The sequence below is a fragment of the Lepidochelys kempii genome, chromosome 25 (genome assembly GCF_965140265.1).
Source record: "Lepidochelys kempii isolate rLepKem1 chromosome 25, rLepKem1.hap2, whole genome shotgun sequence".
NCBI lineage: Eukaryota > Metazoa > Chordata > Testudines > Cheloniidae > Lepidochelys > Lepidochelys kempii.
In genome coordinates this window covers 5,852,527-5,994,757 of record NC_133280.1, presented here as the reverse complement: position 1 = coordinate 5,994,757, position 142,231 = coordinate 5,852,527, and the positions used below count along the sequence as shown (strand labels likewise).

Below are 142,231 nucleotides of genomic sequence, written 5' to 3'. Positions count from 1 at the left end.
GAGGTAGATCCTACTGCTGGTCTTAGACCTCATCTGTGTTCCAAATTGCATCAGTTTAAGCCAAGGTAAGGTTTGATTTTTTAAAAAACTGATTTAGTTCAACAAGTGCCAGCCACAATGTGAACATGTTAGATCTGAATTAAACCAGCCTTATATCAATTCAGCCTAATTTGAGCCTTTATCAATGAAACAAAAAAATGCATACGCCCGGCCTGAAGTCAATGAAGTGTGTCCACTCAGTGGCTGACACCTCGTTAACTAAACTGGTGTTTAACCTGATTTAAAATTAAACTGATAGTACTTTGAATAGAGACCAGGCCTTATGCCCATTGGATAGCACTTTGAAAGTAGTCCTGTTCATTCAATGGAGCAATGCTCAGAGAAAGAGACTACTCAGGGTGAGTAAAGATGGTGGGATCTGGCCTTCAGACTTTGTGTTAAAGGGGCATTTTGTAACAAGTAACTATGACTAGAAAACTTCTGTGCATTAAAAAAAATAACTGTCTCTTGCACTATTTGGTGTTTTTTTTCTTAGAGTCCCAGCTTCTGGAGTCATGGGATTATGTGAGAATCTCAGATTTTGTTTAAAAACAAAGTAAATTGCTAGTCATCATTGCTGCAGAGAAAAGCTTGACCACTTGATCCCTAACTCTCAAAACCCCAAAGCAAATACCCTCTCCCCATAACACTTTTTTTTAAATCATGATCTTTTTAAGTCAGTCTCATGGTTTTGAATGCTTGTGGTGATATCCTGGCCCCACTTTCCCTGCAGAAGGGGACAGCTTTGCTGAAGTGCCAGAGAATCAGGGAGTGAAACTGATGATAAACAGAAAGGGAAACTGACCAGGCTGCTTTGGCTGAAATGCAGAAAGCAAACAAACTGCATTGCTGGTGAAAATAACATTGACTTGTTACAATTACCATTTGTACTCTGGTAGCACATATCAGAGATCAGGACATCAGTGTATCAGGCACTGTAAATTTAAAAAGTCCTCACCCCCAACAAGTTCATGAGGTTTTTTTGCAATTGTGGTATTAATACTCTAAAGTAGGATAAGTAATGGCAATAAGTATTCTAAAATATAATGTCAGTGAGAGAATGGCCCTTTAAACATCTTTAAGTACATAGCCTGGGAGGGCTACAGTGGTCAAGATTGTTTGGTCAAAGTATATATTGTAATAAATCCATAACCACCTAAGCATGTCCCAGCACCACTGGGGAAAGAACCCAGGATACTTCTGCTCTAAAGGACCACTCCAGCTCCCATTGACTTCAATCAGGCCCCAAATGCACAAGCCTCTGCTGCTTGAATTAAAGGAAAATCTCCATTTGCTGCTGTCCCTGCAGGGCCTATGACACACACCTGAGCAGTACTGATTCCATCCAGTGGAGGGCAGTCATTACGACCTTTCATGGGCACTCTTGCTACCTTACTGAGAGACAGAGTTATCAATCTAACAGCACACTGTTTCACCATTACATATTATAGTATATCCTCATTAGGCTGGACTATGAGGAGCTAAGCACCATGTGTCTATGCATTCCTGCTTCACCTCTAGGGGGCTGAGTTCAAATCCTGCCTCAGTGATCCGGGCTCGCTGCTCCACACACCCATTGAGCCTTTGATCAAGAAAGGTTGAGGAGCGAATAAGAAGTGAGTGCTACAGGTCAGGACAGAGGTGACTAGGGAGAAGCTGGTACCACTCCCAGCTGGCTATCACCCCTGCTTTTAGCCCCTTGCTGAATTCACTCTCAAGTTCTCCTTACCTGGCACCTTTCACTCAGAGATCTCAAGGTGTTTTACACAGCTGGTGCCTATTTTACAGATGAAGAAACTGAGGCAAAGGGAGGGGACGTGCCTTGCTCAAGATCACCCAGCAGGCCAGGGGAAGAGCCCAGGTGTCCTGAGTCCAAGTGGGTGCTCTAGCTACTTGGCCACACTGTCTTGGATAGTGCTGGTGAATAACACTGGCAGACCCGGCCTGTAGGATTCCCTATCTCTGTCGCTGCAGGGGGAGAACAAAGGTGACCAGCTACAGGGTTTGTGGTGATCTTCTTTCCACGAAGGCCAGGAGTGCCTGGATTTCCCGGTGACACCATTTCTTCACTCAGCCAGGCCGGAACCCCGCAACCAGAGCCTGCTGCGGTTTGCAATTCCCCGGCAGCCCTGCCTTCCAAGCTGGTGATCGCTGCAGCCTCTCCCCAGGTCCGTGTGGGTGGCTGACACCCCAGGGATTGAACTGAGGGCGTCTAGCGCCAAAAGCAGGCGGGCCTAGACCAGACTCAGATCCTCCAAGGTCCCAGCACAGAGCAGCAGCTGTAACACAGACAGTGGGCTCCACATACACAGACGTTCCTGGCTCTCCGATGGAGGATCTCTGCTCATCCATCAGGGAAGAGACAAGGGCAGGGCGGTGGGAGTTTAGTTTTAATGCAAATGTATATGTAAATTAGGGTACAAGCCTCAGGTTCCCTGCAAGTTTCCAACACAGCAGCTGGGGTGCATGCAGGTTCTTAAGCCCCTGAGATTTTTTGTTTCTTTTTAAAAGCCATTTGGGGTTCATTTTATTTTCCTTCAGGCTGCATCCTGATCCCATTGTCCACAGCCAGGACGGCTAGAAACCTAGGGGCAGATCCTCATCCAGTGTAAACTATTACAGCGCCACTGAAGCGGGGCAGGGACAACTTGCCCCAGCTGAGGATCTTCCCAAATGAAAGCTGAAATTCTCATGACTCCAGGAGCTGGGGCTTTAAGAAAACCCCCACATATCATGAGGGTTGGTGGTAGAATCACGAGGGTTGGTGATACCACTGTTGCCTTGTCCCCTGTGCAGTCAGTGAGGCCAGGGCAACGTAAGTGCACAAGGCAACAGTTCTGATCTAAAGGTGTTTGACACTCGCTTTGCCCTGGGGTCAATGGCTAACAAGGTGAAACTAGTCGCTCAAATCTGGTTTGGATTAAAGAACTGTTCTGGCTCTTTCCCACGCTGTCCAAAACTGGAACCATGGTGCGGGTTTACTCCAGATCCCCACAGCCATGGGCAAGGAAGACCCATGTTCTCCTTCATGGCCTGGGGCTTTGTTGGTGGGCACCTGTCAGTAACCTCATAGGTCCTGCTGCAGGGGAGAGCCAACACTATGGCCAGAACCTGCAGCAGCTAAGCCCAACACCCTGTCCTAGTGCTCGATATGCAGGGCTTGGATCGACTGCTCTGCTCTGGTCCCGTCCCCGGACAGCCACAAAGCTCCAATGGACGCATCAGAGCCTGTTTAGGAAACCAGCCCCATCCCAGCTCTCCGCTTTGCCTTCTTGTGCCCTTGGTATACAGCCCTTCATTCTCTCTGCTTTCTGGACAAAGAGAGGATGCAAGTCTAGTGGTTAGAGCAGTGGCTTGGGAGTCAGGAGTCCTGGGTTCTGGCTATGGGTGGAGATGGGGGGCTAGCAGTTAGAGGAGTGGGCTGGGCGTCAGGACTCCTGGGTTCTATTTCTGACTCTGAGCCATTGTGGGACCTTGAGAAAATCCATGTGCCTCAGTTTATCCATCTGGAAAATGGTGGGCAATGATATTTACTGACTGCTCGGGTGTTGTCAAACTGCTGCTCCAGAGAAGCAGAGTCCCGCTCTCTTTTCCTGGCTCCTTATCTTTCGAGGGAATTAGTGACGTCTCGGAGACATTCACATCTTGGGCCCTGGGACCTGCCTGAACTCTGCTTCCGGAGGCAGCCAGCCCTGATGAAAGCAGAGCGAGTGACTTCCCCTCCCAGCTGCAGCCTTTCCTGCCTGTGGGATGGTGAAGCACCGGGAGCGTGTGGGCTGGCAGGACACCCCTGTGTGGGATCATGCTGCGGGGGGCCCTGTCGCTTCTTAGCTCATGGCAATTGCACCCAAGCTACAAACAGGGACTTGTCTGCAGACAGCAACATGGAAACTGAGGCAGGCTGGGGCTACACTAAAACTTTTGCCAGCAAAGCAATGCCGGTTGCGGGAGAGGAGGATTTTTAATGACATATTTATACCAGCAAAAGCCCAAGTGCAGACACAATTATGCCAGCAAAATAGTCCTTTTACTAGTACAGCTAATTTCTACAGCTGGCTGGCAAACGCAATGTCCCAGCTGCAGAAAATGCTGTTTCCAAATTTGTTTTCATTCTGAATTGGAAAAAAAAAGCCAAAATTTTCCATGGGATGAAAATTCCAAAAAATGTCAATTCTGACCCATTTCATTCCGTTGAAACGTTTCGTTTCAATGGGGATAAAAGCATTTCCTTTCGATAAAGTGACTACAAACACCATAAGAGAAAATATTAAACAGCATGTCGAGGGCACAAAAGACAACACCATATCATCATTAGTAAGTCATTGTGTCAGTGTTGAGATGGTGAACATTAATATTAACAAAAAGAAGAGGAGGACTTCTGGCACCTTAGAGACTAACCAATTTATCCGATGAAGCGAGCTGTAGTTCACAAAAGCTCATGCTCAAATAAATTGGTTAGTCTCTAAGGTGCCACAAGTCCCCCTCTTCTTTTTGCGAATACAGACTAACACGGCTGCTACTCTGAAACCTGCCATTAATATTAACAGTTCATATCAAAACTGAAACAAAATGAAGCCAGACAATAAAGTTGAAATAAAACGTTTTTGCTGCATAGAAACAAAACATTTTGACATTATCAAAATGAGCAACTCGAAAGGGTTTGTTTAGTCCTTTTCATGTGGAAAATGTCTTCAAAATTGACACATTCCCGCAAAACATTGAGATTTTCATAGAATCATAGAACTGGTCAGCTAGTCCAATCCTCTGCACTCAAGGCAGGACTCAGTATTATCTAGACCATCCCTGACAGGTGTTTGTCCAACCTGCTCTTAAAAATCCCCAACGGCGGAGATTCCACAACCTCCCTGGGCAATTTATTCCAGTGCTTCACCACCCGGACCGTTAGGAAGTTTTTCCCAATGTCCAACCTAAACCGCCCTTGCTGCAGTTTAAGCCCATCGCTTCTTGTCCTAGCCTCAGAGGTTAAGAAGAACAATTTTTCTCCCTCCTCCTGGTAAGAACCGTTTATGTACTTTTGACCGAACTCCATTTTCCAATGGCAGGACGGTCTGTCGAAGCATTTTCAACCAGCGCGAGCGATTGGGAAGCTGGTGTACGCGCCACACAAGCTAAAGGACGGTTTTGACGGGTTGCATGGTCCACTAGGGGGCGTTGTTCCACTACTGCCTCTACCGAACCTTCTCCCCCGGTGCCGAGGCCTGGCTGGAAGCTATTGAGGGGGGATCCCAGAGCCACAGCCGGCAGGGCTCATGCTGAACGAGCGCTCCTCTGCAGCGGCTATCCAGGCTTGCGGGATTCGTCAGTGCTCCCTTTGCAGCCCTAAGCCCCCACCTTGGGAACACCCTCAGGGTTAGGGGCGGCTCTGAGCAACATGTCCTGGAGGCCTGAGGACGCATGGCCAGCATGTGACACTTCGGCTGTTTGTCCATGCTGCAAGGAACCACTGAGGCAGGGCACAAGTTAGGAGGAACCTCAGGGTTGCTCTAACTTGCCCTGGGTCTGAGCCAGCAGCCTCAGAAAAGGAGAGGACCATTCGAACCGTGATCCTTCTGTCAGGCTCTATGTTGTCTGGCTAACACCCATCCCCAGGGGAGGTGGGCAATCAGGCTACAGTCTCTCAACACCTTTTACTGATGTCACCCAGCTCGGGGGTGGGGAGCTTGCTATCAGCTTCCACAGCAAGGCTCTCTGTCCCCTTCTCGCTGGCCTGGCCTTGTCTACATGGGGCACTCAGGCGAGTCAATTCGAATTAACTTTTAAAATGGGTTAGTTAAACCACATTACATCCTGGTGTGGATGCTCTTATGCCTGGTCTGCACTTAAAATGTAAGTTGCCATAGTTATGTCCCAGTCATGTGGAAAATCTCCACCCCGGCGCGCTGTGGCTAGGCTGACCCAACCCCCAGTGAAGACGCAGGTCGGTTGACAGAAGACCGGTTCCCGTTTCAAAGCGCACTACGTCCAAGAGCACGAGGAACCGGCTGCTGGGTCCGCATGGAAGTTATTGCACGGCAGGCTAGTGTGCGGGAGACTCACGCCCCAGCTGGCTGGGTGCTGACTCCTTGTCTGGCCACGTCCTCCGACCGACGTGTGGGCAAACTCCGCACAAGCCAGGAGGCTCCCTGACTCCGAGGGGATCACTCGTTGTGCAGGAGCTAAGCCCCGCAGTGCCTGACTCTAAGGGTCGGTCCTGCACCCATTCAAGTGAACCCTTTGACGTCAGTGGCGCAAGATCAGATCCTGAGGCCTTGCCCGCATACAGAATCAGTCCCACTTTAATTAGAGCAGTAGCATTAAGCAGCACAACCCATGTTGTGTGGACACAGTGTCTGCTGGTATAAGCACTCCCATACAGGAGGAGGAATAAGGCCCCTTTCTAGCAATATAACTGTGTCCACACTAGAGATTATACCAGTAGAATGATACTGGGGCTTGTCTAACATGGGGAAATTGACCAGAAGAGCAATTGTAGGATAAATGGAAGTGGACTGAGCTAAGCCAGAGAAGGGCACTCTTATTCTGGAATGGGAGTATCCACACCGGGAGCTGGTCGCCGTCAGGTGTGGATGGCCAGGAAGGATTCCTAGTAAGGCTGATGCCCCAGGAAATTCCACATCCAGGGATCTGACTTGCTGCATTCAGTCGATTCTGGGCCCCTCCTCCACTGGCTTGCCCCATTGCCAATCCTTTCCCATGGCAGCCACACGCCCACGTCTGCCCTGCCTCCCTCGCTGCCTAGCAACCTCCTTCCCGCCCCTTGCATACAGTGACACATTGTTTCATCCGTGGACTCTCACAGCGTCCCCCCTCCCCCCCCCCCGAGTGTGACAAGATTTTTTCACCCCACTCAAAGCCTGGTTGTGAGAGGTGCTGTGCACCAGCAGCTCCCCCCTTACAGCTCTTTTGTCTATAAAGATGAGGGGCAAGGCAAGCCCCTTGGTTGTCTGTCCCCTTCCCGGCTGCGTTAGGAGCCACGAAGAGGCTTCAACGTTTGGTTTGGTTTCCTTTAATGGGCGGGTTGAGCACTAAAGTTTATTTGGGGTTTGAAGCGTCAGGTCCAGCTGAACTTTCTCTTGCAGGACTTTGGCAAGCAATGGAGGACTAAGGGAGGGACACAGGAAGCAGAAGGAGAGGAAGGCTGGTCCAGTGGCTGGAGTCCTCAATTCCCTGCTCTGCTGAGGACTTTCCCTGTGACCTGGGGCTAGTCAGGGTGGGACCCACGAATGGACTTAAGCATTGCAATGCTGGACGTCACAGCGCCTAGACAACCACAGCAATGCTCTGGGATTTGCAAAGCCGAGTTAGACACCGAGGCTCCCTATCCTATGGATGGGGAGAGACAGGTGCCCATAAAACCAGGGTGCTCGGTGGGAAGCCTAAGCTAGCCTGGGGCAGACGCCGATGAGGGGCGTGCGTGATAAGCCCTGCCCGCCCCGCTCTTGGAGATTGGCGCCTAAGTCTGAGCAGCAAGGAGGTGCCTAGATCTGTTAGCAATCCACAAACGGGACCCCCCTCTCCTGGCCTCTAATGGAGTAGGTGCCTCAGGTGTTTCTTGTGGCACCTGGCTCGTGCCACACAGAGAAGGCCGGGGCTGTCCTTAGGCATACGTGGCTGCGTAGGGCACCCGAAAAATTAGGGCACCCGAAAAATTAGGGCACCACCGGGACCATAAGCACCGACTTCTCATCCGGCCTGGGGGGCGGAGGGGGTTGCTCGACACCCCCGCTCCGCTCCAGGCCCCACCCCCACTCCACCCCTTCCTCCAAGTCCCCGCCCCACCTCTTCCCGCCCCAGCTCCACTCCCACCCCACCTCTTCCCCCATCCCCGCTCCTCCCCCTCCCTCATGGAGCTTGAAAGCTGCGAATCAGCTGTTCGCGGCGCTCTGGAAGCACTGGGAGGGAGCGGGAGAGGTTGGTAAGCGCGGGGCCGTCAGCGCACAAGAGGCGTGGGGGGAGGGGGGCAGAGGGAGGGAGCCTAGCGCCGGTGGGTGCTCTGCACCCATTAAATTTTCCCCGAGGGTGCTCCAGCCCCGGAGCACCCACCCACAGAGTCTGTGCCTATGACCAGGACAGCAGGTAAGAGCAGTCGGCTCCTTACTAGGCAGAAGGCAGGGGCCGTATTCAAAGAGCTGAATGCGCCAGCGTAGGGGCACCAGTTTAATAATACTGCGTAGGGCCCCATAAATCCTAAGCATGGGCCTGGAGAAGGTGGTACCCACCTTTAGCCCAGTGGTTAGTGCACTCACCAGGGATGCGGGAGACCCAGATTCCATTTTCCCCTCTGCCAGAGAGAGAGAGAAAAAAGATTAGAGCAGGGATCTGCCCTGGCTCAGCAGGGTGCTCCAACCCCTGAGGATCAAAATATTTATCCACAGTGAAACCATCATCGGGCCAGAGCATGGGACTGACTCTAGCCCAGTGATTAGGGACCCCACTTGGCAAGTGGGAGACCCCAGGTCCACTTCCCCTGCTCCAATCGCTCTTTACCCACCATGGAACAGCTTCAACAGGAGCGTCTGAGGGAACCTCACCTGAGGGTGTCCCATCACCCAGTGGGTTGGCACATGCTGTGGTGAGGGGGGAGACCTCTAATGGAGAGGGGGGAGTTGAACCTGGGTCACCCACATGCCCCAACTCCTGGGCTTATAGTTAGGTATGGAATGGCACTAGGGTCTCCTCCTCTTCTGTTTGGAACAGGACCTGACTTGGGAAGCAGTGTCTAAGTGCACCTATCTCAGGGTCCTGATTTCCCATCGACCCTTCCCCTTTCTGTTGGAACTGGGAGCTAGCAACCAAAACACCCCCATTGGGTTTGAATAGAGACTGGGAGTGGCTGGGTCATTACACGTATTGAATCTATTTCCCCATGTTAAGTATCCTCCCCGCCTTCTTGTCAACTGTCTAAATGGGCCCTCTTGATGATCACTACAAAAGTTTTTTTCTCCTGCTCATAATAGCTCATCTTAACTAATTAGCCTCTTACAGTTTGTATGGCAACTTCCACCTTCTCTGTATGTGTGTATATCTATATATCTTCTTACTGTATGTTCCATTCTATGCATCCGATGAAGTGAGCTGTAGCCCACGAAAGCTCATGCTCTAATAAATTGGTTAGTCTCTAAGGTGCCACAAGTACTCCTGTTCTTTTGGTGGCTACAGACTAACACGGCTGCTACTCTGGAACCTGTCCGTATGGGGACTGTTGTCCGCTTACACATGGATTAAGTTGGAACTAAATTTGGTCAGCTCAACAAGCGTAGCGGCAGGAAGAGGCTTTTCCTGGATGCACCAGCCCCATGCTTACCCCTTGTCTAGGGTGCTGGAAAGCTGGGGCTGGGCTGTGTGGCTGCAGCCTGGGGAGATGGTTATCGGGGAGTGGCTGGAGCCCGGCACTCCGGATGCTCATCCAGAATATTGCCCCTGTTTTCCCATGTGATGCCAAGGCCTGCCCTACAGATTGAGTTTCCCAGTGTCTGGGTGAGGTTATGTTACTGCCTGAGAGGCTGTACACAATCCTGGTCCAGCCGTGGGGCCATGGGTGATTGTCCTGGGAAGAAAGGTTAAAATGCAGCCCACCCTTCCGCTCAGGGAACAGAAATTGTCACTTTCACCTGTTTCCATGGCAGCTGTTACTGGCCCTAGTCACCCCGCAGGAGGGGAGCAGCCAGCTGCTGCCACTGCCGGGCTCTGCCTCGGGGAGTTTGTACAAGGCGTGTAACAAACGTGCCGGCTTTCTGGGGCACGACTGCCTGAGTCCGTGGCTTTCAATCTTTCCATACCAGGGCCGTCCCGTATCAGGTTACAACAGGAAAACGACCTGAGAGCCCCCTCCGATCGCGTTATAAACCAAGGGAGGGTGGTTGGGACCCCCTGACATCTGATTGTGCTCCCCAAGTTGAGAATACCTGGGCTGAGTCCCTGGTTCCCTTGCCCCAGAAAGTAAAACACCTGGGAAAGCCTCAGAGCCAAACCCAGACGGGGGTCGGGGGGGGGGGGGTTTGGAACGTAGCAGCCCATCCCTTAAGCCCATCTCTGAACACCCCCGGGTTTGGTTCTGGATCCCGGCTTTACGACTCGGGCCCATCCTTCTGGTAGTGCGAACAGTGCTTGTGAGCTGGTGTGCTAGGGAGCGGGTGGATGTAAAATGAGCTGTCACGCACAGAAAATTGTGTCGATCCGGGATGGCTCTAGCTTCTTTCTTGCGTGAGAAACACAACAGGTAACAGTGATGACATTTAAATGATCACTGGGCATCTGAGTCAGCCACCCAGTGAGATGAAGGGGGCAGCTCACACCTCTCAGAGCCAGTGTTCCAGGCTCTGTGCAGCCTCATCTCCGCAGCAGTTAGCCTCACCCACGGGACCTGAGTGTTTCTCCACAGCCATAACAGCTACAGCCTTGCTTGAGATATTCAAATGAAAGCTGAGCTTCTGGAGAACCAGGCCTTGCCAGCGTGAGCGCGAAGCTGCTGTTCTCGAGTGCTGAGAAGAGGGGGCGTTTGTCATGCCTCTTCAGTTGACAGTGGCCCTTTAAACTTAGCTGTTTGCTTGTCACTAATTTGGCGTTGCATTTCTCTGGCCTTGGACAATGAGAATTGGCAAAATCTGTTTCACTTTCAGGTGCTTGTTTGGGCCGCAAATGCTGCTGGGGGATTGTGACGTTCCCCTCTGGAGTTGTCTGGACCGGTGATCTGCTAGGCCACTCCAGTCCTTGACTCTGGGAGCCAGCCTGACCCTGCTCTGCTGTGAGAACCCCCACTCCGGGGCTGTTCATGGACGGCCTCTGGCATGTCAGCTGCTCCCAGCTACTTGCAGGTGAATGACACTAGCCAATATCTCCAGTCTTAGAAACAACCCGAGGAACCTCTGTCTTGCAGTGTCCAGTTATGCCCACTGGACAGTGCAAGCTTATATAAATTCATCAATTTAACAAAGAAATTGATATGTACCAGGCTTGTTATCTCAAGGGGAGTCTCTGACACACTGCAAATCAAACGCATGGCTTTAGGTAGAATAAAGAAACAGATTTGTTAACTATAAAGATCAATTTTAAGTGATTATAAGTCAAAGCATAACAAGTCAGATTTAGTCAAATGAAATAAAAGCAAAACGCATTCTAAGCTGATCTTAACATTTCAATGTCCTTACAAACTTAGACGCTTCTCACCACAGGCTGGCTCTTCAGCCAGGCTCTCCCCTTTGATCAGCGTTTCAGTGGCTTGGTGGTGGTGTCTGTAGATGGAGGTGGAAGAGAGAGACCATGGCAAAATGTCTCTCCCTTTTATCATGTCCTTTCTTTCCTCTTGGCTTTGCCCCCCCCGCTTCAGAGTCAGGTGAGCGTTACCTCATCGCACTCCCAAACTGCCCAAAGGAAGGGGGTGACTCCCGCGAGGGTCTAACAGATTCTTTTGTTGTTGCCTAAGCCGGTGTCCATAGTTCCTGTGAGGCTGGCCTGGGTTTGTCCCATCCATGCCCTGAGGAGGTGTGAACTGCCTCTCTGCTCTTGGAGAGTTTTTGCATGGGCTTGCTTTAAGCCCTGAGGACACATTTTCAGCCTCATAACTATATACATGAAATTATAACCTATAACCTTACTATAACTTTACGGTAACAATCAATCACTATAACAATGCTCAGTGCATTATGAGCCTTCCGAAGACACCCAACATGACAAACTTTGCATTGGATAGCACACAATCATTTTATAAAGATGAACATGGGGGTGTAGGGTGTCCCCCCGAGGTATAGAGCATTTTTTAAAAAAACCTATTTTCGTTTATTACAAAGATGTGGAAAAAAGTCCGAACTTGGGGTTTGTAAAAGCTCACTTACACCAGCTTTAAATGTCTGAGGCCAAGTTAAAGGTCTTTAGCAGAGATGCCATTTGGCCTGGTGCAGTGCTGTCTGTCTTCCTGAGTCTGCAGACGGGCAGCGTGCCGCCTCTTCTGCTGCTGCTTTTCCCACGCAGCAGTAGTGGAATGACCACAAGACTCCAATTCTATGGTCAGCCATGAAGCTGATAATCATGGTGCAGGCACTGAGCTGGTCACAGTGGAGAAAGACCCAGGAAAACTAGACTTGGGGAGGGCTAGACAACCCTATCTCCAATATTCAGGGATAAACAGGAGCTGAATTGTTAATTGTTCTGAGTCTTGCATCCCCAAATCTGGTCAGTAAGTGTCTGGTAAGTTTTGCAAGGCCTCTGTGGTTTGCACAAACCTCTTGAGCAAGTATGTAGGGATCCTACCTGCTTCTGGAATGCAGCTGACGCTGGGTTTTAACTGCGGCTATTTAACAACCCCCAACACTACCAGCCAGGAGCGAGGACAGGAAGTAGAGGAAAGTGCCTTATCACCTTGTGTTCTATTGTTCTTGTGTGCTCAGTTCTATTCCCCTCCCCTGTCTAATACGCACATGCCAGACAATCTCACTTGGCAGCAAAACACCTGCTGTCTGAGACACCCTGCATAGACTGTTCCATGCTGGCTGCTGCAGTTTACTGCAAATCTGCCTCGGAATCGCTGCTCTCTCACCCCAGAACCCACGGGCTGCCTTCACTAAACCAGTAGCGGGTGCTAAAGTGCAATGAGCTGAGAACAGCTTGGCGGTGACCTTGTTAACCTTGGGTTATGGAAGCACCCAAATGCCCCTATAAGAATTGGGGGCCTCATTCTACAGATCCCTGCAGAGCATGGCTGGCATTCTGCTGCCCTTTAGCTACTCTGCCTAATGCCTATCGCTAGGTTTTCTGTCTGGCTCCGTTGTAACCAGTGATCCACAAAATGGAGGGGTCGTGTGTATGGGCTATTGGAGACACTGAGTAACTGCTAAGAGGACAGGTGAGCAGCAAGGGACAGGATGCCACGGTTCCTGAATACAGCACCCTGATGAGATGCCAAAGGTGACTCCCAGCTGGGGCAAGCTTGGCCTGCATCCTATTGGCCAGAGCAGGGGAATTCCAACTCAGAGTCCCTCTCCAGATGGCAACGAATCTCTGAGACTCTCACCCACAGGACGGTCCCACCTCTGGATATGAGATCGGGACGCCGGCTCTAACAAGCAGCCACCAAAGGGCCAAGCCCAGCAGTTAGTTATGAACAGCCCTCTCCAGGATGGCTTAATAACTGCCCCACGCCCTGTGTCTCTAAAGGGAACTAAAAATCTTAAGGAGGCAGCTTGAATGCGATAGGACCTGTTCCTTCACCCCATGCGCATGAATGCTCCTGTCAAACCCTGAAGGAAGTCTGAAGGATCTCTTAACCCAGGACTTGTATTGGGCTGAGTGAGTGACCCTCTTTGGAGGCTGCCATCGTGTCCTCCGAAGGCATGGCCAGACCGATCAGACCATCCTGCCTATCTCCAGCCGCCTGCCCCGCAAAAGGCAGAGGTTGGCTTCAGCCCAGGAGTAGGAGGGTTAGAATCTCAGCTTTCATTAGCGGGGGAAAAGCCCTATAATCATAAGGGTCACAGAGAAAGGCATGAACGTGTGAGTAACGAATGCAGTGAGGTCTGAGAGCCTGCGGCCCACCAGCCCGAAACAGGGCCTCTGAGAGTGTGATATGCCCCGTTCCTGTTACTCAGCTGCCCAAGTAATGAATCCTTGCACCTTAATGTTTTTAACTGCTTCACTGATGAAAGCACACGAAAAAGGAGGGTCACAGTCACAGATCTGCCCGGAGTGTGGTTTCATTTTGATGCCATGAGCTGGTGGCATTTAGGAGATACCCTGATGCTTCCCCCACTTCGACCCTGGGAGCCACAAGGCCAACGTGGGGACTGGGCATGAGCCTCACCAGAGGGGCAACACACCCTGAAGAGCTCAGGGGCATCCCCCACGGAGCAGGAGAACAATCCTGGTTTGGTCAGAACGGTGAGTTGGGCCCCAGGGCTGTTTCTCCACTCTGCCTGTGGCCGTTTGTGACTGTCCATGCCCAGTGAGGGTGCTGCAAACACAGGGCCTTAGCAGGTGCTGAACTGGGTGCTGGGTGAGCTGGCCTGGCACATATAACTAGACCAAGGGTGGATGGGGGAAACGCAGGGATCTCCCACTGTGTGCAGGGTATCCTGGATAACCCGGGGGGGGGGGGGGGATTGTGAATTTGTGACCGGAGCTGGGGGAGAGGTCCTGGGCCCCTTTGATCTGGGCAGCCAAGGGGAAAGAGGAAGGGCATGTGCCCCGTGGGCCTAGTCCAGAGGCCACAGGGATGGAGAATTGGAGACACACTCCACATCATGGTGATCAGAGGAGACCCATGTCCACGCGTGGGGGGCGAGGGGAGGCTCCAGGGTCCCCGGAGCTTGGCTGGTCCGAGAGGAGATCACAGGCTGTGCCGGCTTTAGGGGCGGGCTGGGAGGCCAGAAGCAGCATGGCACTGGTGGGAAGGGGTCGCACCCTGCTGCCGCTTGTGCCTGGGGGAGGGGGCTGCCGCCCGCCCTGTGCTGAGACGCGCGGAGTTGGGGGCGGGCCAGCAGCCGCCGCCGGCCCCCCTCCTCACCGGGGGCCATTACACCCCCCATGCGCTCCTCCCGCCGGCGTGTGGGCCGATGTGCCAAGAGGCGGAGCCTGGCGGAGAGTGGGGGGAGCCTTGGGCTGGGGGGCGGGGCCCGCCCCCCCGCTTGCAGCCCACGCCCTGGGGCGGGCGGTGCGGTGCGTGCGCTCCCGGCGGGGCGGGGAAGGGTGTCCCGGTCTCTCTCCGTGCGCCAGGGCGCGGCGCAGCCACTCGGTGCGCTCGGAGGCGGAGCAGGGGCCACCCGAGCCTTAGCAGCCGCCGCTTTCTCGGCCGCCTGGAGACACAAAGGCTGCGGATCTCTCCCCGGAGCCGGGCGAGGCGAGTGGAGCAGCTCCGGGCCCCCCCTGTTCAGTCCCGCCGGGGCCCCCCTTGGAGAGCCATGTCCTGCCTGGATTACCTAGCTGCCGAGTGCCTGGTGTCCATCTCCAGCGGGGCTCTGATCCACCCCGCCGCCGCCGCCTCCAGCCTCCCCAGCCCCGATCCCGCTAGCAGCGAGGACCGGGAGGTGCGGGACACGCTCCGGGGCGCAGCCCAGGCGGCGGCCGGCTGCAGGGCGCGCCCCGGTTCGGCGCACTCGGAGAGCAGCAACTCGTCCTCGTCGGCCGGAGGGGGGGACCTGGAGAGCGGCTACACCACCCTGTCCGACGGGGGCGGCGGACCCCAGCGCGCCCCGCTGCCCGGCCACAGCCCCAGCCTCTCCTCCCCGGGCAAGCGGCACCGCTGTCACTTCCAGGGCTGCTGCAAAGTTTATGGCAAATCGTCCCACCTGAAGGCGCATCTGAGGACGCACACAGGTGAGGCCGCCTCCCCCACTCTGCCCCTTCTCCCCGCGTGGGGACCCCACCTGCCCCCGACTCTGCCCCCTCCTTGCGCGGCCCCCCCCCATCCTGCCTTCGCCGCTCTCCGCCGCCTCCGCTCTCACGCTCCTCCCCCGGCCCCACTTTCCTCCCCCCTGCTCCTGCGCGCGTGTTCTCCCTCCTCCCCCACCCACGAGGGGCCCCACCTCCCCTTGCTCTTCCTGCACCCCCCTTTCCCTCCTGGGGTCCCGCCACCCCACTCCACCGCTCCAGTCCTTTCGCATCTCCCCAGTACCCCATGCCCCCCTCATGCCCATAGGTAGGACCCCCCCCCCGTCGCTTTATCAGATGGTGGCTTTATCCTGCACCGATCTCCCTCCTTCGCCCCGGGGGCTGTGACCCCGCTTCCCAGGCACCCGCCCCCGTGACCTACCCCGAAGGCCTCCCTGTGGCTGGTGGGCGGGGGGGGGCCACGGTGATGTCACTTCTTTTTGCTGGGGAGGGGGGGGGTTAAGCCGTCTGAAGTTGTGTCCAACCCCCGCCCCGCTGCGTGGAACAACGCCACTTAATTTCCATTGGCCTCAAATCCAAGAGTTGCAGCCCCAAAGGGTCATGGGGCTTGCCCAGGGCCCCAGTCTATTGCCCCTCCCCCCACCCTTCTGTGGGAAGGGCGGGGCTTGGGCTGTCAGGGGGGCGTGGCCCTGGCCTGTGACACGCTTCCCTTCCTTCTCTGCCATGCAACACTGCAGCTTTCTTTCTGTGTGCGTGGTGGGGGACTGGGACTGAAGTGTGTGCACACCAGGTCCTGGGGCCTGCTGCCCTGTGTGACCTGCTCCCCACGGATCTCTTCCATGGCCCCGGTTTCCGGGAGTAGCGCCCATCCCCGCTGACCTCTGGACGTGGCCGAAGCCCTTTGACTTTTGAAAGTGGCCCTGTGTGGCTTGTAGTCGGGGGCAGGGGGCCTGGCCTGCCCCCGAATCCCGGGGCTGGCGCTTCCTGCGCACTGAGTCTGTGGGGTGCAGCCGGCTCTCGGGGAGGCACAGGGTACGTCACAGGAATCCCTAGGGCAGCTCTCCCCTGGGCACGAGGTCGCCTGGTGCCTCTCTGCCTAAGGTGGTGGGTGGGGCTGGTGAGAGGCAGGAGGCAGAAATGGAAGTGAAGGGGGAGGGGGCAAAATCCCAGCACAGGGCGGAAGCTTCCTGGTTTCCTGCTTCTCTGTCTCGCCCTGGTGCACTGGGGAGGCTGCTGCACGTGCATTGGTGCCAGGCAAGGAGGGTGGAGCATTGGCACCGAACAGAGCAGAGGAGATCAGGGAGGGAGTGTGATTAATTCCCTCCCCCCCCTTGTTTCTAATTGGGCAGGGTGGCAGCATGGGGGAGGAAAGATAAGAGGCCCTTCATTAGTAAGCCTTGGTTCTAGCCACTGGGCGAACAGGGCAGGGGCTGAATGAGTGTCTGGGTTACTGTTCTTAAGCGTGGGTTCAGTGGGCCTTACCTGCGGATTCTTGGGGAGACGGAGGCCAGGTACTGGAGACCACCCCAGGGATGCGCTCTTCGTGCGGATGCAGCTTATATCCTCAACGCTGTGTGCTCCCTCAAGTGAAATAAGCTGGCCCGATAAAACTGTACTTCTTTGCGGCGATAACTGTGCCTATATGAGGGGCCCGCTGAGTCGGTCAGAGATCGCACCCCTGACCGACGTGGGGATGCTGGCGGAAGTCTGTTGTGTTGATCAGGCCTGCCTGGCCCCGAGCCGTGAGCTGGTCGTGTCACTGACCCCTTTTGCAGTGTTAAACTCACACCTAATGTAAACTGCACGGAAATATATGGTAGGGAGTGGCTTATTGTTAGGATGATCTTTACCGGCCCATTGTGGGGAGTCTTGCAATCCAGCGTTAGGAAGCGTTTGGATCCAGGACTTCTTTTTGGTCTTGGCAGGCATCATTCACAGAGTTCAGATCTGGACTGCTGCCAACCCAGAGGCCGTGAAAGTTTGGGGTTATACGGAGACCCAAAGCAATTGGGGCCCAACTCTCCTCTCTCTCCCCAGGGAATCGGTGGGGTCAGGTGGGTTTGTGGGAGATTGGGAGTGGGCCTGCAGTGTCTCTGCCCAACCTCAGGAGGAGCAGAGGGTCTCATGGAGTCGGCAGCTTCTTCCCACAGTTGCCACCATAGTTATCAGTCAGCAAGATGCCGAGGCGTGAAACCTGGCGTCCCCAGTGAGGATGCATTGAAAGCCATGGCTGGCTTCTTCACTCCAAGTGCTCCTAGGCACCATAACGATGGTGGCACCAGTTGGGAGCAACTGCCTGCAATTATCTGCTGTCCGACATGACCCATGAGCCTTGATCAATGGTGTGTATAATCAGTTGTGTTGGTGGGGGTGGGGGTGTTGGTTTAGCTTTGCTGAGAGCACATTGTTGTCCTTTGATTTCAGTGTGGAACTGCCATGCTGGTTCGCTGGCTCCCTGTTACCACGGAGGACGGGGGCTGGACCTTGGGAGTGACCTCTCCTGGTCTGCGTGGAGAGAGACCTGGTCAACGGGCCTCACCCTGACTGGGGTAGTTACACTGATGATGTGCACCAGTGCAGAGCCCTACTGTAGAAGTGCGGATGCACTGATGTACGGTGACCTGCCTGGGTTCACCATCCTCTGGCTTCAGATAAGGCCACAACAGCAGTGAGTTCTGAGGGCTGACCATATGCTGGATTAATTTAGGCAGGGTAGTAGCTGGCTAATGGTAATGTGCATATGTAAAGGGGGCCCTCCTGGGGTGTAATACTCATCCCCAGTGTGATAAAGTCTCTCCCATATTAGAGCCTGGAAGAGATCTACAGGTGTGGCTTGAAAAATGCCCCAGCCCACAGTGAATAGGAAACTTGCCCTGCGGCGTCTGGAGTGGGGATGTGAAGCCATTGGTCCGTGCAGTATTCGAGAGCTGGACTATACGGTTTTTGCCCTGGTATAACTATGGGTATGTCTGCACTATGGGGACTATATTGGCATAGCTGTGCCAGCATAACCCCGTAGTGTAGACACAGCTGTACAGAACGGGGTTCTTCCGTCAGTGCAGGGACCCCACCTCTCCGAGTGACAGCAGCTTTCTCCCTTCACCTAGCTGTGTCTACTCCGGGAGATAGGGCTGTGTCGCTCAAGGTTGTGGATTTTGCACACCTCGAGAGACGTAGCTATATCGAGCTAGATTTTAGGTGTAGAACAGGCCCCAAATTGGGGTCCCGTGGTGCTAGGAGCTGTACGGACCCGAGGAGCGGACAGAAGATTGAGCAGTTTTACTAAAATTCCTCTGAAGCCCTTTGAAATCCCCATGGTGGGCAGGTTCTGCCTGGTTTTCCCTACTCCTTCCCTCATGTGTCCTTGGGGTGTGGCTTGCTCCCCTTGCACACGTGCATGCACACCCACTCCTTTTGCACGCTCACCGAATGCCCAGAGCAGTGTCAACATCCCCACTGTACCATTTCCACGATGTCTGTGCCCCAGATGCCTGCCACGATGTTTTTGGCCTAGCTATCTGCCAGTTTCTTCCTCCTGTTGGGGTTGTAAGACGGGGGGAGAGGAGCAAGAAGTATCCTTGGCTTGTCCTTCATCTCTCCTGTGTAGAGCCAGTGTCCCCGGGGCCTGCTCAGTGCTTGGCCCACTCTTGCTAAAATTGTAGCAATTAGGCACCCGACTGGTCTTTTACGACCCAAGGAAGCTGGTCACCTAGATCCTATGAGAGGGCTGAGGAAGGGGTCTGCCATGTCAAAATGCTGACTGCTCGTGACTCTGGTTGAGGTCAACGGGCGTTGTGGGTGCTCTGGAAACCAGGCTTTGTACTGGGTACCCTTCCGGTCGAGCGCTTCGGGTTCCAGACCTGATCCAAAATGGCCTTGCCTGAAGCGCTTCCCGGATGCCTCCCATGACGTGTGTTGCTTTCCCTTTTGTGCTTAGGTGGGGCCGCTCCAGTTTTCCGCTGGGAGGGCCGCCCCCTGCCTCTGCTGGCCGGCTACGCCTCACGGGGTCCTGTTTCGGGGCGGACTGTGTGTGTCTCGCTTACCCCAAGCTGGCATCCCGGGGGGCTTTGCTCCCCCGCAGATTGGCTCTGGTGTGCCCGCAGAGAGGCAGCCGGACTCGGGCCCGTGGCATTGTGTGCTGGGCACTGAGCTGCGGGGTCTGCTGTCGCCTCGTTGGGGACAAAAGGCCCCATTGTGGTGTGATGGCTGGACTCGGGACGGTTTGAACTTGAAGAGGCAGCGTGGTTTGAAATAGAGGCACTAGGAGCTGGGGCGCTGTGGGGGGGGGAGGGGAGGAGGTGTCACTCAGGACGTCAGCGGAGCCTCCCCCCCCCTCTACAAAGGAGCAGCTAGAGTGTGGCTGGGCTAGAGGGTTCTTGTAACCTGAGCCTCTGGTGGGAGGGAGGTGGGGAAAAGCCAGGTCCCCTGGGGGTGGTGGGGGGTTGGAGCCAGGCTGCTGGCAAAACAACCTAGGAAGCCCCAGGAGAGAAACCTGATTTCCTCAGTGGCTCCGTCCTCCCTTTCCAAGGAAAGTGGCTGCTGGGGGAGCGAGTTCGGCCTTTGCAGAGGGCTGGACCCAGAGGGCGAACAGAGAGGGATGGGGCAGCCTAGGTGCAAAGCCTTGGTGGCAGGAGGGAGCGGAGGAGGGGAAGGCTGAGGCCCTTACGTGGATCAATGTCGGAGCCAGCCCTTTGCTAAGGCCTCTCCTCTGGTAGCACCCTAGTGAGTGGGAGATGCCCAGAGACAGGCGAGAACCTACAGAACAGCCGTCCCCAGTGTGGAGGGGGACAGAGACCGTCCAGCAGGAAGTCCTTACATTTGGTCCCTGGATGCCACGGTGTCTCCAGAGTCCCAGTCCACTAGGCCACCCTGCCCCCTGTTTTGAACACCTCGTTTCTCTCTTGGGGTCTCCACCGCTGCACCCCCTCTCCCCAGAAGCACAGCGTGGTTGGGTGACTCACCGAAGCTCGTGCTGTGAGTCAGTGGCAGAGCCGGGAATCGAACAGCAGCATTCTCGCTCCCAGCCCCCTGCCTTGTTGACTGTAGGTCCTGCAGGTAAACAGAGCTGCACAGGAGCTGCCTGGGATTTTCAGAGCCCCCGAGGGAGTTACTCTCGACTCCCCCCCCCGACCGTCAGGGCGATGTGGACGCCTGACTCCGGCAGCTCCTGTGCATGCCCCGGCCGCAGCAGGGGGGCAGCTGGTTCTTCCATGGCCTGGGGAGGGGGTGTGTGTGTGTTGGAAGCGTGTGGCAATTGGTGTGTGCTTTCCTGGAGGTGGCACGGTTGGTACCGAGCATGGAGAGTGCCCGATCGCAGCGTCCGAGGGGTGCGGAACCTGGGGTCTAAACTGCTTGACGCCGTCCCCTTTAAATCCCGGCTGTTAGGAAACCCCCTGAGTGGCGAGATTATCTCTGCACTGGGCTGAACTGCAGGGGCTGGAGCTGCCCTAAGATGCCTGGGTTGGGCCCTGACAGACCCCTCGCCCCTACTCCTTCTCCTCTGCCTTTGGACCATCCTGTGGGCACAGTCCCGGATGCCCTGGTTCTGGAGCAGGGCTTGAACCGCTGAACGAAAGCACAGGACGTGGAGGAGGGGGCAGCCTCCATGCTCCGGGAGGGCTTGCGGTGCCGCAGAGCTGGATGATCCCGTGCCGACGGAGCCTCTGTCCTCGTCTCACCCTGCTGCTGCGACGGAGCTGGCTCAGGGCTGGTGACACAGATGGTGTGTGAGATTCCCTGGCTGCACGCGGCGTCGGGAGCCCATGTCTCTTCTGGAGCGCGGGCGGGAGAGGGAGTCGCTTGCATGTGGCGTTAACCCATGGAGTTCCCAAAGCAGCTCCTGGCGCTGCCCCCCGCCCCTGCCCACAAATCCCCTGCCAGGAATTAACCGTGCCTCTGTGAACCCAGAGCCAGGGCTGGGACCTCCGTCACTGGCTCCCACCCCCAGAGCAGCGACCCGGAGCCAGGGCCTTGTCCTCGCTGCCCTTCCTGTGCTGAATTCTTGCCCTGCCGGTGTTTGGGCCTCCCCTCTCCTCCCCTTCTAGAGAGGGTCAGCCTGAGCTGTAATGTCTGGCCTGGGGCTCGGTCCTTTGGTGGCTTGGGTGAGGTGTTTTGTTCCTGGCTTTAATGTTTGTTTTTGCTCCAAGACAAAAGGGTTTCCCAAACCCTGCTGAGCTGGGCTGGCAGGATGAGTCATGGGGCAGTCCCCATGCTGCCTGTCAGCAGCCCCTGAGAGCTGCGGGGGAGGAAGGGGCGTGCAATTACTCCTAGCGGGGAGGGTTGCATTGAATTAGTCGGGTGGGCCTGGTCTCACGCCCTCTGAAGTTCAAAGGTTAGGGCCTCCTCTCTGCCCCTCACCTGGGCCCCCTGGCATTGAACGATGCCGTGGCCGTAGCCAACGGGAAACCCAAGTGTTTAGCTTGGCAAGCCGTGGGCAGCTTCGCTCACGTGGCAGCAGAGGCAGGCCGGGCATGCGCTCGGGGCAGCGAACCACGACTCAAGATGCCTTGGTCCCATTAGCAACTCTGCTGCCGGTGTCCGCTGTGACCTTGTGCGGGTGACCTCTGGGCCCCCCCTCCACCCTCCAGCTAAGTGTCAGTGGCATTTGCCCACCTGGGTGCAGTTCAGTGTCCATTCAGTGCCTTGCAGTGACCAGAAAGCGCTGTGGGTATGCTCTGTATGGGCTGGATGCGCTGGGAGGGGCCGTGGGCTTTATGCGGGTAGGGATGGTGAAATGAACAGGGATCAGAGCAGATCTTCCTGGATTTAGCCCCTTGCACAGGATGCTGGTTCTAAAAGCTGTCCAGGCCCAGCGCCGCCGGGGAGCACCCCTGCAAGGAGACCAGCCCACCCTGCTCTCTGTTGGCGGCTAGCCTAGCCTGTGTCCCCTTCGAGTCACAGCCCGCTGGCAAACCCAGCTGTAGCTGCTTTCCCCCACTGCTTGCTGTCCCCTGGCTTCCCCCTCCGTGCAGACAGCAGGCACAGCGTGGGAGGCAGGGGAGGGGCGGGAGGTTATGCCTGACCTGAGGAGCTTCTGACACTTATGCGGAGCGATGGGCCGGCTCCGACACCGCGCGGCTCTCTGGCCTCTTGTGTGACACAAGCTGTTCTCCAGGGCTGGGGGCTGGGCTGCAAATCCTGGGGCCTGAAGTGTGCGCTCCCATCCCCCGCTCTTGCCTCCTGCCCTGAGCGTCTGGCTTGCTCCGGTTCGAGGCAGGACAACCGAAGCAGCGGATGCATTTTGAGCAGGCGCCAGCTGGGGCCTGACGGTAGGCGTAAGTGGGCATAGATGGGCAGCGGGCATTTCTCTTCGTGTGCTGGGGAGGGGCGGCAGGGCTTGGCCTCCCTACCAAAGGGCTGGATCCAGGGGCAGGGACTCAAAGGGACGCTGACCAGTGTCTTAGGGCTGGTTTGCACTGAATACTTGCATTGGCGTAGCTACGTCTCTCCGGGTGTGACAAATCCCCTCTCCCCCCGCCCCCGGCCGTGCTGGGGTGATGGAAGAATTCTGCTGACCCCGCTACTGCCTCTCGGGGCGGGGGGTTAACCACAGGGACAGGAGAACCCCTCCCATTGCTGTCGCGAGTGTCTCTGCTGTCACGGTGTAAGAGTAGGCATACCATTGACTCGCACTGCGTGCTGCAGTCTTGGTGGGCACAGAGCAGCCGAACGCCTTTCCCGTCGAGTTACCAGGGTTTTCAGAGCACGTCCCGAACGTCAGGGAGCAAAGCTTTTCAAAACACAGAGGAAGTAGTGGTATCCCTGTTTCGCAGATGGGGAAACTGAGGCACAGGAGGGCCGTGACTTGCCCTGGGTGATGCTGTGGGTTGGTGGTAGAGCCAGGAATTCTTACAGCCCCTCACCCATCTAGCTGCTGCCCTGCGTCCCTCTTGTTTGTGCAGAATCTGAGCTGAGTAGAAGTATTTTAATGAAGAGGGCGAAGGAGGTGGGCCTTGAGAAGCACAACGTGAAAGCGGCCAGTGGCTCGTGTGGGGATGCGAGCCTGGGAATACAGACAAGCAAACAAGACTTTCAAGGCATTCATTATTAATCGTCTGTGGAGGTGTTACTAATACAAAACTCCAGGCAGCAAAAACAAACCACATAAAGCATCACAGGCGGGGCAGGGCCCTTCTCTTTCTGTGGTGGGGGCCTACTGCACGGGGGCCTCGCTAGGGTGACCAGATTTCCCTGAGTGAAAACAGGACTCTGTGCGAGGCCGGCCCAAGTCATCCTCGCCGCCCCCCCCCGTCCCGCCCGCGTGGGACCAGCCCGACCTGCCTGGTGTTGCCACCTCCCCCCCCCCCGCAAACGTTCCTCCGTGCCCCCGTAGCAGGGCGGGCTCCACTCCTTTGGGCAAAACTGGGCATTGGTCCAGCTGATGATCAGTTGGTCAGAGCAAACCGGACCAGTGCCCAGTTTTGCCAAAAATGTCGGGACACCTGGGATGGGGCTTAAAAATGGGGATTGGCCCAGCCAAACCGGAACGTAGGGTCACCCTAGCCCGTGGCCCCTGATCGGAGCCGCCAGGTGCTACTGTAACGCTAATAAACATGCCTGTTAAATTCAGGTCAATGGTGGCCAATGATCTGTCAGATCTCCTAGGCACAGCTGCTACGACATGTGCTTAGCATGACTCTCTGAGAAGCCCTTCTGAAGTCCAAGGGAGCCCGGTTAAGCCTGCCAGGAGCGGTTTGCAGGGTTGGGGGGCTACAGGAATAAGCAAAGACTTTTGATTTCATTTTACCTTGAAAGGGTCCCCTGAACATCCCACGCTCCTCTGCCAAGCTTGGGCTGTGACTCACGCTGGGGCTGGGAAAAAGCTCTTGAAATTGGAGCCGCTTCTGACGCCGCCCAACTCCTTTGCCCTGGGCTTACGCAAGTCAGGAGAAGCTATTTGTAACACCAGTGACGGGGGCTGTGTTTTCCTGTCGAAAACCGCTGTGTGAGATCGTGCCAACTGATGATTGTGCAGTCAGGGGAAAGCCTCTCGTGCGTGGGATTCACAGAGCAGGGTGATGTGGTTTAATTGTTTCATAGTCGTGTCGCTTACCAGGGACAAAGCTGTGAGTGGGGGAGGCTGGTCGCCCCAAATCTATGCTGACTTTAAAACCTTGACACTTGGCCACCTCATCATTCGACGACTGACAGATGGGTGAAGGAGCTTCTTTCTGGCCCGTGGAACTCCTTGCTACAAGGGATCACCAGGGTCAAGAGTTTTGCAGGATTAAAAAAAAGATCACCCAGAGTTCAACAGTGCGGTTTAAAGGTACAAGCATTTTGGCAGGGAGATAAACCCAACTCAGGGCATGAATTGGCTTCTGGCCATAGGGGTCAGGAGCCAGCTTTGCTGGGGGCAGATTACCCCATCACTGCTTGCTCCTCCTGCTGAAGCAGCTGGTGCTAACCACTGTTTGAGACAGGAGACTGGTCTAGAAGGGCCCCTGCTCTGATCCAGTCTGGCAGTTCCTCTGCAGTCCACCTGTGTCATACGTTGTGGAAAAAAAAAAACGTTTAAGGAAGTTTAACTTGGCCCTAGTCTCTGCCTCTGCACCTCTAGATGCAGGTGCTTCATTAACTGTCCAACTGCACAGTGGTAACCCGCTGATACGTGGCCTGGAGGGGTCAGTCAGGATCAGACCTGAAACAGCCATGGGTCCAGTGATCTTCCCCTCCTGGGCCTTGGGACCCTTCTGCTGGGGGCGAGGGGCTGGGTGGGTTAAACCGGAAGAAAGGACGCAAGTGGCAGATTGTGTTGGAATTTCGCTCACTGTTGATCCGGTGACGATCCTGTCACACTTGTGATTGCAGGAACCTGCTGTAGCCTGGAACGGAGCTTAGTGAGATTAAGCCCTGGGGTTCTCTCGGCGTCTCGCTGCAAGTGGCTCCCGGCTTTGTCAGCCCAACTGCCCCTTGTACAGGCCCCCAGGAACGCACGGCCCTTATGTCTCTAGTACTGACGCTCCTGGCCCCCTTGATCTCAATGGGGTGTCGGCTCTCTTCGAAATACCTTCAGTCCGGACAAGTTTGCGAGTCCAGGCATAGCCTACAGCTGACCAGCAGGGGGCGCCCTAGTAAGAGAGGCAGCAGTCACTGCGGGTGGAGCGAGATTGATGAACTGGGGGCTAGGCTGGAAGCCCTGTGCCCAGCATCTAATTAGTCTCTGGGGAGGCCGGAGCCGGCCGCATCTTAATTTGAGGTTTTAATTTTGCCTTCATCCTCTCTGGGTCTGTTTTTTTTAATTCTTGCTCAGGTCAGTTGCTTTGTGTCAGGATTAGGCAGATGGGGCGGATTAGAACCAGCAAACGATCCCCAGGGGTTGGGTGGGCTTGAAACCCTTGGCTGAGCCTGTCTGCTGGGCACTTATAGAATCATAGAATATCAGGGTTGGAAGGGACCCCTGAAGGTCATCTAGTCCAACCCCCTGCTCGAAGCAGGACCAATTCCCAGTTAAATCACTTCCCACTTCTAGTCCCCGGGCCTGGCGTAGTCCTAGCTGTCCTCTCGGCTCGCCGGAGCGGGCTGCCCGTGGGCAGGGGGTGCATGCGGCATTTGTGTTTCCAGGGCTGTCTGTCCGGGGCGAGTGGGCATTGGGCCTGTCCCAGCACAGCGCCCCCTAGCCTCTCTCTTTCGCACAAGCCCTGCACCAGGGTCAGCCCAGAGCCGGGGGAGGTGGGTCTGTTGCAGGAGAACTGAACTGCCCCTTCCTGGGGAGAAAGGAGACTCCCCCCGATAGTCTGACCGGACCTGGTTTACCAGAGAATGGCTGTCGTGCCTGGTGCTATTCCCGATTTCTCCCTGCACCCAGCTCTGCTGCTGCCCCTCAGTCCTGCCCCACAGCCCCCGCTGCTGTTCCAGTTCAGTGCCTCCCGGCGTCCCAGTTCTGCTGCAGGGCGGTTCGGGGACACGGGGAGTAGAGCGAGGCGCACGCTCACGGTTCCCTGGTAACGCAACACATGAGACGCTGATTGCAGCTGTCTGGGATCCGCTCTCTGACTCTGCGGGGGGGGGAAAGACTCACATGGCAGAAGTATCCTCAAACCCAGGGAAATGTGGTGTGTGTCACCGTCCTTAATTAGAACAGGAGGACTTGTGGCACCTTAGAGACTAACAAATTTATTTGAGCATGAGCTTTTGTGAGCTACAGCTCACTTCATCGGATGCATACCGTGGAAAATACAGTGGGGAGATTTTATATACACAGAGAACATGAAACAATGGGTGTCACCATACACACTGTAATGAGAGTGATCACTTAAGGTGAGCTATTACCAGCAGGAGGCGGGCGGGAACGGACCTTTTGTAGTGATAATCAAGGTGGGCTATTTCCAGCAGTTCACAAGATTGTCTGAGGAACAGTGGGGGTGGGTGGGAGGGGAATAAACATGGGGAAATAGTTTTACTTTGTGTAATGACCCATCCACGCCCAGTCAAGTTAATTGTATCCAGTTTGCAAATTAATTCCAATTCAGCAGTCTCTCCTTGGAGTCTGTTTCTGAAGTTTTTTTGTTCATGGATTATCAGGGTTGGAAGGGACCTCAGGAGGTCATCCAGTCCAACCCCCTGCTCAAAGCAGGACCAATCCCCAATTTTTGCCCCAGGTCCCTAAATGGCCCCCTCAAGGATTGAACTCACAATCCTGGGTTTAGCAGGCCAATGCTCAAACCACTGAGCTATCCCTCCCCCAAAGAATTGCAACTTTTAGGTCTGTAATCGAGTGACCAGAGAGATTGAAGTGTCCTTAATTAGCGTGCTGCCACCTAGCTGGGACACGGGAGATTGTTTTGGAGGGGTAGGAGCCAAAATGAATGATTAACTTTCCCTTTCTCTTTGCCTCGTTCTCCAAGCAGCATTGCTCTGAGCCCTTCCCCAGGTCAGTCCAGGGACTCGGAGCTCACACATGAGAGCTGCATGAGATCATGTCACTGGCCTGCCAAGCCAGCTGCCCCTGGCTAGAGCAAATGCCCAGAACTTGGAGCCTGCAACTCACAATGCACCTGGGTTGTTTGTCCAACACTGTTATTGGACCGGTGTGTGTAACACTGCCCTCCACTGGGTGGAATTGAAACTGCTCAGCTGTGTGTCATAGACCCTATAGGGTGAATGGCTAGTGGAGAGTCTCCTTGAGCTGAAGTGTTAAGAGCCTGTGCTGTTGGAGCAGGAGGACTGGGGGAGGCCAAAGGGGTCAGGGGTGGGGGGGGCACAGGGACCGTCTGGGGGAACCCAAAGGGGTGGGTTAGTGGTGGGGTGGGGGATATGGGAATTATGTGGAGGAGTCCAAAGGGGCCAGGGTGGGCCTGGGGACTGTCTGGGGGTCCTAAAGGGGTTGGGGTGGGGGGCACAGAGACTGCCTGGGGGAGTCCAAAGGGGTCGGGGCAGGGGGCACAGGGATGTCCCCCATGGGTTCCTTGCTGTGTCTCACCCTTCCCCTCCCTTCCCCGCAGGTGAGAGGCCGTTCCCGTGCACCTGGCCCTACTGCTCCAAGAAGTTCGCGCGCTCGGACGAGCTGGCCCGCCACTACCGCACCCACACCGGGGAGAAGAAGTTCGCCTGCCCGCTCTGCGAGAAACGTTTCATGCGCAGTGACCACCTCACCAAGCATGCCCGCCGCCACCCCGCCTTCCACCCCTCCATGGTCAAGCGGCAGGGCTGCCCCAGCGTCTCCCCCAGCGACTCAGCGCCCGGCAGCCTGGCGGGGAGCCCCGTCGCCAGCCCTGCCCCCAGCCCAGCCAAGTTCCTGTAGGGGCTGGCGCTGCTCCGAGCGGGGAGCAAGTGGCACGGACCCCAAAAGGTGCCGCCTGGCCCAGGCCAGCCCAGGAAGCCGCTGAGAGGGCCCGGTGCCAAGGCTGCCCTTGGATCTGTCAGGGGAATGAACCGTCCGCTCCTCCCTGATGGGGTCTTGCTTACGGGGCTCTTCCTCTCCGTGTTCTGGGTGTCTTCGAGCAGCGGCCTCTCCCCACCTGGCTTCGTGGTGACGTCCAGCGTCCCCCACCCCCGCCCTGCGTGGCACAACGGTCGGGCGTCCAGTCCCGCGGGCTGTGCTGTGCCCCCTTGATGGCTGTGGAAGGGGCTGGTGGGGGGTGGCCACGACCTCGCCCCGGCTGCCGCCAGCCCCTCCCCGGGGCAGACTCCTGCATGGTGGTGGGACGTGGCACCTCTCCGGGAACCCCCGGCTACCACCGTGCCAGACTCTACCGGCTTGACTTGTTACGCCCTGGAGATGCTGAGGGGCAAATCAGGCCCCTTGCCGCCTCTCTGCAATGACACTTCCCCAGCAGGGGGCACCCTCGGGATGGTTCCAGCTTACACCTTGGGGGCCCCTTGACAAAGGCAGCTTAAACCAGGCCAGTTCTGCCCCCCGTCCGCAGAGGCCGTGACTGCTTCACTCTTGGGACAGAAGGCTGCTCAGGGAGGAGACGGCCAGTGGCCGAAGTCCCCTGCGTCTCCCTGTTCCCCTCCCCTTCTGGAAACCAGGACCTGCTCCCCTGAAATTCTCCCCTCTGCCTCTGCGGAAAGCCCAGCATATCTATATCTATATATAGATATCTCCCTCCCGCTCCCTCTCCCAGAGGGGAATTCTGAATATTTATTTATACGGACTGATGCCCCCCAGCTGCAACCTTCTGAGGCCTTTGCAAGCTGTGGGTGTCTGGCCAGTGGACACAGACTGAGTGACTGGCACTGGGTGGGTCATGTACCTTTCGAGTGACTCTCAGTCCAGTCCTTGCCATGGGGTGGGGCTGGGCTTTTTAGGCAGGAATCTATTTATGGACAGAATCGGTTTTTATAGCTGTGGAATCAGGGGGCGGGGGTAAAGAGGGAGGGTGTGACAGGCGCGTCAGCCAGCCTCTTTGAAGGGGGTGCGGGTTGAGAATTTGTCTACGCAGCATATTGCTGCTGGATCCTGGCCGTGTGCAGCTGTTTTAAGGGGAGCTTGGGCCTGCGTTTAGGTTCTTGGTGATTTGGGGGTTGCCACAGATTTTCCGCGCTCCACCGGAGACCTGAAAACTTGTAATTTAATTTTTTCCCCAAAGAGTGCTCAGCACTTTAAAGATACAGGGAGCCCCTTTGAGGTGGGTCAGGTGGGGTGCCCCAAAAATCAGTCAGTCACTGCTGGAAATATAGGGCTAAGTGACTGGAGTCCATCGAGAGCAGGCCTGTCCCAGAACTGCACTAGGTCAAGTGCATTGATCAGAGTGGACTAGTTTATTGGCCCAACAGTGGTTACATAGCAGCCTTTCTCAGCCAAGTGGGACGCTCCATTTGACTCTGCCGCAAGTAGCCGCACTGAAGTCCCTAAGAGTGTGTCTACACTCAACCTGCTGCAGCTGCATTGGTGGAACGCTTGGTGTAGACCCCACCTATGCCGAGGGGAGGGCTTCTCCCGTTGTTCTTGGCAGTCCACCTTCCCGAGAGGTGGAAGCTAGGTTGACGGATGAATTCTTCCATCGCCCGAGTGCTGACTGCACCAGGGGTTTGGTCGGCTTAACTACGCCGCTCGGGCGTGGATTTTTTCACGCCCGGCAGAGGCGTAGCTGTGCTGGTGTAAGTTCCCAGTGTAGACCCAGCCCGGAGGTAGGTCGGGGCTGCAGGGTGGGGTGCGGTAATGCCCCTGGTTGAGTCAGCTACGAGGATTGAACTTGGGACCTCTGGCTCTAAAACCAGTGAGTGTGTCGCCTGAGCTAAGCGCCCAGCTCCGTTCGTTCTGTCGCAGGAGCGGACTCTGGAGTCTGACCACTAGAGGGGGACAAGGAGCTGCCCCGCGTGATTTTGTAGACGCGGGTGTTCTGCCTGCACTGGGGATCGACCGGGCTGGAAGCTCGTGTGCCACTGGCCAGAAGGTTGAACATCAGCTATCCCCACGAAACCTGGAGCCTTCCAGGGCTTCAGCTTGAGCCCAGGCCGATTGGCCTTGGTGGAGCGAGTTTTTTGAGTCACAGGCAGTTCCCGGGGTCCCACCGCCTGGGTAACAAAGCCATCGGTGTAGCTGGCATGGCTCTCCCCTCCTGCGTTGGACCAAGGAGGGAACTGGCCCTACCAGTGCCCACACCGCACCTGTTCTGGGCATAGGCTGCTCTGCACCCACGCCTCTCTCAAGCATTACAATCCAGGCATGCTTTAGATCAGGAAGCAAACCCCCTCCCCCCAGTGCTTTCCCTGGGCTCTGTGGAGAGAATCTCGCCCCCGGGAATGTTTCAGAGACGTGTCTGGGATGGGTCTGCTGGGTGTTCCTCAAGCTTGGAACAGCTGGGAGTCGGACCCCTTTGCCCCAACTCCGTATTCCACGTGGCCCCTGGGTCCCAGCTCTGCAGGACCAATCTCCAGTGGCGTTGGACTGTCTCGAAGAAGCCAGCAGCTTGCTGGGATTGGGGCCCGATCTTGCAGCGGCCAGGATTCCGGCGACAGAGCTCGAGGACTGTGCGGAGCTCCTCTGGCTGGACCTTGTCTCTGGCCTCCTGAACTGGGGCTGCCGGGAAGAGACGCCAGCCCAGCTGGAGAACCCTGGTTCTGGGAGCAGCGGCCGCCTCTCGGGGCGGCTCGCCAAAGGCCACCTTTAAAATACACTGAAACGTACTGCATTAGCCAGCATGTCCCTTCTCACGTCAGTGTTGTGCAATGGGACTTGGCATCCTTTCCTGTCCGTGCACATCAAGCCAGGCTTTGCAGCTCACAAATTGACTGGCCTTTTGGGAGCTGCCTGTCTGTCTCTCTCCTGCTTTCCGCTGATGCTTCAGGGGGGATCTGTTTCCAGCAAGAACTGTTGAAGGAGCCCAACCTTTCCCACCAGCTGTCTCATGCAAGGGTGTCGCTGGGTGACTATTCTCTGGGGCGGTCCCAGGGCCCCTGTGATGGGGATAGGGGGGGGGGGGGGAAGTGGCTTATGAATGGCTAAGTGGGTGGAGGAGGAGAGGAAAGGAGGGCACTTAATGGACCAGTGAGGAGAGGGCAAAAGCAGGTGATCTAGAAACAACCTTTCAGGAAGGGCTCCATGGCTGGGGCGTGAAGTGGTTAGTGGCCTGAGCTGGTGCGGGTGAGGCTGGCGTCTCCCCTCCCCAGATAAGCCTGGCGCCGGGCTGTCACTGGCTCTTTCCTCTGCAGCAGCCAGCGGTGTCTCCAGTTCGTAGCCCTGACCTGGAGCGATTCTGACCCAGCCCGCCTTAGCCGTCCTGCCCCAGTGCATGCTGGGTTCCCCGATGTTCCTGTCCTGTAGCGCTTGGCATCATTGCTGGCGTGGGGGGCGGGACTCAGGGGTAGGGGACCCTCGTAGGCTGGGCTGCTTTTGCTTAGTGTTGACGGCACCTGCGAAGGCAGATGTTGGTGACCCAAGGAAGCATCGCTGAAGCCTGCGGGCTGCCCTGGGTCCCTGCTGACCCATACGCAGCCAGTGACCTGCATGGCCTCAGTTTCCCCACCGCGGTGAGAGGTGGCCATAGCACTGAGCAGGGCCACTTGGCCCCCACCGAAGCTAGATCAGGAAGGGCCCTGTTATAACCTGGGCAGTGGGTGTGTGGTCCCTTCCAAGGATAGGGACTGGCAGAACACCGTGTTGTGGGGGAGGAGGGGGTCCAGTGAACTGGGGGTGGGGGGAGGGGCTACACTGCCTCCACCAGCTGAAATTCCCTTTGTGGCGTGTGGGGAGATTCTCTGTGGGGACTTGCCAGCTGGTTATTAAAGGCCGTTTGTGCAGCACGGGGCCACCTTGGCAGCCTGGAGATGCCAGCCCTCCCCTCCCCAGCTCCAAAGGGGTCCTCCCCCAGCCTCCATGCACTTATTTCCTCCTTATTTATTACTGATTTCTCCCTTTTCCCCCAAGGAGTTGAACTGGAATAGGCCCTTTAAGAATACAATGCAGTCGCCCCCCCACCAGACGCTGCCGTAGGTTGCCACAAGCGGCGGTGTGTTTGCCCCTCTGGTAATGTAGGTTCTCTGTATTCTGCCCTCCGCCCCTGGCATTTCCTTGGGGGCAAGGGGCTGGTTGGCTTTCAGTGTCTTTATTAATCCGGTCCCTTTATCCCTGAAGGTTCAGAGCACCAGTATCGGGGTGGGGAATGGGGCAAACTCCGTTGTCACGGGGGCATAATCTCCCTGCAGTCGCTGTTCCTGGGAGCGTCCCTCGCTAGGGGTCCACCCCTGCGGTCCTTACTCATGCAAAGCTTCCATTAAGGTCTGGGCCCTAGATCTTCCCCCTCCCCCAGCTTTCCTTCCCCCCCGCTATTTCTCTGCCTATGCAGTTGGATTCTGATCTTGGTTGCATGGTGAGTAAATCTAGAACGCCCCTGGTTCCAGTGGAGTCACTCTGGATTTACAGGGGTGTCGGGGATCCTTCTCCTTGGGGTTCTGCTCTCTTCTCGAACTGCTAAATGGAAAGAGGGGATGGGTCCCAGTTAAACTGGAGGGTGGTTCCCATATGGAAAAGACTGAGTCCCTTCACCTAGTGTAACCAAGATCCGTCTCAACCAAGAGCAATCGAAAGATGCAGGTTTATATCTGGGCTCCCCAGATTCCATGCAAAGTGGGTATTTTTCTGGCTTGTGATTTTTAATAAGTGTGGTGAGATGGTTTCTTTTCTTACAAGAGGGAATAACTTTATTCTGTGTGCGTGTGATATTTCTACAGAGTCTCCTCTATCAGAGCTGGAGTTATATAAATAGATCTCTATACAGTAAAATCAAATGCTGCTGCTTTTTTGGGGGGCGGGGGGACCCCTTACTTTTTTAGTGCGACTTTTATAGAGCGGTTTGGAACCAGGACTGACTGGGTGACGAGGAGCCAGCTGGCACGCGTGAGTGGGAGCTTGCGTTCCGTGCTCTCAGGGGGAGCTCCTATCCTGACCAACCCCCCCCCCCCAAATCACAGGCGGGAGAGGTCCAAAATCGGATCTGCTTGTCCCAGGGGCCCTTGCTAAGCAGATCTAATGAGAGGAGGCACCATTTTAGATGTGAAACTGACTCCTTAGGCAGAAGATCAACCATGTGGCTTAGGCTTAAACAGGACATAATTGGTATCTAGGCCTTCGGAGTCTTCAGTGGCTTGAAGGCGCAGGATTACTAGAGCCCTGACAAAGCTAGATCTTCCCCCGGCCCGGTCCACGCTTAATTTGGAGCTTCCTCTGTTTTCACCCCATCTGCCACCCTGCACAGTTCTGCCTATTGCAGCGCATGACTGGTAGTTGAGATCAATTCCCAGCTCCACTGCTGGCTTGCTGTGCAATCTCCGGCAAGCAGTGTCTCTCCGTGCCTCAGTTTCCCCTCAATAGACTGGCAGCAGGGTAACACAGAAACCTCATAGCCCTGGCATGAGGTTAAGCAATGCTTCCTGACCTCCTGTGGTGGCAGAGAAGCACCAGGTGGCCTCTTGTGTCCTTGGGCCTGACCTTTCAAATGCTTCTACTTACTGCGTGCAGATGTGGTCGCCCCATCTCAAAAAAGATATATTGGAATTGGAAAAGGTTCAGAAAAGGGCAACAAAAATGATGAGGGGTATGGAATGGCTGCCCTATGAGGAGAGATTAATAAGATTGGGACTTTTCAGCTTGGAAAAGAGGTGACTGAGGGGGGGGATGTGATAGAGGTCTATAAAATCATGACTGGTGTGGAGAAAGTAAATAAGGAAGTGTTATTTACTCCTTCTCACACAAGAACTAGGAGTCAATAAATAGGCAGCAGGTTTAAAACAAAAGGAAGTATGTTTTCACCGAATGCACAGTTGACCTGGGGAACTCCTTGCCAGAGGATGTTGCGAAGGCCAAGACTATAGCGATGTTCAAAAAAGAACTAGATAAGTTCCTTGAGGATAGGTCCATCAATGGCGATTGGGCAGGGATGGTGTCCCTAACCCCTGTTTGCCAGAAACTGGGAATGGGCGACAGGGGATGGATCACTTGATGATTCCCTGTTCTGTTCATTCCCTCTGGGGCACCTGGCATGGGCCACTGTCAGAAGACAGGACCACTGGGCTAGATGGCCCTTTGGTCTGACCCAGTCTGGCCGCTCTTATGTTCTGCTGATGTGAAGGCCAGAAGGAACCACTGGCATCATCTGGTCTGAGCTCCTGCATCGCACAGGCCAGAGACCTGCTCCAAAATGATTCCTAGAGCAGATCCTATAGAAAAAGAGCCAATCCTGATTTTAAATGGCCAGTGGCAGAGAAGCCACCACGACCCTTGGGGAGTGGTTTGAATAGTTAATTACTCTCACCGTTAAAAATGTGTGCCTTATTTCCAGTCGGAATTTCCCTCGCTTCAACTTCCAGTGTTTGACTTTCCTCTGCGAGAGTGAAGAGCCCGTTATTAAATATTTGTTCCGTGTGGAGATACATACAGACTGTGATCAGGTCCCCCCTTAGCTTTCCCTTTGTTAAGCTTGACAGAGTCAGGGCTCGGTCACTCTAAGACAGGCTTTCTAATCCTCCGGTCAGTCTCGTGGCTCTTCTCTGACCCCTCTCCAGTTTATCAACATCCTCCTTGAAGTGTGCACCCCAGGCCTGAATGCGCTATTCTAGCAGCGGTCACACCGGTGCCAAAGACTGAGATAAAATGACCTCCCATCTCTAGTTAACTGCAGAAATGCCATACAGCTTATACCCCGCTTCGTACAGCACAGCAGATCCTGGCCCACTTCCTGAACGCAGGGGTTCTCTGCGTCCCGTCCTATCCTCTGCCCAATCTCCTGGCCTGACGCACCTCTTTGTTTTCAGGACGTGGCCCTTCCCCATCTGCCCTGAGCCGCGGGGTGTGGAAGAGGAAAATCATTCCAGACCCCCAGGCCACAAATGAACGTGTTGTCCCTACCCCGGAAACTGGGGTTAAGTGCTTTGGGATCCTGAGATGCAAAGGGCCATAACGGGGCTGAGTACTAATGTCGACTGGCCTGGAGGACTGAGGGGTTAGAATGGCCCAGACCTAAGGGAGCCGTTCCCATGAGCCGCTCGGCCAACAAGCTAAGCAGCATTGGCCTGGGGCCATTTGAGGCCAGCAGATCTGTAGGGAGTGCCGATGCAATGGGCATTGCAGGGCCGTTAAGGAGAACTATGCTGCAGGAGGAACCCTCTTTTGGGACAAGACTTAAAGCCCAGGCCTGGCGCCTTGTGCTCAGCAGAGAGCCTGTGGCCCTTGTGAGAATAGTCCCCTAGTTCTTATCCTCATAGATCTCAAAGCAAGGAGGGTCAGTATTGTTATGACCATTTTATAGCTGGGGTGGGGGGAAACTGAGGCACAGAGGGGCAGTGACTTGTACAAGGTCAGAGCTGGGAATAGAACCCAGGGACCCCACCTCCTAGTGGCTACTCTCCCCATTAGAATGGATCACGCTGCTTGGCGAGAGTCCGAGGTTTAATCTTGGCGTCCTGGCTCAATTCCCACTGGAGTCATTGCATTCGGCCTCCTTGAAGCTCCCCAGACAGCACTGTCAGGGAGAGGTAGTTTTCACTTCCCTTCCTAATCGGCTGCATAAGGCTGGTGAGCTGCTGCCCCATTCCTCGGTAGAGGAGGAGGGTGAAGGGATCCCTGAGCTCAGTTTGCACCCCACTCGCCCAGGCTGCAAAACGACAGGCGCTGTGCGATCAAAGCTCCGGTCAGCGATGGAGCACACGAGGGACGAGGAGCTCAGGGGGAGAAATGGATCCTGTCTGAACGTTTCCTTGGGGAGCAGGAAGAGCTGGAGAGGTCAAGGAGGTTTAATGTTACGGAAGCCACTTTCCCCAAAGAGAAATCTCCTTGTTAACTGGTCTCTTCATTCTCTCTGTGTGTGTGTTTATTTAAAGAGCCACAAAGCCAAGGGCGTGCGTGGTGGGGGCGGATGCTGGATCTTAGCAGATAGACCTTTTGGGGAGTGGTTTATTGTTGCTAAATCACTTCCTTTTTAGGAAAGGGTAAAAGTACCTTTCCGCCTCCGTTTCTAGCAACTGATTATTTTTAAGACGCACTGGGGGTGCCTCGCCAGCTGCTTCCCCAAGCCCTTGGAGACGACCCTGCCATGAGGCTGCGATCTCTGATGTCTACGCCCGAGCTAGGGAAGAATGACCTTGGTTTGGCAAATTTCAAGCCCACTTGACCAGTGTAGGTTCAGAAGTTCCTTTAACGCTCCAGAGTGACTGGCTCTGAGTTTGCTTAGAGGCCGAAAGAAATCCTCATGGAAGGGCAAACGCGGCCTTTCTCCTGTTTGCTGAACCCAGCTTAGGTGGGGTGGTTCAATCCCTAATGCTGGAGGCTTTGTGTTTTACACGGGCCTGCCTGTCTTGTCAGGGCTGGTGAAGGATCGTGGGTTGAAACGAGGTGGGGGAAGAAATGAAGTCAAAAAGGCTATCTGTCTGTCACTGATGGGTCCCCTCCTCTCTCCTTGCTAGGCCAAATTCACCAGCTAGTAATAAGGTTGATGTGGATGTCCTTCCCGATCAGTCTGTCCCCCTGTTAAAGGGAAGAATTGGTGATGCATGGTGTGTTCTCCTGCTCCTCCCTGGTGCTAACTGCGTCTGGGTTCCCATGATGCCCCCAGCACAGATCCCAGCCCATGGCAGCGTGGCTTTAGCTAGGCGTCCCACTCTCCCGGGCCTGGAGCGCTGGCTTACCCTTAGCACAAGATATCTCCTATTTCTCGGTGTCTCTGGCTGCAGGGGAAGCTGGTGGACGCTGAGCTAGGAGCCTCTTCCCTGTGCCGCCAGACCTCCCGCTCCCAACCCAGTGGCCAATTCTCTTCTCGGCAGGAGCCGCGAGTTCCCTGTTCAGGATCAAGCTGGGAGCAGGGAGGATCCCTGCCCCTTCGGAAGGAGATGGGTTCTCTGCTCGCAAAGGGACGCTGCCAGCAGGAAGCTCGAGATTTTGTCTAATACGCAGTTTGTGGGTCAAACCGTACAGCTTGACTGGCCGTTCTGCTGTTTGAGTGGAGGAGGGGGAGTGGACCCTGGGCCACCCCCTCCCTGGCACAGCGGGTGTCGTGCTCCCAATAACACACACCAATGCAGCTTTTAAACCGAGGCCGCTGCTGTGGGCACAGGTCTGGGAAGAGAATCGCAGTTGCTGGGATGACGGGTGGAACTTGGGCCGGTCCAGCCAAAGCATTGTAGGAACGTGTCAGTCACCGGCCTGCCAGTTCTTGGATGGCAACGATCCTGGGCCGGTGTAAGCCGGTGTCGCCTTCTCAGGCGGGAGCGGGGTTCTGGGCGGGAGCAGACCTCTTAGGGAACTTCCTTTTGCAAAACGTGGGGTTGGTCAGTCGGTCCCTTTTTTAACCAGGTGTCTGTTCTTCAGTTCGCTGGCCCGGGAGCTGCGCGTGGAAGGATGGGTTGAAAGCGTTGCACAGTCTTGGTGCTGTATTTTAAAATAAATTTTTTTTAATTAAATAAGTCAGTGAAATATTTTGACTCGTGGCCACATTTAATTCTTCCTCTGGGGTTTGGAATGCTTCTTTTGAGCTCATCTGTCCCCGCTTCCCACATCCTCCTTCCCCCCGGGCAGTGCCCCAACCTGCTTCTAGCCCCAACCCAAAGGATATTGATCAGACCCAGCTCTGCTCTCTTTTGGGCGCTTGCCCACCTTGCTGACGGAGCTTGTAATTGACTGAGCTCATGAGGCCTGACCCTCAGAGGGATGGCATGTGTCTGCAATGCAATAACTTTTGAACACCACAGTGGGGGGGAAGAGAAGAGGGGAAAGTGTATGTAGCCCCTGACATGGAGGGAGAAATGGGGGATGTGGCTGTAGGGTGCAGGCAGGAATGGGGGCCACACAGAACCATGGGGGAGGACTGGGGGACCCTGCCATTGGGGGAATGGGGATGCACACCGCTGCTCACAGGGGATGGGAGGAGGTATGAAGAAAAACCACACAAACCCCTAGCCAGGGAGAGATTAGGGAAGTGCAGGGAGTCCCTGAAATAGAGGGGGGTAAATGGAGGACCGTAAGGAGCCCTGCTGTGGATAATAAGCTCTGTCTACAGAAACTAAGACATTGGCAACCCCTTCTTAATGATAAAAGAAAAGGAGGACTTGTGACACCTTAGAGACTAACAAATTTATTTGAGCATAAGCTTTCATGAGCTACAGCTCACTTCATCGGATGCATTCAGTGGAAAATACAGTGGGGAGATTTATATACACAGAGAACATGATAATGATAGTAACCAATCACCAAGGTAGAACTTGGCTGGCGGATAGACCCCAGAGCCCTGCAGCTCCTTTCTGGGGCATTGAGGAGAAATACAGTACGGTTACTGGGGGCCATATCAGTACTTTAGTACCCGCCAGCGGAGCCCACCCTGTGGTTACCCCGTGCATGCTGCTGCGAGGTGGCTGGGATTTGTATCTAGGGGTGGGTCTGATCTACACACAGATACCTGAGCCCAGCTGTGTCCCAGGGGGCAGTGGAAGAAAATTTCCTGCAGCATGTGAAAGAATCCTCTTCATTTAAAAAGGAGAACTTGGGAACTGCCCCACAGAAAACTTTGTGACCGTAGTTAAGGTTGGCAAATGCAGCTCAAAAGCTGACCACATTTACACTAGTCTGCTGCACTTCCAAGTGCAGAGCAAAGACTCTAGAAGGAGACCACATCCTACTGCAACCCGGGGGGGCGGGGGGAGAGCTTGGGGCCTGGCTGCTTTGGAGAATGGCTCCTGGATAAAGAACTCTAGGTCACCAGATCGAATTCAGGAGCAATTGCAAGGAGTGGCCTTCAGTGCCCTGCATACAATGAGTCTGTTGGTCTCAGGCAGCTCCCAGTTGAGAGGTGTCACCACGTGCAAACTGCCCCCTCCAATGGCACGACTTGGCACCCAGGAGATGGTGCAGGGAGGCCAGGGACCAAATGGCCCAGAATGGCCCCCTCACCCCAGGTAAGTCTCAGCACAGCTGTGGCCGGCCGGGGTGTGCCTGTCCTGGGGAGAAACAGGACCTCACTCAGCAAGCCTGGCGGGCCAGTGTCTTTCAGTCCCACACAAGACACTGTTAGCAAGTAACAGGGTTTGCCTGGCTCCCTGTAAAAGCTCTGCATGGCAGCGGGCCTTCGCTGCTGCTCCTGAACCTTTCCGGGCTGCGTCGGCCCCAGGTTACAGCCGGTGGGGTCTGAAAACTGGTGCCACCCTTGAGTGATGCCAGAAGCAGGAAAATCCCACCGCTGCCAGCGAGCCCGGAGTGCGCAGCGGCACACGAGCGAGGCCTGGTCTGTGCTTCAAGATTGGCTTGACCGAGCAACGGCGCTCGCAGCTGGGACCGGTTGTGCGCCCTGAGCACCCATCCTTCCATGGACCCAGCTGCCGCCTCTCGCAGAGAGGGATTACCTGTGCCGGCGGAAACCCCCCCCCCCCTTCCGTCCACGCTGGAAACCTCTGCTCTGCGGCACTCCCGCGGCAAAGGTGCAGCATGGTAGCTGGCCCGCCGTGGTGACCGTAGTGTAGACATAGCCTGAGCATCTCTCCTTCCTGCATGAAAGTGCCACCCACGCTTCTCTGCTAGGCAACGGGCAGGCTTCCCTCACCGATCGCTAGGCAACTGAAAGCAGCCTTCGCCTGTTGCAGAGGTGGGATGGGTTGAGCGCTGCCCCGTTTCTTTCCTCGGGCTTGTCTAGACGCGCAGGTTGCACCTGTTACCTTTAAAATTGGTTTAGTTCAGCCAGAGCAGCTTTTGTGTGTGGACTCTCCTGGTGAGACTGATTTAGCTTGTGCCAGTTGATCTACACCCCCAAAGGTACTGCTTTGAGGAGACAGTGTAGCTAACACATTACAATCCCCCCCCCCCCCCCCGAGCGTGGGTGCAGTTCTGCCTCGGGCCAGGCGCTCCTCCTGGTGTTGTTATTCCGCGAAGGACAATAATGCTGCTACAAAGCGCCTCTCTCCAGTGGACTGGATGTAACTGTTGCAGTACCAGGGAGGTGGCATCCATTTTACTGGGGCAGCAGAAAATCCCACCGCTCCCTGAAACAGCGATACAGACAGACACTGGAGCTAGGCCAGGGCTCACAGGTGCCAATTAAACCACTGATGGCTAGGCTGAGTGACCAAGGTTTGGCTGAAGTGTAGTGGGGATTGGGGGAGATGGGGCTGGCTGGGGGAGGGGGTGGGCTCACAGAATGCTCTGTGCAGAGGGCAAGCACTGTTGCCCCCCACCCCTGTTCACGCCAGCCACCGTGTGCAGGAAACGGGCAGCAGAGAATTGCTGCATTTCATCCCATTGCAGGGGATTCCAAGGAAGAGGCTTTAAGGGGGTTTCCTCCTGGACCCCTCCCCTCTCGACAGGACTCAGGGGGGCAGATTCTGCTCCTGTGCGTCTCCAGGCAAAGCCAGCTGGAGCCGAGCGTGGAATTCGGTTTGGAGGAGGAGCAGGTTCCTTGGGGCCTGCAACCTAAATCTTTCTCCACAGCTGGTGCATTCTGACTTCCCCCTACTTCGATATTAGCATGAAATGTTTAAACCAACCATGTAGGGACATGAGCTGGTGTTTGCATGACAGGGGCACTTAGAGCCCCATAGTGCTAGGTGCTGTACATATGCACAGTCAGAGACAATCCCTGCCACAAAGGCTTATGAGCCAAAGAAAACAGAGCCAGGATTAGAGGGTAAACCGAGAGAATGGTTTGCCTGAGGTCACCCAGTAGTTGAGCTGGGAATAGTACCTAAGTCTGCCAAATCAAAGGCTGGGCCTCTCCACCTCATAGCTAGAGTGATACTGGGGGTGTCAGGAGGTCTGGGTTTTATTCCCAACTCTGTCACTGTGTGACCCTAGGCAAGTCACTTTGTCTCTGTCAGTCACCAAGGGACAATAAGCATGCAATCTCACAATGCCATTTTTTCCATAGTCACTTTTTGGAGTCAGACTGTATTGTATCTCAGTTTCCCCAACTGGACAATGGGTGTAATGGGTCTGACTCTCTGCAAAAAATAAACCATTCATATTTTTTACTAACTATGACTCTGTGGAAATTAATTGTGTACAAATTATTCCATCCTCCTTCTCTCAGAGCTATTCTCCCTAAACACATTGCAAGCTATCCAGGGCAGGAATCAGGGCTTCAAACCTGTCTGTAAAATGCCTGGCTCAAAGATGGTGCTATACAGATAAAAATTAATGAATATAACCAGTGGCCTCATCACCAAGTTTTCATTTTATTACTATTAGGAAGTATGTCCTAATTACTTCCCAAACATTAATTAATGTAAGTGATATTACCCCTTATTTACGGATGGGAAAACTGAGGCATGGCAAGGTGTGTGTATGTGTGACTTTTTGACTCAGCCTGATTAAACTGTGAAACTCCTTGCTGCAGGAATATTTTGAAGCCAAGAACATCATAAGATATCATAATTAATGGCAACAGACAATTTGGAAGGGATATTGAGCCTCATGCGTCAGGGCTTAACCCAAGCTCCATTAGAGAGCAGGATGAGGTGGGTGGGAGGCAGATTCTCCACATCTGCTACTGTGGGGTTCTTGCACCTTCCTCTGAAGCATGTGGTCAGAGACAGTACACCTGGCTAGATGGACCCTGAGTCCAATTCTATGAGGCAATTACTCATTCCTATGACTTTTGCAAGGTCACAGATAGAGACAGGTTCCTGGCAGTGTGTTCAGACCATACTTAAGTCAAAGCCAAAATGTCTGCCAGAAAGTTATGCTTTTCCTGGGATTTTGGTCTGAGAAAAATGATTAGAAGGAAAAGTGGAGAATGGGAAGAGAAAAGGGAAAGAAGGGGAAATGAAAACCCAAAGAGGAATTTAAGCATTGTTGCTAGGAAGTTGATTTACCACTGTTTGAGTGTAAGATTGAATGGTAGTTTGGCTCTTTCTAGAGCTTTTCTTGGCCAAAGAGACACTTTAAAGGACCTGATTTGCTCTGGAGCAGCGCCCAAAAGCATTAGTCCCTCTTGAAAATCTAGGACCTGAGTATGCTGCACACTTAGCTGATCTGGCCTGGAAGGGCAGGGACACAAAATGGCCACATGTGATCAAGAAACTGATGCACTGGTCACTGATTCTGGGCACCAGAGATGGGATGGTTTTTTCCTTTCTTCAGAACATCTGGTAGAGGCCCCTGCTGGAGGCAGGATACTGGACTGAATGGTCCAATGATCTAACCCAGAATGGCAAATCCTCATGTTTCTTTGATCCTTGGAAAAGAAGCAATAGAAGATCAGGCATTCTAGATGGTTAAATTTCAGACAAACTTTCTGAACTGGAACCAGTGTAGGGTAAATGGTTGTGGCTTAGGTTAGCACAATGCCCAGTTAGCTTGAGGAACTCCTTGCCAAAAAATCTCACTGAAGCCAGGAGCCTACCAGGATGCCAAAAAAGGGGTTGATATGGCTAATGAGGACAAACAGAGCTAGAATTATAAATATTAAAAATAAGAGTTTGGCAGGGAGATTAATCCCTCCTGCCTCAGGGCATAAACTGACTTCCAATTAAGGGATGTCAGGAAGATTCTTTCTCTGGGGGCAGGTTGCCCCATAAGTGCCACTACAGGGTTTTTTGCACCTTTCCTGGTGCATCCGGTGCTGGTCTCAGTTGGGGACAGCGTACAGGACTGGATCCAGTCTGACAATGCCTGTGTGCCCATTAGAACAGCCTAGGGACGGGGAAAAATGCAGGACAGAACTGAGAACGCTAGAGAGCGTTGATGGAAAGGTAGAGGAGCAGACCGGCAGGTGGGAGCTGTGTTATTGTGTGTGCTTGCTTGAGTGAAGAGTGCAGTTTAATCCCACTCACCGCTGGCTTCCTTTGTCCACGATCCAACAGAAACGCCCTAGAGCGCTCCTCAGAGCTGCCCCCAAAATAAAGCTCTCTCAGTGCACTGCCTAGCACCACTGCCCCCTCCTGGATGGAATCAGAACTGATGGGCTGCGTGTGATGGGTTACCATGCTACTCACCGTTTATGGGAGTGTCTACCACCAGCCTGAGTGACTAGGGCCAGGGCCGTTGCAGCAGGAGTATCCAAACCGTTCATCTAGGCTCCCAGCTAGGTTCCCAGATTCTCTGCACTGATTAGGCCTCAACTGGAATATTGTGTCCAGTTCTGGGGGCCACATTTCAGGAAAGAGGTGGACAAACTGGAGAAAGTCTAGAGAAGAGCAACAAAAATGATTAAAGCTCTAGAAAACATGGCCTGTGAAGGGAAGATTGAAAAAGTTGGGTTTGTTTAGTCTGGAGAAGAGAAGACTTGGGGGTAGGGAGGGACATGATAGTCTTCAAGTACACAAAAGGTTGTCACAAGGAGGAGAGAGGTAAATTGCTCTTGTTAACCTCTGAGGATAAGACAAGAAGCAATGGGCTTAAGTTGCAGCAAGGGTGGCTTAGGTTGGACATTAGGAAAAAGTTCCTAACAGTCAGGGTGGTGAAGCACTGGAATAAATTGCCTAGGGACGTTGTGGAATCTCCATTACTGGGGATTTCTAAGAGCAGGTTAGACAAACTCCTGTCAGGGATGGTCTAGATCAGAGGGACTTGAGGTCCCTTCCAGTTCTGTGATTCAATGCCAGGTGCAGCAGGGGAGCCTGGGGTTCTGTTTCTCTCATTTGGGATCCAATTAATTGACTCAGTTTTAAACCATGTGAATTCTGCCCAGACACCGAGGTAATGGGCGTCCGAAACTGTAAATGCCGGCGAGAACAATTTAAGCTGTTCCCATGAATGGCCACAGGGGGCAGCATGGACACAACTTGGTGGCCATGTAAAAAACTCCTCCGGACCCCAGTCGGTCATTCCTTGCCTATCAAGGGCAATACGTAACAGCCCCTTCCTAGTGTACAGCCCTGCCCCCTACTGGATAGTGTCTGAACCACTCAACGAGGTGTCACAGGTTCTACTCTGCTAAATGCTAATGGTGATTCTCCTTCGGCTCTTGAGGCCCCTGTTTTCAAGCCAGGGGGATCTGGATTCGGGTGCCACGACTGTTGTGTTGTTCAGGTACACAGCACAGCGACAACCAAAAAGTTAGTAGGTGCCCAGAGATGTATGATTGTGTTATTCTGGGTGTGAAGCATGGCTGGCCACAGTTTGAAGACCTAAATATCTGGGATCTGTATGTGCCTTTGCAGGTATGTGCTCTGCAAAAGCAGTAACTATCCCCAACCTTCCTCTGGATCAGAGGGCACATAAACAAAGAGGGAAAGCCCACCCTGCCAGTGAGAAAACATTAGAGAACTCTCTAATCAGTGTATTGATTGAGATTACCTATTTCGTACGTGCCACACAGCCCAAAGGAGAATGAATAATGGTTCCACTGTCTGCAGGAAATGTCTGTTATACAAGCAGGGTGTATCTATTTTTATCTGGTGGCTCCAGACGATAAAGGAACTGTCAGGTCCACCTACACATGCACTGTGTATTCAGCACCACTTCAGAGAGCGGCTCTGAAATCTCCAGCTACTTCTTGACATCTCCCACCTCGCAGAGGATTGCCGGCTGCTGCAGCTGAAGAATACCAAGCGGCGAGTCTCGGTTTCCACTGCTTGGTAGCAAGATGTCCTGCGGTAACTAGGGTTGCCACCTTTTTATTTGCAGAAAACGGAACACCCTTGCCCTGCCCCTTCCCAAGGCCCCTCCCCCCACTCACTCCATCCCCCCCCCTCTGTTGCTTGCTGTCCCCCACCCTCACTCACTTGTGCATTTTCACCAGGCTGGGGCAGGGGGTTGGAATGCTGGAGGAGGTTCAGGGTGTGGGCTCTGGGTGGCCGAGCTGGGGTTGGGGATTATGGTGCGGGGAGGTGTGGGGTGAGGGCTGGGGGTGTGGGCTCCAGAGTGGGGCCAGAAATAAGGGGTTCAGGGTGCAGGAGGGGGCTCTGGGCTGGGGCAGGGGGTTGGGGTGCAGGAGCGGGCAAGGGATCCAGCTGGGGGTGCAGGCTCCAGGATAGGGCCAGAAATGAGGGGTTTGGGGAAAAGGAGGGGGCTACGGGCAGGGGCAAGGGGTTGAGTGTGGGCTCCGGGAGGGAGTTTGGGTGCGGTAGGGAGCGCAGGACTGGGGCAGGGAGGGGTGCGGGCTCCGGTCAGCGCTTACCTGAGGCACCTCCCGCAAGCAGTGATGTGTCCCTCTAGCTTATAGGCGCAGGGACGACTAGGGAGGCTCCGTGCGCTGCCCCCAAGCACCCGTTCTGCAGCTCCCACTGGCAGGGAACCGCAGCCAAAGGGAGCTGCGGGGGTGGAGCTGGGGGGAGGATGTGGAGTCCCGAGTGCCAACTCCACAGCTCCCATTGGCCCGGAACCGTGGCCAATGGGAGCTGTGGGGACGGAGCCAGGGGGAGGGTGTGGAGTCCCAAGCGCCGCCTCTGCAGCTCCCATTGGCCCGGAACCGCAGCCAATGGGACCTGCGACCAATGGGAGCTGTGGGGACAGAGCTGGGGGAAAGTCAGAGTCTCCCTGGCCATCCCTGCTCTAGAAGCCACAGGGACATGTCGTTGCTTCCCAGGAGGTGCCTGAGGTGAGTGCTGCCCACACCCCGAACCCCACCTCCCACACCCCAGCCTGCCTGGGGCTGACCAGACTTTTAATGGCCCAGTCAGCAGTGCTGACTGGAGCTGCCAGGGTCCCTTTTCAACTAGGCGTTCTGGTCGAAAACCGGACGCCTGGCAACCCTAACCCAGGCAGCCTCCTGAAGGATAAAAATCCGGTCTGTGTCCAGGGTAGGGGGATTCATTTTCTTTTACAGGTGGGGGTGAGGTGGCAGGGGATGAGATAGAAGAATTAATAAGAGATGGCCTTTCTGGACTTCACCTGATCGAAGAAGACAAAGAGGCCTGGTAAGCATGTCCCTGTTGTTGGAGGAGCTAAGAACAGGGGGCACATTTGGGCCACTGGGTGGCATCTTTTAACCCTGTAGCCAGCCCATAGACGGCCCATGACCAGTGCTTTAGGAACACTGCCCGGTCAGACACCGATGGCGGCGGTGCATGATATAAAAATACAACAGTCCAACTACAGGACCCCATCTGTTGATTCATTCCCCCGAAACTGCCTGGAGGACTAATGTCCTTTGGTCATTCCCAGAGACAAGAGCAGCTTGGGGTGTGTTCATCCCTGCCGCCCCATCCATGTGCCTCCAATCTGAGCTGGAGGCAGTAGCCCTAAAGGGGAGGAAGGATGGTCCAGTGGTTAGGGCACTAGTCTGAGCCCCAGATTCAATTCCCTGCTGTGCTGCTGACTCAAGCCTGTATAATTCTGGGCAAGTCACTGCTTCACTCTGTGCCTCAGTTTCCCATCTGTACAATGGGGACAATAGCCCTGATCTGCCACACAGGGGGGTTGTGAGGATAAATACATCACAGACTGTCAGGTGCTCAGACACTGCAATAATGGAGAACCATATAAGATACATGCCTCTGTCTCCCAGGAGTCGAGACTGCAAATTAGTCCCCATTTGGGGATGTTTTTGTGCTATGCACTCTTGGGAAACTGAACTGATGCGGCCAACTAATGACACACAAGCCACTTAATGAACAACCAGTCTGGCCACTCCTGAGTTGGATGCAAACTGAACTAGCAACTTTGCCTGCGTGCTGAGTAGAGCTAGTCAACATGTTTCATCAAAACCATTTTTCAGGGATTTATTTTTGAAAAACAATTTGTTTTTTTTGCAAGTTCCTGTGAAAAATAATTGGTGGGTTTTGACCTGCTCCAGTCTCGAGTGGGCCCATCTCACAGTCTTGGACGTGAAGACCCAGAAGTTGAAATAGGGGAGGCCCTCCTCAACGCAGCCCTAAATGGTAGCAAAATGTCACTTTTTTGAGAGTGCTGATTGGGTGGACAATTTGATGGTACTTTTGATGGTAGAGACTGTCTAGTTTGGTCAATGTGATATATGCTATCATGTGCCAGCAATGCCCCTCTGCCATGTACATTGGCCAAACCGGGCAGTCTCTATGTAAAAGAATAAATGGACACAAATCAGACGTCAAGAATTATAACATTCAAAAACCAGTCGGAGAACACTTCAATCTCTTTGGTCACTCAATTACAGACCTAAAAGTGGCAATTCTTCAACAAAAAGACTTCAAAAACAGACTCCAAGGAGAGACGGCTGAATTGGAATTAATTTGCAAACTGGATACAATTAACTTAGGCTTGAATAGAGACTGGCAGTGGATGGGTCCTTACACAAAGTAAAACTATTTCCCCATATTTATTCCCCCCCCCCACACTGTTCCTCAGAGGTTCTTGTCAACTGTTGGAAATGGCCCACCTTGATTATCACTACAAAAGGTTCCGCCCCACCCCGCTCTCCTGCTGGTAATAGCTCACCTTACCTGATCACTCTTGTTATAGTCTGTATGGTAACACCCATTGTTTATGTTCTCTGTGTATATAAAATCTCCCCACTGTATTTTCCACTACATGCATCCGATGAAGTGAGCTGTAGCTCACGAAAGCTTATGCTCAAATAAATTTGTTAGTCTCTAAGGTGCCACAAGTCCTCCTTTTCTTTCTCCTGTGGGGATGCTCTGAAGTCTTTTGGAAGATTTCCCCACATCTATAGGATCTCTCTCCCCTATGGGTTCCCTGACGTATCACTGGGAGCCCCGTCCACATTCAGTGCTTGCATTTTCCATCTCTCCGCTATACTTCTCCTTAAGGACTAAGAGCTTTTCAAGGTCCTTGAAACTTCCCTCTACAGGAGTGGATTTATCCTCGCTCTTCCTGGGTGGGTGCCCCGCTGCTCCTCCAACCTGCCCTGATTTTTGCAGCTTTCTTCCCGGCAGATGTTCCCCTTGTACCTTTCCGAGACTGTCCTGGGTAGTTCTTCTGACTCTGGATGTCCTAGCTGGGGAGTTCACTGTCCGGTCAGATGCTGCACAAGTGCCTCTGAGGATCTCCCTCCCCCCAGAGATCTGGGAGTCATGGCTCTTCCCCTCGCTCCATGCATGAGATCAGGTTGGGTTTAGGGATGGCCACAGTGAGGCCACAGTCACATAATTCTCATGCATGACTTCCCTGTAAAGGGCTCCAACCAGGAAATATACAGCGACCTCGGGGCTGCTGCAGCCATGTCCCTTCCCCATCCAGTGGCAGGACCGGACGATCTGGAGTGAAACTTGGACATTATTGTGCAACTGGCTGGAGATTTTAGTGAGTTCTTGTGCAGCTTATCCCCCAGACACCCATGGCTGGTGGGATGGGAGGGAGAAGATGCTGCCTGCCTCTTAGTGCCCGCAGAGTTGGTGGAATCCTCTGCAGTCCTTGATCCAGAGGGGTGCTGTGCGGCTCATTTTCCCCTCTTCCTGCTTTGGCTGCTGCTGGTCCTATGGGCTGGAGACTCCCCTTCCCCGACTCCAGCCCCTTAGCCTTTCGACCCACTCCCCTCTTATCTGCCTCCTCTTCCTCCCTACCCTTTGTGCTGCCTGTCCCTCCCCCCATGGCCCTGTCTCCCTTCCCCTCCCAACCCCACTGCCCCATCTCCCTCCCCCTTTCACCCCTTTCCCTTCCTTCCCCTCCCCTTGCACCCCATCTCTGTCCCCTCCCCCTTGAATGCCCTTTCCCTTCCTTCCCTTCCCCCTTGCACTCCCATCTCCTTCCCCCTTGCACCCATCTCCTTCCTTCTCCTCCCCCTTGCTCCCCATCTCTCTCCCCTCCCCCTTGTACCCCCTTTTCATTCCTTCCCTTCCCCCTTGCACCCCCATCTCCCTCCCCTCCCCCTTGCACCCCCTTTCCCTTCCCCCTTGCACCCCCATCTCCCTCCCCTCCCCCTTGCACCCCCTTTCCCTTCCCCCTTGCACCCCCATCTCCCTCCCCTCCCCCTTGCACCCCCTTTCCCTTCCTTCCCTTCCCCTTGCACCCCCATCTCCCTCCCCCTTGCACCCCAGCTCCTTTCCTTCCCCTCCCCCTTGCTCCCCCATCTCTCTCCCCACCCCCTTGCACCCTGTCTGAGCTTTCCCCAGGAATTGGGGGTGATCGAATTTACGTGGCGGGGGGGGGGGGGCTAGTTGATAGGTGTGGGGGTGGATGGGGGAGTTGAGCGTGGGGGCGGCGGAGGGAAAACCCTGCCCATCTCCCTCCCCCCGCGCCACCTGAGCCCCTCCCCCCATCACTGAGCCTCCCCCCCCCGCCGGGCGGGTTTCCAGTCAGGCGCGGCGCGGGCAGCCCTCTCCTGGCAGCGGCCTCGCCGGGGTCCTCGGCCGGCCGGGCCCGGCTCCCCAAGATGGCGGCGCTGGCGGGGCCGCGGCCGGGGCTGTCCGTGTGAGGCGGGGACGGAGCCGCCCGGCGCCCCGCGGAGCCGGCGGGATGCTGCGACCCAGCGGCTACTTCCGCGGCATCGACTGCCCCTTCCTCGGCGCCGGCGGCCGGGGCGCGGGGGGCCCGCCCTGCCGGAGGCCGCACTGCCACTTCCGACACCCGCCGGCCGCCCGCGGCGCCGCCGCCCCGGAGTCCGGGGCCAAGCCCGGCGCAGGTACCGCCCCGCCGGCCCCCCGGGAGCCCCCGGCCCGGGCCTCGCCCCCCGAAACAGGGCGGCGGGGCCTCCCGCGTCCCCGGAAATGGAGCGAGAGGCGCCTGCCCCCCCCCCCCCGAAATATACTGACCGGTGCTTTGCCCCCCCCCCCCGAAATATACTGACCGGTGCTTTGCCCCCCCCCCGAAATATACTGACCGGTGCTTTGCCCCCCCCCGAAATATACTGACCGGTGCTTTGCCCCCCCACCCCGAAATATACGGCCCGGGCCTTCCTTCCCCCCTCCCCTGAAATGGAGCGAGAGGTGCCTGCCCCCCCCCCCCGAAATATACTGACGGTGCCTTTCCTCCCCCGAAATATACGGCCCACGCCTTCCTTCCCCCCTCCCCCAAAATGTAGCAACAGGTGTCTTCCCTTTGCCCCCTAAAATGTAGTGATAGGTGCCTTCTCCCCCAAAATATACGGCCTATGTCTTCTCCCCCAAAATGTAGCGACAGGTGTCTTCCCTTTGCCCCCTAAAATGTAGTGATAGGTGCCTTCTCCCCCAAAATATATGGCCTATGCCTTCTCCCCCAAAATATATGGCCTATGCCTTCTCCCCCAAAATATATGGCCTATGCCTTCTCCCCCAAAATGTAGCAACAGGTGTCTTCTCTTTGCCCCCTAAACTGTAGTGATAGGTGCCTTCTCCCCCAAAATATACGGCCTATGTCTTCTCCCCCAAAATGTAGCGACAGGTGTCTTCCCTTTGCCCCCTAAAATGTAGTCATAGGTGCTTTCTACCCGCAAATATACGGCCCATGCCTTCCCCTCCCCCGACCCCCCGAAATGTAGCGACAGGTGTCTTCCTCTCCCCACCCCCCCAATATAGTGACAGGTGCCTTCCCTTCCTCCACTGATATGTACCAGCTGGTGCCTTCTCCTCCCATCCTCCCTCAAAATTTAGTGGCAGGTTCCTTTTTTGCTGCATCCCCCCAAATAGTGACAAATTCCTTGTCTGCCACAAAATATGACCGGTTCCTTCTTCCCCCTCTCCTCCCACCATAGGGACAGGTTGCAGCTCTCCCCAGAGTGACAGCTCTGTTGACAAGCCTTCTTCCCCCTTCCCAGCCCTCACTCCCCAGTGAGTGCTCCATGTATCGCTCATTCACTGTCACCCTGTCCTTAATTACAGGTCAGCTGAGGGGACAGTTTCCTTTCACTTCTTAACTGCAATCCCCCTCAGGGTAGCTCCCACCCTGTTATGCTCCAAGGGTCCTTTATTAGTCATCATATAGGTGATAGGCATAGAGGCGACCTGTTAAGTCACCTAGTCTGTTTGTCCTGCTGCTGATGTGACCTTTTTATATACCTAGGCTTTCGCAGAAATCAATTTTAATTTTGTTATAATTTCAATGGATACGCTTGAGGTTGATTTTTAAGCATCTTCTTTGATTGTTATCAATTTAAAATTTCCCAGTTGTGCAGAATTACGGGTTTGAAGCATTTTTTTATTCATTTAAATTTTCACAGTTGTGGGAAATTATGGGGGACAGTAATTATTTAATGACCGTAAACGTTGGGATTCAAAAAATTAAAGCTTTATAACAGTTAAAAAATTAATTGCCGACATCACAATGAGCAAACAAAATCCAGTATAATTATCCTTAAATCAGACTTTAAAAGTTCTCAAGCAGCATTTTTCTTACTTTGCCGATCTGTACATTTTGATGATTATTGCTGGAAATATTTTTCCATCAGTTTGTGGGCATTTTCGAAAGAGCCTAACTGACTTAGGTGCCCGGGACCAACTCTATGCTCTTCCCCCCACACCCTTTTTTTCAACCCCAAAAAATCCAAACCCAACTTTATTTAGGTATTTGTGTGATGGTATGTGAAGCAATTTCTGTAGTACGTACAGCACTTAGAGTTCCTTTTGGATGATAGAGAATCTATACATTCATATAGCATGATGTCTGAAAGATAACCTTGGTTTTTTTGATCATTCTTCTTGTGAGGGATTCTTTTCAGTAGAACCCTTTTATATATGTGGATTTGGGTTGAGAAGTGGAGAGTAATTATAAATCGACTCCAAGGCACTCCCTTTAATAGGAGGCTGCTGGCACCGCTACTGTTAGCGTGTGTAATGTCTTTAAGAACAAAGTACTCTATACTTTAAAATCTGGGGGAGGGAACAACCCTTTTGTTTTAGCTCATTTGATCTGAGATGGATTTAGACTAAAGAGACTATGCTTTGATTTAGTATTTCCTTTCATGTGCAGTATTGTACCTCCCCTGATCTGTGAGGTTACATTTAAAGCTTACACTAGAGGGTGGTGTTTTCTCTGTTGTATTCTGACTTTCTTTAGAAAGCAACCATCTTTTTGAGATCAGACAGTTTCTCTTATTCAAGATGAGTTGCTGTCTGTCAATTGAATTGCTTGTATTCTAAAGGAGCCTTACAAAAGATCATGAAAACACATGAGGCCAGAGCAGTGAAAAAGCAGCCTGCAAGCAAATAGGATTTTTCCCCAAGGGTGCAATCAGGGGTGAAGAATAATAAAGCTCTAACAAATCCAGTGTATATAGGGTGTTTGTTTCTAAGGTGGACATCAGCCATGATGCCCAAGCAGTACATTGGGTCTGCCATTACTATTGTGCCACCCAAAAAATATTCAGTAGTTTATCCAATGTAGATCTCTGCGGGGAGGGAGGAGGAGAGTGAGTCCAATTGACTGACTGCAGGCAGTTCATGGCGCTTTTAAAAGAAGGGGCCAAATCGTCTACTTCTCCATTTCTGAGTAGAAGATATGAACCCCAGGCAGATCTAGGTGAAGGGAGGGCATAAGAGGGAATACCTGCTTCATGACATCATTCTCCTTCCCTCTCCAACCACAGGTAGTATTATTCCCCCCCCCCACCTCCCCCCAAATGAATGGTTGATGGGGATAGCATTAAAATATCTGTAATTTACATAGCACGCTCCCAGTGGGCTGAACTCCTGTCATAGATTCATAGATATTTAGGTCATAAGGGACCATTATGATCATCTAGTCTGACCTCCTGCACAACGCAGGCCACAGAATTTTACCCACCACTTCTGCGAAAAACCTCACCTATGTCTGAGCTATCGAAGTCATCAAATTGTGTCTTCTGAAGGGTGACAAATGGAGGAGCCCTGGCCTCCAGAAGAAGAGCTCCTAATATCTGCAGGTTGTAAGGGTGAACCCCCTACAGCCTTGCACAGAGGTTGCAAATGCCAATCGTTCCCTCCCTGATCTGAAAGCACCCCAGCAAATGGAAACTTGGGGAGTTTTCTGTCCTCTTACTCGTAGGGAAAACCCACCCATGATTTCTCACCGAGAAATCTTCAGTGAGCTTAAACAAAAAAAGGAAGCTTACAAGAAGTGGGAACTTGGACAGATGGCTAGGGAGGAGTATAAAAATATTGCTTGAGCATGCAGGGGTGAAATCAGGAAGGCCAAAGCACAACTGGAGTTGCAGCTAGCAAGGGTTGTGAAGGGTAACAAGAAGGGTTTCTACAGGTATGTTAGCAACAAGAAGGTGGTCAGGGAAAGTGTGGGACCCATACTGAATGGGGGAGGCAACCTAGTGACATGATATGGAAAAAGCTGAAGTACTCAATGCTTTTTTTGCCTCGGTCTTCACAGACAAGGTCAGCTCCCAGACTGCTGCACTGGGCAGCACAGTATGGGGAGGAGGTGAGCAGCCCTCAGGGGTGAAAGAACAGGTTGAGGACTATTTAGAAAAGCTGGACATGCACAAGTCCATGGGGTTGGATCTAATGTATCCGAGGGTGTTGAGGGAATAGGCTGATGTGATTGCAGAGCCATTGGCCATCATCTTTGAAAATTTGTGGTGTTCAGGGGAGGTCCTGGAAGATTGGAAAAAGGCAAATATAGTGCCCATCGTTAAAAAAGGGAAGAAGGAGAATCCAGGGAACTACAGACCAGTCATCCTCACCTCAGTCCCTGGAAAGCCTCACCTCAGTCCCTGGAAAAATTATGGAGCAGGTCCTCAAGGAATCCATTTTGAAGCACTTGGAGGAAAGGAAGGTGGTCAGGAACAGTCAGCATGGGTTCACCAAGGGCAAGTCATGCCTGACCAACCTGATTGTCTTGTATGATGAGATAACTGGCTCTGTGGATATGGTGGAATCGGTGGACATGATATACTTTGACTTTAGCAAAGCTTTTGATATGGTCTCCCACAGTATTCTTGCTAGCAAGTTAAAGTATGGATTGGATGAATGGACTATAAGGTGGATAGAAAGCTGGCTGTGTCGTTGGGCTCAATGGGTAGTGATCAATGGCTCAATGTCTGTTTGGCAGCCAGTATCAAGCAGAGTGTCGGTCCTGGAGCTGGATTTGTTCAACATCTTCATAAATGACCTCGATGATGGGATGGATTGCACCCTAAGCAAGTTGGTGGATGACACTAAGCTAGGGGGAGAGGTAGATACCCTGGAGGGTAGGGATGGGGTCCAGCGTGACCTAAACAAATTGGAGGATTGGGCCAAAAAAAATCTGACGAGGTTCAACAAGGATGAGTGCAGAGTTCTGCACTTAGGATGGAAGAATCCCAGGCACCGCTACAGGCTGGGGACCGACTGGCTAAGCAGCAGTTCTGCAGAAAAGGACCTGGGGGTTACAGTGGACGAGAAGCTGGATATGAGTCAGCAGTGTGCCATAGTTGCCAAGAAGTCTAATGGCATATTGGGCTGCATTAGCAGGAGCATTGCCAGCAGATCGAGGGAAGTGATTATTCCCCTCTGTTTGGCACTGGTGAGGCCACATCTGGAGTACTGTGTCCAGTTTTGGGCCCCACACAACAGAAGGGATGTGGACAAATTGGAGAGAGTCCAGTGGAGGGCAATGGAAATGATTAGGGGGTTGGGGCACATGACTTATGAGGAGAGGCTGAGGGAACTGGGGTTATTTAGTCTGCAGAAGAGAAGAGTGAGGGGAGATTTGATAGCAACCTTCAACTACCTGAAGGGGGGCTCCAAAGAGGATGGAGCTTGGCTGTTCTCAGTGGTGGCAGATGGCATAACAAGAAGCAATGGTCTCAAGTTGCAGTGGGGGAGGTCTAGGGTGGCTATTAGGAAAAACTATTTCACTAGGTGGGTGGTAAAGCACCAGAATGGGTTACCTAGGGAGGTGGTGGACTCTCCATCCTTAGAAGTTTTTAAGGCCTGGCTTGACAAAGCCCTGGCTGGGGTGATTTAGTTGGGATTGGTCCTGCTTTGAGCAGGGGGTTGGACTAGGTGACCTCTTGAGGTCTCTTCCAACCCTAATCTTCTATGATTCTGTGATTTAGCCCAGTGAGGGCAAGTTTGAACTGGATACTGAAGTATATGAATAGTTAGAGTAGAAATATTGTTTTATTTATTAACCATTAGGTTCCATTTGTGCAGTAATAGAAATTGTGTCCGGTTTGAGGGGAGTATCTCTAAAATATTTCCTGAAAGGTGGGTAAATTCCTGGGGGTGATGTGTAATACACTTGAAATAGTATATCAGATATGCCTTTTGGGAGAAGGCATTGTGAGAAGGATTGAGTGCAGGATTGGGAATCAGGAAATCCTGAGTTCTAATCCTGACTTTGCCACTGACTAGCTGTGTGACCTTACATGAAATGACTTGCCCTAATTTTTTCATCTGTAAAATGATGGTAATATCCACTTGGCACATGAGAAGGGTGTGAAGATTAATGAATGTTTGTGAAGTGCTTTGAAAATGTAGGAAGCAAATAACTGTCTTTTTTCCCAAAAGCGTTGCTTTCTATAGCTGTGGTTTGGGGGGGAACCCCCCCCCCCCAGCTATTTGTTCAGTTTTTCTGTTTTGTGAAAGTCTAGAGCTTGTGTGAGCTGAAAAGACATAAAGCATAACAAATATTTTGTTTGTGAACATTTAAAAAAGAAAACCAAACCTTATTTCTATTTGACACTTCTGAGCATGGTCTTTGCTTGATGCTATCAAAAGACTGGTGCTCTCTGTCCTGGTTTGAAAACAAAGCTACAATCCAGCTATGGATTTCTGAGGTTCTCATCACCTATGTGATTCTGCTATCAGAGTAGGATTGAAAGAGCAGAAGTTTTATCGCCTAGCCTGGAAACAGTTACATTAGAACAATACATACAGATAGTTACATTGTGCAGAACATCTGTATGGTAGTGGACCAGGCTAAGCCATGAGTAAGTGTCTTTGCTAAACAAAGATCAAAACCCTGTCATGGTTTTTTGTGCTGGGTGGGTTATATGTTTAGAATGCTTCCAAGGATTTTGCAAATTCTTTAGGTAAAATACGCATCCTTGAGAATTCCTTTAAAGAAGGGAGTATAGTCTAGTAATTAAAGCTGGGAACAGTAGGAACCAGGACTGTTTAGTTCTTTTCTTGACTTTGTCACTGATGCAGTGTGCCTTTCACTTCATGTCTCTGTTCCTCAGTTTCCTTATCTATAAAACAAATACTTACCTCACAGGAAGGTTGAGGGTTAATTGTAAAATGCTAGAAGGTTAGATTGTAGAAGTGCAGGGTAATACTTAATAAAATACAGGAGATAAATTAAATATTAAAACAACTTGGCAGTCTCCTTTTAGGAGATGCTGCAGAACCTTCCATTTTGACAAAGTCTTTCAGTCATCACAAGAATGACACAACAATAACCCCTCCTTCTACCTGCCCCTTCTTCCTAAAACCCCCTCCCAAAAACAAGCAGAGACACACAAAAGTAATAAATAAACTAACCAAAAACCTAACCATACTCCAAGCAGAAATTTTAGTAAACCCAAAGGGATTCAGAAAGTCACCTAGAAACTCTGCTATTGCCAATCAGTTTTACAAAGAAGGTTCTCAGTTGCTATGGTGATAGAAGCAGGATATTACCAAAATATACACAATATTAAGGGATAAAACTATTAATAGAAATATTATTACTAAATGTAAAGAATGTCAGTGAAAATACTTACACAGTTTCCTGCAGTGAGTGTATTGGAAACTTTGTACCATTTTGCTAAAATAAAAAACAAGAAGTTAATTAACCTGGTTTTGGTGACCTAGCTCAGTGAAATGAAGAATTGGGGAAGGGAGAAATAAATTTAAATTCTTTGTTTTAATAACTGACATGTTAGTAACACAACTGAGAAGTTTAAAGAACACTTTACTTATATCTTTAGATAGGACAGGGAGCTGAGAAATAGCTGCTGTTTGCATGGAAAAGCTTGATGACACACAGCTTTGCATTTCTTTCCTATAAATTTAAATAAAATACTTTTTTTAAACCTGTTATTAACTTTAGGAAAGAAATGAGTGAAATGCACACATTTAAAACAACAAAACTTTTATTCTGGGTGGAGGAAAAAACATGAATAGTGAGAAAATCCACAAAAGGATGCTGCGAAATGCAAAATATTTTTGCAAAACACTTGCATAGGTGCTTAGCTTCACTTGTATAAGTAGTCCCAACCACACGCATAAGTGTTTGCAGGACTGAGGCCTCTGTTTTATCTGTCTGATCTCTCTGGTTTTTAATACATCACATATTGTAATGGCATGTGAATTAATACTCTGTGGTCTTATTACATTCAGTAATGAATTTTGGGAATGCCCTTTTTATTTCTCCTAGGAAACTTTTTTTTTTAATGCTATATGGAAAGGGAAATAGAATTAACAGAAATGGTAAACTTTGGAGGGATAGCTCAGTGGTTTGAGCATTGGCCTGCTAAACCCAGGGTTGTGAGTTCAGTCCTTGAGGGGGCCATTTAGGGAAATGGAGCAAAAATTGGGGATTGGCCCTGCTTTGAGCAGGGGGTTGGACTAGATGACCTCCTGAGGTCCCTTCCAACTTGGATATTCTATGAATCTTCTCTTGCAACAGATGTAGGTTGTCTTTTCACTACAAGCTAGGGGTGTGATTCCTCTGCTTGTGGACACAAACTTGCGCTAGCTCTCATCCAGCTAGAATGAGTATAAATAGCAGTGTAGCCACAGTAGCATGTTTAGCAGCAGCAGAGGTCTGGGCACTGGTTTTAGGTGGGTTTGAACTTGGCACAGCTAAGCTTTGGTTCTGTTGCCCGTGCTGCTGCAGTTACACTACTGTTTGTGCTCCCACTAGCATGTGGACATGAGCAGAGGAATCACACCCCTAGCTCGTAGTTTAGATGTAGTTGTAGAATAGAGTTCAGATCAATTAAATGCAGGCTTTTATTGTGGGTTTCCATATTTTAAGTGGATTCCAAGGTTGGGTAGAATCTTTTGACAAAGCTCTCTAAAGACTCTAGGAAGTCATGCTGGCTGGTAGCTCCAAAGGCTTAGTATCTGTTAGCACTGACGAAAGTAACAAAATACTGTCAACTTAAGATAGGTAATGATTACAGCTGTGATTTGTGAAATGAAGACTGGAAAAACCACTTGATAGCAAGGTCAAGAGCATGTCTTTTCATTTAATAAACTGATCTTAATATTGGTTTTACAGTAGTCAGAGATTTCTTGTCATTTCATTAAATTGCCAGATATGGTAAATTATGTAGCAATGTTACATGGCAAAACAGTTGAGAATTCAACATGTTACTTGCCCCTTGGAATGTTTTATTCTTTTTTAACATCTTTCACTTCCCTGTGAATGGAGAATGTCAAGATATGGAGCTTTTAAAATACCTCACTTTTCAGAGTGGCTGCATGTATTGCCCTCATTTGGTAAATATGCAAAACAATTTCCGTTCAAACTTGTGTTTTCACATATTCATAACTTCCTAAAATGTTTATTTTTGGGGGAGGAAATCTTCCATGTTTGATCTCTGCTAGAATGTGAAACTTACTTGAAGCAAATTTTCTTCCCCTGGTACAGACATGATGCTTTCTGTAGTTCCTGGAAGCGTTACTACTTTGCCACCTTTTGCAAATGTGCAACATGTGCTCCCCCAGGGCAGTCTCCACTGGTGGAGGCAGATCCCTGGCTCTCCCCACCCACTTGGGAGAGATTTGTCCTGCTGTCACAGCTAACCTCATGAAGTCCTTGTGCTTAGATTCATGCAAGGAGCAGATTAGGTGTAGCTTCTTCTCAGGGCTGTAGGGCTGTGGTGGAGAGGAAGGCTCATTGTGTTGTTTTTTTCTCCCCCATACCCTCTCCCTTTTACACTTGCATAAAACCAGGCACAATCCAGCTCTGATTGTTCTAAAGGCTTCTTTGATTCATAGATTCATAGAAGGTTAGGGTTGGAAGGGACCTCAGGAGGTCATCTAGTCCAACTCCTGCTTGAAGCAGGACCAATCCCCAATTTTTGCTCCAGATCCCTAAACGGCCCCCTCAAGGATTGAACTCACAACCCTGCAATCACTGTAGGGAAAGTCAAAATGCCCATTGTGATCCCTGTAGACCCCGCCCACCCTTTAATGCCATGGCTCGTGAACCCCTACACAGGGAGCCTTGACAGCAGCAAGGAGCGGCTCAATAACAGGCGGAGCCAGTGCAGAATGAGTGTGGAGCGTGCCCCTGGCCGCCCAAAGGGCCGCTGGCACTCTCTGCATGGGAAGCTGGACCCGGCCGATGACCACATCCCCACGGCTATATCCGTGTGCTGTACCCTCCACAATATCTGTGAAGGGAAGGATGAATGATTCACTCAGGCATGGAACTCGGAGGTTCAACACCTGGAGGCTGAATTTGAACAGCCAGAGAGTAGGTCTATTAGAGGGGCCCAGCGCAGGGCTGCAAGGACTAGGGATGCCTTGACAAGTGTTCATTTGGAAGCTTTTATTCAGTACTATCAGAGGCTGTTATCCTAAATTTATTTTATGTATTGTGAAAGGTCCAGTATTTTAGCCTCCATTCCTCCAAACATGTATGTACATACATAGCTTTACTTAGGCAACTAATTGCATTGAACTCAACAGAACTACATTTACGTTTTATAATTTTGTTGTCAATTGAGACCTGCCTGTGTGATGTTAAATGGACATGTTCTCAGGTAATTTAGGCTCAGTAATTAGATTTTGTGCATGTTTTTTAACAAAAAGGCTTTTATAGATCCCTCTAATTAGAAATATTTTGCTTCATATTTAAATGGTTCCCCTGTAATTTTCACAGATCAAACTTGCAACATTGGGGTAATGCATGAGAGCCAGGAAGTGAAATTGACTAGTCAATTTTCAGTGTCTAAGCTGAATGATATATAAAAAGTAAGTAGAGTAAATATTGAAAATAAATTTTTTAAAAATTTCCCTAGGTGATATTAATAACACTGATAAGGAAACCAGGGGGGTGGGCAGGAGGATGGAGAAACTGTTGTAGAAATGATAATTTCGCTTTAGAGTAAATGAGGGTGAGGGCGGGACTTCAGCAAGTTACTATGTCCTGCCCTCCTGCCACAATTATCTTTGCGACCCAGAAGGTGCTGTCAGTGTACTGATCAGCAGCACATTGTGACATAAGCATTTGTTTGAATGCCTTGACTATACAAAATAGATATTAAAATCCTCAAGCAAAACATGAACAAATATCTTCATTATTTATTAACCGTGGAGAAATCAGGTAATTCTTTGAAATTTTCATTATTGTGTATTTGGAGTTGGCTTGTGATTTGATGTGGATTTCAGTACATGAAGCAGTTACAGAGAAATGCTTTCTACAAGCAAACTTTTGTCTATTGAAGTATTTTTGTGTATTAACATCATACTTCTATCCCTCAGAATAGAATCCTGTCTAAATAAATAGACTACCCAAAACCTCAGTCCTGTTCTGGAAGTTATAGATATATAATATTTCCAGTATTTTTAAAGATCTGACCCTTTTCCGAGAAACTAACTCATAGGTTCCATGCTTAAAACCACCTGAAGAATGTTGTACTTACTAATTGTGGTATCTGGAAAGATTGAGCTGCAGGTGTTTGAAAATTGTAAATCAGTTACTTTGTTCTAATATAGGCTTTGAGTCAGTGAAATGTGTTTTTTTTTTTAAATACAGTTTGAGTTTTGCTTTTAGTCAAACTTTTTCAACAGATAACTTGATTTTTTTTAAACTGTAACACCCTCAAGTTTCAAAACTGCTCTTTTTATATGTCAGTTAACTTCAGTTTTGCTCTTCTAGAAGTCTGAATAACTGACTTTCCACTGAAGTACTACATCTTTTTAATTAAGTGCAGCACAAGACATAGAAAATAAGGTTGTTTATGCCCTAAAGAGTTTAAAGAAATAAAAAGCAGATACTAAGAAGAAAGGACCTAATGAGAAACCCAGAGGGAGGAATTGACTTTGAAGATTAAACAGAGAAAAAATTGTTGCTTCTGGTGGCCGTTATGGCAAAAGTGAGCTTCTAGGAGATACTTGAATGAGAAGCGAGGATATCAGAATATTTAAAAGATCCTTATTTTGGTTCCGCTAACTGTAAGCAAGACTTAACTTACTAATAATTATTTGAAGTAGCAGCTTTAAGTTGACATGCCATTTTTGTAGTGGGCTCTGAAAACTTTACAGGTGCTTTTGTTTTCTGAATCAGAGAAAATTACTCTCAGCTCGTGCTTTTTCAAAATAGTTAATTTAAACTTTATTTTTTTAATACTGGAGGGAAAATAATTATTTTAAGCCAGACTAATTGGAGGTCTTTAGATTTCCTCTTTAAGAATTTAAACATATTTAAGATCCTGTCACAGGGTGTAAAAAAGTTACCAGACAACTACTAATCTGTCTGGTACGAAAGATTAGGGGTAGGAAGGCCACTTTGATCTAAGGGCAACAGTCCCAGTATTTACTTGTCTTCCCTTTGTGCACTCTTTTTCTGTTAAGTACACTAGCACTCTTTAAATATAGTTTTATATTTAAATTCTTTGTGGTGGTCTATCGCAACTTTGAAAATTTCCTTCTTACTGAGAGTCTCCCCTTTGGAATGACTTTTTCCCGCCATAAAGTTTGACGTTAATCTGGTGGTTTTTGTATCATTCACATTATCACAGCACAGGGGCATTAATAACTGTTGCAATGGAAAACGCATAAACTATTGTTTTTGTATATGCCTGACAAACAGTGGATGCTATCATTTATTTTTTTATCTGTTATTTTGGCCTCTTGCATCTTTTAGCAATAAAGATTTAGCTGACATTGCAGAGGTCTGTGTGAGGCAGCATAGAACGCTGCAGCCTCTTTCACAGCAGTATTGTCTCTGAAAGTGCCCCGAGAGTAAAGCAAGCACTTGGGTAGAGATGCCCTCTTGTGAACTGGAAGCAAAAAGAGAACTGTCAAGATGTTCTTGGTAGAGGCTGTTGATCTTGCTCCCTCTCGTGGCTTCTTAGGCCTGATCTTCATTAGGAAAAAAGGTGGCTTTTTACCACATGTTAGCGAATGTGTGGTAAAATATAGTGTTCATTTTGACCTGCTAACATGTTAAAACCCTGCCTTGTCCACAGTAAGTTAGCTAAGATGGGAGGAGGAGATGCAAACTAACCTTTTTTCCTAGTGTGGATGCTGTGACACTGCACGCCATATTCTTCATAGTGATATTAGTATGATATAATTATATCATAGTTATATATTTTATGCAAGGCAAGGCACGTGAGGTGTCATTGGAAAGGTTATGGTTTGCTGAATATATCCTTTTTACATGCATGTATCATTTTTGTATCTGAAGTTATGAATATTGACTATGTATCTATTTCAAATGTAGCTATTCCTGGGCAACGCCCACTAGGCAAAATGCTCTCTGTCTAGATGGCTGGCTGGGAAGGGCCCATTCAGGTTAATGAGCCATTAGGAAGAAACAATAGGCCTTAGGAGAAGCTTAGCTCCCACCTGGTGAGCCTTCCTGTGAGTGCTCCAAACAGCCCGTGAGGAATGGCTGTGGGACATGTGACCAGGTCACCTGGTTCTGGACTCCATCTTGGGATGTCAGTATTTTTCCACGGACTGGTGTGGGAACCAAGCTTTGAAACAAAGGGTTCCTGCCATATGCAAAAGCTATATAAGACAGGGGAGTGACATCATCTTGGTTGTCCACTGACTACGCACTCAAGAAGACTCCTGGAAACACCTGAGGAACAAAGACTGAACTGGGGGAAGTGCTGGACCCAGGCTAAAGGGATTTTTAGCCTATGAATGGAACACCTGGGGATTCCAAGCTGTAAGCATGTGTAGCTTGCCCCTTAAGAATCTGCAGCCTGCTTGTGTCATCACTTAGGATGAGGATCTGCTTTTCATATCCAGTCTATTTAATATATTAAGCTTAGTTTGCTGTTTTGTTTATCTGTTTTGATCTGTTTGCTATCCCTTATAATCACTTGCAATCTATCTTTTGTGGTTAATAAACTTGTTTTTGCTTTATCTAAAACCAGTGTGTAGGAGTCATAACTCAGGGGGAGAAAGCTGTTGCATGTTCCTCTCCACATTGAGGGAGGGGGCGAATTTTATGAGCTTACTCTGTACAGTTCCCTGTGCAGTGCAGGACAGTATAATTTTGGGTTTATACTCCAGAGGGAGTGTGTTCCTTAGGAACTGGCTGAAGCCATCCCATGCAGGGGCCTGTTAAAGAACCTGCCTTCATGTGCTGCAGCTGGGTGTGTCCCTACCTGTAGGTGTGCTGGTGAAAGTGCAGGCTGAAGCCCAGAGGGCTTGTCAATAACAGTACTGTACAGTGTAGAAGGGAGCCCAGGCTGGTGGGTCAGGGGGCTCAGTGGTACCCCAGTTCCAGGTGGCACCCTGGGGGAACCTGTCACAGATGCCCCTTTGAAGCCTGAGTTTAAAGTGGGCACTGCCACTTTGGAATCTACTCAGTTTAAAACATAAGTTAAATTAATTAGATAATGTGTCTGCTCTGATTCCCCTGCCAGTGATTTTACAATTACACTTTGCCTTTTAAAAAAATAATCGCATTTCTCTGTTCCCTGTTGCTGTGTGAAAGGTCCACACAAACAGGAGAAACTGCTTGTCTCTACAGGGGAAAGCATGGAACTTACAATACAGTAAGTGCTGTCAGATGTGCTAGGTAAGCAAACTTGAAAAAATACAGCGATATTTCTCTAATCTTTCACTTAGACACATTGGGTGTTATTTGTAGCAATAGTACGTTGAAAAAATCACACAATTTAAGTGAGGCAGTTTTGTCAAATCTCTTGCTAAGGCATTGTCTTCTTTTATTCTTCTGTTTATAAATTGATACTTTTGTAATGCGCTTAGATGCTATGGTGTTAGGTGCACTATCAATGAATGAATAAACATGCAGGTAAGACTTACACACGAGGAGCAGGTACATTGAATAAGAAGGGTTACAGTGTGAGTTTTCTGACTGCAACTGTACTTTAAATAAAAAAAGCTTGCTTTTGGTTCCTCTTATGTACACCCCCCCCAAACCTACTTAATCTGAACCACTTATTTGAAATGTTCTACTATTAATTATTTTCCGCCCTTTATGGGATTTAAGCTTCATCATTGGAGCTATGTAAAGCTGTCAAACTCTGCTTTGGGTATTTGCGAATAAGGTCTTTGCCAGAAGTCACCATTTCCACCAGCACATACTTGTGGTATTTTATCACGAAGTTCAACCTGCTGAGCCAAGCCTTTGTTGCTAGGATGAAATCTTGCCATTTTCACAGAAAAGCAAAGCCTCTTGTGAAATAATATCTTCTTGTGGGAACTGCTTTTCTCTTTCTAGAAATATTAAAGCTAAAGCTCAAAAATATTCTTCCAGTGGGGATAATTTTTTCTGGTAATTGCAGTGGTTGTCGGGATGGTCAGCACTAACATTGTGAACATAAGCATGGTGTTAATCTAGCACAGTTGCTCTGGCTGTCACAAAAATGGCTGTTTTTGTCTGAAAATGTTTCCAAACCGCTACCTTGAACAGTTAGATGCCCGAGACTGATAGTCACTGTAACAAAAGATTAATGTCTTGCTTACAAGTCTGGCATTGCGAGACTTCAGTTGCCCAAAATTTTAATATTTCTGATTCCCCTGCAGCTACCTCTTAGCTCCTCTAGTTTGTGCTGCCTTTGAGAGCAAGATATTTGCTCCCTCTTGAGCAATACAGATGCAAAAAGCAGCCTGTTTTCTTCCCAAATTATAAACTTCAGTGGTAGGAATTGATCAAACAGAAGGGCTCTGTATTCCAAATAAAAAGCATGTTATATACACACTCCTAGGTTGCCTTTAAACAAAGCATCTATTGATGCAGAATGATTCATTGGAAAATAAGTTTTTAAATCAAATAGGCGACCTTGTACTGGCTGCATCATGTTTAATAAATAATGTCAGTCTTCGTTTGCTATCTTCATCTATGTTGCAAAAACTAGAATGACCATTATACTGGAGAAGATGCTACAGCCTTTTGCTCCTGGCCGAAATGAAGCTGTTTGAATAACATTGCCATTGCAGAATTGACACCCCCTCCGTGCCCTGCTCCCCCCAAAAAACCCAAACAAACAAAAACCCAACACCACCAGCATAACTACAACTAAGGGGGGAAAAACCCTAACTTTCTGTGGAAGCCTGTTCCACATTTTCTATTCTTCTTGCCCAGAAAAGTTGTTTAAGTGGGATTCATTTCAAAGCACACTGGTCTCTTCTGGAATACATCTGAGTTTAGTACATTTTCTGGTTTTAGTGATAAGCATTTATATAGAGCTATAACATGTTTTTTAAAAGGAATTTTTTTTGATGCATTGGAAGATGTATTTTAATATGTTCATTCTAAGATGTATTTATTCTTAAAATAATTTGAATTTTTTTTAAAAAGTGTCTTAATCGTAATTAAACTAACAGTCAGACAGGGAGTTGCTATCTCAAGTTTGGTTGCCCTGTGATATTCCTGGGAGACATCTCTCTTTAACTTCTCATCAAAAAAGAGAAATTTCATTAAGTAATACCTTTAATCTGCCCATTTTGTTTTAACAGAATTATCATAGGGTTATTGTATAGCTGAAATAACTGCAAAATAAGTGATCTAGTTTCTGCTATCTTCCTTAACTGTAAAGATTTTTCTTAAATGTTTTATGTACTGAACTGAAAGTAACAAATGCAAAAAGCAAATAGGGGTGTTTGTTTTTTTTTATATAATGGCCAAGATTTTTAAGCATGTAAAGTTAGGTTCCATATGAAGTCTACAGTATGGTGCTTAAATAAGTGGCCTGACTTGAGGCAGCTTATTTAGTTTGCCTTACTCTAGACATTCACTCTTAAAAAAATCTTTGCTTGTATTTCTAGTGCATTATGCAAACACATCACAACTGAAGGTAACAGTCCAAAGTAGTATAGTGGAGCTCACTTAAGCATGTGTCTTATACAGGAATAAAGCTGATCAGATACCACATTTTCTGTGTAATCCAATCAAACTATCCACTGACACACAAAAGAGCTCTTTTAAGAAGAAATCTCACAAGACCCTTGATATTTTCAGGGTTTATTCTGTAGCTGACCAACTGATCATTCCACTAAAGTAAAATGTGTAAAAAATAAAATAAACTGATTTGTACATTAGAATATCACAATACAAACTGCATTAGTCTAAAAGCTGGTCGACACGTAGATTTTTGTACTGGTGTAACTGTTTCAGTTAAGGGGGTGGCTTTTACTTATACAGTCCTGGCGTGGATGAGTTATCCTGACATAAAGCTGCCTTACATCAGTGTTTGGCTACACTTGAGAGTTAGAGCGCATTAAAGCAGCCCTGGGCGCCCTAACTCATGACGCGTCCACACTGGCAAGGCACATAAAGCGCTCTGACTCCGTGGCTGGAGTGCTCCTGGTAATCCACCTCCACTAGAAGCTCCCCGCTGCAGCGCCGCGATGCCAGTGTGGATGCCCTGGTCTATTAATGCGCTCTGATCAGAAGTGTCCCACGATGCCTGTTCATTCTGGTCATCACTTTGAACTCTACTGCCCTGCCCTGAGGTGACCAACCATCAGACCCACCTTTCAAATTCTCTGGGAATTTTGAAATTCCTCTTCCTATTTGCTCAGCCAGGCATGGAGTGCTCTCAGTGAATCTTTCCCGGTGACCATGCTGCCACACACCAGGCAAGCCCTAGTATGGAGCAATGGCGAGGTGCTGGACCTCATCAGTGTTTGGGGGGAGGAAGCTGTCCGGTCCCAGTTGCGCTCCAGCCGTAGGAATTACAATACCTTCGGGCAGATATCAAGGGACATGATGGAAAGGGGCCATGACCGAGACGCACTGCAGTGCAGGGTTAAAGCGAAGGAGCTGTGGAATGCGTACTGCAGAGCTCGCGAGGCAAACTGCCACTCCGGTGCTGCCCCCGCCACCTGCCGTTTCTACAAAGAGCTGGACACGATATTTGGGGGCGACCTCACCTCCACTTCGAAGACCACTATGGACACTTCAGAGTCCAGTTCAACAAGGCAGGAGGAGGAGGAAAGTGGGAGCGAGGGTGCTGAGGAAGAGCGGGACAGCCCGGCATCCCTAGATACATGCAGCCAGTAGCTGTTTTCAAGCCAGGAGGAAGGTAGCCAGTCACAACAGATGATGCTTGGGGAAGAACAAACACCAGAAGAGGTGCCTGGTAAGCGGCTTTTATTTTGGGAAGGAAGTTGTTTGGTGCGGGCTCTTGGGGCGAGGAGGGTTGCAGGGTTAGGGCTGCATGCAGGGTTAGGGCTGCATGCACGCCTAGATGCAGAATAGGGTGTTGATGTGCTCTATCACATCGTGGTAATCGGCCTCAGTGACCTCTTCAACGGTCTCATGCAGAAGCTGGGCAATCCACTTGTGCAGGTTCCTTAGCAGAGCAACTGTGCTCCTTGTCCCAGTGAGACTAACATGTCCGTGCCACTGTGACGGGCGGGGGGACCATTGCTGCACACAGGCAAGCTGCATGTGGGCCAGGACGGAAGCCACATAGTAGTAGAAGATTCTCCCTTGCTTCCCAGGTCACCCTCAGCAGCGAGATATCTTCCGGGACGAACTCATCCTGTGGAAAATGTGGGGATAGTGTTCAATATGGGGCCCCCTGCAGCTGTTGGCTCTCCCCAAGGTACAGAACCCCAGAGGACAGTATGGCCATGAACCAAACAGTCCCCCTTGCTCCTGTGCTTACTCAACATTTTCGGGCTCCTGTGGGTTGTGTGTGCTTGCTTTGGGACGGTCACTTTCTGCTATTGTGTACACTGTACTTTAAGTACGGCCAAATCATTTCTCTGTCTGGTGTGAACAATGCTGACTCTGCTAAGCGTTGTATTATGGCTTTACAGATGCAACCTTGAGATCCTAGCCATCTTTGTTATCAATGGCCGAAAGACTCCAAAGAATCAGGAAGCAGACATGTAGAAGTAAAGAGGACATGCTGCATGAACTAATGCAGCACTCCCTTAATGAAAATCAATAAGTGCAGGAGTGGTGAAAGGAGGGTCCACCAGCAGAATGCGGATCGCCAGCACCAAAGTACGGAGCGGCTGCTAAGCATCATGGAACGCCAAGCAGACTTGATACAGGTGCTGGTAGCAATGCAGGCGGAGCACTTTGGTGCCTGTCCCCCTCTGCAGCCCTTTTCACAAAACTCTTTCCCTTGTGCCTCCATGTCACGGCCAACTCACTTTCCCCAACATCCAGGTTCTTATCACCACCAGCTGCCTCCAACACCTGTAGCTTCACCACCCAGCCCTGCAAACTACGACGCTTACCCACTGCATTCAATCCCCATCACCTTGCAGTATAGCCATCCTGAAGTGCAGCACTCATTGCACAGCACTCCAGACAGGAAGGCTGAGTATGATAGGACATATGCAAATCTGTGATTGTACCGTTCCCCACCCAACCCTGTTCCCTTGTCCCAAACAGCACAGATATGTCATGCCCTTTCTGTTTCCCAAGCAGTTGTTTCTTTTCAATAAATGAATTTTATTTTCAAAAAATGAATCTTTTGGCTTTGAAAACAGTCTTTAATATTGCATTAAGTAAAAGATACCGTAGTCCAGGAAAACAACAGGCACTGCAGGTCAGCGCATCATACGAAGCGCAGATTCCTACTAACATTGGAACCACTGCACTTCAGTCCCATGAAGGGCACCAAACATTACTGATGGCTTTCAGTCTCAAATTGCTCCCTCAAGGCATCCCTAATCCTTGCAGCCCTGCGCTGGGCCCCTCTAATAGCCCTGCTCTCTGGCTGTTCTAATTCCCCCTCCAGGTATTGAACCTCTGAGTTCCATGCCTGAGTGAATCTTTCACCTTTCCCTTCACAAATGTTGTGGAGGGTACAGCACGCAGATATAACCGTGGGGATGTTGTCATTGGCCAGGTCCAGCTTCCTATACAGACAGCGCCAGCGGCCCTTTAAACGGCCAAAAGCACACTCCACAGTCATTCTGCACCAACTCAGCCTGTTGTTGAACCGCTCCTTGCTGCTGTCAGGGCTCCCTGTGTAGGGTTTCATGAGCCACGGCATTAAAGGGTAAGCGGGGTCTCCAAGGATTATAATGGGCATTTTGACTTTCCCTATGGTGATCTGGTCTGGGAAGAAAGTTTCAGCTTTCTGAACAGGCCTGTGTTCTGAAAGATGCCTGCGTCATGCACCTTTCTGGACCAGCCTGCGTTAATGTCAATGAAACGCCCACAGTGATCCACAAGCGCCTGGAGAACCATAGAGAAATACTCCTTCCGATCTATGTACTCGTAGGCTAGGTGGGCTGGTGCCAGAATTGGAATATGCATCACCTCTGTCACCCCACCGCGGTTAGGGAAATCCATTTTTGCAAAGCCAGCCACGGTGTCATGCACGTTACCCAGAGTCACGGTTCTTCTGAGCAGGATGCGATTAATGGCCCTGCAAACCTGCATCAACACGATTCCAATGGTCGACTTCCTCACTCCAAACTGGCTAGCGACCGATTGGTAGCTCACTGGAGTTGCCAGCTTCCAGATTGCAATAGCCACCTGCTTCTCCACCGTCAGGGCAGCTCTCAATCTCGTGTCCTTGCGCCTCAGGGTGGGGGCGAGCTCAGCACACAGTCCCATGAAAGTGGCTTTTCTCATCCGAAAGTTCTGCAGCCACTGCTCGTCATCCCAGACTTGCCTGACGATGTGATCCCACCACTCAGGGCTTGTTTCCCAAGCCCAAAAGCAGCGTTCCACGGTGGTGAGCATGTCCGTGAATGCCACAAGCAATCTTGACTCACATAACGTATATGAACCAACATCATCGTCGGACTCCTCACTATCAGCTTGTAGCTTAAGGAGTAACTCGACTGCAATTCGTGACGCGCTGGCGAGACCCATCAGCATATTCCTCAGCATTTCGGGCTCCATTCCTGCAGACCGAAAGGGAAGACAGAGTGTGCAGTACAAAAACTGTTGAAAGATGGCGCCAAGTGTGGATGGAAGCACAGGGATTGCTTGGATGCGAAGCGGTGCATATTGGGGCATTGGGACGGGACCCAGAATGCCCCGCACTCCCCCGCCCCCTTCCCACAAGCCACAGTGCCAGAATGGGAAGAGGTGCTCTGTGGGATAGGTGCCCATAATGCACCGCTCCCAATGCAAGTGCTGCAAATGTGGCCATGCCAATGCGCTTGCAGCTGACAGTGTGAACACACTGCAGCGCTTTCCCTGCTGTGCTCTCCAAGGGCTGGTTTAACTCTCAGCGTTCTACATCTGCAAGTGTAGCCATGCCCTAACAGTGTAACTTATTCCCTGTCACATACAGGAATAAGCTATACCGGTATTAGCACTTTTATAGCAGTATAAACATGTCCTTGTACCGCTTTGACAATAGCGGTGTCATTAAAGCAGTACAACTTCTGCGTGTGGACATGCATCACTGCCATGATTCACTGACCCTTGGCAAACGTTTAGATGCTGTCCCCATACCTCTTTCACAGCTGCTTGTTAGACATCTAATATTACCCTAGTGCAAACTGCCAGTTTTCCTCCAGTTGTCTTAAAATGGTGTACACTGGACTGTGGGTCTTCATCTTGTTCTAGAGTGTAAGGACTGGAAAGAAAAGCTTTGCTAGCATCTCGGGTCACCCCACCACATTCTTTCTCTCTGTGATGTTGGAATAGGCTTTTTTTTTGCTACGGTGGGGGTGAGGGGGAGGTTACCAGTTGCATTAATGGTGGTAGGTAGTTCAGTACAATTCTCATCCTGAAGATTAAGCAGTTTGTTTCTGGTTTTACTCCTGTTTTCACCCCAAATCTCTTCCCAGTTTCTTCTTGTTAGACTGAGGCCTGGTCTACACTTAAAATTTATACTGGCATCAGGGGCATGAACCCTGCCATTCCCCCCCGCCCCCCTGCAACATAGCTATGCTGACAAACCCCCCAGTGTAGACGCAGCTAACATTGTTTGGGGAAGTGTTGCTCTCTGAGGGCAGAAAAACTCCTTCTGTTGGTGTATGCTGCGTCTACACTAGGGGGCTATACCAACACAGCTAAGCCAACATAGCTATGCTGGCATAGGCTCTGTAATGTGGACACAGTGAGAATGTGGTCTCTGACTACCTTTGGTTTTATGTACCACCTCCCTCTGAGGTGTCTTCTGCTTTGGAGAAGGGGACACTGAGGCCTGATTTACACAGAAAAGTTGCATCAGCATAGCTGCGTCTATCAGGTGTACGCAGCGCTAATTCAATGGAGGATTTGTTTTGCTGACCTAGCGATGGCTTCTCGTGGAGGGGAGAACCCCCTCCCATTGCTGTAGTGAGTGTCTACACTGAAGTGCTACAGTGGTGCTGCTGTAGCATTTTAAGTATAATCTTAGCCTGAGGCTCTCCATAACCACCTTTTAAAATCCCCGTAGGGCTCACTCAGCCCTTCCTCCTCCTGGGGAAGATAAATTGAGGTCAGTTCATGTGGTGTAGCTGTCTTTTCAGTTAGGTATTAAACACAGAAGTTCTGTCCACCATGTGTGGATGTGACAGATTTTACGGCTGGTAGTTTGCCACCCTTACTCAAAGATGGCTGCGTTGCAGAAGCGCTGTCTATATTTGATTTGTAAAGCACTTTGGGATCTTTCGGGGGGGCGTATGCTATGTAAATGTAAAATAACATTCATTCTTTCAAAGTAATGCCCTGCGTTCCTAATGTTGAAGACCGTTTGAGCTGTCACTCGGAACGTAGTGACGTACCGCCTTTGCCCACACAGTTCCTGTGCTTTCCGACTAATTATTTTGTAAAAGGCTTTGAGAGACTTGGAGTATGAAAGGCATTTCATAAAACCAGTGTCTCTATTCCACCCACTTGCGGGCTCATTCTGTAAGGTGCTAAGCACCCTCAATTCGTACTTTGAGTGGGAGATAAGGGAGCTCAACACTTTTCAGAGGAAGCACACAACCTTGTATGGTTAGGCTTGTAAGCATTTGAGGAAGAGATGTAAATTGCCCATATCAGCTTGTTTGATTTTTTTTTTTGATTCTGTGACTCCTGTGCATCACTATTACGGCCCTGATTTTCACCTGCTTTATGTACCCACCTGTGAGAGCCAGCTTTGTTACTGTCCCGCTGGAGAAGGAGAACAGGACAGGGTTGCTTTAGAATAAGAGCATCCAGATTTTACAAGAGCCATAATGGCGATTTGTCAGCAGCCAGAGGGCTGCACCTGATTTGCATGACTTACCTGCAGCTTCAAGTAGTCTGTAAAATGGATTGTGTTTTATTTATAGTAGCAAGTTCATCACAGCTAACATTGTGAAGCTGTGTGCCAAAGTGTAGTATTCCAAACCTGCCACTGAAAAGTGTGCCAAATTTGGATACCCTGGTTTTGAAAGGGGGGAGAGCACCTATGGATTTGCCAGTGCTGCATATGTGAAAGATATAAAACCTCATCTTTCCACAGGGGATGGGATAGGCCTGTGGGAGTGGCTGGAGAGGCAAGTGTGTTCTTGTCGTTGAAGATCTGGCAGTGCGGAGAGGCGTAGGTGTTTTGACTACCAACTATCTGTGTCTTCCTCTGTCCTCTGGGTTGCTCCTCCTTCCTCTGCTAGAGCAGCCCTATCCACTGTCTGACCTGTCACTTTGGAAATGTGTCATGTTGCAAAGGTTACTCCTGTTGCCACATTTTCATAGGGTGGGACTGCACTTTCCAAAAGATGCTGCTGGGCAGGACAGTCAGAAGTAACAATACAACATTCCCAAAATCCATTCCATTTCTAGGAGGTACAGTGGACACTCCCACTTCTAAATGCCATCCCTTTTCCACGCTGCCTGAGAAGCAATGTCACATTTGCACACGCTGTGCGCAATATGACTAACTTGGCAATAGCCAGCAGAAAACATCTATAACTGGACTTTGGAAACAGATTAATACATGGGTGGGCAAACTACGGCCCGGGGGCCACATCCTGCCCTTCAGAGATTTTAATACGGCCCTCGAGCTTCTGCCGGGGAGCAGGGTCTTGGGTTTGCCCTGCTCTGGCGCTCCAGTCATAGACTCATAGAAGATTAGGGTTGGAAGAGACCTCAGGAAGTCATCTAGTCCAACCCCCTGCTCAAAGCAGGACCAACCCCAACTAAATCATCCCAACCAGGGCTTTGTCAAGCTGGGCCTTAAAAACCTCTAAGGATGGAGAGTCCACCACCTCCCTAGGTAACCCACTGTGGTGCTTCACCACCCACCTAGTGAAATAGTTTTTCCTAATAGCCACCCTAGACCTTCCCCACTGTAACTTGAGACTACTGCTCCTTGTTCTGTCATCTGCCACCACTGAGAACAGCCGAGCTCCATCCTCTTTGAAGCCCCCCTTCAGGTAGTTGAAGGTTGCTATCAAATCCCCCCTCACTCTTCTCTTCTGCAGATTAAATAACCCCAGTTCCCTCAGCCTCTCCTCATAAGTCATGTGTCCCAGCCCCCTAATCATTTTCATTGCACTCTGCTGGACTTTCTCCAATTTGTCCACATCCCTTCTGTAGTTGGGGGCCCAAAACTGGACGCAATACTCCAGATGTGGCCTCACCAGTGCCGAATAGAGGGGAATAATCACTTCCCTTGATCTGCTGGCAGTGCTCCTACTAATACAGCTCAGTATTCCATTGGCCTTCTTGGCAACAAGGGCACACTGCTGACTCATATCCAGCTTCTTGTCCACTGTAATCCCCAGGTCCTTTTCTGCAGAACTGCTGCCCAGCCACTCAGTCCCTAGTCTGTAGCGGTGCATGGGATTCTTCCATCCTAACTGCAGGATTCTGCACTTGTCCTTATTGAACCTCATCAAATTTCTTTTGCCCCAATACTCTAATTTGTCTAGGTCCCTCTGTAGCCTATCCCTATCCTCCAGCGTATCTGTCTCTCCTCCCAGTTTAGTGTCATCTGCGAACTTGCTGAGGGTGCAATTAATCCATCATCCAGATAATTAATAAAGATGTTAAACAAAACCGCCCCCAGGACCGACCCCTGGGGCACTCCGCTTGCTACCAGCTGTCAACTAGACATCGAGCCATTGATCGCTACCCATTGAGCCCAGAAGCAGCGGCACGACCCCACTCTGGCTCCTACACGTAGGGGCAGCCAAGGGGCTTGGCACTCTGCTCTCGCCCCAAGTGCCACCCCCACAGCTCCCATTGGCCGGGAACCACTGCCAATGGGAGCTGCAGGGGCGGCGTCTGCGGATGCGGCAGTGTGCAGAGCTGCCTGGATGCACCACTGCGTAGGAGCTGGAGGGGGGACATGCTGCTGCTTCTGGGAGCTGCTTGAGGTAAGCGCTGCCTGGAGCCTGCACCTTTGACCCCCCTCCCACTCCCCAACCTATATCCCCCTCCTGCCCTCTGAACCCCTTGATCCCAGCCCAGAGCACCCTCCAACACCCCAAATCCTCATCCCCAGCCCCACTCCAGAGCCAGCACCCCCAGCCAGAGCCTGCACCCCAACCACCTGCCCCAGCCTGGAGCCCCCTCCTGTACACTGAACTCTTCATTTCTGGCCCCACCACAGAGCCCTCACCCCCTCCCACAGCCCAGCCTCCAATTTCATGAGCATTCTTGGCCCGCCATACAATTTCTATACCTGGATGTGTCCCTCAGACCAAAACGTTTGCCCACCCCTGGATTAATAGAATGAGAGTAGGCTGACAATTTTCTGGTGCAAGTGCTAGAGGAGCCAGCTGGGGGGGAGCTTTTCTTGACCTGCTGCTCACAAACCGGGAAGAATTAGTGGGGGAAGCAAAAGTGGATGGGAATCTGGGAGGCAGTGACCATGAGTTGGTTGAGTTCAGGATCCTGACACAGGGGAGAAAGGTAAGCAGCAGAATACTGACCCTGGACTTCAGGAAAGCAGACTTTGACTCCCTCAGGGAACTGATGGGTAGGATCCCCTGGGGGAATAACATGAAGGGGAAAGGAGTCCAGGAGAGCTGGCTGTATTTCAAGCAATCCCTATTGTGGTTACAGGGACAAACCAACCGATGTGTCGAAAGAATAGTAAATATGGCAGGCGACCAGCTTGGCTTAACGGTGAAATCCTTGCGGATCGTAAACATAAAAAAGAAGCTTCCAAGAAGTGGAAGATTGGACAAATGACCAGGGAAGAGTATAAAAATATTGCTCGGGCATGTAGGAATGAAATCAGGAGGGCCAAATTACACCTGGAGCTGCAGCTAGCAAGAGATGTTAAGAGTAACAAGAAGGGTTTCTTCAGGTATGTTGGCAACAAGAAGAAAGCCAAGGAAAGTGTGGGCCCCTTACTGAATGAGGGAGGCAACTTAGTGACAGAGGATGTGGAAAAAGCTAATGTACTCAATGCTTTTTTTGCCTCTGTCTTCATGAACAAGGTCAGCTCCCAGACTGCTGCGCTGGGTATCACAGCATGGGGAGTAGGTGGCCAGCCCTCTGTGGAGAAAGAAGTGGTTAGGGACTATTTAGAAAAGCTGGACGTGCGCAAGTCCATGGGGCCGGACGCATTGCATCCGAGAGCGCTAAAGGAATTGGCGGCTGTGATTGCAGAGCCATTGGCCATTATCTTTGAAAACTCATAGCGAACGGGGGAAGTCCCGGATGACTGGAAAAAGGCTAATGTAGTGCCAATCTTTAAAAAAGGGAAGGAGGAGGATCCTGGGAACTACAGGCCAGTCAGTCTCACCTCAGTCCCCAGAAAAATCATGGAGCAGGTCCTCAAGGAATCAATCCTGAAGCACTTACATGAGAGGAAAGTGATCAGGAACAGTCAGCATGGATTCACCAAGGGAAGGTCATGCCTGACTAATCTAATCGCCTTCTATGATGAGATTACTGGTTCTGTGGATGAAGGGAAAGCAGTGGATGTATTGTTTCTTGACTTTAGCAAAGTTTTTGACACGGTCTCCCACAGTATTCTTGTCAGCAAGTTAAGGAAGTATGGGCTGGATGAATGCACTATAAGGTGGGTAGAAAGTTGGTTAGATTGTCGGGCTCAACAGGTAATGATCAATGGCTCCATGTCTAGTTGGCAGCCGGTATCAAGTGGAGTGCCCCAAGGGTCGGTCCTGGGGCCGGTTTTGTTCAATATCTTCATAAATGATCTGGAGGATGGTGTGGATTGCACTCTCAGCAAATTTGTGGATGATACTAAACTAGGAGGAGTGGTAGATACGCTGGAGGGCAGGGATAGGATACAGAGGGACCTAGACAAATTGGAGGATTGGGCCAAAAGAAATCTGATGAGGTTCAACAAGGATAAGTGCAGGGTCCTGCACTTAGGACGGAAGAACCCAATGCACCGCTACAGACTAGGGACCGAATGGCTAGGCAGCAGTTCTGCGGAAAAGGACCTAGGGGTGACAGTGGGCGAGAAGCTGGATATGAGTCAACAGTGTGCCCTTGTTGCCAAGAAGGCCAATGGCATTTTGGGAAGTATAAGTAGGGGCATAACCAGCAGATCGAGGGATGTGATCATTCCCCTCTATTCAACATTGGGGAGGCCTCATCTGGAGTACTGTGTCCAGTTTTGGGCCCCGCACTACAAGAAGGATGTGGATAAATTGGAGAGAGTCCAGCGAAGGGCAACAAAACTGATTAGGGGTCTGGAACACATGACTTATGAGGAGAGGCTGAGGGAACTGGGATTGTTTAGTCTGCGGAAGAGAAGAATGAGGGGGGATTTGATAGCTGCTTTCAACTACCTGAGAGGTGGTTCCAAAGAGGATGGTTCTAGACTATTCTCAGTGGTAGAAGAGGACAGGACAAGGAATAATGGTCTCAAGTTGCAGTGGGGGAGGTTTAGGTTGGATATTAGGAAAAACTTTTTCACTAAGAGGGTGGTGAAACACTGGAATGCGTTACCTAGGGAGGTGGTAGAATCTCCTTCCTTAGAGGTTTTTAAGGTCAGGCTTGACAGAGCTCTGGCTGGGATGATTTAGTTGGGGATTGGTCCTGCTTTGAGCAGGGGGTTGGACTAGATGACCTTGTGAGGTCCCTTCCAACCCTGATATTCTATGATTCTATGTTTCAAAGAGTTCATTACATAGGATTTGCCTCCATCCTATGATAGGAATTAAAAAAAGATCATTTATCCCGAGAGTGGAAAACATAATTGCCCTGTTGTGTACACTCCCCTGAAACTCTGGTATGGTATGGTATCGGGGACAGGATACTAGGCAACATGGATCATGGTCTGACCAAGTATGGGAACTCTTTTATATTCTTATAATTGGCCATAAACAATAAATCCCATGAAAGAATATTCTGTCTCTTCTAGTTTTGAGTCAGTTTACAAGAGTAAAACCTAAACTGAGTCTTCACATTCATTCATTTTCAATTTTTGCAGTTTGTTTTAATGTATTGCCTTGAGTAGCCCTTGTTCAGGAAGCAACATGAAAAACCATCTTGTTTTTCATCTCTGCGGAGCCCTGAGCTCTAGCCAGGTTTTGCACAAAAGCTTAGCCATTGGTTTCTTAACAATAGACCAAACTCATTATTTTTATTGATTTACTTTTAAAATACATCCTGCTTTCAGTATAAAGTAGTAAGTTTTTCTTAAGTTAATGTCGTGGGTTCAGCAGAATCATTTTGATTGAGATCTTGGTTCATTTTTTAGAAATGTATGGGGATGAACAGGCCAGTTTAGTAGCACTTAGTGGCCCTACATCATGATTGTTGTCATGAACTTCTGTTAATAACAGAGGAGAAAATTATCTTTCTCTGTGCCTGTTACTTAGAGAGGGAGCAAGTTGCTTGCTGACTACATAATTACCACAAAACTGTGTGCACTAGTTAGAATACAGGTGCCTTGTGAGCAGATTAGATACCAGGCTGTGCTTTACTGATTTTCTTTGACTTTAATGTCTCAATTGAAAGTTGCTATCTCCTACTTGGATAAATAGATGTATAATTTTCAAGTGATGTGCAGACTACTTATACAGCAAGAGTAAAAATGCATTCACAAAAAAAATCTCCCCAGCAAATCTTTCTTCTCTATTTCTATGTAAAAGATAAAATGGAGTGGTAGGATATCACTACAATTAGTCTAAATGCCAAGGTGGATTGTTCAGAGTCTGCGCTCACCAAGATTCTCAGACAGTTCTAATGTTATAATTATCTGAGGAAGTTGCAACATCTGAAAAGAGATTTGTGGAGAGACAAATGTCAGACATTTCTGGTTATCTTTTAAATTTTGTGAGAGTACTTAATACATGTGTCTTAATCTCCTTGCTCTATGAAATTGAAGTGTAGTTTTACCTTTCTAAAAGACCCGGTAATGGTGGTACTTCCATTTCCGTGATTTCTGTGTCACATTTGCTCAGTTTATCAGCCAGGGTAAGGTTTTCTCCCTCACAGTCACAAACCTCAGTGGACTGCAAGTGAAATTGGAGATGTTTGGTGCTTCAGACACTGGCATCAACAGTAAAAAATAACTAGAACTTGGCTGGCAATTTTTGTCAAAATAAAATACAGTTTGTTCTTGTGCAACCATGTTAGCTCTGCAGTGCTTACAGTAATAAAAATAATTTAAAAACTCATTATATTAAGTAGATAGGACACAGAGAAATATAAGAAGCAGATATATGCAGTAAAAAGATGGAGTTTTAGTTTACATTTTGATGAAAATTGAACTTTACATTCCCAAATGAAAATTTTACCTGGAGAGCTTTTCAAAACTGTAGTAAGTAATAAAGGCATTGGATTCACAATGGTGTATTATTTGTAGGCTTTAAGACCAGGAGGGACCATTGTGATCACCTAGTTTGACCTCCAGCTTCACACAAGCCGGAGAATGTTGATCAGCTAGCGTGTCCCATTCCACGTGCAAGAGCATGGTTTTGGTTGTTTTTTTGTTTGCTTGTTACATGTCTTTCCAATGCTGGGATCTGATGACAGTGGAGCTTCGCTTTTAGACTTTAATAGACATTTCATACAAAATCAAGGATAATCTTACTTTAGAAAAATTGCTAGATCTAAGGTACTTTTTTTTTTTTCCTCCCCTTACAGAGCTTGGTTATGATCCATATAACCCTGAGCTTCCCAAGCCTTCAACCCAAATAGCTAATGGTGCTTTGGGTGACATTGCAGTGTCAGCCCCTAGCATTCTACAGCTGGAGCTGGTCAACAAGGCCATCGAAGAGGTCAGATATGAAGTTGAGAGAGAGCAGAAAAAGTATGAGGAGTTATTGGAGACAACAAAGGAATACAGCACATCTGAGGCTTCTTCACTTATTTCCAAAACATCTGTGTCAGCTGCTGTGACAAAAACAGACTCTTTAGAATATAACCCAGGTAGCTATAATTTGAATAATAACACAGACTACAACCCTACGCCTTTGGCTGCTGCTAGTTCAAGTAAATACACCTTGGATACATTTGACAATGCCAAATCCAAAGGTAGTTCATTGGAATACGTTCCCAAGGTCGTAGCTCAGCCTAAAAAATACAGTAGCGTTGTTCCTAACAATAAGTATGTGATTGATGACTCCAAGCCTTCTACGGACTTGGAATATGACCCTCTTTCAAATTACTCAGCAAGGCTTTTGAGCAAAGCCAGCACAAAGGAGCAGAAGGGGACCAAAAGGAGAAAGGTCTCTAGTTATGGAGAATCTTATTCTCCTTCACGGAAAAAGCACTGTAATGTATCCAATAACTATGGAACGTATGCCAAATTCTCTGACTCTGAAGAGGATGTTGACTTGGAATACCAGCCAACCTCTGTTAGCCGTTTACAATCTAAAGTCAGTTCTGAAAATGAATCAAGTGATGGGTTGTCCGTCAAAGAAAAGAGCACCAAACTGGAAGACCTAAATTCCCGGGAGATGAAAGAAATGGCAGTGCAGTATGACATGGAAGATATTGAAAGTCCACGGAAAAATCTTGTCAAAGACTTGTCAGAGAAGAATACGAAATTGGCAAAGGCATCTTCTGGCAAGAATGAACAGGATGTTGAAGACAAAGACAGCAAAGAGATTGCAAAAGACAAAATGAAAAAGAAAAAAACAGATAGCAGTAAGCCCCCTTGCCACAAAGAGATGGGCAAGGAGAAAAGTAAAAACACAAAGAAAGAGAGAACAGTTAAGAAAGAAGAAAAATTGAAAATTAAAAATGGAGAAAAAAACTGTAAAGAGAAAAGTATCAAAGCAAAACCTGATGGGAATTTGAAGAAATCTGAAAAAGAGAAATTGGAAAAAGTGGCTAAGAAAGAAAAGTCGAAGTCCACCAGCTGTGCAGCCAGCTCAGGGAAAAGCAAGAATGAGGGGCTCTGGAAGGGAGCTAGCACAGAGAAGCTGGAAGGTAGCAAGAAGGACTCCATACTAAAGGCAGCTGATCTGAAAAATGGCAAACAAGCCTCAAGGGATAAACACAAAGATAAAGGGGGCAAGACTTCTGCCTCTGATCGTCCAAAAAGGAAGGCAAGCCCTGCGAAAGTGGGGAACTCAAAAGGCAAGTGTAAGCCGAAACAACGGACGCTGAGCCACATTGACCTATTTGGAGATGAGAGCGGGGAGGAGGAGAAGGTGGGCCAACCTCCTTCTACATTTCCAAACATGAGCTCAGACTCTGATGGAGATGATGGCTCCTATGGTTTTCAGAGTGATAACGAAGGGACAAAGAGCATTCAACGCTCCAAGCTGTCCAAGTCATCTTCATCCTCCTCATCCTCTGATGACATTGATTATTCCGTCCTGGAGAAAGATTTGGATTATGACTCTGACCCCATGGAAGAATGCCTCAGAATTTTTAACGAATCCACGGATGTGAAAACAGAAGACAAGGGAAGGCTAGGGAAGCAGGTAATGTTCATTCTGAATACAGCACTAGTCAATCATTCCCCTGCCTCCAAATTTAGATGTTAAACCAACTGTCTTTAGTGTCATTATTCTATTTTTGTTGCCTCTCCCAAGGAGTTGGGGGGTGGGGGTGGGGGACAGGGTGGGGATTCCCCTACAAGGTTTAAATTGCTATTCCATTTATAATTTTGACCAATGCTTGAAAGAAGTTGTGGCTTGAGTGTGCTATCTATTTCCATTCCCATCCCACCAGTAGTTAATTGGGTATCGGAAGTATTATCTAGTTACTATTACTGTGTGTTTTGCTATACCAAATCAGAATTTTGGGGGATGGTTCCTCCCTGCCACATGATGGACACAGCACTGGAATCTGAGTTTTGACATCCATCAGTTTTGAAGTTTCGCCCTAGCAGAATTGGCAGTTGTTTATGTCTCCAACAGGTGTAATGACAACCCCAGCTGTCTAGCTGGATACATCAAAAGCTTAAGAGAGAATTTCCCAGCCTTTCAGAGGTAACCCAGGCCAGCATCATTGCTGATAGCCTGGGGACCCCCACTCCTTCATGCAACAGGTTCCACTGAGTGCAGCGTGACCAGAAACAGCAGGGCAACCTCTAAGGCAATAAGTTGATGGTGAAAGTAAGCTAGTATGGCTGATGCTTACTGAATTGCCTGGAGGACTGAATGAAGAAAGAGCCCTCCTTAATGGGGAGGCAACTGGGCAGGTAGGGATAGGGTGTGTAGGAAACCCAGGACCTAGACAATTCAGCCAGCTAGCCTGCTCTCTCCCATAGCATTTCCTAGCCCATAACCAATATTTAGTTGGATATTGGGATATTATCTAGTTCAGGGGTTCTCAAACTTCATTGTACCGTGACCCCCTTCTGACAACAAAAATTACTACATGACCCTAGGAGGTGGGACCAAAGCCTGAGCCCACCCGAGTCCTGCCACCTCAGGAATGGGGACAAAGCCTGAGCCCCACCACTCTGTGCAGATGGGCCAAAGTCGAAACCCAAGGGCTTCAGCCTTGGGTTGGGGGCCTGTAACCTGAGCCCTGCCACGCAGGGCTGAAGCTGTCGGGCTTCTGGTTTGGCTCTGGGCGGTGGGGCTTGGGCTTCAGCCCTGGGCCCCAGCAAGTCTAATGCCAACCCTGGCAACCCCATTAAAACGAAGTTGCAACCCACGTTGGGGTCCGGATCCACAGTTTGAGAACGGCTGATCTAGTTGATACTTTTAAAGGGAACCTCTAAAAGCCTACATGTATGCCATTTTAAACTCTCATAGTTCAGTTCCTGAATAAGGATTCCCATCCATCCATACATGAATAGTGTAAACTCTTAAAGTGGAGGGAAGAATTACTCAGCATGATACAAAAGGTATTTGGAGGAATGGGATAAAATAAAGAAAAAGAACATTTATCTTAAAAGCTGCCTAACAGTGAGATCCCTGTGGTTGTGGCATAGTCTCCAAATTAAGTGTAGAAAGCTCCATCCATGGAGACATTTAAAACTAAGTAGGGCAAAGAACTAGAAAACACACTGTCAGTAATAATCCTTTAGTGGTCTCTGGGATGATAGGGTAGAAACAAACTAATCTTATCCTCCATCTTTTTGACATCCAAGTTAAGGAGACAATGAGGAGAAACCCTCAGCTAAATGCATGTCTGGCTGTAAATGAACAGAAGCACTTGATTTCATGTCAAACATAATGCTGTTAAGTTTTCTATTGGGGATCACTTCATTTTCACCATAGCAGGTGTTTCTGGAAATCAAACTGGGAATAGACTCTAGAAAAAACCTGACTTCCTTTATTCAAAGAAACCCTAAAAACCTTTATTGCCAATATTATCTTTTAGGCACATCTGATTGCAATGAAGGGTACCAAAGAGTTACATTTATCTGAGACAGGTGTATTGTATGGGCTCACTATGTCCGGAGTAAGGCTTCATAGATGAAGTTGAGATAACTAGATGCATTCGGCATGTGTTGAACAAAGCATGATATTAAAAGATAAATGCTCCTAAGCAACTGAGAAGTCACTGATTGTCATTGACTGAAACCACAACTGCTGTATGGAGAAAAGAATTTTGTCCCATGAAAGAATGATCGGCTAATAAAGCTTCTGATTCCAGATATTACTTGCTGTAATGGCACTGATCAGAGCCTAACGTTCTCTCTTGCTGACAGGTAAAATTACATTTGTGACACTGATGTTAGAACCTTGGTGGAAGAAATTATAAAGGAGGTTTCCCTGTTACTTGATTCTGCTGGTTTAATAGTTCAGAAGAAAATAATTGCTGCTTAAACACATGCGTTCTTTTTATGGTATTTAGGAAAGGGTAGGTAAGAGTTGTTTAATTGTCTGTGCTTCCATTGTCAAAAGCCTCGCGCTTTAATAAGAAGGTCCCAACAATAGCAATAAACTCTACCTTGCCAATTTTAAAAGAAAAGAGTTTAACAACATGCCGAGTTGCTTATAGCAGGAAATGTTTATCATCTTCTTTGAGCTTTCCAAATGTTGCATAGTGCAAAAATGGTGGAGTTCTTATAACTCTTCTTCCCCTGAAAAAGTACAGAAATGAGGGCTCTAATTCACTTCATTGAAACTGTGCAAATGCAGTGTTCTGGCGCAGAATGGAAATGTTCATAGGGCAACATTCTCACAGCCACTAACTGGACCTTGCAGGCACAGCATTTTATATTCCTTCATCAAGGCTTTAATTTTCCCTTTTTGGAGAAGGATTCCTTCCCTGGCACCCCATATCTATTTAAGATTAAGAGGAGAGAGTTGTTATGGAGAAATTTGTCTTTTAAGAGGGTGAGATCCCTCTGAGTAGGTGCTTATTTAGGTGTGTTCTGCTTTAAAAAAAAATACATACACATTCTATCTATACGTAGTATGTATGTAAGATTGCACACTGAAATGACACCTATTTTCATTTCTAAAAGCAGCCTGGAGCCCCAGATCTCAGTGAGTTGTTAATTTTGAAGGTATTTATAGGGCCAGATTTTTAAGAGCTCAGCACTCACCAGCTCCTATTTAGGGGTCTAACAGGATCATCCTGCTGGGATTATCTGCATATATCTCATCTAATCCGTTCCCTGCCATTGCAGGGGCCTCGGACATAGGTCTTTCCTGTTCTCTGCCTGTGGCATACAGTTTAGTCTCTCGAGGACTGAAATGCTTTGGTCTAACTCAAGTATTTGGGCTTAATATAGGGGTATCTGGGTGAAATGTAATGGCTTGTGATATGCAGGAGGTCAGACTAGATGATTTAAAGGTACTTTCTGGCCTTAAATGCTGCGGAACTCTAAGTGGTCAGATTTAAAAAAAAAATTAATCTCCTGTTGCGGTCCCTAAATAATTAGGAGATGACCAATTTTGAAAACCTGGTCATAAATGTCACAATGGGAACTGCTGGGGCAGAGTGCTTTTGAAAATCTGGCCCTTGCTTAAGTGAGAACTGAGCTTTTCCTAAGATCACTTCTGTAGTTTTGTCTAAACTCAATTTCTTTGCGAATGTCAAATTTCGCTCCATTGAGAATTCTGCTAGTGGCTCTTTTGGAGCATTAAAAATAAGAATGATCAGAGCATGGATATGGCTCTAAAAAAGTTAATATGTGCAACACTTACTGTACATGCCCGTATAACTCAAATAGCTAAATAGAATTTTGTCAACATTTCTAAACAGGTTTGTTTGTTTGCTAGGAACAAGCCTGAGGTGTCAGCCCCAAAGTGGCTTTTTATCTGGCAAATCAAGTGTCTGGAAACAGGAGCTTTAATAAGCATCTTCTCTACTGCAAAGCTGTTGTTCTATTCTGGGGTTTCTGCCTTGTGAACAAAGCATCTCTGCGTTTGGCACCACAGTCCCTCGATGGATTAGTCTTGTATATAGCTGCAGGGGTGCATTGTTTCTTAAATGCAGAATAGTGACACTGGAGGCTCAGTGATCTGCAGCTTTTCAAGGCCTGCTCTGTGAGAGATAATTATGTGGGACCAAGAAATTAACTCATCTAGAGTTTAATTAAATTCTTTGGTTTTAAAAACGTTGCTAACACATGGAGGTATGTAAGTGGTTGGCAGGTAAACAGCACTGCTGAAGCATTCAGTCTGTAAGGACGGCCAAGAGAGTAGTGTTGGTAATAGATTAAACCAAGGCATCCTATTGTAAGGTCCGTGAATGGGCTGCATGGGTGGGAACAGTAATACCGTTATTCATTTGCTTCACTGTTGCCTCTTATTTTGAAAGCTGGTTCTCTTTCAGTAGTTTAGCAGCTGGTAGTAGTTTGTACTCACCTGCTGTCTGGAAGTAATTTCCCTTTACGATTCCATTATCTCAGAGGGAGGCGTTCCAAACATCCCCATGAAGCAGACACTTGAGTCGATTCAATTTTGGAAGTTTGCTCTTTTGTTTTGTAGCCACTGAAAGAAGAGGCAAGTGAAGAAAAGATGGATGATGCTTTAACCACTCTATTTCCTGGCCAAAAGAGGAGGATCTCTCACCTTGCCAAGCAAGGAAACGTAAGTGTAAACCTCATTAATGAGAATACAATTTGGAGAAAGTGTTAATGAGATTTCTTTCCCATCATATGACCACAATGTACTAGGAAACCACACAGGCTGTAGGTGAAACAACCAAAACATAGGGAAGTTGACTGTGATATATTTGCAGTGGAACCCAGTTACATGGAAGGTCTTTCTTTTCCCCACTGAATAACTTCACTCTGAAATACAGTTTGACTTCCAGTAAAGTTAATGGCAAAACTCCCATTGGCCTTCAGCAAAAACAGGTACCAGCCCTGTAACTGGAATTGCTTTCTGCATGTTGTGATGCACTGACACAGTCTAGGATTTTCATGTTCCATCAGTATAAATGTAGCTTCATTAGATCAAGTTAACTGTACACAGGTTACCCTGGGTATTTAAGAAAGCTTATTAAGTTTGTCTTGCGAAAGCAAAAAGGTTAACATAGCATATTTGCCTGAGTTTGAAGCACTGCAAATCTGAGGGGTTGTTTTCCTTGTTTGTATTTGCTCCATTTTAACCAGCTGAGTATCTCGTTTTTCAACTTTTTTCTACGCATCTGAATTTAAAGTATCTTCAGAAAACAAGAAAATAGGCCATCATCATTTTCTTTCATTCAGGTTTTTTCATTTGTTTGCCATAGTTTTTCCCTCCAGCTGCTGAAGACAGATTATTCAGTTTTATATTGCAGCAGGAGAAGAATGAAGGTTTAAGCATTGATCTAACCAGGAGTTCAAAAATGAATTGTTCTTCCTTTCCACACAGTCTGGAAAAGGGTGTTTTTAACCTTTAAGTCTTAAGGTCAGTGCAATGCATTTTAGGTAATTACATATCTTCAGCCAGTTCGTTTGTTTGATAAGGCTCTTTTTTATAAACTAAGGAGATAAGAGATTGAAGTAAATGAGTTGGAATTCATTAACTCAAATATTCATTGTAAATATGTACACGTTAGGCATTTATGTGTCTTTAGATAAATTTTCTTAATGCAGTTTCTGACCCCAAAGCACTTTTCAAAACCGTGAGGAAGCCGTAGTGCAGTCACTGTCCAGACAAACGGCAGTCTTGGTGTGCTCAGCAACGGCTTGCACCCAGACTTAGACATCGGAACCTGATCTATGAAGAGAATGTTGCCTCGGAGGTGGTATTATGCCTCTTGCTTTCATGTCATGCCATGGGATCCTTCACTTCTTCCGTTACTGTCAGAAAACAGGTTTCAGAGTAACAGCCGTGTTAGTCTGTATTCGCAAAAAGGGGGGGATGTGAGAAAACCTGGATTTGTGCAGGAAATAGCCCAACTTGATTGTCATGCACATTGTGTAAAGAGTTGTCACTTTGGATGGGCTATCACCAGCAGGAGAGTGAATTTGTGTGTGGGGGGGTGGAGGGTGAGAAAACCTGGATTTGTGCTGGAAATGGCCCACCTGATGATCACTTTAGATAAGCTATTACCAGCAGGACAGTGGGGTGGGAGGAGGTATTGGTTCATATTCTCTGTGTATATATAAAGTCTGCTGCAGTTTCCACGATATGCATCTGATGAAGTGAGCTGTAGCTCACGAAAGCTTACGCTCTAATAAATTGGTTAGTCTCTAAGGTGCCACAAGTACTCCTTTTCTTTTTGTCAGAAAACATTTACTGTGTGTATGCATGTAGAGTTAGATTCACGATATTGCTGCATGCGTCCAAATGGTATGGTATGCGTTGTGTTCCTTGCTGCTTACATCTCAAGAACTTCGGTAGAAACAGAAGAAAAAGGTGGTGTCTCTTAGTTGAGGTTTTGAGTGAAGGGACTGGTGAGCAGGTAGAAAGCCATTCACATCCAGTTCTGTAGTAATCTAAAGTTCCCCTCTATTCTCTGTTTACTCTGACACCAGTTTCCAGTAGACACTAATTTGCTCCCTAGTTTGCAGTCTCAGCAAAAAGGACAGATACTTAATGGGTTGTAGAGACTGCCCTTCCCTCTGAAAGACACTAGATGTGGACACCAAGAGTCAGGTGTGAGGTACATCGACTAGGAAATGTGGGGAAGTTTGCACTGCTGCTCCCTCTTTGGTATTTGTTCTCTTGCTAGAAGGTTTCAGTCTTCACTGCTGTCCATTCTGGCACCTTTCCTGCGTACTGAATTCCCTCATCAAAGAAAATGCATACACAGCTTTGTTGGACATGAGTATTGTTTCTCAGAAGGTGTCATAAATATAAAGGGAAGGGTAAACCCCTTTAAAATCCCTCCTGGCCAGAGGAAAAATCCTCTCACCTGTAAAGGGTTAAGAAGCTAAAGGTAACCTCGCTGGCACCTGACCAAAATGACCAATGAGGAGACAAGATACTTTCAAAAGCTGGGAGGAGGAAGAGAAACAAAGGGTCTGTGTCTGTCTGTATGCTGCTTTTGCCGGGGATAGAACAGGAATGGAGTCTTAGAACTTTTAGTAAGTAATCTAGCTAGGTATGTGTTAGATTATGATTTCTTTAAATGGCTGAGAAAGGAACTGTGCTGAATAGAATGACCATTCCTGTCTGTGTGTGTCTTTTTTGTAACTTAAGGTTTTGCCTAGAGGGATTCTCTATGTTTTGAATCTAATTACCCTGTAAGGTATCTACCATCCTGATTTTACAGAGGTGATTCCTTTACTTCTATTAAAAGTCTTCTTGTAAGAAAACGGAATGCTTTTTCATTGTTCTCGGATCCAAGGGTTTGGGTCTGTGGTCACCTATACAAATTGGTGAGGATTTTTACCAAACCTTTCCCAGGAAGTGGGGTGCAAGGGTTGGGATTATTTTGGGGGAAAAGGCGTGTCCAAACTACGTTTCCCAGTAAACCCAGTTAAAGTTTGGTGGTGGCAGTGGAGATCCAGGGTCAAAGGATAAAATTAATTTGTACCTTGGGGAAGTTTTAACCTAAGCTGGTGAAAGTAAGCTTAGGAGGTTTTCATGCAGGTCCCCACATCTGTACCCTAGAGTTCAGAGTGGGGAAGGACCCTTGACAGAAGGGTTCTGTTCCTATGTGTGAACAGACTGCTGAATTCTAGTTGTTCCGTTCCGATGCTGTAAACGCAAGTGAATTGGGTTTTTAAACAAACTAAAACTGAAGGGAGCTGCCTGTAATGATAACTATTCTGGAAGACTAGCATGGCCTCCCCTTCCATCAGCTGACACATGGAAATCTTTATAAACAAAATAAGCCTATGTACACGCTACAGCTTAGGTCGGTATAATTTATGTTGCTCAGAGGTGTAAATAAGCCACCCCTCTGAGCAACGTAAGTTACAACGATCTAAGCGCTGGTGTGGACAGCACTGTGTCGGTGGGAGAATCTCTCCTGCTGACATAGCCACTGCCGTTCGTGGGAGCTGGAATAATTAAGTCGACAGAAGAGCTCTGTCCTGTTGGCTTAGAGTGTCTGCACTAGCAGCCCTACAGCAATGCAGCTGCACTGGTGTAAGCTCCATAGAGTAGCCATAGCCTAAATCGAGGGACCTGGAGTTGTAAAAGAGCCTCTGCCCTTTTCTACTCTGAATGAAGGCCAGGGGTCTGGACTTCAGCGAGCAAACAGGTTGATTATAGAATCCTTTATATCTGTGCAGGCAGATGTCCCGAACAAACCAGTAATCCGGCCGTACCGCCCACCGACTGCCCAGGAGGTCTGTTACCGGAGGATTCAGCTGGCACAGCAGCAGGCAGCCCAGCTGGCTGTGGCCGTCCAAAGGGCCTCTCTTGCCTTGCCAGGAGAAAAGAAAAGGATTGCTCACGTGCCAAATGTTGCGCTTTCCACAGCAGCAAAGCAGAGTAAGTCACCGCTGGCTCCATTAACCGCTGTCCTTTCACTTTCTCCCGTTAAAATGACATTGTCTCCTTAAGAATGTTTTAAAGATAATAAAAGCTCGAGGTGTTTTGCAGCGAGAATACGGGAAAACAAACATTCCTCCATTTGAGGTAGCATTAGCCAAGTTCAAATCTTTGTGTGCTGGGCCAGAAGTCAGGGTTGTTGTGATTTTTTTCCCTTTCTTTCCCTTCTCCTCCAAACTGAAAAATCCCATATAACATGGTTCAAAAAAGAAGTTCGTGGAGGCTAGGTCCATCAATGGCTGTTCACCAGGATGGGCAGGGATGGTTCACTAGCCTCTGTTTGCCAGAAGCTGGGAATGAGCGACAGGAGATAGATCACTTGATGATTACCTGTTCTGTTCATTCCCTCTGGGGCACCTGACATTGGCCACTGTGGGAAGACAGGATACTGGGCTAGATGGACCTTTGGTCTGACCCACTGTGGCCGTTCTTATGTTCATTGTTTGTTTTCTGAAAAGTAAGAAACTCTAGGAAGCGCACACAAGTTTTATGAAATGAAACACAAAATGTATGCTGCATAATCCATGTCATAAGTGTATTTATTGCCATTGTCTTAGCAAAACAAGAATGCCGTCAAATTTCCTCTCCCTTGACAAGTTAGACATAACGCACTTTTGTATCTGCCCTTAGATATAGATACATTTTTACCAATTTATTTGCTTTTTCAATATCTAACATATTACAAAGTTCAGGAGAATTTGAGTATTCTAAAAGCATGCTGGACTCATGCTAAGCTGGCTGGATAGGGGTTCAGGTCTTCTAAAATTGACAAAATTCTGAATGCAGCTGGTCCTGTCTTCTGTGACTTTACTTCCTCAGTTTTCCATCATTTTAATACAATGACCTGAGGAACTACTGCCTTCACAAACATAGGTACAGGGTAGACATCTGGATCTTCAGTTTTAAATGCTGGAAGAGAAAGAATGAACTTATGTTCCACCAGCCATGATTTGGCCACTTCTCCTGTTCAGGGTTTCATAGAATCGTAGAGTATCGGGGTTGGAAGGGACCTCAGGAGGTCATCTAGTCCAACCCCCTGCTCAAAGCAGGACCAATCTCCAACTAAATCATCCCAGCCAAGGCTTTGTCATGCCTGACCTTAAAAACTTCTAAGGAAGGAGATTCCACCACCTCCCTAGGTAACGCATTCCAGTGTTTCACCACCCTCCTGGTGAAAAAGTTTTTCATAATATCCAACCTAAACTTCCCCCACTGCAACTTGAGACCATTACTCCTCGTTCTGTCATTGGCTATCACTGAGAACAGTCTAGATCCATCCTCTTTGGAACCCCCTTTCAGGTAGCTGAAAGCAGCTATCAACCCCCCCCCCCCATTCTTCTCTTCTGCAGACTAAACAATCCCAGTTCCCTCAGTCTCTCCTCATAAGTCTTGTGTTCCAATCCCCTAATCATTTTTTTGTCCTCCACTGGACATTTTCCAATTTTTCCACAACCTTCTTGTAGTGTGGGGCCCAAAACTGGACACAGTACTCCAGATGAGGCCTCTCCAATGTCGAATAGAGGGGAACGATCACGTTCCTTGATCTGCTGGCAATGCCCCTACGTATACATCCCAAAATGCCATTGGCCTTCTTGGCAACAAGGGCACACTGCTGACTCATATCCAGCTTCTCGTCCACTGTAACCCCTAGGTCCTTTTCTGCAGAACTGCTGCCTAGCCATTTGGTCCCTAGTCTGTAGCGGTGCATGGGATTCTTCCATCCTAAGTGCAGGACTCTGCACTCGTCTTTGTTGAACCTCATCAGATTTCTTTTGGCCCAATCCTCTTGTATGTCTAGGGCCCTCTGGTATCCTATCCCTACCCACCAGTGTATCTACCTCTCCTACCAGTTTGGTGTCATCTGCAAACTTTCTGAGGGTGCAATCCACACCATCCTCCAGATCATTAATGAAGATATTGAACAAAACCGGCCCGAGGACCGACCCTTGGGTCGCTCCACTTGATCCTGGCTGCCAACGAGACATGGAGCCATTGATCACTACCTGTTAAGCCTGACAATCTAGACAACTTTCTATTCACCTTATAGTCCATTAATCCAGCCCATACTTCTTTAACCTGCTGGCAAGAATACTGTGGGAGACCGTGTCAAAAGCTTTGCTAAAGTCAAGGAACAACACGTCCACTGCTTTCCCCTCATCCACAGAGCCAGTTATCTCGTCATAGAAGGCAATTGGGCAAGTCAGGCCTGACTAATCTTTGGTGAATCCATGCTGACTGTTCCTGATCACTTTCCTCTCCTCTAAGTGCTTCAGTGGTTCAACCTCTAACCTTTGTATTTGAGATCAGTAACGTTGGCAAAATAATGAAAAGGTTCTGTAACTTCTCTGAATGGCTTTTTGATTTTATTTCTATGTAGTTCCATTTTTTTTAATTTCTTCAAGTCAGATTTTCACTGAGGCTCTGACAGTGGTATGTAGTCTCCCAAGTCCCCCTGAAATGTCTACTTTTTAAAATGTAGTGCCTTTCTTTTGGTCCCTCGTCTGCATAAAATGTGTGTTTATGTGGTGTTAAGTTTTCATGCTCGTTGGAAATGTCAACATACTAGTTTTAATTGCATGCTGGTGTATAGAGTTCCTCTAGACAGGGCATCTGTCACTGTGACTCTTTCTAAAGCTAGTTAGCAAACCAAGCTTTCAAACAACTCATAACTCCACCTACTACCTTCTCTTCAACATTGTGACGGTTGAATCCTCCCGCTAGATACTCTTTTCTCTCTCCAGTCACAAATGACTTTGTCTATTCCGTGTTCATATAAATACTTCAGAATGACACAAGTTCAAAAAGTAGAAAAATCTGGGTTGACTTTTTTTCTGGGTAAAAGCTTTCACAGCACTATAAGCATTACGTTCCTATCCTGGGTATTGTCAGCACTACAGATACCCTTAGCCCATGCTGACGGCAAAGAAGGTCTGGAGATTATAATCTAGAATCCTCTATTTAGGATTTTTTGGATGAGAAAAGATGTTTTAAAAATTATTGGGTTGTTTCTTGGAAACAGAAACTCTGACATCTGTATTTCCTTCTGCTTACAAAATCTGCCCTGCCATGTGTGAAAAGAGAGCCAGCCACTTCTCCATGTGCAGTGTGAAAGCAACATCCTCTAACAGAATTTTAAAGGGGGAAGAATTGCCCCAATATATTAGTGGCAAGACGCTCTTCTTGCAGATGTGTTTTAGAAAGGCTGTTTTTGCGGAAGAGGATCTACAAGACAATCTTCTTAGTCCACTAAGGATATGAATAAACTTTGGGTTAAGAGGGATGTTGGCATATATTTTTTTCAAGACTCAAGTCACTGCGCAAGTGAGACATCAGATGAAATATATTCAACTGAATGTTGCTAACTGTATTTAAGAGACTACAGAAGGTGAATTTCGGGCCCCACTGAAGTAAATGGGGGTTTTGCCATTGATTTCAGTGGGGGCAGGGATTTCACCCCCAGTGTGTTCACCCTTTTGCTTTTCTGTTATCATAATATTGACTCATCCTGAGGTGGTTTCTGCTACCTTGCTTTCATGTTGCAGATGTCAGGGTATTCTGTCTCCTTCCTCTCCTACATTTGTGGCATCACTGAGATCTTTTTGTAATGACTTTTCTGGTATCTGAGTGTCCATGGTAGTGACTGAGTCCTTAGCTTAGCCTCTCTGAGCCCTTCCCTCTTGCTGAATCATAGAAGCCATTATTTCAGGAGGGGGACAGGTACTTCCAATAGCAACCAAGAACTCTTCTGATCAGGTGATGAATGAGTCCACCTGAGACTCTTCAGAACACCTTCTGATGCTGTTAGGGCATATTCACTGTGATATTCTTAACTGCTCTTCCCACACCATTTGAGGACATCACATTCATGCATTCAATAAAAGTAACTATTTTATCACATCAGGTTGTGTGGAAGAAGAAAAATCCAAGAGCATTTACATGGATCACAGTGAGTAGGAGCGTGGCAGGATTTAACTTCTGCCAGTGCTCTTTGCATTGGAACCAAGACGTCTGTAATTCTGACACTCAAGTCAAAGACTAACTGTGTAGCACATTGCAGCAGAAACTTCTACTGTCATCACTACACGGGTTGGACACATCACCTAATTTAACAGACCCACTGAGTTGTTTCTCCATTGACATGGCAGATAAGCACAAGGAATTAAGCTTGCTACCATTCCTGAATCCCAATGTGCAGTGCAGTCCTTGAGCTCTGTGTATCCAGTCTGACAAATGAAAATGTGGATGGAATTTCAGTCTAAAATCGTATTTTCTGTACCTTGTAGTCACTGTGGGCATTAAGAAAACCATTCCAGTCAGCAGCGTTACAGCCCCCAATGGCTCTGAGGCACCTGCTCTTACCCTGAAGGCCCGTACGCTAACTGGCATGACATCTAAGACCACTACTACTGCTTTACAGAAGAGAATAGCACATGCTCCCAGTCTACAGGTAAAACAAACTCTTGGCATATCAAACCCATCTCCATCGTATGTTTTTTCCCTTCATTCCACACTGGTTTGATTATATGTAACTGTGTGCTGCAGCAGGCTCTGGGAGCAGTGAGATTCAGCTAGCTGCTGCCATGTTCTAACTGAGTTTCCCACTCTTATTGTGTTGGCCCTACCTAGGATTACATAACTGTAACATTTAGTGGGGCTGCAACATATAAACATACAAGTCCTTGATCAAATGCTTCTCTGATCATTCGACTCAGAGTGACATTGAGGGCAGAAGTGGTTTCTGTCCTAAAAATAACCCTTTGAAAGCCACCTGGATGTATATGCAACTGAATTCTAATGTTTAAATATACTGTAACCTTATACCAATTCTGATCTTGTGGCTGTACCCTGTTTTTATTGTCTGTGTAGATTTGTACCTGTTTGGGGCACGGACCTTGTCATCCTGTGTGTTTGAAAAGTGCCACTCTGTTGTTGGGCAAAAAGGGTGCATTTCCATCTCGTTAACTCACTGGAGTGAGGTCTACATAGAAATGCTTTGGTGTTTTTTTTGTTTGTTTTTTTTTTTTTTTAGTTTTACATAAGGTGTGGGTTTAAACTGGTCTAGTTATACCAGTATAGCCCTCGTTGTGGACACTCTTATTCCAGAATAAAAGTGGCTTTTTTCAGTTTAGCTCAGGCTGTGTCTACACTGCCACTTTCAGCGCTAACATTTTAGACATTCAGGGGTGTGAAAAAACACACCCCTGAGCAACTAAAGTTTTAGTGCTGAAAAGTGCCCGTATAGACAGCGCTTTATCGCTGAGAGCTCCTCGTTCAGGGTGGTTATTTTTTTATCGCTGGGAGAGCTCTCTCCTGGCGATAAAGCGTAATTCCACTGCCCATGTCACAGCGCTGTGTAGACATACCCTCAGACTCTTCCCAAGTGACACAAACTAAATTGGGAAAAGGCATGTTGAAAGAGTGTCCACACAGGAAGTTATACCTGTATAACTACATCCGTTGTAAGTTACACCTTAGGTTATGTTGGAAAAACTTTCCTACGTAGATAAGGCTGTCACTTAACTAGCAATATGAGTGATTTTCAGTGGTGTTAAGTTAACTTCATTGAACAAACATGACTGACAGAAGCACCCTTTCTGCCTGTCAAGACAGGGCCAATGGCACTATATAAAACAAACTTTCATCCTCATTGGAGCAATTGTTGCTGCAGGTTCCTTTCACCCCCCCAGTCTCTCCTGGTGCACCTTGGTCTTAACTTGCCACATGGGCTATTATGTTCCTGGGTTTCTGTTGGGTGGCTTTATGATGTGGGCATACCGTTTGTAGGAAGAAACTAAAAGCATATCCCTTGTGATATAAGCTGGCATTTAGAATATGTCTACACAGCAGTCATTAGGTGTGATTGCAGCACATGTAGGCATACCCAAGCTAGCTTTGATCTAGCTAGCTCGAACAACAATAGCAGGGAAGCAATGGCTGCACAGACTAGCTGCTTGCAGGATCCTGGGCGGGGTTGTACCCAGGCAGCTAGGCTGTGTCTCTACTCATGCTGCTTTGGCTTCTCTGTTGTTGTTGTTGTTCAAGATAACTAGCTCACAACTGGCTTGGGTCTGTCTGCCGGTGCTTCAGTCACACCTCTGACCGCAGTGCAGACAGACCTTCTTAGGAAAACGGCAGTGGTTGGTTGTATCCTAGTCAAATGCAAAGAGTATTTGTAGTCCGCATTCCAAGACAAAAATCATTAGGGCAGAGAAAGTGCATATCGGTTACTTCAGGGTAAAAGTCCTTACAAGCACTTTGTAGTTGGCACACACAAAAGTTTACGAAGTCAAGAAATTCAGTAGCGTAATTAAACTTACGAGAACCCCAAATTGCGAGTATGGAAATTCAGTTAGGTTGCCAAACTATCTTACCTCAGCCCCTTAGCGTGTTGCCAGCCTCCCATTTTCCCTTCTTTGCAGGTGGAGTATCGGAAATGTGCACCACAGACCATTGGTTTTATGTTTGGTTTCATACAGTCATGTCTCCGATACGAAGTGTGATGCTTTGTCACCACACTAACCTTGACTCTTTTAATGTAAGTGCTACAATTTTAATGGTCTGGGAAGCTTTTCTATGTAGACGTACTAGCTTTGTGTCTAACGTCACTGAGGCTACTTGGCTGCCTTGTGGAATCTTAAGGCCCGATTCCACTTGGCTGTAACAAAACACCCTAAAAATGTCAATTCCTCTTTATAATAAAAATATCATGGGGGACCTGAGCAGTTGCAAATGTTATTTTTGCGACTGCAAATGACACACATTGTACCGGGGTTTGAGAAGGTTTTCAGAAAGGAAGTCACAGCACTATTAATAACACCTGGGAAACATGAGATACCCAAAGCAATTTGTTTTTTCAAGCCCTGCACAGCCTTTCATTCCTTTCTTTTTCTCTTTAGAGCGCTAGCTTAAAGAGGCCCGTTATTCCCACTGAGTTTGGTGCCAAGGTCCCAACTAACATTCGCCAAAGGTATCTCAATCTCTTCATTGACGAGTGCCTGAAGTTCTGCTCTTCCTCACGGGAAGCGTTTGACAAGGTCTGTGTTGGCATTCGCTTTTAAGTATGAAGTTTGGAGTGGGGGGATTTTTTTCTGTTTGTCATGATCATTTTGGGTTTTGTTTTCTAGCTGTGCTCCAGCCAATGCTACTTATTCAGGAGTGAAGTAGGTGAAAAATACATGTGATCCTTAGAAAAATGGCAAAGATTACAATTCCAGTGGAATTTCACCTTGCTCCCCGCTGGGAGATCCGTGCACGGTCCCAGGGAAATCTCTTCCAGGTTCCTGAACGAGACTTTGAAACAACCAGAGTTAGACTCTATAAAATCCTTCCCAAGTTTTATTCTGAACCCAGAGTATGCTGGTAAAGGCCTTCTGGAGATTCAGTCTGTACAGACATGCATATGGTGCAGACATGATCTGTAAAGCTCATAATTCATGTTACCTCGCTATTGAGTCTTGGTGCCTTGATTTTAAGGAGCCTCACAGTAACCTGCTAACGGATCATTAGTATTTCCTGAGGCAGAGTTGAGAAAAGCATGTGCTTTACTTTCGGAAACCCTGACCACTGAGGTCAGTTGGGTAAATTCAGAATAACATATGCCACACGTGTCTGGTGCACAACAAACTCTGTGAGGGTTTTTCCTGTGACATCTCTCCTTTCCCACTCCCAGTAGGATATGTTCCTATTGCAACCAAGGGATGGTTCTGAGGGTGAGTGGGTTCTTATCAGCCATTCTGGATAACCTTCCTTTTTGCCTGCTTCAGACCTCTGTGCTTTCATGTTGCTGCAGGAGGACTAGTGATCAATTTTTACTAAGACAGCGTCCAGGGCTGCGCTGTGAATCTAGCTGTCCATGTCTAGAGTTCAAATGAATCCACTCCATGACCTGCTGTTAACACTGTTACCCCACAAGACCGTTTCTGAACTAGTGTCTCTTGTCTTGTATCTTGGCACATTGCTTCTGAAACCCTTTGTTGGTGCCAGTTGTATGGACAATCACTGTATTATCACAAGAGGGCGCTGTGTTCAAGAAGAATCACGCGCTCTCACACAACTAAAATCCAATGCGATAAAGGAGCAGGTGGTAACAAACTACATTATTTGCAGGCTCTGTCAGAGGAGAAGGTGGCTTATGAACGCAGTACCAGCCGGAACATCTACCTGAACGTGGCAGTGAATACGTTAAAGAAGCTAAGAAGTCTAGTGCCCAATTCCCCGCCTTGTGTAAACAGTACGTACTGCACTGTGGATTTTCAAATCCAAAACCATGATGGGATTAGAGGCAGCGGAGTGAAACACATTGAAAAGACAGAGCCATTTCTCAGATACATTAGGCTTGAAAGGCAAGCAACTCGAGTTAGCTTTATAGCCTTGCAAGCTTTAATAGACCTCCTCAAGAGGAAAATCCTGCAATGCTTTGCTGGCTGTCTATACCTAAATGGAGTTAATTCTGCAAGGATGGGGTTTTTTAGCACAAGTTCCTTAAAATGAAAAATCCTGCTAATGGAGTAACTTTCACATGGTGCCTTCAAAGTGTGAGACTCGTCCATCACTGCAGAAATCTGTAACACACATTAAGCTTCAAGAGAGAAAAGAAGAGGGTTAAGACATTTCATTATTGGCTCTCAAGAGGGTACATTAAACAATCAATTTGTGCTTTTCTTGTGAAAAAAATTTCTGATCTCAGCCCCCTCCCTTCACTTCTCTTCTCCCCCCCAGCCCCCTCCCCCACATACATTCCTTTCACAGCCATTAGTCAGCCAGGCTGAACTTTGGGAGGCTGTCCTTTTGGAGAGCTGCCAGTTAATGATTAGTAAAAAGCACCTGTGAACCATTATCTAATGTGTTGCACATATTCCCAAGCGATCGAGTTCTTTTTTAAGATGGGTGAAAGGTTCAGGTCTTGTCTACGCTACAGGGGAAATTCGATCTAAGCTACGCAATTTGAGTTGCGTGAATAGCGTAACTCAGATCGACGTCATTTAGATCTACTTACCGCGGGGTCCACACTATGCAATGTTGACAGGAGACACTCTCCCATCAACTCCCCCTACTCTTCTCGGTCTGGTGGAGTATGGGAGTCGACAGGAGAGTGATCTGTGGTCGATCTATCGATCACTGCTCGTGGATCCCTGGGTAAGTGTAGACAAGCCCTCAGTGTGGAAGCCTGGTCAGCAGGAACTTGGTGTTGGAGCTGCAAGCTGTGGCATGGGATGTGTCTTGGGCCTCTTGATGGGGCTTGGCGATGCCGTTTGTCAGTAAAGGAGGTGCGGGGTGTCTTTGGCAGAAATGCTGCAGAGATGAATTTTTCCCCTCCTCCCTGCTCGGGAGCTTTTCCAGGAAACAGCCTTGCTTTCCTAGCTACACAGCTGCTGTAGTGGGTTCTCTTCTCCGCATTGCCCACTTTTACTCACTGCTTGTTTCCGCCAAATGGGACTGCTGTGCAGCAGAAGAGGCCATGGTTCCCATGGCTGAAATAAAGCCTGCAGCGTGGCCGCAATGTCCCCGGAATGCGAACAAGATTGTGCTCTCCTATCGCACAGGATTGAGTGGTATAGAGAGGCGAGCGTGCGGCTGCTGGGATTATACTATAGAATTGTACAGACATCCTGGCTGCCCCTGGGAAACCCACAGTAGGCTGACAGTACAGGCAGCAGGTTTCCTGTGACAGATACTCCAACCAACCGGCCAGCCCTGAAAGCACCAAACAAATTCTAGCTCCTGAAGTAGAGAGAAATTCCAAGAGAGTAAATCGAACCATCCTTTTTCCAGCAACCCAGCCTGTCAGTACCCAAGCTTCCCACTGTGTGTCGTGCCCCAAACCCCCAGAATGAAGATTCTACTGTCGAAAGGTGGCAGCTGTGGATTTGATCCTTTATTGTTCCTGTTTCTCTTCTCCCCTCTCACGGCAGAGACCAGTAACAGGAAGGTGGTGTCCCACGAAGCTGTGCTAGGAGGGAAACTTGCAGCTAAGACGAGCTTTACGCTAAACCAGTCAGGGAACTTGCGGGCGGAGGACTTGACAGGTAAGTCCCTTTTTGTCTAGCTCCATATCTTGCAAGTCAGAGGTGTGAGTATCACAGAGCTGGAATAGGGGAGAGCAGCATCTTGCTGATCCATGAGGCAACGTGATCATCGTCAGGTCAAAGCTTTGCATGTTATCACTCACTGAACGGTGCAAAACCTATACTGGGTGCTGAAGTCTATATAAGAGCTGCAGGCTCATTCACTCCAGTGGCATGTTTGGCATCCACCCTGGCCCTTGAGGAAAAAGGAGTTGACCTCTGGCTGATGTGCACTCAAGCTGCCCTCCCTCTTCTGGGCCGTACCTTTGTGGCGAGTTCATTGATCCTGCCCATAGGGCTTTGATTTTAACATTAACAGGCGGTCAGAAAACTTGCCTGATGTGTTTGGATTTGCAGATGCCTTTTGGATGCTCCATATCACTGACTTGCCATTTTCAGCACTGGGGGTTGCTTTTGCCTTCCTGCCCCAGAAGGTGTGCTTTGCGTGTGGTTATTTTGGGTCCATCACCGTAAGGGGAGATTGTCTGTGTTCAGTGTTAATATGTCTCCATATGTTCTGTAGGGACTCTCTTTCCAATGGTTTGTCAACATTGTACTAAAAGATTCAATTGTATACAAAGGATTGTGCCACCAGCATTATCATTGTTGGGTCGCATTGGCTGTGCACAGAGATGTGCGGTAGACAGGCTGTTGGGGAGATCAGAGAAGAGCCACAAAAACTACTAAGGGGCTGGAGGGATTGACATATGAGGAAAGCTTAAATGGATCTGTGTAGCTCAGGTAAGCAACAGAGTGTCCTTGTTGCCAAGAAGGATAACAGCATACTGGGCTGCATTAGCAGGAGCATTGCCAGCACGTCGAGGGATGTGATTATTCCCCTCTGTTCGGCACTGGTGAGGCCACATCTGGAGTATTGCGTCCAGTTTTGGGCCCCCAACTACAGAAGGGATGTGGACAAATTGGAGAGAGTCCAGCAGAGGGCAATAAAAATGATCAGGGGGCTGGGGCACATGACTTATGAGGAGAGGCTGAGGGAACTGGGATTATTTAGTCTGCAGAAGAGAAGAGTGAGGGGAGATTTGATAGCAGCCTTCAACTACCTGAAAGGGGGTTCCAAAGAGACTGGAGCTCGGCTGTTCTCAGTGGTGGCAGATGACAGAACAAGGAGCAGTGGTCTCAAGTTGCAGTGGGGGAGGTCTAGGTTGGCTATTAGGAAACACTATTTCACTAGGAGGGTGGTGAAGCACTGGAATGGGTTACCTAGGAAGGTGGTAGAATCTCCATCCTTAGAGGTTTTTAAGGCCTGGCTTCACAAAGCCCTGGCTGGGGTGACTAATTATGGTTGGTCCTGCTCTGAGCAGGGGGTTGGACTAGATGACCTCCTGAGGTCTCTTCCAACCATAATCTTCTATGATCCTATGAACATCAAAAGGAAACCCACCAGTCTTCAAGTATTTGAAGAGTATGAACACAAAGCCTAGAGGGGAGTTACTGAGTGTGGTACAAGGAATTATAACTAGGCATAATGGAATGAAATTAACAAAAAGAAAACCTAAGCTGAATATAAGGGAAAAAATCCTGAGAGCAAGATCTTAGATGGCTGTGGGTAGTCTCCCAAGGGATGTGGTAGAAGGCATGTTGCTTGGCACACTTAACCATATAATGGTGAAAACATTTTAAAGATTGAAATAATGTATCAAGCTCCCAAGTGTACAGTCTAGCCCAGGGGTGGGCAAACTTTTTGGCTTGAGGGCCACATTGGGGTTCCAAAACTGTATGGAGGGCTGAGTAGGGAAGACTGTGCCTCCCCAAACCCTAACCCTATCTGCCCCCTCCCACTTCCCACCCCCTGACTGCCCCACTCAGAACCCCCGACCCATCCAACCCCCTCTACTCCTTGTCCCCTGACTGCCCCCTCCTGGGACCCCCTGCTCCTAACTGCCCCCCCCAGGACCCCACCCCCTATCCAATCCCCCTCTCTAAAGCCCTTTTCAGAATGCGGCCCTGGGAACATGGGCGGAGGACTCAAGAGGAGCAGGGGCAGCCAGAGAGAAGTGGCGGTTTCCCCTTCAAAGCGCCGCTTCTCTCTGGCCGGCTATGCGGCTGACTGGTACTCCTCCTGAGTCCTCCGCCTGCGTTCGCTGCGCTCCCGCCACCTGCACCGCCCGCCTGCTCCCTGAGCCTGCAGGTGAGCCTCCTTTCCTGCTCTCCCCTGGCCCCGCAGTGCAGCCCCCTTCTGCGCTGGTGACGCGGTGCGCTGAGGCTGCTGGGGAGGGGGAACAGCATGGGAGGGGCCGGGGGCTAGCCTCCCCAGCCAGGAGCTCCGGGGCCAGGCAGAACGGTCCCGCGGGCCGTAGTTTGCCCACCTCTGCTCTAGCCACTGAGATGTTCTGAAGTCTGACCTTTCAGAGGAATTCCATTTTGGAATGCCTTAACAGTTCTGAGTCAAAATTTTGAGACATAGGTGCCTAAAATTAGTTGCTGAACAACTCTACAAATCAGGTCCTGTATGTGCCCAGTGTTGCCTTGGAGTCTATTTTCCTTGACTTAGAATTGCTTAAATACTGAACAGAAGATGTAGAAGCAAGTTTGAGACAGTGGGACTCTCTGTGTGAGATGTGGTGAGTAGCACGGTGGCTGCGTAGAAGATGATTGGTATTCCTGTTGCTTCGTGTTGCGACATCAGCATTTCCTTTGGTACCTAGGAGCTGCTTTGCACAGAAGACTGAAGGAGTATCTCCTGACGGACGAGCAGTTGAAGGAAAATGGTTACCCAATGCCACATCCAGAGAAAGCCGGCCGTGCTGTCGTTTTCACTGTGGAAGAGAAGAAAACAACTGACTGTAAGCTCCGCTAGCTATTGTGGCCAGCAAGGCTTGTTAGCCAAAGTACCGCCTGTACGCCCCATGCCGCCTGCAGCCACCCTCGCAGGTGCAGCCTGAGGTCACTGCAGATCCCAGCATGTGGTCATTCACTTCCATCAGGATAGAGCTTTGAATGCTGGGACCCAGCGTTTTTGCAGGCTGCCCCTTCATACTGAAGATGAGGCTGGCTGCAAATGACTATCTTTCTGATGAACCAGAGGTTCCTAAGGTTTCATGGCCTCGAGAACCATTTTCACTACAGGGCATATGTCTTTTGGCCTCACCGCAGCCTTCTATGCCTTGTATGGTGGTTCTAGCTGTTGTCAGCGGCAAGAATCTTTTGGTATCCCTTCCTGAGCCAGCTGACTCTCACGTCCGCAGAGGAAATGGCCAGGATTGCAGTCACTTGTTCCCTGCTGTGTCGTGGAGCACGACTGGGTTATAAACCTCAAAAAAAAAAAAAAAAAAAAAAAGTGTGTGAGCTCCTCAGAGGCGAGCGTATGTAGGTGTCTGATTCGACATCCAGCTTTGGCTGGTGTTCTGTCAATCCTCAGGGCAGCAAAGGCTCTGTGCTTTTGGGAACAAGTATCTAGACCTCTGCATTAGGGTGGAGCACATTGTAACTGAGTTCCCACTTGTCCTTCCTCTCGTCCCGCAGGTCCCCTGAACTGCCTATCTACTTCACGCTCTCCAGAAATAGTGAGCATCTCTGCTTGGAATTCAGACTATCCCAGGGCTAGCAGGCCGTCCCTGAGGAAGGCAAATGACAAAATTGTTTCACAAAGAGCCTTTCATGGAGCTGCCTTACGGGTTTCCATGCGGGCACTAAAAACTAAGTTCATGTCCAAGGGAATTGAGGGAGACCTAGGACTGAAGCTCCCATGAACTGCTATGGTGGTTTAATAAACAGCAGGAGGTGCCTGATTGGGTCCCCAATAGCACTGCAGCATGATTGAGAATAGTGCCAATTCTGCCACTTGGGGGTGCCACTACACATAATTTTAAAGGCCCTTTAATAAGCAGTGGATCTGATTTTCTGAAAAATGGTGTTCATTCAGAGGAATTAAGCTTCCTCTTTTTAAACTAAGAGGAGACCAGAGTCCTATAGATTGAGTAAAATGTCAGGCCAAAGTGAAAAATATAAATGCATTATCAGAATTTATAAGTGCAAAAAAGGGACTTGAGGAATCTTGTTCAGTGGAGTCAGTCATTTGGTTATGGAGGGATAGCTGGCTAAAGCATGTTAAGTGTTCATCCATTTAACACCTTGCATCCACTTTTGTGCTGTGAATACTGTTGCATCCTGCATTGAAGTTATCTGGCTTTAATGCTATCAGGAACTGTATTTGTTAAATGCTTTATCTTCTGAGCTAACCAATCACCTACCCTCACATAGTCCAGAGTTCATAGTACCTAGTGTGTCTCTGCAGCTTCTTGCAGGTGTATTGGGAACTTTGGTTTTGATGCTGTCAGTAACTTAAGCCATTAGAAACATACATCATTATGTTGTTACAACCTATTGAGTGAAAATATAAAGTAGATAAGAAGGACACAAAGGCTGTACAGACCTGTTAGCTAAAATGATATGGTGCTTTTGGGAAAATTGTTCAGACTAGAGTGCAAGGAATTGTTGTATTGAGGTTAGAGGTCCTGCTATCAACTTTTTGGTTTTGGAATCTCCCTTGTAGTCTTTTAATAGTGAACAATGTAGAAAGCACAACAGAAAATCACCCAGCACTTTGTTTTGGGGCATTCTTCCTTTCAGGTGATGCACAAAACTGATTTTTTATCACTTGTGGTCATTAACGATCCTATGGTACATTTTTGGAACGAGCAGGGGTAGTATTCCAGGGATTTGGGCCGAGTTCCAAATGGTAAAATTCACGTTGTACTTATCCTAAATACCTTGAAAAGTTCTATTCTGGTGTTCGTTTGTGGTGTGCTGTTAGTGTCATGTTTGACCCCAGAGGGAGCTGCATTTCCCTATGCCTGCAAAAGTGTTACCGCATTTTTAGTAGGAAATGCAACAGTTAAGACTGTGTTCCAGTTTCGATTCTAAACCTTTTCTCTCCTCTGCACCCTTTTTAGTTGTTTTTAACCTTTTCAAGTTCCTCTTGAGCTGAAATTTACAATACTTAGTCTCAGTCCAAGATTAATTTCTTTTTTTATAAGTTTGACCCCCTCTGGACTGATGAGACCAGGGTGGGAGAATTACTCATTTTTCCCTGTATATTCTAATTGGAGACTTTGTGCTTTCAAACACCTGTTACTTAGAAGATTCAAACAAGGCTTGTTTTACAGTTTGCTATGAGGAAAGAATGCAAGCTGAGTTTGAAGAAAATTGGTTCAATATTTATAAAGTTTTAGGAACTTCAGAATCATGATGTTCACATGTGCTGTTAATACCTTTCTCCATCTTTGTGCTATGCAGTTTCTAAAGTGGCTTGGAGTGTTTGGCACATGCTTTGGTTTTGAGTGCCCATAAATGCTCATGGCCATCTGAACACAGGCCATGGTACTAAAACGACATTTTTCAGGTTTACATTTTTTCTTTTTTGTGAAATCAGGGAAATTAAATGCAAAACCTAAACATTAATGCAGCGTTAAGGTTGAAAATTCCAGCATGCAAGATTCAGGAAAATCAGCTAACGTTTCAACGGCAAAGTTGGCTTAGCCATGTTGTACGTGTGTGTGTGTGTGTATATATATATATAAAATATATTTTCCCTCTCACCCTGTATTTCCGTGTTCAGGATATTTCCTAAGTTATTGTGGTTGTATAGCTATCTCAGAATACACAGGATGTGTGTGTACTAGGCCAGAACTGAGAGTGCAAAACAATTAACAAACATTAAGCCGCATTAACATCTCTAAGTTGGTACGTAAGTGGCACTATACCCATTTTATAAATGGGCAAACTGAGCTCTAGAGACTGAATTTCACAAGGTCACCTCCTGAGTCTTTGATGGGGCATATGAATTCTGGCAGCCTCATTCCCAGTTGTCCCTGCTCTAAACACTAGGCAAAACTGTCTCCTGTTTCTTTTTGACATTGGAAATAGTAACAAGTTTAACTTACTGATTGCCCTGGTTAAACTGGCTGAAATGTAGACTTTCCAGTGAGCTAACTGCCCTTGTTTTAAAGCTTCATGCAGGGTTTGCTGCCGCTGTGGTACTGAATACATGGTCTCCGCATCTGGAAACTGCATTCGCAAAGAGGAGTGTCTCCATCACTGGGGAAGGCTACGCAAGCAGCGAGGTAAGGTCTCTTTGATGAAGGTGTCAGCAAAACATTAGCTGTACTTTGCCATTTAACATCTGACCTGTTGTTAAACTTGAATCCAAAAGCCAATTTGTTTTTGTGCTTTGTCATTTTTTTGTTTCCTGTGGGTTTCACCAAAGTTGTGCACTGTAGCTGGAAATTGTCAGTATGTAATTTTGCCACTTGGTGGCGCGACACTTTACAAAAGAGTGGACTTGGCAAAACACGATGTTAGCAGGTGGTGGTGTGATCCATGAAATGTAACGTTGCAGCTGTAGCAAAGATTTAATTTAAAGAACTACTTCTTCCACTCAGCACTGATAGGGCTTCAGCTGGAGTACTGCGTCCAGTTCTGGGCACCACACTTTGGCAAAGATGTGGACAAATTAGAGAAAGTCCAGAGGAGACCAAGAACAGTGATTAAAGGTCTAGAAATCATGACCTATGAGGAAAGATTGAAAAAATTGGGTTTGATTAGTCCGGAGAAGAGAAACCTATGGAGGGACTTGATTAACAGTCTTCAAGTATGTAAAAGGTTGTTATAAAGAGGAGGGTGATGAATTGTTTTTCTTCGCCACCAGTGTGGTTAAATTGCAGCAAGGAAGATTTAGGTTGGACATTAGGAAAAACTTCTTAACTGTCAGGGTAGTTAAACACCAGAACAAATTTCCACAAACTCCCTAGGTATCATTGGAGGTTTTTAAGAACCAGTTTGACAAACATCTGTTTGGAAAGGTGTAGATAATACTTAATCATGGCTCAGTGCAGGGGACTGGACTTGATGACCTCTCAAGGTCCTTTCCAGTCCTACATTTCTATGATTTTGTATTGCCCTATGGTAATTCTCTCCCCTCCCCCACCTCCCTAGATCTTATATCTTCCTTTATTAAACCCATTGTCCTTTTAGGATAATGTCTTGTGGGCTTTCAAAATAGGTCAGGCCAACTCTAAACATGATTATAATTTATTTGGAGTCAGTGCAAAGGCATGTACTGTACTGGTGGGGGCAGAGCTGACTCACTCTATCAACAAGCTGATCATTATTGTGCATGGGGTACTGCCTTTAAGCTAGTTTCCTTTCTAGAAGGCAGGTGAGGGGCAGTGTATGGCAGAAGGATGCACTAGCCAGGTCTAGAGATAAAACTATCTCCAGAATGAGTAACTGTCGGAAGGAGAACCGATGGGTGGAAGTAAGACCTATTAAGAAATAATGCTGGTCCCCGATGGATTAATTGTATCTATTGAACCAGTCTTATTGTTAGGTTTCAGAGTAACAGCCGTGTTAGTCTGTATTCGCAAAAAGAAAAGGAGTGCTTGTGGCACCTTAGAGACGAACCAATTTATTTGAACATGAGCTTTCGTGAGCTACAGCTCACTTCATCGGCTGCATCGGATGAAGTGAGCTGTAGCTCATGAAAGCTTATACTCAAATAAATTGGTTCGTCTCTAAGGTGCCACAAGTCCTCCTTTCCTTTTAGTCTTATTATTGTTACAGTAGCTTCTTGAGGCCCCAGTCACGGTCCTTGTTTATAAGGTGCTGTGTGAACAATACAGAGTAGTGGTCACTGCCCCAAAGAGCACAGTGTTTTCAATTGACTTCTTTCCCAGAGAGAGGCCTTCCTAATTTGAATCTTTGCCGTAGCTTTCAAAATATACCTTTGCACACAGAATCTTCATCATTCATACCTCTGTTTCTCAAGCCTGTTTTCTAACCAGATCCCCAACAAAGCTGGCACCCTCTTGGTGAACTTGGTTCGGATTGACTGGGAGGGGAAGATTTGACCCCTCTAGGTTTGGGGACTTTACTCCTCAATCTTTTCCTTTCACTGCTCTAGAAATTTTAGCAAGTGATCCTGAAAGCATTGCGTTGTGTCTACACAGCAGCTGGGAGGCCTAATGCCCAGCTCAGGTAGACATGAACACTCTAGTTCGGCTCCAGTCGTGCCTCATAGTAGCAGCGTGGCCACGGCAGCGCCTCGGGGTAGACATCCCAGCGCGTGCCCAGGGACTCAGGTGGATTGTACTTAGGTGGCTACCCTTAACTGCCGTCCGTGCCCCTGTGGCCACACCTTTCTTTTTAGGCACTAGCTCAAGCAGATCTAGCACATGTCTGCCAAGTAGATGTACCCTTTAGCAGACAAGGTTCCTTGCTGTCTCTGATGTCTGACCCTTGTCTCTTGCCATTTCAGTGCCGGGGGGCTGGGAAACACACTATAGCTGCTGTTCAGGAGCTGTGGGTTCACCGGGATGCCAGGTGGCCAAAGTAAGTTGTGCTTTTTTTTCCTCTCCATGACCCTGATGATTTGTCGCTTACTGTCTTGTGTGTGCTTTCAAAAGACTCACCAGCTTCTTTGTGGAAAGCGATTATGTATTCCACGCTCTCCGCGATTATGTATTCCCACGCTCTCCGCGATTATGTATTCCCACGCTCTCCGCGATTATGTATTCCCACGCTCTCCGCGATTATGTATTCCCACGCTCTCCGCGATTATGTATTCCCACGCTCTCCGCGATTATGTATTCCCACGCTCTCCGCGATTATGTATTCCCACGCTCTCCGCGATTATGTATTCCCACGCTCTCCGCGATTATGTATTCCCACGCTCTCCGCGATTATGTATTCCCACGCTCTCCGCGATTTATGTATTCCCACGCTCTCCGCGATTTATGTATTCCCACGCTCTCCGCGATTTATGTATTCCCACGCTCTCCGCGATTTATGTATTCCCACGCTCTCCGCGATTTATGTATTCCCACGCTCTCCGCGATTTATGTATTCCCACGCTCTCCGCGATTTATGTATTCCCACGCTCTCCGCGATTAAGAGGTTGGAAATGTTCTTTAAGAGAATCATGTGGCAAGGGAGGGGTTTCTGCCTGGAATTTGACTGAATGATTCCAGGCAAACCCCCAGGCATGACATCCTCAGGGAGTCCAGACCTGGTCTGCTTTTAGGGTGTGTTAGAGCTCTAGTGAAAGGGAGGCTGAGAAGGTTGGTGCCCTCAAACTACAAGTACGGTCACTGCTATTACTGATGCTTGGAAACAACTAGGTGGCACAAAGCAGCCTAGACAGAACTAATGTCTCTCACACAGCTTTTCGCTTGGCGTTCCCTTCCTCCCACGCTTATAAAAGCCGCTCTTGTTTTGTGCGTGGGGAGTATGGGGTTTCTGCCCTCTACAGGGCACCTTCCTTACCCTGGTTTGTTCTGTCCTCCTCCATACCAGTGCTCAACACTTTCCCCCTCTCTGGGAAAATACTGGATGGGAGAGTGCTTTTGGAACCCATAAATGCTGCTCAGATCTTGGGGGCACAGTAACCGAAAGTGATTCTAGCACCTGAAATCCAAGTGGGTAAGAAACCAGCTCAGGAATCAAGCTCTGGTCTCTTGCTCCAGAGAGCAGAGCATTGCTCCCAAATGCTTAGTTTGTAAAAGGTGCCTCTCTTTCTATGTGCAACTTATAACTGGAATCCTACCCCTGGCATAGGACAAGTCTTGGGAATGAATGACTGTCTAAAGCGAGCACCCCTGTCCCATCAGCTCCTCCTGTTGGGTCTGCTGAGCTGTTTCTCAATCACATGCTTCACTGGCTTCTCTGTACTCTCTTGTTGCTAGATATTTTCTTTCCAGACAAAGAAACGTGGTCTAGAACAAAGCAAGAGGGAACACAGAAGGGGCTTATCGAGTTCTGTTGGGCCCCAAATTTAATCAACTTCAAAATGTCTGATATGCCCCATGTCTTTAAAAATCTGTAGCAATAGACCTCATTTTCTCCCGCCCTGTTTTTGAGGCCCTTGGCTGGCCCTGCAGCAATGATAAAGTAATGACTGGAGAGCTCTGTGCATCCTGTTAACCTGATACTAGTGCTTGCAAAGGAGAAACAAACAAAAGGCAGCCATAGTTGATGCCATGAAGTACGAGGGCAGCTGTAAAACTCAACGTTTTGCAAAACAGAAAAGGCTTCAGGGGTGTGTACTGTACAGAATTATCCTGCCCCGGCCCTCAGGGCACAGACTAAATTTACTAGGCTTTTGTTCTCTCTCATTTTTTATTACTCAAATAGTAGAAAAGAAACAATGGTTTTTAATAATTAGTTATATCTGACAGTGATCTAAGGAAAAATACAGTGGGGGGAAGTCAGAAGACATTGACAAGACGTTATAGAAACGTGACTTCTCTGAAGGCTTCTGTACTGCTGTTTGAGGCCACCTGAAGCCATAAAACTTCACAGCCTTTCAAGAAATATTCAATCACCTTAGTAGCCTCTTATTCCATGAAGCCTGCTGCAGGGCTTTCTGGGGTTGAGGCATCCTCCTGCAACCGCCATCGCCTGGTTGCTGCTGTTCTATTGCTACACAACAATCCTCTCTTTTCTGTTTTCCAATCAAACTGGGTGAGTTTTCACAGCATCCCTTGACGACAGAGCCAATATCAGTAACCCCAAGCATGTGTGTGATGAGGGAAAGTAGAATGTGCGTGTTTGGAAGGAGAGGGAAGTGAGCTCTTCTCAGCAGCTCCGAAGGCAGGCATTGTAAGCAACAAATAGCTGTGGCCAAGGCGCTATATAAGTGAATGCGATATTTGGCTGTTCTTCTCCCAGTGAAATTTCTACATCTTTTCCTGCCAAACATACTTGAGATGCACAGGCCTTGAGCTGCATTGCAATTAGCAAACCTAACAGCAGATGGCAGATTGTAGCTGCACAGATGACTTTAGCTTTTCTATAAATGTGCATCTGGAACTGCTGTACTTCACAGTAACTGCTGAGGGCTGGTTCTCCTCACCATCTAAAAACTGCAGGTAAGAGAGCATGGGTCAGTAAACTCCCAGATGGTGTGGGGAAAAGACCGTTAGACAGCCATTAGCTGTCAGTGGTCCCAGCAAATCTGTTAGGTTATTTTACTGACCCCAGTTATATTACAGCCATAGTTGAGGGAGAGAAAACCCACTTGATATCCAATGACTAGTCTTTGTAATTATCTGCATCCTCCCATTTCTTAGCAAAATAAACCTGATATGTGTGCACAGATGCAGTGCTGGCAGGTCTGGCCGTTGACTGCATGGAAATGGTCAAGCTACACAGGAATAGTGTTGGCTTTGAAGAAACCGATATAGAGGAGAAATTTTGGCAATGTGGGGCTGCTGTACAGTCACTGATGCACAGCTGCATAGTTCATTCCCATTTGTGCAGTTTCCTACATGTGAGCACATCTGATTTGCAGTAATCACCTGTTTATGCAAACGTGTAACTCTCTCTGCTTTTATTGGGTACCTCTTAAACATCTGCTTTGATTAACCTACTGCCTTTGGATCTCTTCATCTCTGCAGCCACCTTGACTTCTAATCTCTCTGTGCACAGTCACCAAACCTAGTGCCAGATGTAATTTAATTCCTCATGGGACAACGAGGAGCTGGAGACAAGTGAGGTGTGTTGGTGTATGGAGGAGATGAGGTACTAAGGCAGCCATGTTGGTTGTGGGCATGTAGCTGGAGAGTTGAGGGTGGTAGCCAGGCAGAGCCTAGTGAACTATAGAAGCCAACTGAGAATAGAAAGAACATAGATTAGATTTTCCGGGACGCAGTAGAAAGGTCCCACCCCCAGTCTGACAGCCTCTGTGCTGTTGAAGAGGATGAAAGGGAAAGAGAACATCCAACTGGAGCAGAGGGAAACGATCCCATAGTTGGGACCATGCTTCCAGATGATGTCATGGTATCCTTTCGCACGGAGTATACCTCTCCGGGGGAGGGAACTCCAGTTATTAGGAAGAGACAGGTAATAGTTATGTGGGATTTGATCATTAGAAACATAAATAGCTGGGTTTGCAATGATCGGGAGAACCGCTCGGTGACTTGCCTGCCTGGGGCGAAGGTTGCAGATCTTTTGAGACATCTAGATTTATGTGTACTGCTGGGGCGGAGCCAGTGGTCGGGGTACATGTAGGTACTAATGACATAGGGAAGGATAGGAGAGAGGTCCTGGAGGCCAAATTTAGGCTGCTAGGTCAGAGTTTGAAGTCCAGGACTTCCATGGTAGCATTTTCTGAAATGCTTCCAGTTCCACGCGCAGGGCCACTTAGACAGACAGAACTGCAGGGTCTCAGTGCGTGGATGAGACAACAGTGTAGGGAGGAGGGGTTTAGATTGATTAGGAACTGGGGAAACTTTTGGGAAAGGGGGAGCCTCTACAGGAAGGCTGGGCTCCACCTAACCCAAAATGGAACCAGATTGCTGGCACTTAAAATTGAAAAAGGTCATAGAGCAGTTTTTAAGCTAAGGGCTGGGGGAAAGCCAACAGGAAAAGCACATGGCTTGGACAGAGACATCCCTTAGGGGAGGATCTATTAATGGTGATTGTGTATGTCCTAGTAAGGAGGAGAGGATGGAAGATGATAAAATATAGGTAGGATCTGATGAGAAACAGTCAAATGAAAGAGGCCCATTCAATTGCATCATGTAATGACAGACAGCTAAAAAGTGACAAGTTTTTAAAGTGCTTATATACAAATGCTAGAAGTCTAAATAAGATGAGTAAACTAGAGTGCCTCATATTAAATGAGGATATTGATATGATAGGCATTACAGAAACTTGTGGAAAGAGGATAATCAACGGGACACAGTAATACCAGGGCACAAAATATATCGGAAGGACAGAACAGGTCGTACTGGTGGGGGAGTGGCACTATATGTGAAAGAAAGCTTAGAATCAAATGAAGTAAAAATCTTAAATGAACCAAACGGTACCATTGAATCCCTATGGATAGTAATTCCATGCTCTAATAATAAGAATATAGCAATAGGGATATATTACAGACCACCTGACCAGGATGGTGATAGTGACTGTGAAATGCTCAGGGAGATTAGAGAGGCTATAAAAATAAAACACTCCATAATAATGCGGGATTTCATCTGTCCCCATATTGATTGGGTACATATCTGATATTTCTGATCACCTCAGGACAGGATGCAGAGATAGTTTCTTGACACCTTAAATGACTGCTTCTTGGAGCAGCTAGTCCTGGAATGCATATGAGGAAAGGCAATTCTTGATTTAGTCCTAAGTACAGCACAGGATCTGGTCCAAGAGGTGAATATAGCTGGACGACTTGGTAATAGTGACCATAATATAATTAAAGTTAACATTTCTGTGGCTGGGAAAACACCACAGCAGCCCAACACTGTAGCATTTAATTTTAGAAAGGGGGACAGTACAAAAATGAGGAAGTCAGTTAAACAGAAATTAAAAGGTACAGCGCCAAAAGTGAAATCCCTGCAAGCTGCATGGAAACTTTTTAAAGACGCCATAATAGAGGCTCAACTTAAATGTAGACCCCAAATTAAAACACATGATAAGAGAACTAAAAAAGTGCCACTGTGGCTAAACAACAAAGTAAAAGAAGCAGCGAGAGACAAAAAGGCATCCTTTAAAAAGTGGAAGTTAAATCCCAGTGAGGAAAATAGAAAGGAGCATAAACTCTGGCAAACAAAGTGTTAAAATGTAATGAGGAGACCAAAAAAGAATTTGAAGAGCAGCCGGCCAAAGACTCAAAGTAGTAGCAACATTTTTTGTAAGTCCGTCGGAAGCAGGAAGTCGCTAAACAACCCGCGGGGTCATTGGATGGTCGAGATGCTAAAGGAGCGCTCAAGGACGATAAGGGCGTTGCGGAGAAACTAAATGAATTCTTTGCATTGGTCTTCACGGCTGAGGATGTGAGGGAGATTCCCAAACCTGAGTCATTCTTTTTAGGTGACAAATCAGAGGAACTGTTGCAGATTGAGGTGTGATGAGAGGAGGTTTGGGAACAAATTGATAAACTAAACAGTAAGAAGTCACCAGGACCAGATGGGATTCCCCCAAGAGTTCTGAAGGAACTCAAATGTGAAATTGCAGAACGTGTAACTTTGTGTAACCTGTCATTTAAATCCTCTTCTGTACCAAATGACTGGAGGATAGCTAATGTGACGCCAGTTTTTAAAAAGGGCTCCAGAGGTGATCTCGGCAATTACAGGCCAGTAAGCCTGACTTCGGTACCAGGCAAACTAGCTGAAACTATAGTAAAGAACAGGACTGGGCTAGATGGACAGTTGGTCTGACTCAGTATGGCCGTTCTTATGTTCATGTCAATATAATTTGAGGGTGTTTACTGCTAGCTCAGTAATAATTGTATTCTGGGCTAAAACTCCTTGATCTTAGAGCTTTAGTTCAGAATAATGTTGTTGCTTCATAATGGGACAATAATTTAACACTTTGGAAATTTACTTATAAGGCCCAGAATATAAATGGAAGGTAGTAGCTCCTCGCTTTTCATGTGGTCAGTGTTTTTGTCTGTTTGTCTGCAATGGCCTGGTTTTGAAGTAAGGTAACTTCTTTGCACTGACTGAGTGCAGTATCTTGATTTCTTTGCACTCCCTTATACCTGGAATGCTGCTCTCATTGGCTCTTTATATGTTATGTATAGCTTTAAATCGAGAAGATAGAGAATAGGTAGCCATACGAGATAGGGATATGATGCCATAGAACAGATTCTAGGGATGATCTAAGAGCCTGAAGCTGGAGTGGTTCAGTATGAGAAGCTCACTATGGAATTTCCCTGCATAACGTTTTTTCTTTAAGTAGAAAGAGCGAATGTTATTTATTAGCATTTCCTCCTCATTTAATACCTGTTCCAGAATGTGTAAGTTGTCTCTCAAACATGAGCTACGGATGTGATGCCAGAACTTCTGGATCCATGTGGAGGTGAAAAGAAAAGGAGTACTTGTGGCACCTTAGAGACTAACCAATTTATTTGAGCATAAGCTTTCGTGAGCTACAGCTCACTTCGTCGGATGCATACTGTGGAAAGTGTAGAAGATCTTTTTATATACACACAAAGCATGAAAAAATACCTCCTCCCACCCCACTCTCCGGCTGATAATAGCTTATCTAAAGTGATCACTCTCCTTACAATGTGTTTGATAATCAAGGTGGGCCATTTCCAACACAAATCCAGGGTTTAACAAGAACGTCGGGGGTCGGGGGGGGGTGAGAAAACCTGGATTTGTGCTGGAAGTGGCCCAACTTGATTATCATACACACTGTAAGGAGAGTGATCACTTTAGATAAGCTATTATCAGCCGGAGAGTGGGGTGGGAGGAAGTATTTTTTCATGCTTTGTGTGTATATAAAAAGATCTTCTACGCTTTCCACAGTATGCATCCGATGAAGTGAGCTGTAGCTCACGAAAGCTTATGCTCAAATAAATTGGTTAGTCTCTAAGGTGCCCCAAGTACTCCTTTTCTTTTTGCGAATACAGACTAACACGGCTGTTACTCTGAAACCTGTCATTATGCAAGGCACTACTACATGCCACAAGGGGCCACAGCAATGGTTCCCTCAGCCCACCCAGCAATATTGTTAACCTATCCAACTATACTCTCAGCCCAGCAGAAGCAGCTGTCCTATCTCGGGGCCTCTCCTTCTGCCCCTCCACCCCCACGAACATGATACAGTTCTGTGGTGACCTAGAATCCTATTTTCGACATCTCCGACTCAAGGAATATTTCCAACATGCCTCTGAACAACATACTAATCCACAAAGACCTCCCTACCAACACTACAAAAAGAAGGATTCTAGCTGGACTCCTCCTGAAGGTCGAAACAGCAGACTGGACTTCTACATAGAGTGCTTCCGCCAACATGCACGGGCTGAAATTGTGGAAAAGCAGCATCACTTGCCCCATAACCTCAGCTGTGCGGAACACAATGCCATCCACAGCCTCAGAAACAACTCTGACATCATAATCGAAAAGGCTGACAAAGGAGGTGCTGTTATCGTCATGAATAGGTCGGAATATGAACAAGAGGCTGCTCGGCAGTTCTCCAACACCACTTTCTACAAGCCATTACCCTCTGATCCCACTGAGAGTTACCAAAAGCAACTACAGCATTTGCTCAAGAAACTTCCTGAAAAAGCACAAGATCAAATCCGCACAGACACACCCCTGGAACCCCGACCTGGGATATTCTATCTACTACCCAAGATCCATAAACCTGGAAACCCTGGGTGCCCCATCATCTCAGGCATTGGCACCCTGACCGTAGGATTGTCTGGCTTTGTAGACTCCCTCCTCAGGCCCTACGCTACCAGCACTCCCAGCTACCTTCGAGACACCACTGACTTCCTGAGGAAACTACAATCCATCGGTGATCTTCCTGATAACACCATCCTGGCCACTATGGATGTAGAAGCCCTCTACACCAACATTCCACACAAAGATGGACTACAGGCCGTCAAGAACACTATCCCCGATAATGTCACGGCTAACCTGGTGGCTGAACTTTGTGACTTTGTCCTTACCCATAACTGTTTTACATTTGGGGACAATGTATACCTTCAGATCAGCAGCACTGCTATGGGTACCCGCATGGCCCCACAGTATGCCAACATTTTTATTGCTGACTTAGAACAACGCTTCCTCAGCTCTCGTCCCCTAGCGCCCCTACTCTACTTGCGCTATATTGATGACATCTTCATCATCTGCACCCATGGAAAAGAAGCCCTTGAGGAATTCCACCATGATTTCAACAATTTCCATCCCACCATCAACCTCAGCCTGGTCCAGTCCACACAAGAGATCCACTTCCTGGACACTACAGTGCTAATAAACGATGGTCACATAAACACCACCCCCGAAAACCTACTGACCGCTATTCCTACCTACATGCCTCCAGCTTTCACCCTGACCACACCACACGATCCATCGTCTACCGCCAAGCTCTGCGATACAACCGCATTTGCTCCAACCCCTCAGACAGAGACAAACACCTACAAGATCTCTATCAAGCATTCTTACAACTACAATACCCACCTGCGGAAGTGAAGAAACAGATTGATAGAGCCAGAAGAGTTCCCAGAAGTCACCTACTACAGGACAGATCTAACAAAGAAAATAACAGAACGCCACTAGCCGTCACCTTCAGCCCCAACTAAAACCCCTCCAATGCATTATTAAGGACCTACAACCTATCCTGAAGGATGACCCAACACTCTCACAAATCTTGGGAGACAGGCCAGTCCTTGCCTACAGACAGCCCCCCAACCTGAAGCAAATACTCACCAGCAACCACATACCACACAACAGAACCACTAACCCAGGAACCTATCCTTGCAACAAAGCCCATTGCCAACTGTGCCCACATATCTATTCAGGGGACACCATCACAGGGCCTAATAACATCAGCCACACTATCAGAGGCTCGTTCACCTGCACATCCACCAATGTGATATATGCCATCATGTGCCAGCAATGCCCCTCTGCCATGTACATTGGTCAAACTAGACAGTCTCTACATAAAAGAATAAATGGACACAAATCAGATGTCAAGAATTATAACATTCATAAACCAGTCGGAGAACACTTCAATCTCTCTGGTCACACGATTACAGACATGAAAGTTGCTATATTACAGCAAAAAAACTTCAAATCCAGACTCCAGCGAGAAACTGTTGAATTAGAATTCATTTGCAAATTGGATACAATTAACTTAGGCTTGAATAGAGACTGGGCTAAGTCATTATGCAAGGTAACCTATTTCTCCTTGTTTTTTTCTACACTCCCCCCCCTCCCCAGAGGTTCTTGTTAAACCCTGGATTTGTGCTGGAAATGGTCCACCTTGATTATCATACACATTGTAAGGAGAGTGGTCACTTTAGATAAGCTATTACCAGCAGGAGAGTGGGGTGGGAGGAGGTATTTTTTCATGCTTTGTGTGTATATAAAAAGATCTTCTACACTTTCCACAGTATGCATCCGATGAAGTGAGCTGTAGCTCACGAAAGCTCATGCTCAAATAAATTGGTTAGTCTCTAAGGTGCCCCAAGTACTCCTTTTCTTTTTGCGAATACAGTCTAATATGGCTGTTACTCTGAAACATGTGGAGGTGAGATTCTGGTTGTATGTGGCCAGGTTTGCTATCCATGGTAAAGTTATCGGAAGCAGTGGATCACCATGTGGCGTGAGACTGCAGAATATCTGCATTTTTCCGATCTGTTGCTGCCCACAAGCCTTCAGCCTTGTGTATTGTAGTATAACAGCACTAATTGTTGCTTTATAAAATGTTTTCCTGTACGCTTATATAATCGCTGGCTGCAGTGTAATTGTTGCCTTTCTACAAGGTACCTGCTCGGTTGGAACCTTTTGCCAGCCAATCGTATTCTTCATTTGTAATTGTTGGAAACGTAAAGAAATTTTCTTATTTCAGTCTGAGATTTGATCTGTTGGAAAGTTAGTTCCGAGTCTTGTCTGGCTTGTGATGGGATTTCAGGGACTTGCTCTTCTCTTACAAGTTTGTGTGGTTTTCTTTTTAAAGCAACATGTCCAAGATGGTCGGAAGGAGAACCTTGAGGGTTTTGTGAAAACTTTTGAGAAACTGCCTACTACCGATGGCTATCCAGGAATCTATGCTTTAGACTGTGAAATGGTGAGTATCTGGGAGCAGAATCCTAACTGAAAGGGGAACATACACATGAAATAAGGCTAGTGCTTGGGGAGGAACAGGGCAGCTTTCTGCAGCGCTCTCCTATAGAGATCTCTTTCCTCCTGTCAGTCTCCCAGAAGAAGAAAAGCCGCACTTGAGATGCAGCATGCTCTTCAACAGTTACTCTCTGAGTGGGAGTCTTATCCGTCAGCAATGGGAACGGTACATTCTCATCCATTTGCAAGAGGAGCCAGGGCTCAGGATGTAACTGATCAGGACGATCTAATCCAGTGCTTATGAGCATCCTTTTGATACGGTTTATTAAGAGCAAGCCTGTTCAGGATCACTGCGTATCAAGTTATTTTAAAAAGTGGATTATAAATTGTAGATAGCCTCTTTGTGGAACTCTTATTAATATTTATACCAGAAGGTTACCTTGCTGTCTGAATAACTGATTCTCCCCCCCATGCTGTGCTCCAGAGATCATGTACTGTAGACCTGCCTGTCTATAGGCCATGCTGTGGTGTACATATACAACTCCTAGATTCTTCTCCTTCACCTGCCATATTTAGCATCAAATAAGACTCCTTCTTTTTTTCCTTTGGCAGACCACGTGATTATCTGGCTATATGATGTCATAGCACATTCTGGGGGTTAGTGGGAGATGTATTTTTTAATTGATCAGCTGCTGTTCATACTTAAGATGATAAATTTCTCTTGAAAAATAGCAGTGTTAGCCAATGTCTGCTAGCCGGCCGCGCAGCGTCGTAATGCAGGAGACGCTGGTGCTAATGTGAATGGGGTGGCACGTAAATACTGAGATCTGGACTGCAAACACCATGCTAAGACCAGCTCTCTTTGCTTGTTTGCGATTGACAGTGTTACACCAAGCAAGGACTGGAGCTGACAAGAGTAACGGTGATCAACTCTGACCTGAAAGTGGTCTATGACACCTTTGTCAAACCTGACAACAAAGTGGTGGACTACAACACCAGGTAAGAGCAGCCCCTCCCCTGGCTGGAGTATGGCCAGAGCCAACTCTGCTTTCTGGAGAAAGAGAGTTTTTAATAATAAATGACTTCAGCAGCCCAACACTGATATCTTGGCATAGCTCCCCTCCCTTAGCCTGTCAGCAGCACCACTCTTTAGCTGGCTCGAGAAGTGATGACAAGGCATTTCTCAAGTCCCCTCCAGCCGTTCCTCCCCAGCAGCTGAGTTCGCTGCCTCTGCAGCATGTGGCTTATGATTAGAATTTGGAATTGCAAAGCTCATTTGTGGCTGCTTTTCCTCTCGTACAGAGGGCATGGGGACTTCCCCTCAAGCCCAGCCACTTACCTGCTATGCTGAGTATTGTGGCTGCCACTCAGGTGAAGCCCTGATTTCAGTGGATCACGTTGTTGTAACAGACCAGCAGCTGTGCTGAAATGGCCCAGAAAACATGAGTAAAGCTGTGATTTTATCCACAAAATTTTTACTGCATTTCATGGCAGAGGTGTGGGAAAACCAAGGGTGTGTCATGGAAAGCGGAGGAGCAGGGGTCCTGAAAGGGTGTGGAGAGTGGGCTCACCCTGTGCAGTGGCTGCTGTCCTGCGGGGCAGCACCTGGCCCATGAGGTCGCAACGTCACTCAGGTTTGGTGCATCCGCCTGCCCATCTCCTTTTATGGAGGGGCGGATACACCAAACCCGAGTGGCCCAGTGATCACGTGGGCCAAGTCGCAAGGCCCCGAGGGCAAAGGAGCTGCCACTGTGAGCTTCGCAGATGTGATTCACAATTACCACGAAGACCAGGACCTCCGCACCAGAACTGCAGCCTTAAACAGTAATGGGGGCGGGTGCCAAAACGTGCCTCTGTCACCATGTCGTGCGCCAAGTCTCAATGGTCTGGATCACTTGGCTGAAAGCTTATTCTTGAGAACTTTGAGATTGGGAAGTTTTTGTTGCCCCAGATGTGTGGGGGTTGCTAGGACGTGGATGGTTCAGCCCCACTAAGAAGTCCCCTGTTGCTGTTGCACTGCAGGTTTTCAGGTGTGACGGAGGAGGACCTGGCGAACGCGAGCATCACCCTGCGAGACGTGCAAGCTGTTCTATTAAACATGTTCAGCACAGACACGATTTTGATAGGACACAGCTTGGAAAGTGATTTATTTGCACTAAAGGTAACAAACCCTGTCTCCTCCCTTCCTGTTCTTTAATCTGTGTTTACTGCGTCCCTGTTACATGCCTGGTCTGTTCCTTTTGTAATGCAGTAAGAGTTCACCTTCATGAGAGCGAAAGATCATTGTAGATCCTTCCCTGAGCCGTTGGAGGCTGCCGCTCAATCGGTTGCGCAGGGGCACAAGCCATGTTTCAAGTCACTAGTGATCTGTACCTAGGAGAAACACCATCCCCAGCGGCCCAGACGGTTCCCTTGTTGATGCGCTCAGCAGTGCGGTCAGGGATTGAGTGAGCTGTGGAAAGAGAACCCCTCTCTTACCCCTGGAGGCCTGTAAAGGACCCTACCCCAGAGATGGGCTGGCCTGTCAAACTGTCTCCTGAAACCAAGACTGTGTTCACATGAATTTTTTAAGAGTTTTGGGTGGGAGGGAGAGGATGGCTACTAGGACTCCTGGATTCTAGCCCCAGGTTTGCCACTGACTTGATGTGTAACCTTGATCAAATCATTTTAACCGTTCTGTCTATCTGGGGCCAGGTCTGTGCTAGCAAATTAAGTCGTCTTAACTGTGTCGCTCAGGGGTGTGAAAAATCCACATCCTGAGCAGTGTAGTTAAACTGCCCTAACCCTCAGTGTAGACAGGGCTAGGTCGACGGAAGAATTCTCCTGTTGACCGAGCTGCTGCCTCTCGGGGAGGTGGGTTACCTATGCCGACGGATAGGCAGTGCTGCTGTAGCATTTCGTGTATAGACAAACCCTAAGGTGCTTCTCTGGTCTTCATCACCATAGCATCTGAGCTCCTCAGTCTTTTATCCTCACCACTCTCTTGTGGGGCAGGGCAGGGCCATTGCCCCACTGTACAGAAATGGAAACACAGAGAAACTAAGTGACTCCCCCAAGGTCAAGGGAAGTCTGGCAGATCGACTCTTGGTTCAAGCCCACAAATCACAAGACCATCCTTTATCCATGTAGCCCTATTTGATAAAGGGGTAACAGTCACTAACTCATGGGGGTGTTGGGAAGTTTCCTGCACTCATGCCTTTCTATAGCACCCTCCTTTCCAGGATCTCAAAGTATCAGTAATCACAATAAAAAATCATTTACAGTCTCATCAGCACAAGATGACTGTGTTGGCTTCTTAAAGTCATTATTTTCTCTTAGCATCACAGAAACTGCCAAGAGAATGAACCCCAAAGCAATCTAGCAAAGCTTTACAGGCAGTGCAGTGCAAAGTCATAATCTCTAAAGGCTCTGGCAGTAAAGAAGACATCCCAATAATGGCCACAGCAAGCTTCAAATAGCAATAGCATTTCAGTTTTATATTTAAAGCTGTCTTATCCCGTTTCCTCAGTCTCTCTGATCTACATAAGTAATTATTCTGCTTGGGCTGATGCCAAACTTGACTGTGCTATAGAGGAGATTATCCATAATGTTTGGCAGTTTTACACTTCAAAGAGCGCGGCAGGTTGTTTCCATTAAACTGCAGCTGTTCTAAAGCATTTCCATAGCTCAGCTATGAAACGATTAACGAGTAAGTTGCAAGTTGTCACGCAACATTAGCAAGTGCCTAGACAAAGTAAGGGGCAGATGGGCGGCTGAAGAGTCAAAGTGCTGTTCAAGTCATCCTGTGTCATGAATCATAAACCTAAAGAAGAGAGCCCTCCCGGAATTGCCCTCGCTGGCCAGATGTACAAATTTACCTCCGTCTCAGGGCTGTACTTCAAGCACCCCATTCTTAAATCCAGTCCTTATGATACTTAACCTCTCTCTCACCCTGGCTTCTTCATAGCCCCTGTTAAACACTCCTCTGGCCAGCACAGAGAATTAATGTATGAGCTCTCTAGTGCAGAGCAAACTTGAGCACGTACTGTTTCAAAAGCACATGGGCTCTGTCATGCTGGATTGAACCACTCACCCACTGTCTAGCCATTATCCTGACTCCAGCTCTGATCAATGCTTGATACTAGAGACAAGTGAACTCTTTGCCCCTGTTATGTATATGACTGGCAGGAAGTTCCTTCCTGGCCTTTGCAGTGATTTGCTTGTGCCCTGCCCATAAGATCTGCTCGCCCTGTCTCATCCTACATTAACTACAAACAACACACGCGATCAGATTGTCCAGCTCTCTTTAAATCCATCTGCAGATAGAGCAGGAACAGAACCATTCAAGCTAATTTGAAACTCTCATAAGTGATTCCCTTCCAAAGCCCCAGCCAGAGCTTAGAAACCAATGGACCTGTCTCTAAAAGAGGCAAGAGTCTGCTTGTGCGGAGGTGTGGCGGGTAATGGCTTAAATCCAAGTATGTTCCAAAGCACAGCTCATTCTGTTTAAAGGGACCCATCTCAAGGAGCTGCTCTGACTGTGTAATGAGCTGTGAAAAGACTTGGAGTTTTAATAGCGGAGTTGAGACGTGGATATAAGCAGCTTTGCCTGTGGAGGGGAGTTGGTGCGTTGGCCGGCAGGCGTTCTGGCTGGCAGAAGGTGCTGCTCAGGACGCTTCGGTTCAGCTCAGCCAGAGCCGCCCACGGAACTGGTTTGGTGGGAGCGCTGTGGAGGTGGCACCTGAGGGTGATCAAGGTCTTACCTGGGGTGTGTGGTTAATCTCAGTTAATGCACTGACTGTTCTGAGGAGGGAAAAAGAAACCACCCTCTTTTTTTCCACCCCCCCTCCCCCCCCGCAGCTTATCCATAGCACAGTGGTGGATACTGCAGTCGTTTTTCCCCACCGGCTGGGTTTGCCTTACAAACGAGCACTCCGGACGCTGATGGCCGACTACCTCAAGCGCATCATCCAGGACAATGGTGAGACTTCAGAGACGGGGAAAACGGGAACGCTGCTTTCCCATCTAATTCCACCTACAGTGTGAGGTCCCTCCACTCCTGTCTCACCGTCTGCCCTTACCACCACGTGTGCATCACCAAGCTGTCTCTGCATAGCTCAGATTGGGGCCTCACTGTACTAGGTGCTGTGCAAACTCCTAGTCAGACAGCCCTTGCCCCAGCCACCTTTCACTCTTACAAGGTAATATAAAGGGTGGGAGAAAGGAAGCATTATTGTCCCCTCATTACAGATGGGAACCAAGGCAGAGAGAGAGTAAGTGACCTGCCCACGGCCCGTGGCAGTCTATAGCAGGGCTGGGACTCAATCCCACGTCTCCTGAGCCACCCTTCCTCTTTGTTCTCTGTGTCTCGAAGCTGCAAGTCATGTCCCCATTCACACTGAGACAGCCTACTGACTAAAGCACAGCAGCGCCTCTCCTCCAAACCGCTTCTGAAAACCCACGTTGCAAGCCTGCTAGTGAGTCGTGTTCACGCGTCTCTGTCTAACTGCACGGGAACCACCTGGGCCTCTAGACTGCAAATTCCTTTGGGCAGGGATCTTGCTCTCTGGCCTGGCTGTTGTTAAGCACTCTGTATATTTTCAGCTCTACATAAATAACCTTGCAGGGCGGAGCAGCAGGAAGTTTTTCAGAGTTCTCTTTTGATCTTTCAGGCAGGGGAGAATTGAGGAGCCAGGAGTGAGATGTGGTCCTAAACTACCCTTCCCACTCCTCCATTTTTGTCAGGCTCAGAATGCCTTAATCTGAGCCTAGTTCTGATGCCAAAGTCAGGTCATTCTGATGGGGAGGGCGCAGGCTCCAGGGCGCTCTCCTTCTCTGAGGTGTCTGTTTCTGTAAGGCAAGTGTCAGCGGTTGCCTTCTCCTTGTGCAGAGGGGTCTAGTGAGCTGATGGTGGTGCTGAGATGTAAGGGGAATTCAGCTGCGTGAGCCACATAACATACCCCAGTACTTCTGCCCTGCTCTCGGGTATGTGAAACTCCTGCTGGCATCTGTCAGCTCAGAGTTTCCCCTGAAGAGCGTAACTGTCTGCTGCATTTTGCTCTAGACTCCCCCAGGAGATCGTTCTGAGGTCTCCCTCTGAAATGAGGTGCCCAGCACGGCATGCAGTGCAGAGTTGCTCCTCTCCGCTCTGTGCAGAACAGCTGTCACTCGACAACATTGTTTCTCTGTTTGAACCATGGAATCTGGCCACCCCCTGTGCAACTAGAGCGCTGATCCTGATGTTACTGCAGGGGCTTTCGAGGCCACTAGCTCCCAATTAAGTGTCTGAGTTAGTCCCCCCACCTTCCAACAGAACCTGGAACTCTCATGTTCTCTAGAATCTGTGCCCAGAAGCCGGGCCTAGGATGCCTGTCCCTTCTGTCAGGCTGTGGCTAACTGTGGCACTTGTGTCTCTTGTCCCCAGTGGAAGGTCATGACTCCAGCGAGGACGCCAGCGCTTGCATGGAGCTGATGATCTGGAAGATCAAAGAAGATGCTAAAGTGAAACGATGACTTGCGCTCATTCTCTCTCCTGTTCCTCCTCCGCCTCTTTGAAGCAGTGTAATAAATACTCCGAGTAACACTGCTCACCTGTACCCAGCAGCATGCCATATTCCAGATCCCCCTATGCACTCGCTGGTATCTATGGAACGTAGAGTCTGCTGCTGGCGCAGCTACAGGGTACAGGCTCTCAGCTGGCAATGGTCACGTGGCCGGGACGTGGCTCTGAGATCCTCTCGGCTCCACCAGAGAGATGCTCTGGGATGCAGTAGTTGCCTTGTAGGCATGGCAAGGCTGCTTTGAGTAGTAAAGCCAGAGAGAGGCTCTTTATTCTCTAGGAGAAGTGTTCAGAGGCACATTGGATACATCTGAAATGATCTTTTCTGTGAAGCTAAAGGTAGACAACTCTTTTTTATTTCTGATTTAGATTTGAAGGGTTGCACAGCATCTGCCTCTGTCTTCTGAAGCAAACAGCTGTCCCCAGTGGCTGGACAGTGAGAAACAGACAGAAAAGTTGGGTAAGAAGGGTGTGAAACGGGAAACGTTTGGTAGCTGGCATGTGAATTGCAGAAAGGCTGGTGGGTCGAGAATTGGGTCACCAAGAAGGGATTGTAGCAAGAACCCACTGCAAGGGAGTATGGCATGCCCCTGAAAGGCAGCGAATAGAAACAGCCACACTGGGCAGAAGAGGAGGAGGAGGAATGATGATGACTTTCAGCAGACTCGCACAGTTGCTGTGCCCAGATCCTTCTGAACAAGTGCAGGGCTCTGTAGATCCTGGGTGGCAACAGGTGAAGAAGCCAGAAGTGTCTTATGCTCCATGGACAGCTAGGAAGCCATAACCACCTGCTGCTGCAGTCAGTTTCAGTGATAGGGCAGGAAGGTAGCCAGGACTGTGAGGAAGGCTCTGAAGCCATAGAGCAACTTACAGCTGTCAAGGACAGGAGGAACTTAGATTTACTAACTTGTTGAGGGGGCAGGTGGTGTTAAAGGGCCTGATTTACACTCTGGCTGGCTAGGTTGTGGCATCCAGCAAGTGCTCCTCATTGCATCCTCTGGGTGACAGCAGGGTGGCAGGAGCTGGCTCTCTCTAGGGTCATGCCTTCAGCTGCCAGAGCATCTCCATTGTGTTTGTCAGAAGCAAGGCTCAAGGATTGTCAACAGGAGCTGGGTGGTGGTAGCACTGGCTGTTACTGGACAGGAAAATGTTCAGGGGTCCCTGCAGACTGATCCCTTTAGTGGGGGGCTGACTTAGCAAGATCAAAGCAATAGGTGAAAATAGGACTTTTTAAACTGGTTTTCATGGAAATTGGGGGTTTTTAAAAAAAAAAAATCCCCCAGTTCACTCTCTTCCTCTCTCTCCTCCTTTACAGAACTCCCCCACCCCATCTGTTTCTATACTCTCTCAGTATAAATGTCTATTTATGAATAGTAACTCTAAACCAGTAGTGCACAGGAATAGCAAGGGCTTTGATGACTTGACATTAAATGTACCATATTCATGGCACCCCTTTTCCTAGTCCCTTTGCATTCAGGGCTTGGAGAGAGAGAGAGAGAAATGGTCATTGGCTCAGAATCTTGTCTGAGCTGAGATCGGCGCAGCAGCTGAGCCCAGCCGTCTCTGGCCTTTAGAAGGGCAGAACGCTGCCTTGCTAACGCCGCCTCCATCAGCAAACACACAGCGACCAGAACTGAAAATTGCTTCCACTAGCTGCTGTCCATTTGTTCCAGGCCTCTGCGGCGCCAGGCGCTATGTTCTAAAGTGAATAATTCACACCCCCTTCCCCTAGTGCTGACCATACCGGGCCTTCCCTGGCAGATTGTCTGCTCCCTGGAGTCTGTAGCACCTTGTGCGTAGGCCGGGAGGGTGCTCAGGCTGATGTGTGGGACTGGCATTACTACAGTACATCCTGCTGCATTGTTCCCTTTATAAAGTGGCTGGCTGAATACGACAGATGAACTCTGTCTGAAGGAGTAACTTGCCACCAATACATTGTGTTCCACTGGGAGATGTATTTTCCCCCCACGTAAAGTCTCTCTCTCTCTATTTTAGCTTCAGTTACCGTTCATAGATTATAACCTCACTACAGACTATATAACCTTGCTGCTTCCCTGCAACTACAGCCTCCACCACCATATTCACCATATCTTCCCCATGTGCTTGCTTGGATTTGGGGGTTGGTTGGGGGGACGATGGTTCTTCATTTGCAGCATTGCCCTTAGAAACCTGCAATCACGAGCAAAGCCATCAGCCAGAGGCTCCATCACTTTCCTGCCCTTCCTGGCTGTTTGTGGTTGGAAGCAGGGTTAACAGGTCTTGAGCCACTTTCTCTGAAGATCCATCCCCAAGTGGCTCAGCCAGTCCACTTTGCCCATCTCCCCTCTCTCTAACACGCTGTGTCCCAGCCCCTCCCTCAGCGCAGGAAATGCTCCAGGAAATGAGTGGCTATAAAAATAGAAAACTCAATTAAAATCCCCCATTCTTACTGTCTTTTGCGCTGTGGGTGGGGACGTGGAGGAAGTTTACTGGGGAGAAATGGGTTTCTCTGCTCCTCCCCTCTCCCCACCGGAGGTAGGAGCTACAGCTTAGAGGTTACCCCATCTTTACTGCTAATGAGCTTCTCTGCTGGATTGCCACTGCGGACTGTTACCAGTCTGGTTCTGTTCCTCTGGCTATAGAAAGAGGCGAGCATCCCAGCCCCCCTGTTACTGCCAGGAACCGCATTGTTTAGCAATAAAGCTCAGAGCAGTGCGGTATTCAAGGCAGGTTCTTGCCTTCAGGACGTCTTTCTAGTCAGCTTTTCCTTTAGGCTGGCACACCTCTGCTTTTTGTTCGCGCCCACCCCGGCTGCTTTCCCCCAGAAAGGCCCAAGTGCCGTTGTTCCAGAGCAGAAGTGGCCTGGGTAGTGGATATCACCACCCCTCAGTGGATGCCATCCCGTGAGGGCGAATGGCACAAGGAGTGATTCCCCAGCTATTCTGCTCCAGCGGGCCTGCTGCACAATGTTTGTGTGGGCCTATGTAGCAATGGGGGTGGGGTGGGGGGGTGAGAGGAGGGGTAGGAGGCACATCTACTTGGATGAGCTGCCCTCGTTAAGGGCTAGAGGATGGATTCCTCTTGCCTGTTGCAAGAGGCATTTAATGCCAGGTTTCCAGCAGCGGAAAAGATGGCTGTCCTTCCATTCCCCCTTCAATTTTCAATCCACCATGATGGGCTTCAGTTGTAAAGTAGCCCATACTGGACAACAGTCTAAAATGAGGTTTCTGGCTGTGTTAGTTAAAGGGGCTTGGAATATTCCACGTTGCTTTATATATTTTGCAGTCCCTCTTTCCTTCCTCCCACTCTGTCCCATTTCAGGAAGCAGCTATGGGGTGCCAGTCATCACTGTGCTGATTAAAATCAGGCCTCTTGTTAACTGTATTCTTACTAATTCTGTCTCCTCCTCACCGCCTGTTTTTTCTACTCTTCCCCCCCAGCCCGGAAACGTGGCATACTCTAGATGCTGCTGCAGGTAACCAGCTGGCATGGGGGGGGCTGCCCCCTTTCAGTAATGCTTTCTTTGAAGCCCATCGGACACTGTAACAGCAAAGTGGGTAGATTTTTGGACTGTATATAAACATGGTAACCTGTTCCTTTTTTGTAATAATTTTTAATAAAAAGGTGTTGAATAAACATGTGGGCTGCTAGCTCTGGGGCTCACAGATGGTATGTGCTCCCGAAACGGAACTCTTCCTCTGGCGTTGCTGTGTTCTTGTGTCAGTTCAGTGCCATGGGTGGGAGATGCCCAACCCATTGCTCACAGAGCTTTTCCTGTGGAGCATCCCTGGAGTCGATCCAGATCAGATGGTTGGCACCACTCTATATTCATAGAATATCAGGGTTGGAAGGGACCTCAGGAGGTCATCTAGTCCAACCCGCTGCTCAAAGCAGGACCAATCCCCAATTTGTGGCCCAGGTCCCTAAATGGCCCCCTCAAGGATTGAACTCACAACCATGGGTTTAGGAAGCTAATGCTCAAGCCACCGAGCTATCCCTCCCCCCAAGTCATCAACTTCCTCTGCCCCAAAGAGCTTAGAGCTAAAGCAGAAGTACAGAGAGACTTGCCCCAGGTCACCAGCTGGATGAGAACAAGGAGCTCCTTGTACCCGTGCCCTGCTTTATCTGCTAGACCAGGGCTCGCCTATTGCTACCCCTGTGCACTGCATCTGTAATAGTGCACCAGTGCAGCATTTTACACACCACGCCCGGCACCTGTCATCTCACAGTGGTTGCAAAGTACATTGCAAACAGTGTCCTTTCAGCCCCATGCAAAGCAGTGGGTGGAGGGCAGGTAACCAGAATGCATTGTTGTGGACAAGAGGGTAAATTTTGACCAAGACCATGAGGCTAAGTACGTCTAGGGCTCTCGGTGTCTGTACCGAGCACTTGCTGTCAAGGGTCCTTTGAGAGAGACTGTCCACCCCGTAAACTGCCTGGAGGATAAAAGGTGACATTCGCTTTCATCAAACACCCCCAATGCACTAGGCAAATGGTATGGAGTGAAGGATTGTTTCACCCGTGACTGAAATGCAGCCAACTCTGGGGTGGAACTTCCATTCTCAGCACAGCACACAACAGGTTTGGCTAGGAAGTGAAGAGCACCAAGGCCATTCGAAACTCCAGGCATGACATTTAGTGAACAGCAGACAATTGCCCTAACCCCCCTGTAGGCTGTTTAAACATGGTGCATGGTCAGCATGTCTCGTCCCATCCAGCCTAGCGCCCCCTACCCCTGTCAGTTCGTAACTGAGGCCACTGGGCTACATTCAGTCATTAACTCTCCCAACAGCTTGATTTTACTGCTACATCACACATCAAAGTCTGACTCGGGGCCGGTCCTGCTACCTTCTGAGCCCAGCTGGAGCTGGTGGGACTGCGAGAGGGGAAATGCGGCAGCAGGCTCTGGGGAGCCGCCAGCCTAACGGGCAAGGGGGCTGGTTTCAACAGGAACTTCTGCCTTCCCTGCGCCGCAGCCATGGCTGCGTTACGAAGAGTGTGGCGGCTTTCTTACACCTGCAGAGACGCTGGGCCTTTTGGTCCCAGCCTCGCCCTGGCAGTCAGGACTCCTGGGTTCCACTCCCAGCCCTGCCCCAACCTGGCTGTGTGCCCGTGGGTAGCCCCTTCGCTCTCCATTGCTCTGTACAATGGAGGTGGTGATGACAGAGGGCTGGTAGGAAGATGAGTGTTTGGAAAGGGCCCTGGCTCTGCGGTAAGGGGCAAGGATTTGCTATTTTTTGGGTTGGGGGGAGGAGAGCAAGGGGGAAGGGGAGGGACTGAGCTGCAATTGGTGGTGATCAATGCTCTGAAAACCAAGGGTGTGATTGGCCCAGTGGAGCTTGGCAGTGGGGGGCCCTTGGCCTCACCATCCAACTCCTGTTTCCTCAGGGGAGACCACAACCTAAGGACACACTCCAGCATTAAGGAAAGGCATGGCTGTGCACCAGGGCGTCATCCTGGGCAGTGCGGGGTGGGGTGCTGTGCTGGGGGCCCCAATCCGGTATTAGTGGGAGTGCTGCTGTCCTCCAGCAGGGACAAAGGGAGAGTGGAGCTCAGTGCAGCCGTAGCCTAAGGTTCCTGCACCTAGGCCCTGCCCTGATTTTACTCTGGGCCATAGGGAGACTGGTGTGCCAGGGCCTTGAGACTCACCCACCAGGCACCTGTGCCTGTGTAACACAGCCAGTGTGTGCCCCGCACCAGGCCCTGCAGCTTCAAGGCCAAAGCAATTGCCTCTGTCAGCCAAAGATCTCAACGCACTTGCTGGGCCATTAAACCAGCGTGGGTTGCCAGGCCAGCGGCGCTATGCAGCGCTCTGCCTCCCAGCCCCCTGCGTCTCTCTCCCGGATCTCGGGGCAGAAGCCAGGAGTCCGGCCTCACTGCCTCTTCCCCTAAACTATGGGCCCCACTCTTTCCCAGTGCGGGGGATAGAACCCAGGAGTCCGGCCTGCCAGTCCACACCCTCCTCCCAGTTCCCCTGTGCTCACCACGAGCTCCCACCCAGCCCCAGAGCTGGGCTGAGTGCCCAGGAGTCTTCACCCCAGAGCCCCTGCTCCTGTTCCAGCCCCTCGACCACGCTCCCTTACTCCTGCCCCATCAATCTCCCAAATGGGGGAGGAATTAAAGTGCTGGTGGGGGAGGCTGATTCAGCACTGAGAAAAGGTTAAGGCGAAAAGTTCAAATTAAAAATGATAGGCCATTAGATGACCTCACGGCAATGCGGGTTATTTAACACGCTTGTTAAGGCTTTGGTAATACCACTGGTTACTTAGGGGGCCATAAAAGCCATGGCTCACCTCGAGCTCGGCCCTCCCCTGTGTCTGCATCTCACCCCTTCTTCTCAGCCTTTATGGACTGGCATTAAGCCCTCCAGCTCCCCTAGCCCCTAAGGAGAAGCTTTTCAAGCCCCAGGCCAGGTCTGCACGTCGCTCTTGGCTGACTCTTCAGGAAGCCGATTGTACGGAAGTGTGAGACTGAAAACGTGTCCCTGGGGTGAGGGTGGGTAGGTCAGGGTTACAGTCTCTGCCCTTTTTAGCTGCTTTATATATGACGTTGGGCAAATGCGACCGGTCACCCTCTTGTGGCTGATCCACATAGAGGATAACAGCCTTCTATTGCTGTTAGCTCAAAGGCAGAGGCTGGTGCTTTAGATGCTGAAGGTCCTGTCAGCAGGGCTCATCAGCGGGGATTGGGACCTTCTGCCCAGGCCTCTGGAGTTGCTCCGTTTGCTGCTAGGTTGATAAATTCTAAGGCCAGAAGGGACCCCTGGGATCACCTAGTTTGATCTCCTGCATTGCCCAGCCCCCACCGTAACTCCTAGAGCGGATCTGCTAGAAAAACAGCCCGTCCTGCTTTACAAAGGGTCAGTAGGCTCTTGTTCTCGATATGGGTTGGAAACACACACCTGGTTCACCCTGTCTCGCACTGAACACTGGATCAGCTGCAGACCTCATTGGATTGTTAGCAAAGCGAGACCCAGTTAAGTGGGCAGGGGAGGGAAGCTCACTCACGCTGTCGAAAACCCTGTGTCATTTTTCGTTTGTTTTTACCCGAACCCCTCTAACTCAAACACCTGAGTAAGGGTTGGGAGCAAGGGTCTCTGTTACACATTCAGAACCCCCTCGCTCAGCAAAGGACAGAGACAGCTCCCAAGATGCATATCTCTGAGTCCTCCAGCAGATCCAGGGAAGGGAAGGCCTGACCTCCCTGCTGTTCTTAAGTTCAAAAAGCAGGAGCAGAAATATTCAGGGTTCTGTATTCTTCATAAGGCACCGACAAAAACACCTAAACCCTGCAGTTCTTTACCCACCCTTTCCCAAGTCTCCTTTATAATAATTTATTACGTGTCTTGCAGCAGCAGCCAGGCCCTGCCCCAAAGAACTGGCTGTCTGAATAGAGAAAGGAAGGCTTCTTCTTCCCATTTTGGTGGTGGGCAGCTGAGCTGCAGAGATTAAAAGACGTATACAAGGTCACGCAGTGAGTTTGTGTCAGAGCTGGGAATTGGACCCACATCTCCTGAGTCCTGGCTCTGCGGCTTAACCACAGGAGCAACCTGCCTTGCTTTAAACTCGTGGCCAAACAGCACCTGCCAGGATGAAGACACAGCACAGGGTCTCGGAGAAAGAATTTGTGTCATCTTCAGACAAGATTCAGAGTAGCAGCCGTGTTAGTCTGTATCCGCAAAAAGAAAAGGAGGACTTGTGGCACCTTAGAGACTAACCAATTTATTAGAGCATAAGCTGCATCCAATGAAGTGAGCTGTAGCTCACGAAAGCTTATGCTCTAATAAATTGGTTAGTCTCTAAGGTGCCACAAGTCCTCCTCTTCAGACAAGAGGTGCTGAAACAAACCTAGATGCGGCGATGCCACTTGTCCCGTGTCTGTGCCCGTTGATAGTGGCATCCGGGCTCCCTTCGAGGTCAGAGGTGATGGAGCTGATCGATCCGGCCGATCAGGAAGCCCCGGCATTAACCTCCCACCCCTTTGTCCTGTCGTGCTGGTGCTCCCTGGGGCACTGCGGCCCAGAGCCTCGCCGTGTGCAGAGTATCGATCAGGGAGGCTGAGCCTGTCTTAAAGCCTGTCTTTAGTTAATTTCTCAGTGTAAGCTCTTTACTGGCCAATTCGTGCCACTGGGATCCCTCTGTCTGCGGGGTTGTCACGGATGCAGCGACCTGCTGGGGGATTGATCGGGCTGTCAGGGCTCGTCTCTGCAGCGTGAAGTGTGTGCGGGTGGGCGAGGGGGGGCTGGCACATGATCCAAGGGGGCAATGTCCCTTGCTCAAAGGAAATCTGATCTGGGGTTGTCATTAACCCTCCTTTCCCTTGGAACGCTGGTGCCAGAGTGCTGTCTGCCGGGCTTTCACTGCAATGTACTGCCTGGTTAATCACCGGGCATAGAGAATTAATATCTTTTTAAAATGCATCTGGGAGGAGAGTTTCCAAAGCATGGATGAAGCCAGGAGCCCACAGGCCACTGACTTCCGTGGTGGCCGAGCTGCTATTTGTGTCCCTGGAAAGCAAGGAACTTGGGAGAGCTGGATTCGAGACCCTGCTCTGCCACAGATTTCTGGGTAACCTTGGCCAAGTCACTTTGCCTCTTGGTGCCTCAGTTACATCCCTGGTCTACCTCCTGGGGAGGCTGTGAGGATAAACACATCAAAGGCTCCAAGGTGCTGGATATTACAGTGACGGGGGGAGATCAATACCACAAACAGACAATCTGACACCGAGGACACGTGGCCAGACAGCCAGAGCTCTCCTCAGCTGCAGCCTCTGGATGCTGTGGTGACTGGTGCAATACAAATGACGCAGGAAAGGGGAAGAGGGTTTTTGATTTCCACTCTGCCCCTCGTTTAAAGTGCCCAGTGTGGTTGGTGCTGCTCCCCTTTTGTAGTGCGAACGCTGCCCCCGAGTCCCAACAGCTGGGCACATGCTGTCTAGCAACCAGCCAGCGGGACATGGAGTCTGGTTTCCTTTCGTCCTGCACCTTGCGTGGTTGTTCACACCAGAGCAACCATCGGCTGGGGGTCAAATGCAGCCCAGGGTGTAAGCTTATGTCTATATTGGGTGTGGGTGTGAGAGAGAGAAACACACGGCCCGCTCCTACCTGGAATTGGAACTGATCACGTGTGTCACAGGCCCTTTACCGCTAGCAGCTAACAGAGGGATGCCTCCCACTAGATGCTGCTTTAGCTCAAGCAGTAGCCGCTCGCCCCTTTGGGGCTGGACCTTGGGCGTGCGCTCCCTCACGAAGACCATGTGCACAACTGTGGATTCACTGATTCTACCTTTAAAGCAGGGGACTCCAGCGAGCTCAGAGATCCCTGCTTGGTTATACCAGTGACTAGCCAGGTGAGCCTAGGTGAGTCACATCCTTTCGGGGTGCCTTGGTCCCCTCCGTGAAATGGGGGCAGCATTGGATTAATGAGTGGATTATAAATCCGAGAATGTTTGCAAAGTGCCTTCGTCTGGCAGGGAGCATGGAGCACTTCCCGGGCCCTTGTTACACTCGGACACTGCAGTGCCCTGGGAGTCACCTCTCTGGGTTGGTTAATTGGGGGTGGGGGTCGTTTCTCCTTTGGTAAAGAAAGAGCTGGCTTTGGCTGGGGCTCTCTTGGCAAATGCCGGCTCAGCATGAAGCCGGGTCCCCGCCGCGCTGCTTTCACAGGGCGTCTGTGCAGCTGACCTCTTTCCATAGAGCCAACCGGCTCCCAGGGTCAGAGGTGAGCGGGGATGATCGATCCCGTCTTTAAAAAGCTTTCAACTCGTTTTGTCCGGTCCCTTAAGAAGTGTGAGCGGCTGGAAGGGGCCCCGCTAACGCCATGGCTTGAAAGTGACAGAAGGGGAGGGGGAGACGGGAAAGTATTGATCAGAAATTGGGGGGGCTGGTGAGAAATCTGCTCTGCCCTGCATGGCGGAGAGGGTAAGCTCTTTACCGAGTGACACCAGTGTGTCATGGCCCATTCTCCCATTGAGTGGGAGCCCCAAACACATCTGCTGTCCCTCCTCACAGCCAGACGAGCTGCTGCATCGACACCCCCTGCCCCCAGGCAGGCTTCTTGCTCCGGCCCTTCGTTTTCAGTGGTTCCCCCCAAAGTCTGGCTTCATTTTTTCTAGTTCAGAGGAGGAAGGATGAGTTTAGTGGACTGGGCCCTGGGAGAGCCGGGGTTCATCATTTCATAGAGTTTTAAGCCGGAAAGGACCATCCGCCCATCTGGTCTGGCAGCCTGTATAACGCAGGCCATTGCATTTCACCCGGAGCCTCTGTATTAACCCCGAAGCCTTTACTCAGACCAGAGCATTTCCAAGCTCCCTGCCAGTCTGACCCTGGGGGAAATTCCTTCCCCACCCCAGAGCTGGACATCAGTATGACCCAGAGCATGTGAGCAAGACCCAGCAGCCTAGACCCAGGTCTCTAGAAAGAGGATTCTGTGTCCCACCTCAGAGCATGGGTCCACCCCGCAGGTGTCCCGTCTCCAGCTGAGGCCAATCTCTGATGCTTCAGAGGAAGGTGAAAAAAGACTCAGGATACGACTTGCCAAATGTGCATCTGGGGGAAAACATTCCTTCCTGACCCCTGCAGACACCTGGCTGAAGCCTTGAAGCCTGAGATCGATTTACCGTCGTCATTTTTCTACTCCTGGCTCTGTCACCGACTCCTAGTGTGACCAGGAGCAAGTCACTCAAGCTGCCCTGTGCCTCAGTTTCCCTCAGTAAAGTGGGGGTAATACTTCCGTGCCTCCCAGGGTGGGGTTACGCAGCTCAGCCTAAATTAGGGCCTGGCGGTATTTGCATGCTGTGATGCTGAGGGTGCCAGATAGAACAGCACAAGGGCCGGCTCTTACACTCCTATGGTCCCTTTTAAGCTGACCTCTAAGTACCAGGGAATGGGGGAAAGTCCGTGGGTGGCAGGTTACCCCATCGCGGCACCTTCCTCTCCAGCAGCTGATTCTGGCTGCTGTTGGAGACAGGCCCCTGGGCTGGATGGACCCTGCTCTGACCCAGTCTGGCCACTGCCAGACACTGTACCAATGGGAATCCCTTGTGGTTGTCGCATTCCTATAGTAAAAGTCCTCTAGGACTTTATGCACTGCCTGTGTTAGGAGTGTCTGGGAGCCCTATGTCCCTATGCCCTAAGGGGGCGGGATAGCTCAGTGGTTGGAGCATTGGCCTGCTAAACCCAGGGTTGTGAGTTCTTGAGGGGGCCATTTAGGGATCTGAGGCAAAAATTGGGGATCGGTCCTGCTTTGAGCAGGGGGTTGGACTAGGTGACCTCCTGAGGTCCCTTCCAACCCTGACATTGTATGACCCAGAGAGAAGTAGGGCAGTGAGCTTTAAGGTCTGATACACCACGTGCTAGCACAGTGGGAAAGGACCTGGCTGACAGAGGGCTCGGTCAGGCGGGTACCAGTTGTAATTGCTTTGTGTCGGGGTACACTGGGACATGAGCCAGGGCGTCCTGAGTTCTAATCCCGGTTCTGACACTCCATGACCTCAGAAACGCCCACATTTTCAGAAAGGCCTGGTCTACACTTAAAAGTTTTCCCGGCATGACTATGTCTGTTAGGAACAGGAAAAAACTCCATGTCCCTGCCCGACACAGCTACGCCAGCAGAAGGCCCAGTGGAGACGCAGCGATACCAGCAAAATGAGTCCTTCTATGGGTACAGATGAGTCTGTTCGGGGAACTGTTTTAAACTACATTGGCAAACGCTGCATCTCCACCAGGACAGCTTGTCGGTTTAGCTCTCCGTAGGCTTGGCAGGATTAGATAAAATGTTGATTTCACCAAACACACACAAAAATATTTCCATCAATAACAGTCAAAATTTACGGCTAGACAAAGTGAGAAACATACTGCTTCAGAACTTAGCGGAGTTTGATTGAAGGGTATTTGCTTTGTATATTTTGCCATGTGATAACAGTTTGCGTTTTAGCGGTTACAAAGTGTTAACTTTTTGGATCTCAACATCTGCTGTTATTAAATCATTATTGTCTGTCCCCCCCCGACCCCCCCTCATAATTTCCCACAACTGTGAAAATTTAAATCAATACAAATCGGGGGGTAGGGGGGATGCTTAAAACCCATAATTTTGCACAAGTGTGAACATTTAAATCAGAAAAAAAAAAAAAAAGCTTCAAACAGAACGTTGATCTCGGTCACAATGGTAAAAACTAGGACCTGAATTCGGCCCAGCCTAGTTATACGGGCGATCCCTTCTAGTGTAGACAAGGCCGAACTGGACTGACGCCCGCGATAGCTCAGAAACGGGACGCGGGCACCGCCCCAGGGAATTCCATCCTCTGGGTTGGTTCTAGGGTTGACTTCTCCACGTTGAGGAGGAGACGCAGCCTGGCCAGGTGGGGTTGGGACTGCACCTGCACTGGGCTTAGAGCAGGACTTGCAGGGCTTGAATCCTGGGGGCTTGGGCCCTCCCAAGGGAGAGCAGTTGGGGCGGAGGGGAAAGCCCCCAACCCAACTGCTCCTGACTACAACAAAACAAAAAAGAAGCTACAAGAAAGAACAGCTACTATTAGACTCAAGCTAGGGAAACGTGGAGAACTTGCTAAGCAAGATGCCACGCTTCCAGCGACCGTCGCGGGCAGTCAGAAGGAATGGAGGGAGGGCTGGGTCGGCAGGGTCATATATTGAGCGCCATGGAGGCGCCACTCCAGGGGACTCCACAGCCAACCCGACGGGAGCTGCTGGGGGAAAAACTTTCCGACGGCCGAGCACATGGCGCACACACCTAATTGGAATCGATATGAGCGAGCACTCGAAGAAGAACAAAGCAGTGTACACAGGCTTAGTTTTTACGAGCAACCCTACAATAACAAACCAGCGTGCACAATATTGTTCCCACAAGCCACCTTGCAATAACAAACCAGAGTATGTGTGTCTACTTCTTGTTGGCAACCCTACAATAACAACCCAGTATACACAGCCTAATTCTCCTGAAAATGTTATGGTAGCAAACCAACTTGCACAGCCCAGCACACACGAGTGACCCTACAATAACACACCAATGCACACCTGATCATCTGGGGGCAGGGGGACGGGGCAGGGACTGAACTCAGGAAATAGATTTGAGTTTCTGAGCTCCACGGTTATTTCTTTTTTCAATAACAACAGAGCCGGGGGGAGACACAAACCCCAAATACCTTGACAGCCCCCTCTTTCCGCCCCCCCGCAACTGCCCTTTGGAGCTGCCCACATGTCTGGCATGGCCACGACCCCTTTGGCAGTTCTCAATGCCTACCCACACGTGCTGCCCTACACCTGGCTCACGGTGGCTGTCCAGTGAGTCGCTTTTGCCAGCGATCGCACGGTCCATTCTGGCGGCCGCTCTTTGGCTGTCAGAGCAAATTAGCTTCGAGCTAAATAATCAATTAGCTGATCCCCTTCTTGACAATTCCCTGGCCCTCAGTGAGAGGTGGGATTAGGGGCCAAGGGACCTTTGTCTGCCAGCCACCCTGGGGGATTAGCACAGATTTGCTGTTTAAAACAGGGGTTGGGGGGGCAGGATTTCATCCCAACTTCTCCCTGCTTTGCGACCCCACGGCTGGGCAGTGGGAGGGGAAGGACTCAAGCCACAAAGGTTCTTGTGGGCAGCCACAAGAGGTTCTGGTTGGGTGGCAAGGGCAGCCCTTTGTATTCACCCCCCAGCCCCAGGCTCTGGCATTAGACCCTCCGAGGGAGCAGCCTGGAGGGGGCAGGGATATTTGCCCCCAGACAAGGTACCCATTGTCACATGAGGTTTGGCTGATATCCTTTCCCACGGGGAAGTGCCGGTGTTCGACGATGTGCGGTTGAGCTGCTGGTCGGGAGAATGGAAACCAAAGCTGCCGTCAGATCATTTCATTTTCGTCGGTGGCACTGCCAGGTGCACTGGACTTTGTATGAGACCAGCAGCTCCTAGCGGCCCGCGCCGATCGGGCCCCCATGGTGCTGGACAGACACAGAGTGAGAGGCAGCTCCTGCTACAATGAGCTTCCAGCATAAATAGCCCAGACAGACGAATGGCAGGAGACAGGGCATTTATCCCCATTCCACGGAGGGGAAACTGAGGCAAGACAGTCAGGGCTAGAATGTCACAAGAACTCAGCGTGCCGGGAGTTGAACTGGCCCCACGTCACTGCACCAAGGTCACCTGGGGGGCACATGGCAGAGCAACAAACCCACAGGTTCTGTGTCCCAGCAGAGGGTCGCCCCATGCGCTCAGCCTTCCCCCCTGCTGCAAAGCGATCACTAAACCCCTGAGTCTCTGCAAGGCTGAAGATCTGGCTTGAATTTGGTGGTCACAATGCCGGGACAGGTCCTCGCCTACCTTCGCTGGTGGCTCGACCCCCAAGCGGTGTGCAGGAGGCTCCCCTTCCACAGCCCCCCAGCCTTCCTTGTCCCCAGTTATGGACGCGTCGGCTATGGGGTGGGGGGCACATCTGGGGAACCTTCAGACTCAGGGCCTGCGGTCACAGACCGAGCTCTCCCTCCACATCAACGTCAGGGAGTTGATGGCGGTGCGCCTTGCTTGCCGAGCCTTCCAGGCCCACCTGCAAGGTCGCTACGTGACAGTTCTCACGGACAACACCACAGCCATGTTTTACATCACCAAGCAAGGAGGGGCATGTTCCTCGCCCCTCTGCCAGGAAGCCATTCGACTGTGGGAGTTCTGCATAGCCCGCTCCATTCACCTGGTAGCATCCTTTCTTCCAGGGATCCAGAACACACTGGCGGACCGCCTCAGCAGGTCCTTCCACACCCACGAGTGGTCTCTCCGGCCAGAGGTCATCCACCCCATCTTCCAACGGTGGGGGTTTCCCCAGATCGACCTGTTTGCCACCCACCGCAACAGGAAGTGCCCAGCGTTCTGCTCCTTCCAGGGCCGCAGCCCGGGCTCCCTCATGGACACGTTCCTGCTGCCCTGCACAGGTCACCTGCTCTACGCCCTTCCTCCGTTCCCTCTCGGGCATAAGGTCCTGCTCAAAATCCGCAGGGAGGGGGCGAGAGTGATTCTGGTAGCTCCGGAGTGGCCTTGCCCGCTCCCTGCGGTACCCCACGCTGCTGGAGCTGTCGGTGGACATACCGGTCACGCTGCCTCTCCTCCCCGACCTGCTCACTCAGGACCACGGTCACCTCTGCCATCCCGACCTACGGTCCCTCCACCTCACGGCCTGGAAGCTGTAGGGCTGAACTCCACGGAGCTTCTGTGTTCAGACCAAGTAAGACAGGTCCTACTAGGCAGCAGGAAGCCATCCACTAGGGCCACGTATCATAGAATCATAGAATCATAGAATATCAGGGTTGGAAGGGACCCCTGAAGGTCATCTAGTCCAACCCCCTGCTCGAAGCAGGACCAATTCCCAGTTAAATCATCCCAGCCAGGGCTTTGTCAAGCCTGACCTTAAAAACCTCTAAGGAAGGAGATTCTACCACCTCCCTAGGTAACGCATTCCAGTGTTTCACCACCCTCTTAGTGAAAAAGTTTTTCCTAATATCCAACCTAAACCTCCCCCACTGCAACTTGAGACCATTACTCCTCGTTCTGTCATCTGCTACCCTTGAGAACAGTCTAGATCCATCCTCTTTGGAACCCCCTTTCAGGTAGTTGAAAGCAGCGATCAAATCCCCCCTCATTCTTCTCTTCTGCAGACTAAACAATCCCAGCTCCCTCAGCCTCTCCTCATAACTCATGTGTTCCAGACCCCTAATCATTTTTGTTGCCCTTCGCTGGACTCTCTCCAATTTATCCACATCCTTCTTGTAGTGTGGGGCCCAGAACTGGACACAGTACTCCAGATGAGGCCTCACCAATGTCGAATAGAGGGGGACGATCACGTCTCTCGATCTGGCGAGGGAAGAGATTCTCATGTTGGTGTGACACCCCCCCTCCAGGTGCCGGTGCCCCTCATTTTGGAGTACCTCCTGCACCTGAAACAGCCAGGCCTGGCGGTGTCCTCCGGAAGGGTTCACCTCGCTGCAATCTCGGCCTTCCCCCCGGGCGCATCTGGCTGCTCTGTCTTCGCCAACCCGATAGTCGGTTGCTTTCTCAAGGGCTTAAACCGTTTATACCCTCAGGTCCGTCAGCCCATCCCTGCGTGGGATCGTAACCTGGTCCTTTCGAGGCTCATGGGGCCCCCGCTTGAACCACTGGCCACGTGCTCCTTCCTGTATCTTTCCTGGAAGACAGCTTTCCTGGTTGCCATTACATCCACGAGGCACGTCTCTGAGCTGAAGGCCCTCACCTTGGAACTGCCTTACATGGCCTTCCACAGGGATAAGGTGAAACTCGGACCGCACCCGGCCTTCGTCCCCAAGGTGATGTCAAACTTCCGCACCAGCCAGGACATTTTCTTGCCCGTCTTTTGCCCGAAACCTCATGCTGGTCCCCGAGAACAGTGGCTGCATTCCCTTGATGTCCGCAGAGCCCTGGCTTTCTACATCGAGCGCACTAAGCCATTCAGAAGATCGACCCAGCTCTTCGTAACATGGCGGACTGAATGAAAGGCCTCCCGGTCTGCTCGCAGAGAATATCCTCCTGGATCACGTCTTGCTATGAGCTGGCCGGGCTGCCGACCCCAGCTCTCACCGTGCACTCCACTAGGGCCCAGGCCTCATCAGTGGTGGTTCTGGCCCAGGTGCCGACCCAGAAAATTTGCAGGGCGGCGACGTGGTCCTCGGAGCACACCTTCACCTCGCATTACGCCGTCATCCGGCACGCCAGGGACAACGTGGCCTTCGGTAGAGTGGTTACAATCTGCGTTTCCTTCACTCCGACCCCACTGCCCAGGTAGGCTTGGGAGTCACCTAACCAGAATTGATACGAGCAAGCACTCAAAGAGGAAAAACCGGTTACTCACCTCTCGTAACTGCTGTTCTTCGAGATGCGTTGCTCACTCATTCCAAACCCCCTTCCCCTCTGTCAGAGTAGCCGGCAAGAAGGAAAGGAGGGACGCCGGGTCGGCAGGGTCGTATATTGAGCGTCATGAAGGTGCCACTCCAGGGGGTTCCACAGCCGACCCAGCGGGTGCTGCTAGGGGAAAAACTTTCCGACGGCCGTGCACACGGCACGCACACCCATGATTGGAATGGACGTGAGCAACACATCTCGAAGAACAACAGTGACAAAAGGTGAGTAACCATTTTTTATTGTAGGGTGGCTTGTGGGATCTAGGTTGGGTACACTGGTTTGTTATTGTAGGGTTGCTCATAAGACCGTGGCCTCCAGACACTGGTTTGTTATTGTAGGGTGCCTTGTGGGATCTAGGTTGGGTACACTGGTTTGTTATTGTAGGGTTGCTCATAAGACCGTGGCCTCCAGACACTGGTTTGTTATTGTAGGGTGCCTTGTGGGATCTAGGTTGGGTACACTGGTTTGTTATTGTAGGGTTGGTTGTTCAGGGGGTGCAAAACCATGCAAAAAGAAGCAGCAAAATGTTCTGTATGAAATTCCATGAGCCAAAAGTTGGCTTATGGGACCTTTGTGAGCTCGATGTGTGGGGGGGACTGCACTGGACTAAGAAGCAGGGGCGTTGGGTTCCCGAACTGTCTGCTAACTTGCCGTGGGACCTGGGGTGCCCCTGCCAGCCTGGAAGGAGAGGAGTGAGTTAGTGAGTCCTTTGTCTTGTCCGTGTGGACTGGAAGATCCGGGGGGGAGGGGGGGGGCGGGCAGAGTGGGGGCTGAGTCTCAGTCTGGGCCTGAGCAGCGCCTGGTCTTGGCTGGGCTGTTACGTGCGACTGCAAAACATCAGACTGATTCAGCGCTTCGAGGGCTGCATGGAAAGCTGGCAGCGAAGGGGAAGGGCTGTTGTTTGATTCGCCGACTCGAAAATCCTCACTAGCTGCGATGGCCTGTGTTTGTGCCTGTGTCCCCCCATGTTTGTGTGTGCGAACCTGGTAGGACTCACACCAT

The 142,231-nt window shown here is 49.4% G+C and overlaps 2 protein-coding genes across 6 annotated transcripts; both read left to right on the top strand.

The window, feature by feature from the left end:
* The first annotated feature begins 14,679 nt into the window (after window positions 1-14,679).
* KLF16 (KLF transcription factor 16) lies at window positions 14,680-31,822 on the top strand. The gene is made up of 2 exons (XM_073323765.1): window positions 14,680-15,363; window positions 27,822-31,822. Exons 1-2 carry the CDS (start codon window positions 14,949-14,951, stop codon window positions 28,118-28,120), a joined length of 714 nt encoding a protein of 237 aa, XP_073179866.1. The 5' UTR covers window positions 14,680-14,948; the 3' UTR covers window positions 28,121-31,822.
* A 17,634-nt stretch (window positions 31,823-49,456) lies between these two features.
* Window positions 49,457-128,015, top strand: REXO1 (RNA exonuclease 1 homolog). Of its 5 annotated transcripts, none has more exons than XM_073324143.1 (17): window positions 49,457-49,733; window positions 79,052-80,841; window positions 85,261-85,362; window positions 88,947-89,148; window positions 93,492-93,655; window positions 96,105-96,242; window positions 96,333-96,368; window positions 97,315-97,438; window positions 99,120-99,233; window positions 101,939-102,076; window positions 105,242-105,355; window positions 107,548-107,621; window positions 117,705-117,815; window positions 118,692-118,807; window positions 119,831-119,969; window positions 122,648-122,768; window positions 124,212-128,015. In XM_073324143.1, the coding sequence occupies exons 1-17, from the start codon at window positions 49,568-49,570 to the stop codon at window positions 124,298-124,300; spliced, it is 3,738 nt and encodes a 1,245-aa protein (XP_073180244.1). In that variant the 5' UTR covers window positions 49,457-49,567; the 3' UTR covers window positions 124,301-128,015. The 5 variants fall into 5 exon arrangements, 4 of the variants coding, with proteins under 4 accessions (XP_073180244.1, XP_073180245.1, XP_073180246.1 ...); XM_073324145.1 differs by lacking the exon at window positions 49,457-49,733 and adding an exon at window positions 59,460-60,262; XM_073324146.1 differs by lacking the exon at window positions 49,457-49,733 and adding an exon at window positions 64,717-67,229.
* The last annotated feature ends 14,216 nt before the right edge of the window (window positions 128,016-142,231 follow it).

What these genes read in the sequence shown, in the direction of transcription:
- REXO1 (XM_073324143.1), top strand. Translation starts at nt 49,568, where the DNA reads ATGCTGCGACCCAGCGGCTACTTCCGCGGCATCGACTGCCCCTTCCTC. An exon ending in TTCCACAGCAGCAAAGCAGA is followed by an intron (nt 89,149 to 93,491) that starts GTAAGTCACCGC and finishes TGTACCTTGTAG; the next exon opens with TCACTGTGGGCATTAAGAAA. An exon ending in CACGGGAAGCGTTTGACAAG is followed by an intron (nt 96,243 to 96,332) that starts GTCTGTGTTGGC and finishes TTTGTTTTCTAG; the next exon opens with CTGTGCTCCAGCCAATGCTA.
- KLF16 (XM_073323765.1), top strand. Translation starts at nt 14,949, where the DNA reads ATGTCCTGCCTGGATTACCTAGCTGCCGAGTGCCTGGTGTCCATCTCC. An exon ending in GCATCTGAGGACGCACACAG is followed by an intron (nt 15,364 to 27,821) that starts GTGAGGCCGCCT and finishes CCTTCCCCGCAG; the next exon opens with GTGAGAGGCCGTTCCCGTGC.